The following is a 108,770-nucleotide window of genomic DNA, read 5'->3' as shown; positions in this document are numbered from 1 at the left end:
AGCAAAGCATTGTGTTGCTCCAGAATCTATGAAAGCATTTATAAACTTTTTTGTTATTTTTATAGTAATAAATGTGGCATTATTACTCAGTCTCTGAGTCTGTTTCTGAGACATATTCAAAAATATAGTCTAAGTTATCATCAGATTCTTCTAATGGTTCCATGAAACAAGACTTAGCAATTTCTATTTGTTTGGTAAGATCCTTTTTATCCTTCTTTTTTGGACATTCATTTGCATAGTGTCCTTCTTCTTGGCAATACCAACACTTACAATTTTCTTTTTTATTTGGGCAATAGTCATTTTTTTGTCTTTTGTTTTTATTGTTATTTCTCTTTCTAAACTACCTATTTTTTCTCCAGTTTGAATAGTATTTTCTTTTTTTAAATTGATATTTTCTTTTTCTTTGAAGATTTTTATTAAGACCATATTTTTGAGGTATCTCTTCATTATTCTGACAGCAAATTCTAATTATATTTGCAAATCTTTTTTGAGTTGCTTCTTGCATACAACGTTCTTTTATTTCCTCTCTTATTGTAGATGTTGCTCCACCAAAATTATTTTCAATTGTCCCTCTATTTATTTCTCTTATAAATCTTCCCATTATAAATTCATTAGCAGGATATAGAAGTTTTGTTATATACATACTAAGATAATGATTTTTATCTTCTTCTTTTAATTTGTAATAATGTATTCTATATTCACATATATAAGACTCCACATTACATAAATCATATATCTGAATATTAGCTAAATGGTTTTTTGCTTCTTGATATTCTTTATTATAGACTTCTTGTCTATGATCTATAATATTTTTTTCAAAAAATTCTTTATATAGAATCATCATTATATATAATATCTTATCATAAGCTGTTGTTTTTGTTGCTAATTCTTCTATTATTTGGTTTTCTATTGATGTCATATAATCTCTTATAGTTCTTTTAGTATGAAACCCTATGTAATTCCAAATATCTCTTCCAGACAATTCACTAAGTTTTGGATTAGTAAAGGCTTCTAATAAGAAGGAATTCAACCAGTTTTCGAAAATTTATTTTTCATTCTTTTTACAGTCTAAATTGAGCATTCTTTCTTCTTCGATTTCCTGGATTTTAGGAACGTATTTTGATGGTATTTTTGTATATTTTGAATCTTTATTTATAAACCCTTTTTTAAAAGCATAATTATCAAAACCTGTTTCCCATTTAAATTGAGATTGATTATCCTTAGATGTTCCAGCTTCATTTTTTACTTATATTGAAATTGCTGGTTCTTCGTCATTTGAATAATCTAGGATGTGTTCTTCATTTTCTATATTTTCAGAATTTATTAATTCTTCTTCTATTTGAAATCCCTGTTCCATAATATTATTTTCTTGAGCCATTTTTAATTGTTTAAAAAGTATTGTAACTTTTTCTAATTTTTCTTCAATGTTCATAACTTTAGTGGTGGTTTTACTTTTAAATCTGTTATGTTGATTATATTTTGAAATTTTTCTTCCTTGGGATTCTCTTTTTCCTTATTTCTTTGAAATTTTATGGATACTAATATTTCTTCAAACATATCTACTATAGAATTTAATTGTGGGTTAAAAGTATGATAAAGATGTGGGGAATCATTTCCATGATAACATTTTTTAGAAATTTCGTGTGAAAAATAAGTTTTTTCAGATTTTTGAAGTCCTTCAATAAAACTTATAGTAAAATAAAGATTTTGAGAAAAATCATTTTGTATTGATTTTAAGAATTCGGTGTCATTACAGTTAACATTAGTTAAAGTCATTAATTTTTGATCTATTAATTTTGATAACTTAATTATTTCTTCTCTTAAATCTTCTAATTTACTTTTTTCCATTAGGTGACGCTTTTCTTTATAAAGAGTTACGGTTTTAAGTTAAAAGTGTGGCTTTAGAATGTGTAGTTTAAGTAAGCATATCTTTAAATTTGTATGACTTTTGCTCTGTACCCTATAATCCACTTAAATTTATATGCTATATACAAAATTTTTTATATTGTGTGTAAAAATTTATGTATTTTATATTTATAACAAAATTTTTTTGCTCAAAAGTGCAAACAAAAATTCCATGATAAATACGTATATTTTTTTTTATTAAACTTGTACCAACTTAATTAAACTTAATTACAAAAAATATTTGTATATTTATGATCATCCGTATCACAAATCATTACTAATAGTAACTTAAAAATTTGAGAAGTACAATAGTCTATTACAATATTTATATTTAACTTTCTTTTAAATTCATGGCGTTTGGATATTTTTGCTCATGCAAATTGTATATCCAACACTCTCTTTTTTTCCATGCAAATTATATTGCATAATCTTCACATACATTATCTCTATCTAGATATCAATCTCCACTCTATAAATTGTAGTGTGTTCTCAACCATATCATTGTAATTATTTTTTCATTTACATTTTTTTTAAATTTCTAATGGAAAATATCTAAAAAATATATAAAAAGCAAAGATACTATAAGAAAGACTATAATTGAAAATTATGAAAAGATTTAATATAATGGTAAAATGCTAGAAATAGAACATATAATTGTCAAAGCTAAGTATATGTCCATTGACTTATAAGTGAATGGTGTTTCAATGCTAGCAAGCAATAATTGAAAAAAAAAAATTGATATATGATATGGTGAAAACTTATTTGCAGTCAATTTCACATGAAATTGATGGTTAAGAGCCGTTAGATGAAAATTTAGTCAAATCAGTCAAATCATTTAACCGCTCTCAGCTATCAACTTGACGTAAAGTCGAGCTCTCAGTTATCAACTTGACGTAAAGTCGAGTGCACCTGAATTTTTACAGTATGATATTCACATGTGAAATAAGAAATATTAGTACAGGTGCATAAACTCGCTAATCACACCTCAAAAAAATAAATAATAAAAAATTCAACAGACCTCCTAGGATTTAACAATAATATTAATGTTTGAACTTTGAAGGGAGACACACACACAGTTCATGATTTTTCTATGTATGCTCCAGAAGATCTCAACCTTAACCTTAACACTTTAAATCTTTGAGTTTTCTTTCCTCCTTTAAATTTGTGAGTAAGTGTCTCTTGCTTTAAATTAACTCATCAATGGTGAAAGAGGAAGTGGAGCTTTGTTCTTCAGCTCAAGGGAAGATGGGTTCCCATCCCCAACTCATAAGGGGTAAAGGTGGAATTGCCACCATGCCCTTCATCATAGGTTTGGTTAATTCACACTTAGTTTTGATATAATGGGTTATATATATAATTATCAAAGTTATTTAATTCTGTATATATAACCTTGTTGGCAGCAAATGAAGCACTTGCAAGGGTAGCAACTTTGGGGTTATTGCCAAACATGGTGTTGTATTTGATGGGAAGCTACAATCTCCATTTAGCAAAAGCCAACATGATTCTGTTATTATCAGTTGCTACCACCAATTTCACCCCTCTCATTGGTGCTTTCATTGCTGATTCTTATCTGGGTCGCTTCCTTGCTGTTGGTTTCGGTTCTATCATCACTTTTCTGGTAAGACTTCATTTTCAGTTGTAATAGAATTGAATTCAATTCTGTCAAGAGTTTAACTCTGTTATTTGGATTGAATTAGTAGATGATGTTATAGGATTGTATTCAATTTCATTAGTGTCAGTTTAGTTTAGAAATTAAAACTGTGTGGGTTGTTCTATTAGTCTATTGCATATCAATGATGTAGTTGTTTGACTCTAGTTATTGATTTTACTTTCTGCTTATAGTATCAAGGTGCAGTGCATATCTTCAAAAGGAATTTACATCACAATTTTGTTTTCTTTTGATATGATGAATTTACATTGCAATTATGCATTAGCTGAATTATGAAGTTACAAATATCAATTATGAATTTCACAACTATGTGATCTTCAAATTGTAATACATATAGGGGTGAATAAGCTACCTTGAAGCATTCTTTCATGAAACAATTCATTACAACGATAACAACAAAACTTTATCCCACTAGGTGGAGTCGGTTACATGAATTAAACGATACTATTGTGTCCTATTATATATAATGTTTACAATGAAACAATTCATTATGATGACAAAATAAACAATTTAAATAAAATTTTCACTTTCTAAGCCTGGTTTTTGAAGAGATCATTTACATTGTTACATTCAAATTAGGCAAAGGAATAACTAGTCCAATTGGGATTCAACTTTTTCTTTTTCTTGTCCCCTTTGGTTTCAGGGAATGGCACTTTTGTGGCTAACAGCCATGATCCCCGCGGCACGGCCTCCTCCTTGTGATCCTGCAACTGAAACATGCAAATCAGCAACAACTATGCAAATGGCAATACTAATCTCTTCCCTTGCTCTCATGGCATTTGGAAATGGTGGCCTTCAATGCTCCCTAGCATTTGGAGCAGACCAAGTGAATAGCAAAGATAACCCCAATAACCAAAGGGCCTTAGAAATATACTTCAGCTGGTATTATGCTTCATCAGCTATTTCAGTCATAATTGCCTTCACCGGAATAGTATATATCCAAGATCATCTTGGATGGAAACTGGGTTTTGGTGTTCCTGCAGCACTCATGTTCTTGTCCACTTTCTTCTTCTTCCTTGCTTCTCCTCTTTACATTAAGCACAAAACACATGGCAGCTTGCTCACTGGCTTTGCACGAGTAACCGTAGCTGCCTATAAGAACAGGAAGCTTAGATTACCAGCCAGGAACTCGACCGGAATGTACCTTCAAAAGAAGGACTCTGATCTTCTTGTTCCAACTGATAAACTAAGGTTGAATCAAATCAAATCAAATCAAATTCTCACATTATCATTGTTGTTTTCTTTAGCTCATTCCATGTATGAAATAATAGTAAAACTCTTCTGGCATGTCTTTGTTTTGAAGGTTTCTGAATAAAGCTTGCTTCATCAAAGACCCTGAAAAAGATTTAGCCTCAGATGGATCAGCCTCGACAATAGATGAAGTAGAAGAACTAAAAGCCATCATCAAAGTTATTCCCCTGTGGTCGACCGGGATCATGATGTCGCTTAACATTGGAGGCTCATTTGGATTGCTGCAAGCTAAATCACTGAACAGATATATCACTCAAAACTTCCAAGTTCCAGCAGGTTCTTTGAGTGTGATAATGATATTTACAATATTCTTGTGGATAGCTCTATATGATCGCATTGTTATTCCTCTAGCAACAAAGCTTAGAGGCAAACAAGTTAGGATCAGTGCCAAGAATAGAATGGGACTAGGATTGTTTTTCTCTTTTCTTCACTTGGTAACCAGTGCAATTGTTGAGACTTTACGGCGAAATAGAGCTATCAGGGAAGGATATATGAATAATCCTAATGCAGTGTTGAATATGTCTGCAATGTGGCTTTTTCCTCAACTCTGCTTGGGTGGCATAGCTGAAGCATTCAATGTAATAGGCCAAAATGAGTTCTATTACACTGAATTCCCCAAGAGTATGTCAAGCATCGCTTCGTCCCTTTTCGGACTTGGCATGGCTGCAGGATACGTGTTATCTTCTTTGGTATTCAGAATTGTGGAGAAGGTTACTTCTAGGGGTGGAAGGGAAGGTTGGATTTCGGATAATATCAACAAGGGTCGCTATGACAAGTACTATTGGGTTCTTGTGATGCTGAGTGCCATTAACATAGTGTATTACCTTGTTTGTAGCTGGCTTTACGGACCTACAGCTGATCAAGAATCTAAAGAAACTAGAGGAAATGGTTCAAATGATGAAGATCTTCCATTAATTGAATTTAGAAATCCTGGTATGTATAACAAGGTATCCAATTTCCATTATGGTTACAACTTGCAACAAAAATGATCACTTGTGTTGATTATCAAGGTTTAATTGTTCTGGTAATTTCTGTAGTTTTACTAGATTTTTTTTAACTAGGTTCTTAATAGTAGTCATCTTCTTTGATCCCTTATGCTCTGTGCTCCATATGTGCTTGGATCTTCCTCAATTCCTTTTAATCCTTTGGTGGCAGAAATTCCAGAACCTTCTTCTCAGTCTTGGAACCTTCTTCAACACAACACAAGAGTTGGTCCTAATAATAATATGATTGTTGACGGAATAATACAGCAAGAGGTTTCCTAGGCTCCTCTTTCATAACAAGATTTACTTTTAACAACATTCTGATAGCAAGAAGCCATTATCCAAGCTCTCTATTTTCTCACCAACTAGAAATGCATGCACTTGATCTCCAATTTGAACCCAACTGCAACCAGGATTTTTTTTAGCTCCCCTTGACTTCATCAATTCCCTAACTTTGTTTGCCTCGTCCCATCTTTCAGCTTCTGCATACATATTTGAAAGCAGAATATAGTAGCCACAGTGCTGAGGCTTCAACTCAAAAAGATGCTCAGCAGCCCAGCACCCCAATTCTACATTTCCATGTATCCGGCATGCGCCGAGCATTGCACCCCAAATATTAGCATCTGCTTCGATGGAAAGGCCTCTAATAAGGTCTGCAGCTTCTTCCATTAGCCCAGCTCTTCCAAGGAGATCAACCATACATGCATAGTGCATTTGTGTTGGTTCAATATTAAGATCCTGCATCATTATAAAGTACTTCCTCCCCTTCTCAATTAAACCCCCATGACTGCAAGCTGACAAAACTGCGATAAAGGACACTGAATCATAATCCACACCATCTTCCTTCATTGCCTCAAAGAGGTTGATTGCAGTGTCAAGCTCACCCAGCATACCATACCCTAAAATCATAGTATTCCAAGAGACTGTATCCTTGTATTCGATAGAGTCAAATACCTTGCTAGCAAGATCTATTCGTCCACATTTGGTATACAAATCCAAGAGTGAATTTGCCACAAAAAGATGTGTGTGAAAATGCTGTCTCACCAGCAGACCATGGATCTCTTTCCCTTGCTTTATGGAAGCCAGATTCGCACAAGCAGATATGGCACCCATGAATGAAACAATATCAGGCACCATGCCAGAGAGTATCATTTCTGAGAACAAATTCAGGGACTCTAAGCAGTCACTTGTTTGGGAATAGCCCATAATCAGCATATTGTATGAAACTTCATCCTTGATAGAAATATTAAAGACATTTCGAGCAAGGTGTAAGTGTCCGCATTTTGAGTACATGTCTGTAAGAGCATTAGAGACAAACAAATCAGAAAACCATCCCATCCGAATAATTTTGGCATGAATCTCTTTTCCAACATGCAGGAAACGTAATCTTCCACAGGCTGGAAGAACATTTGTGAAGGTGACAGTGTTTGGGGTTTCTCCATTTGCTTGCATTCGCCTCACTAACTCTATGGCTGCAAATTCAAGCCTGTTTTGAGCAAAATTTGCAACCATGGCATTCCAAGATACAGTGTTTCTATCTATCATTTTGTTGAATACGGCCGATGCTACACCAGAATATCCTGATTTTGCATACATATCTATCAATGAGTTAGCAATAAAAATATCAGACTCAATACCAAATCTTAAACACAACCCATGGACTTCCCTTCCCAACCTGAGAAGTCCTAATTCTGTTAACACAGGCAGCATGCTAGAAACCGTCACAGAGTTTGGTAACATTCCTGCTTCAATCATCAACCTAAATACATGAAAAGCATCTTTGTAGAGACCTCTAAAAGAAAAACTTGTCATGACAGCATTCCAAGAAACCACATTTCTGTCGTCCATTTCATCAAAAACCCGCTTGGAAGCTTTCTCGTTCCCACATTTCCCATAAGCATCAACCAAAGCATTCCCAATCTTCACATGACAACCCACCAAACCAACCTTCAAAGCATAACAATGCACTAGTCTTGCCATCACCTCGTCCTCAGTCTCCGCACAAATAGGCAACACACTAACAACGGTAACTAAATCCGGTTTAAACCCCGACGCCTCCGCAACCATCTCTCTGAGAAACCAGAGCGCCTTATAATAGAACCCATTCAGAGAACACAACCCAATAACAGTGTTCCAAGACACCTTATCCCTCTCAGGCATTTCATCAAACACCTTCATGGCATCAGCGAAAAACCCACAATTACCATAAAACATCAAAAGGGTATTCCCAACAAAGACATCCCTATCAAAACCAAGCTTAAAGACAACCCCATGAACCTCTTTACCTTTCTCAACCCGCTCGAAATCAGAACAACACTTTAGGACAAATGGAAAGGTGTGATCATCAGGCTTAACTCCAGCACGAACCATTCGGTTGTAAGTGTGAAACCCGTCAAACACTCGAGCAATGGAGTTTGCGCGAATGAGAGTGTTCCAGAGGAAGGCGCTGCGGGAGTGCAGAGAGGTTCGCTGGAAGAGAAGGAGGGAAGCAGTGAGGTTACCAAAGGTGGCGTATTGGAGTATGAGGGAGGCGCAGAGGGAGATGCTGTGAGGGAGGAAGCCATGGATGAGGGCAAAGGCGTGAACTTGCTTAGTTTGGAAAAGAGTATTGGAAAGATTGCAGAGTTTCAGAAGGTTTGAGTGGGTGTGAGTGTGAATGGTTGAAGAAAAGGGTTTGTTGAGAAGAAGGGAATGGAATATCATGGATCCTTCTCTCACCAAACCACCAAATAGATTCTGTTATAGGTTTCTAGTGAATCTCTATAATAAGTTAATAACTGTCTTGGGATTCCATCTTGATTCTTGATTTTTGATAATTGAAACTTACACAATACACTGGTGCCGAAGAAAATAGAAAAGAGTCAAGTTGAAATTTTAACTTTATAACTTTGTTATGTTAAAAAGGAAATCATTCTTGACCGAAATAAAATAATATGTCCAGTCACCAAAAAAAAAATATGTCCAAAAAAATTATATTTTGTAAGTATTAATGATTTTTATATTTTGTTTTATATATTTTACAAAGGATTAACCACAAAAAATACTCCTAAATTATTTAAATGCTGACAAAAATACACTCGAATTTTACTATCGACAAAAATGCAGAATGCCTTCAAATAATTTAAAAACATAACAACAATACCCAACAATAAATATATATTTTCAAAAAATATCTTAGAAATTGAATTTTGATGCAATTTTTTGTAAGCATGATTATAAAAGTAAGATATTATTATACATAAAAATGGGTGATTTTTCGTTAAGTATATATTTTTTTATAATTTTTTTTGTTAATAACTAATAATACTTTTAAAAATCACAAAATAATATATACTTAACAAAAAATTATCAAATTTAAAGAATAGTAATATTTTATTTCTCTAATCATGGTTGCAAGAAATTGCATCAAAATTCAATGTCTAATGTATTTTTTGAGAAATACATATTTAATGTTAGTTTTTTTTTTGCAAGATTATCTAACATTAAATATATATTTATCAAAAAATACATTAGACATTGAATTTCGATGCAATTTTTTATAAACATGATTAAAAAATGAGATATTATTATCCTTAAAATTTGGTGATTTTTCGTTGAGTATATATTTTTTTGTAATTTTTTTATTAATTTTTTTATTAACAACTAATAATACTTTTAAAAAATCACAAAAAATATATACTTAGACAAAAATCATCCAATTATAAGAATAATAATATCTCTTTTTTTAATTATGATTGTAAAAAATCACATCAAAATTTAACCTCTAAGGCATTTTTTAAAAATATATATTTACTGTTGGGTATTATTTTTAAATTATTTAAATGCGTTTTTGTCGGTAGTAAAATTCGGGTGTATTTTTGTCAGTGTTTAAATAATTTGAAGACGTTTTTGGTGGTTAACCTTTTACAAAAGAATTTAATTTTAATATATAAAATATTTATATAATGGTTTAACTATATTTATTTTTTAAAAAACTTTTATTTATATAATATTATTTAATTAAATATATATATAAAATTATTTTAACATATTATACATCAAGAAAAGGACAAATAGATGCCTGACTTTTTGGTTTGCAAACATTTAAGTCCCTGAGGGTTTAAAAATATATTTAAGTCCCTCACCTCTTCAAAATCTGGGTATATCGATCCTTGAGTCTCATTTGTTCAATTTTAAAAATACTCTCATGTATAATCAATATGTCTAGATTTTAAAAAGGTCAACAACTTAAATATATTTTTAAATCCTCAAAAATTTAAATATGTGCATATAAAAAAGTCAGGACCTATTTGTCCTTTTCTCTAATACATCAAATTAAATTCTTTAGGTAATAGCAATAACTAATTTTTATAAAAGAACTCATTCGAAATTTTAGAACTTTCTTATATATATCAAAACGAAGATGAATCTCTTTAGTTCAACCACACACTGAATTTCGGTACTAAGATAGCTGTGGTTAACTGGTTATCATGCTTAAGCTCTCTTCGAATATATATATATAATCTCCACACAGTGCACATGTGCATGCATGTATAATAGTATACATAGAAAATTATGTTTTCTATTTAAAAAGTCCACCTAATAAATATCAAAAATACTATTTGTATATCAAAATCAGCTATTAAAATTAACATATTAATATATTTGTGTATTTGTATATAAATATATAATTTAATTTATTTTGTTAAATTTAAAAAAATATATTATTTATTGTGATGATAATTATTTAATTATTTGATTAAAAATTGATTCTAATTTATGGATTGATTGTTTGTGCCATAAAATTTTAGGATTAACCTTAGTATGAATGCTGAATTGGTTAGATTTAGAAAGAATTAATCATCAAGAGTAAAAAGATTATTGCTGCTAAGAATAGAAAAAAAAAACAATAATCATAACAATTATGAGCTAATAATGAATTATCAATGCAATAATTTGATTATATTTGGATATATATAAGGAAACATGAAAAAAATAAGAAAAGGAAAGTTGCTGCTTATAGGAAGAAAATAATCATGTCTTAAATGTGGAATTGATCAGCTGCAACGGTTAGCAAAAGAATCGTTTTTGCTATAAGAAGAAGAACAAAGTTTGATGAGCATTAAGGAGAACATTCAGAAATTAAATACTACACTATTGAATGTCTTTTTTTTTTCATTTTGGTTTGTATTTGATATTTAATTTTGAGTTTTCTTAGTACTAAAAAAAAGCCGGATAATTTATTGAGAAATTATTAGAAAAAGTTTATCAATGAAAAGTCATTAACTAAGAAGAAAAGATAACTTATTAGTTTTAGATTCAATTTGTCTTTGATTTTGTTTGGTCTTAGTAATTTGATTTGGTCTTGGTGTTAGTTTGTGAATCACGAAATTATTACTTCATTTGTCTTAGAGTAGAACTGATTTAGTTGAATTTATCTTTGTATTAATTTTGACATTGATAATTATAATTTTAAATTTGATATAGTAAAATTTCGTTATTATTGTGATGAAAATTAGACGTAAATCTCATTACACATTGAGATTGAACAAAGATATTTACTAGTATGAATCTCTCTACTCTTCCCTCATTTAAATTATTAGTTGTATAAAATAAATTATATGTTTTGTAAATCAACAAAATAATTAAATAGGCAGTGTGAAGTGTGAACATAATGTGAAAGCGGTGTAAGGGATTTGCATAGCAAACAAATAAACCTTTGAAATTGGCCTATGATGAAGGATCATAGACAATAAACAATCTTGTGTCGTGAACCATGAGGCATTTTTTTATTATTATTTTCTCTCTGATTGATGCCTTTTCCGAAGTTGGCTAACCATATAGTTGATCTTTTATTCATATTCTATTTTGTAATTAAAGATTGGTGACACTATTAAATGTGAACATTGTAAAGGGTAGGTCAATTGTACATACAAAGTGGACTTCTAATTATAGACGCACCTATCAATATTACAGCTGCCCAATTTAATTCATGACCCCCACAAAAAGATAATTTATTTTTCCCAGGTCAGTAGAGTGTTTTCACATAATAATAATAATAATATAATTGAATTAGAATATTAGTTAAATAAATAAAAATAAAATATTTTAATTTTCTCAATATATTTGAGTACGTTACAGACTTCAAAAGTTTTTTTTTTTTTTCCCACGAAAAATTTCTTCTTAACAGCTTAACACACAAAACATTTACAAATGAAGATGGCAAGAAAATATCCGCTAAGCTTAGAAGCTGCAAATCTATATCTTTTGAATGATTGATGAAGAATATATACCACAAAAATAAATCAAAATGATTGAATTCATTAGTGGTCACAATTCACAACTCACATGAAAGGAATGAACGTGCTCCAATACTAGGATAACTTATTTTAATTTTAGCACTTCATCAATGTATAATAATTGTGATGAATTTAATTGATGCACTATCACATTAAAATATTGTTAGATAAAGTTGTTAGCAGTTAGAAATTAAATTAGTAATAACTAATAGCTAATAGATAAAATATTTATGAGATTAATTTAAAATATTTCTATAAATAGTGTGATTCTTGTATTATGTATAACTAGCGGCTCAACAGGCACTAACGTGCCTGTTCAGCCGCTTTTTTTTATTATTTTTAAGAAATTAATTTTATTTTTTGTTAATATATTATTTATTTTTTAAATTTATTAGATAAATATTTTTATTTTAATATTAACGTGACCTTATTTATATTATATTTTATTAAAATTAAAATTACTACAAATTTTTTTTTAAAATATTAAATTATGAAAGCACATAATAAAGAGGTATATATATTATCAAAAAAAATATAGTTCAAAAAATAATGATAATAATATTTAGAAACATTATTTACAAAATTCACTATTTCATTATTTAAAATTTAAATTACCAAAATAATATTATTTAATATAAAATAGATTAAAAATAAAAAAGAAATTAACAAAATTAATTAATAAATTTTTTATATTAGATCGCCATATTATTTGAAAAATTAATTAACAAAGTTCTTATATTACTACATTTATTGTATTATATGTCAAACTAATAATCAATAAAAAAATATTATCCAATATAAAATAGATTACAAATAAAAAAAAGAAATTAATAAAATATTTGCGTGAGAATTTTTTATTCTACTATTGGTAGGTGTAGATTTTTTTTGTATCTTTTATATGTTAACCATGTGACAAATAAATAATATTAAATTAATTATTTTTTTACAATATAATTTAGAAATTAATAAATGTTAAATCAAGTACTCTATATAATTAAATATCAAATTCAATACTCGCGTCTTATATATATGCCACTCAAATAAATTGGCCAATATTCAAAATAAATAATATTATAGTAGATAAAATTAATAATTTAATTTAGTTTTAAAGTAAATATTTATGTACTCAAATATCAAATATAAATAATACTTTACATAATCAATATTTTAGAAAATAAAAAATATTACAAAGCAATTAAAAAAAATAAATTAACCAAATATTTATGGGACTTTTCTTCATTCATTCGTTAATAGGTAAAGATATATCAAAAAATAAAAATACATATCAAATTGATAAGATAAAAAAAATTGTTTCTTTTTACATTAAATTGATTAAAAAAAGGAGACATAGTACTATTTTTATATGTAAAAAATTTAGAATAAATTAAAAAGACAGAGGAATTATTGAAAATATAGATTAGATAAGTAAATTAAAGAGAACAAAAAAAATATAAGTGGATGTTATGCTCGTGAAAGCAATAACCGCTGTAAAATCGTCCAAAATTTGCAACTGAAGGCAATGGAAGATGATGGAGGCGAGGGTATTGAAGAAAAATACAGAAAAGTAGAAACTAAATTAACATAGAATTAAACCATAAAATATGAAGACAGTGAAGAATGTGAAAATATTTATATTCATTCTCGTCCATTTTTTTTATTTATTAGCAATTCCGTCAGCATTTTTTTAAAGTGAAAGAGTAATTTAATTTAATTAAGGGTTAAGTATGACTGATGGTGGAAGGGAGTTAGTTTTTAAATTGAGTAGCGTCAGTTTTTTTCAGTTTTAAAATATGTCGTGGGTTGAATCAGTTTGATACTTTATTGTGGGTAAATTCTTTATTTGATAAAAAAAGAATAAAAAATATGGAGGACGTAGTAACAATTTATTATATTAAATTCATTGTTTAACAAACAAATAAACAGAGATAAAATAGGAAGAAAAAATTGGATACCAAATTTTTCTTATTCCCATTATACATTTGTATAGTTTATTATACATTAGTACGGTCCAATATGTAAGATAAATGATACTGTGATAGACAAAATTAATAATTTTATTTTATTTTAGAAAAAATATTTATGTACTGTAATCAATAATCTAAAAAATTAAATATATATTATTGCAAAGCAATCTAAAAAGTTAACAAAATATTTATAAAATTTCCTCATTCTATAGATAAAGACATATAAACAAAAATAAGAACACATATTAGATAAAAAAATATTTTTTTTACATCAAATTAATAAGATAAAAAAAAACAATTCTTTTACATCAAATTGATCAAAAAAAGATAGAACTATTTTTTACCTAAAATATTGGAAATGAATTAAAAGAATAGAAGAATGACTAAAAATATAGTTTAACAATAAGTAAATTGAAGAAAAAAAAAATGTCAGTGGAAGTTATGCGTGAAGCCAAATTAAATTTGTAACTGCAACGGATGGATGACGATGGAGGCAATACAATTGAGGATGTTGAAAAGAGGAGAAGGTGGATATTATTGAAGATGTTGTCTTTGAATTTTATTTTGAGGATGTTGTCTTTGAATTTTATTTTAAAAATTAAAAATTAGTACTCAAAAATAAAATAAACCATGAATATAAAATACCTACTATTTATACCTGTTATTTGGACCATTATCGTCTCGATTTCTATATTTTCAAAAGGTAGAATATAGATACCTGTGTTTAACAATGGAGTTGGCGTATGAATTGTATCAACTCCCTTATCAAATCATATGGCGATCATTTGCACGTAATTATTAATTTGCTGAATTCTCCCTTTCTTAATAAATGCATGTCAGAACCAAAATATAGCAAAACACAGAAAAAAGAATCGACAACAGCCAGACGACATATTTGTAAGTGGAGCAGTTATTTAATTTCCTCACGATTGCAGCAGTTATTTAACTCTTTTGTGGGTTGATGACTTTTTTTAATTAAGAAACAAAAATGTATTATTACTATTTTGTCCATAAATTTGATTTGTAGAATAAATTATTTGAGAGTAAATGATGTCTATAAAAATTGGACACCAAACTCTGGTATTGGCTTTATATATTGGTATAGATATAATTTTAATATATATTTTTTATTTTTTATTCTTTATTTAGGATATAATATATTTTTTTCGTAAAACTACTTTGTTTTCTTTCGCAAAGTTATTTTTTCTTTGTGTTGTTGTTATTTTTCTTTGCATCTGTTTTTTATGTTTCCTCACTTTAACTATAAGTCCATCTTCTCCGTTTCATCTTTTCAAGTTCAACGGACCAAAAACCACTAGCATTCGACAGCAGCCCCAGCTTTGCCGCCACTATCCTCTTTCCCTTTTTTTTCTATGCGTCACCGCGCTGCACACATAGTTTCTTCTGCGTTACCACAAGCCGCTCACATCTTCTCCTAACCAGAACAAAAACTTTGTTCCTCTTTTTTGTCATGATCAGAATTACGGCTCACGCCGCACCTCTCTCTTTCTTTGTCTTTTTCTTCTTCTCGCGTTACAGGTGCCGCCTCTTCTTCAACCATCTCATCAAAACTTATTCAAGATAGAATTATTGATATTTTCCATTCACCAGCTTGTGGAAAATATTAAAATATTATTAGAGTTGTTAGTAGTTAAGAATTAAGTTAGTAATTACCAGTCATTAGTAGATAGAATATTTATAAAATTAGTTGGTAATATTCCTATAAATATGACGACTCTTGTATCATGGAAAAATAACTTAAACACAGCAACTTTAATACATATTTATCATTTCTTTTGATTCTATTTCTATTATCTTATTATATCAGTAAAGTAGTTTTACACGTATATTTAATTACGTAATGTCACATCAATAAAAATAACTATCTTTTACATTGACTGCGTGAATAATCATTTAAAATAACTATATAAAATACTTTACACTAACAATGCATCAAAATTAAACTTTAATTTGGATATGATAATAATATAGACGGTCTAAAAAACATTCTAATATCTTTTCTTAAATATCAAGTGAAATAAAAATGAATATAATTGATGTTTTAATCTTAAGAAGTAGTATTTTCTTCCAAAACATAATTTTTAGAAGGATTTATTTGTTAGCAGGATATATACTTATTTTTTTTTTTACAGTAATTCATTCATATTCAAATTAGTATATGATTTAATTGTAATATACGTGAACTAAATTTTGTTAAGTTCATTAAAAAAATTATATATTTAAAGTTTAAACACATTTTTAGATATACTAATTAATCTTTTAATAAATCCAAAAAACAAATTGGAGACTGTTAAATTAAAATGAGATTTTTTTATTAATTTATTCTCTTTTATATATTAATTTAGTAATGATATTATTACATTTATTTATTTATTTATTTATTTTTAAAGTAGCTAGCCACTGATTTGAGATTAAACAATGGGAATATATCCGAAGAGTAAATACCACTTGGCCAAAAAAAAAAACGCACACTCACACACACATAAATTTCTGTATTTCAATTTAGGTTGTTAAATAAATAACTTTTTAAAATAAAAAATCGTAAATTCAACTATATACATATGAAGATTAATATCTTAAACATTAGAGTCCTTTTGATGATTATTTTTTTGGTATACACATACAAACTACTTTAACTTGATTATGATAAAATGAAAAGAGAAACGTGCAATGGCTATAGAAGCAGAAATAAATAAATAATTAATCTAAAAACTCCACTTGCATATTTGGATTTGTATGTTCCCATCCACAATCTGAAACCAATCAAGAAGATTTTGAATAATATAATGTTTGACTCCCAATAATTGTAGGCTTGTTGCTAGGGCACAAGCTGAGTGACAATAAACCAGTGGATCCACTAAATCGGGTTCAAACTTTTCAATCAAGTGCAGCGCAATATATATATATATATATATATATATATAGTTTTATATTAATAAGATTTTCTGTTGACATTCGTGCTACAAAAAAAAAGTGATTTGTATTTTTTTTTAATCGAAGATATAGAAACTCAAACCCACGACCTCTTAATTGAGTATGGAGAGACTATGCCATTTGAACTATTGCTTCTTGACAAAGTGATTTCACATTAAATAAGTGATGAGGATGTGTTGGGAATTGGCAAAAATATTGCCCTCATCGGCAAGCAACCAGCTTTGAGGGGTATTATCCCTTATATACTATGTACTCCTTATGTACTCCTACTATATAAATAATATTTGTTGAGATATTACGCTGTACTCATTATGTACTCTCACTATATAACAAAAATTACAAATAAAAAAATGATTTAAATAATAAAGGGCTCTTCTGAAGAAGAAGGGTTATATCCAGAATTCCCTTCCAACGAACAGGATAACGAGCAAGACGAGAAGCCATATGAGGATCCAGAAAGACGGAGAGAGTTATTAAAGACAGGGAAGAGCTTGATCCCCAACTTCCAGACCTGCTAATGTCTGATTCATTCTTTATGGTTTTAGCCAAGTGGAGTAACCCCATTATTGCTGATCGTGAGATTTTGATTCAGGAAGCTAAGAAATTGACAGATGTTCTGGTTCCATTTATTGGAATCAATGTCCATGACTTTCCAGATTTTGAGACACTCTTGCAGGATCATCTGATTGCACTTCCGTATACAGTCCTCTTACGAGGATCGCGCTGTGTTGAACATTATGACTATATTGGTACCTCTGCTGCTGACATTGCTAGTTACCAACATAAGGATTGAGGCTGCAAATAATGATTAATTGAATATCACAAGAAAAAATTGTCAACAATTTTAATGCTGATTTGTAAAGTCTCTATAATGAAGCAGACAGCAGTAGTGCAGGAAAGCAGTAGATGGCATTCAATCTACAGGATAGTATGTAAAGAAGCAAAATTTCTTTTTGACATTTTTTGGGGAACAACATTATGTATTTGGCATCCTTATAAATGAAGAGAGTATTTTTTATTTAGAAGAGAGTACTTAATTGTTTTATCCTAAAAAGTACTCTCTTCATTCTTATATGGTGTCATGTCTCATGTCTCATATTCATGCTTTATAGTTTTACATTTTTTTTCATCGGTTTATTGTTCATATTAATATATAAAATAAATAAAATTTTATTTTTTGAAAGAGTTTTCATCTTTTAAATAGGAAATTAAACATCACATAATTGACACAAAATAATCTAAAAATGTGTTAAAATTTTGTAAAAAGATGTATGTTACGACTTGGTGGTTATTGTTCTAAAGCAAAATTCAATATAGAATTAATGATATTGATTTTATCAAACTCGATGTTTATTTAATATTAAAATTTAATTTTGATGCATTGTCAATATTAAATAGTTTTACGTGTGAATCTAATCACATAATGATACATTAGTAAAAATAATTATTTTGTACATTGACTTTGTAAATGTTTATTAAAAAAAAAAACAGATGTAATCGAATGATTGTATAAATTATAAAATGTTTTAAACTGTTAACGAATCAAAATTAAACTCTTAGTATTAACTTAAAATATATGTTCCATTATAAACTAAATTATTATTTTTCATTTAATTTGAATATAAACTATAAAATATTTTATACTGTTGACGTATCAAAATTAAACTCTTAGTATTAACTTAAAATATATGTTCCATTATAAACTAAATTATTATTTTTTATTTAATTTCAATAAACTCTTTGTCCAAAATTTGTTTTACACAAATATTTAATCGTGTAATACTATCCTCCTAAATATCTTCTATCCAAGTAATTTCTAAATAAAAAGTGGAACATGTTTATTATTTTAAGATATTAGTTGCATTTGAATACTTCTCTTATTTATGTATTTAAATTATGGATTATGTTATATATACACTAAAATTAATCATCAAAATTAGCCATCAGTATAAAATATATGTTAGAATATAAATATACATTAAAAATAAATTAAACCACATATATATTTATATATAAATACATTGGTAACAGATTGTAATAGCTGATTTTTGTGTACGAATAATATTTTTGTTAAATTATTTTTTTAGATGGGTCTTTGCTAAAGTGGTTGTTAAGATTTCTATAATTCTATTTTGGTTTAATTACTCTGTTAGTCCCTATAGTTTCGCAAAATTTTCAATTAGGTCCCTATACTTTTTTTTCTTTTTAATTGAGTCCTTACACTAAATTTTTTTTTTAATTGGGTCCCTACACTTTTTTTTTTCCTTTTATTTAGGTCCCTATATCAATTCTTTTTTTTTAGTTGGGTCCCTATAAAATTAAGCCAATTACTACTAAGAGGGACTTAATTGAAAAAAAAAATTAGTACAGGGACCCAATTAAAAAGAAAAAAAGTATAGGGACCTAATTAAAAATTTCACGAAATTATAGGACCAACAGAGTAATTAAACTTTCTATTTTGAAAAATTTTATCCCAAAAATTAAAAGATATAGTTTAACTTTCAATGTATTTATTGAAAAGAAATGTCAAACTTTCTATTATTAGTAATTTAGTATCATAGATTTTATCGTTAGCTAAATCTCTCTTTTAAAAAAAAAAAAAAATCTGAAATAGATGACCCCATGATAGATTATTCCAAAATGTATGTATCCTAGTTTAATTAATGAATTTATTAATTAGTAATAATTGATGAATAATGTTGGGACAAGACGCAAACATGGTCCAAAGGTGGTTCACTACTTGAGCTGTGTTATCTATGCACACACGCTTATCATTATCATTCTTCACTTTCCCATTTCCCACTCATTACACAAGCTATGACATCACACTTCATTAAGCAAATTATTTTTTCTTCCTTTTAATTATCTCTGCTGCATGTCAAGTTCTATTTAAGATTTTCTCCACAAGAAAGTAGAAACAACTTTTCAATGGAGAAGGAAGAAGTTGAGCATTCCACAAGTGAAGTGGAAATGGCTTCTCATCAAAACATGTCACAACCACAAAAGAAGAAGGGTGGTCTTGTTACCATGCCTTTCATCATAGGTACTTACAAGTTACAACTTAACATAATTATTATGTTATGTGATTTGTTTTTTTAATTTGTTTGGTTTATGTTAATAATGGCAGCAAATGAAGCACTTGCAAGTGTTGCAACAATTGGTCTTTTGCCAAACATGGTGTTATATTTGATGGGGAGTTACAAGCTCCATTTGGACAAAGCAACTCAGATACTCCTTCTATCACAGGCAACAAGCCATTTCACACCTGTGGTTGGTGCTTTCATTGCTGATTCTTATTTGGGTCGCTTCCTTGCTGTTGGATTAGGATCCATAATCACTTTTCTGGTAAATAATCCTTTTTTCAACCTTATGAGTTCAATCAATAATCCTTGAGTTCAATAATTGTCCTTTTTGCCCTTCAATTATTATCATGTAAGAAAAGAAATTTAGTGAGGAGGGAAGGATAGTGTTGGAAATTCAAGTGTAAGTAGTTTGGTCTTACATTAGTAAGTTCGGATTAAGTGAGACATTATAAGATTTTGAATCAACTTATTTTGTGATTTTGCACTTAATTAGTTTAATTTAGATCTCCCAAAATAGAAAGAAAATAAATTAAAGAGGGAAGGTAGTTGAAATTACCCTTGGCATAGTTGAAAAACAGATGTAGTTTTCTTTAATGTTAAACAATATGTCAAATGAATCATGCTTAGAGGGCATGGAGGGTACTCAAAATTTGTTCATGATAGCAATATAAATATTTTTGTTTTCTGTTATTTGTTATCAAAGATCAGAGTTTCATGAAATGAAGGTATGAATAAAAATTATATAAGATTGCATGATATAAAAATATTTATTATGAAGACAAGATCACTATTTCAATGTACTAATTCTCCAACAAAGACTAAATACTAACTTTTCAGTTTTCACTTATCTAATCACCTCAGAAATGTTGAAAACATTCATAATCTTTTTTCTTCCTTTTGTTGCAGGGATTGGCACTCATGTGGCTAACTGCCATGATCCCTCAGGCAAGGCCTCCTCCTTGCAATCCAGCAGCCGGAAAATGTAAGTCGGCGACGAGTCCACAAATGGCAATGTTACTCTCAGCCTTTGCTCTCATGTCCATTGGAAATGGAGGCCTTTCATGCTCCCTAGCATTTGGTGCAGACCAAGTGAATAAAAAGGACAACCCCAATAACCAACGAGCCTTGGAAATTTTCTTCAGTTGGTATTATGCTTCAGCATCAATTTCTGTCATAATTGCATTCACTGGCATTGTATATATCCAAGATCATCTTGGATGGAAACTTGGTTTTGGTGTTCCTGCAGCACTTATGCTCATGTCTACTATCTTCTTCTTCCTTGCTTCTCCACTTTATATCAAGAATAAGATACAAGGAAGCTTGATCACCGGCTTTGCTCGAGTGATCGTGGCATCCTATAAGAACAGGAAGCTTCCATTGCCATCTCAGAGCTCAGCCGGAATGTATCATCATAAGAAGGACTCTGAATTTGTTGTTCCATCTGATAAACTAAGGTAGAAAATCACATATTCACTTTAATATAACTCCTCTAAAGTGAGCTTTTTCTTAAGTTTGAGAGTAAGGGTGCATTTCTTCTTCTTAGCAATGCCTTTTTCCCTCTAAGTGGAATCGGCTACATAGATCAAACACTGTCATTGTGTCGTGTCTATGCATTGGGATGCGAAGTTAACTCACTAAATCAGTGATCTAAGACTAAATTACTGAACATGTGACACTGCCTTGTGTGCTTTTCAGGTTTCTGAACAAAGCATGCCTCATTAGAGATCCAGAAAATGACATAGCTTCTGATGGCTTGGCCTTAAATCCATGGAGTCTTTGCACAGTAAATCAAGTAGAAGAGCTGAAAGCTATCATCAGAGTCATTCCTCTATGGTCTACAGGGATCATGATGTCTCTTAGCATTGGAGGCTCATTTGGATTGCTGCAAGCAAAATCACTCAACAGACACATCACTTCAAACTTTGAAGTTCCAGCAGGTTCTTTTAGTGTGATCATGATAGTTACAATATTCTTATGGATTGCTCTCTATGATCGTGCCATTATTCCTCTAGCATCAAAGCTCAGAGGGAAACAAGTTAGGATAAGTGCTAAAAGAAGAATAGGACTAGGCCTGTTCTTCTCTTTTCTCCACTTTGTAGCCGGTGCTACCGTCGAGACCACAAGGCGAAGAAGAGCAATCGAGGAAGGACACATTAATGATCCTCATGCAGTGTTAAAGATGTCAGCAATGTGGCTTTTCCCTCAACTTATCTTGGGTGGCATAGCTGAAGCATTCAATGCAATAGGCCAGAATGAGTTCTATTACACAGAGTTTCCTAAGACTATGTCAAGTGTTGCTTCGTCTCTTGTCGGATTGGGAATGGCTGCAGGGAATGTGGTATCTTCCTTAGTATTCAGCATGGTGCAAAACCTCACTTCTAGAGGTGGAAAAGAAGATTGGATTTCAGATAACATTAACAAGGGTCATTATGATAAGTACTATTGGGTTCTTGCTTCAATTAGTGCTGTTAATATATTGTATTATCTGTTGTGTAGTTGGGCTTATGGACCTACATCTGATCAAGTAGTATCAAAGGTAAGTGATGAAAAGGGTTCAATTGAAGGAAGTGAATTGGGGAATGGGGGTGAGGAAATTGAACCAAATGAGAAAGAGTTAACTGAATTTGGTCATGGTGGTCAAGTTCATAAAGGTACTTAAGGTTGAGCCAATAATATGTCACTTTATTTTGTCAGCTAAATTCATGTGAAATATAGAAGAAGTGAAGTTTGGGTTCATGATGATAATTAAGGAAAAGCAAGGATTAGTTGGCTAGTTGAATTGTTTTATAGTTGATCAAAGGGTGTATTATATGGGGAGCAACAACCAATTTGGATAGCCTTATTTTTGTTTTCAAGTTTTTGGCTAGTAATAGATTTAAGCAGGTTATGGATGCAGATATGTAAGGTATGCCTGAAGGTAATAAAGATTCAAATTTACTCCATAGAGAAATTGTATTGTTTTAGGATGATCTCTCAATGATATGAAAAAGAATAGATTTATAGATTATTTAGAACTCATTGCTGTATGAAACTATGAGAGTTCATTTGATCTTCTTGTAATTGTATCAAGTTCTGAACTTATGATAATCTTAGATGACAAGTTATTGTTTTAGGGTAAAGTTTGGTGAAGAAAGAAAATAGAAACTATAATATCCCATATTTTAATGATTATCCATTCATGATTCATGTTATGTTCTTCCATGTTGATTTTCAACATTTTGGTTCCAGGTTGTTATGCAGAACTGGCTAACATCTAAAGGGTCCATACTCCATAGTAGTTAGAAGATTTTAGAATTAACAAATAAATAAACTTTTTGATTTACCAAATATAAAACGAACATAAACATCTTTTCGAAAAACTTTACCAAACGAAGCCTCAGTTAGCGCAACAAAATGATACATTGATTGGTTTCTTCCAACGAAATAAGTTCAGTGGGATAAGGCTTGGATTCCTGAGCAAAATGCATAATCTTAACAACTTAACTGCATAAAAGACTGATCATAGATAATAAATTTGGATTTAAATTTATAAATGTGACCTGAACGCTAGACATTAGACAGCTTTGTTTAAAGCGTATCTCCCAAATTATCATACACAAATAAAAAGATATGTCAATTAGTTTCTAATAGTTTTTAAAAAGGTAACTAGTCAGTTGTTTCCGAAAATAGTGTCATAGAAGAATTAACTATCTAAGTTTTAAAAATAAGTTACTACTTTTTAAAACAACCATGCCAAAGCTTTACCAAAAATTTACCACCAAATCACTCATATAAAAAAATATATATATTTAAAAAATATATAATATATATTAAAAATAAATTAAATAATACATATATTTATACATAAATATAATTATTTAATAATTAATTTTCAATGTGTATATAATTTTTTTTATATCATGATGTTTTTTCAGGTAATTTCATCAAAAATTGAATTTATTTAGTCAAAATTTGAATTTTTTCAATATTTCTCTTTATTCTACTAAAAATTAATTTTCTAATATTTTGAAACATTAAAATATTTTATCAAATATAAAATAAGAATAATATTAAATAATCATTTTTTCAGTTAACATCAAGTTATTAATTAATTTTTTAAAATTATTTTATTTATTTTAAATTTTAGATTATAAATTATAAATTTTAAATTTTAAATTTTAAATTACAAATATAAATATTATAATTGACTAATGTTAATTAATTAAAAGTTGGTTCTTTATAGTTTTTTTTATTAAATATATATTAGTATTTTTGTACACACTTGTGAATTTTAAGCATAAACATTTAGTTATTTTATCACGAATTTAATTTTGATGATAATATAAAATATATATAACTATATTCATTTTTTTATGATTATTTATGGAGACGTGGTCAACATAAAAAGTAATTACTTTTGTGTTACGTAATTGAATGCGTGTAAAACTTTTGTACGTATCAAAACTAAATTTATTTATCGGTGGAAACTCGAGTGCAGTCAACTTCATATGAAATTGATAGCTTAGACTGAGAATCGTTAGATGAAAATTTAATCAAATCAGTCAAATCATCTAATTGCTCTCAACTATCAACTTCACGTGAATCGACCACACTTGAGTTTCCACCTTATTTATCACATGTTAAAACTTTAAAAGTTCTTTAAAACGTTTTTATCATTTTAATTTCTAATCTTGAGTAACATTAAAAATTTACAAAAAGGCACCCCTACACGCTCCAAAGAGATTGGAATTTTCAGTGCAGATTACAGAGGATGGGAGGAAGAGCAATGTCGCAGCCACGCGATGAGGACGACGTTATCAAGAGGAAGGGGAAGGCTTTAAGAACCACCGCGGAACATCTCCTTCCTTCGGCGGCACCGCCGCCATCTCTTCCTGATGAGATCATCACCGAAATCCTGCTGAGGCTTCCAGCGAGGTTGCTTGTTCAGTTAAGGAGTGTCTGCAGTTCATGGAAAACCCTAATTTCCAGCTCCCGATTCGCCAGCGATCATCTTCGCCGTTCAATCACCGCCGCAGAACCAAGCTTGAGCGAGCCACGAATCGCTTATCCTAGATGGTGGCATAAACACAACCAATTCGGAGATTTCTCCGTACGATCCGTGTTCGAGAAGCCTTTTACAGAAGGGGTCTGCTTCGAGGGAAAACGTGACTACAACATTATTGGTTCATGCAATGGATTACTCTGCTTGGTTGATGCTGATCATAATAAGATCCACAACCGTGTGAATGTCATCTTGTGGAACCCCTGCACTGGATTGACATCTCAAGAACTGGAATTTGAGGGTTTATTGAATGTTTGTGGCTTCGGCTATGACCATGTTAGTGACAGTTACAAGCTTGTTGGAATTGTAAATGAGGAAGAGAAAACACTAAAACCTCATAAATCTGCAACCACTATATATACACTTGGATTGAATTCTTCATGGAGAAAGATTCAGGATATGGCATTTAAGACCAGATATATAGAGAATAAGGTAGGGGTATTCGTCCCCGGCAGCGGAACTCTTAATTGGATTGTTCCAGGTGATGGTGCTTTTAATCCCATGGTTCTTTCCCTTGATTTGGAGAAGGAGACTCATAGTTTGTTTTCCCCGCCTAATCATAGGGATATGTATTGTCATTTCAAAATCCTGCAGTTATGTGTGCTGAGGAACTACCTTGCAATTTGTTGTGAACATAGAACTCATTGCCCTGTGTGGTTGATGAAGGAGTATGGAGTGTCTGAATCTTGGACTAAATTGGCCATGATCCCACAGTACCTTAGCATACACGTTATTCCTCTGTATCTTTGGGAAAATGATGTTCTTCTGGGGACTGCTTCTCCTTATTCAAGAATAATTAGGTATAACTTAAACCATGGCAACTTTAAGTTCCCTGTCATTGATGGCCACAGGGATGGCATGATGAAAGTTGCTCCTTTGTCTAAGCACTCGATGGCGGCGAAGCGATTCCATGTTTATCATGAAAGCTTGGTTTCTCCATCACACTGTGGTCTTCTAAGTAGCACATCTGAAATGCGTTGGATCAAACTCATCAAAGTCATCAAAAACCCATGTCTACAATCTCTTCCAAGTGAATTCCTCTATTGGTAAAGGCTTTCTCGCCCTATTTAGTTTCTAGCTATTCTAGTTGAATGATTTATTTATATAGTTTTTACAGACTTGGTGTAGGGCTGCAAAACTATACTTTCTGTTGACATGATTGTTCCCCATTGCTAAATCACAATGTCACAGCAATTTTTCTGCTTTATTTAGGATATTAAGGAATGACTATCATTTATTGGTGTTCATTTACAATTAGAGTTAATTTTTTCTAGTATCAAGTTCTATTTTTGTATGACAAGTTATCATTTTTAGGGTTAAGTTAAGGGAAGAAAGAAAACAGAAACTGTAATATCCCATAACTTAATGACTACAGTTTCGTATTATGTTCTTCCATGTTGGTTTTCAACATTTTGGTTTTTGCATTGTTATTTAGAAGTTAGAACTGGTTTTGTCCATTGATACTTAGAACTGATTTTTATTCTTTTTTCTTACGTACATAATCACAGAAGTCAACCCATCCTTTTTTCCTACAACCTTCGCATCCAATTCAATCTCTTTCTGTCATCAAATTTTATATTAGAAATTTTAAAGAAAAATGAAACAAGATTTATGCAGAGTGCATGAATCAATTTGACTCAAATCCATTAATAAAAAAATCAAAGATATTTAAACATGTAAAATAAAGAGAAAAAACTTATTTGAAGCTTTGCTATTGAATAATACTATATACTGAAATCAAGAGAGACATAATCAAATGAATTGAGTAATACTATATACTGAAATCAAGAGAGACATAATCAAATGAATTATACGAGAGTGATAGAGTTTAGATCATTGTGAGAGTTATGACTATGATGAATAATTTTGAATCAGAATAACAATATTATCCGAGTGTACGGATATCCACCATGCTCTTACTTGTTCGAGATGGTTAATTCACTTTGAATTTATTTGGTTGAAATTAAATTTATAGAAAAAGATTTTTTTTAATAAAAAAATTATTTTTATTATTTTAATATGTTTGATAAAATTTTAGTAATAAAACTGAAAATAGTAGATAAATTAAAATATTTGTATATAAAATATTCAAATAAAAAATTTCTCTATTTAAAAAAAAATCATAAAAAGTCACTCAAGTAGTCAAATCTTTTGTTACAAAATAATAGCGGGATTGGAAAGAGTAGTGCTAGGGAGCCAATGACCTAAGCGTACAAATCTTTGGTTTAGAAATAAAATGAACATCACCTATACTATCCAGAATAATCATCCGAATATAAAAAGTTAATTTTAGGTTCAGTAAGGTTCAAACTCTTGACCTTCCAAATCTGGAACTCTAGTACCAGGTCCTGAAACCACTCATCCCAAAAATATAACCTGACAGGACAATGTAACACTAATAATCATATCTCTAATACTTTCTAAACCTTCATTATACACATTGTACGCTTAAGTCATTGGTTCCTATACTTTCTCAATTGGAAATAGTCAAGTAGATACTCTACTATAGTGCAGTCGGTAAGTTCAAAGTTTGTGAAGCTAAACCTTTTCGCCGTCGTGGCCGCCGCTAACCTCTCTTTAAGTTGTTATGGAGCAGCCACATGATTATTACGAGAGGGAGAGGGAGAGGAAGCCTTCAAGAGTCACCATAAGCGCCCCAAAATGGCTGCTGTCTTCAACGGTAACGCAATCGCAGCCGCTGCTGTTCTTTCCGGATGAACTCATTAGGGAAATCTTGTTGAGGCTTCCGGCAAGGTCAGTGTTTCGGTTACGGAGAGTGTGCAGTTCATGGAAAACCCTAATTTTCAGCTCTCAATTCGCCAAAGACCATCTTCAACGTTCAACCACCGGGGATCCAAGTTTGAGTGGGCCACGAGTTGCTTATTATCATAGTTGCCACTACGGATTCGGAGATTTCTCCTTACGCTCCTTGGTCGAGAACCCTTCCAAACCTACGGAAGTCGTTCTCTTCGAGGAGAGACGTAACTACAAGGTTATTGGCTCTTGCAATGGATTGCTGTGCTTGCTGTTTGATGTTGATGGCATCAACACCTTTGTCAGGTTGTGTAATCCCTGTACTGGATTATTGACACCCCCATCGGTGGAATGTGGGGATTTCTTATCGGTTTGCGGCTTCGGCTATGATCATGTGAATGACAGGTACAAGTTTGTTGGGATTGTAAATCACATGGGGGAATATATAACTAGAATTTATACATTTTGCAGCAACCCTTCCAATAGAGCCATTCAAGAGATCCCATTTAATAGCATAATGGGTGATGATAAAGGGGTATTTGTGCCTGGCACCGCCACTCTTAACTGGATTCGTAGACATGCCATCCTGGGTTGCTTGGTTTTTTCCCTTGACTTGGTGAAGGAGACTTTTAGTGAGTTTTCCCTGCCCCTCAGTGATCCGGATGATAAAATCTTCTTCGTCCCACGGTTATGTGAGCTGAGGAACTGCCTTGCATATTGTTATAATCATGAGAAAACTCATTGGTTCATGTGGATCATGAAGGAGTATGGAGTGCCTAAATCTTGGACTAAATTGGCCATCATCCCCTCCCTTCCGCGTCTAACTGATTATCATTTACGTCCATTGTATACCTGGGGAAACAATATTCTTGTAGCGGTTGCATCAACTTCAAGGAAAGTTATCCGGGGAAACAATATTCATGTAGGGGTTGCATCAACTTCAAGGATAGTTCTGTATAATTTGGATAATGGTAGCTTTGAATTTCCTGTATTGAAACCTACTCCTTCAATAGGATTGTCCGTCTTTATTTATCACGAAAGCTTAGTTTCACCACCGTATCCTGGCCTTCCAAATAGCTCATCCCAAATTCAGTTAATCAAACGCTAACGGACAAGCTGTCTTCTGAATAATGGTTTGATTCTAGTCAACTCCTATGCCTTCTTTATGAGTTTTGACTTTTGAGAATTTATCTCTTCTTATTGCTTTTCTAATTTAGTGATTATTTTATCTAGTTTTTTACAAAAGTATACTACCTGTTATGATTATTGCCAATTTCATATTCACATGCACAGGCTGGATTTGTAGGATTAACCCATGTCTGCAACCTCTTCCATGTGAATTCCTCTATTGGTAAAGGCTTCCCCCCGCTATTTAGTTTCTAGCTATTCTTCTAGTTGAATGATTTATTTATATAGTTTTTTCAGACTTGGTGTAGGGCTGCAAAACTATACTTTCTGCTGACATTATTGTTCCCCATTGCTAAATCACAATGTCACAGCAATTTTTCTGCTTTATTTAGGATATTAATGAATGACTATCATTTACTGGTGTTCATTTACAATTAGAGTTAATTTTTTCTAGTATCAAGTTCTATTTTTATATGACAAGTTATCATTTTTAGGGTTAAATTAAGGGAAGAAAGAAAATAGAAACTGTAATATCCCATAATTTATTGACTACAGTTTCATATTATGTTCTTCCTTGTTGGTTTTCAACATTTTGGTTTTTGGGTTGTTACTTAGAACTGGTTTTGTCCATTGGATAAGAAATAAGCAATACATGTATGATCTATAGTATGAAAATATTTGAATTTTGGACGCAAAATCATCCTCAATCAATCTTATACTGGTAAAACCGAAGCAAACCCGTTGATGCAGTTATACACTTTTTCCTCTTTATTGATTTGTTATGATGAATAATTAACTAGAATCCTTCGTACGTTGCTAATGAACTTGAAAGTTCAGTGGATAGGCTTGGAATCGGAATCTTAATTTTTTTAGTTGTTTTGTACTTCGTCAAAATTCTCTTGAACGTTTAGTTTTCCCCGTTATAGAAGAACTTACATGATATGAAATTACCATGAATGAACATTCACATTATGAACAATGTTAAACAACTTAACCACAAAAGATACATCATAGATAAGCAATTTAGCTTAACACAATAGTCATTACATCTAATTACTAAAAGGCTAATGTTGTGGCAATGGCGAAACAGATTTATGTAGAGAAAATAGTAAAATACATATTAATTAGGAGAAAGGAAAATGTATACTGATACACTTTATTTGTCGGTGCTTAACTCGATCAAGGTTAGTTCTTCCACTGGTATGGATCTTTTCAAAAAAAAAATTTTCAATTGAGGGAGTAAAGTGTGATCTATATTCTTTCAATGTTTTTTCTCCCGTGCCTTCTCTTAATCTTACTTATAAAATTAATAGTAAGAGATTACATTTTACATTCTCAAGTTAGAAAAAAAATTGAGAGGATCCATTCCCGTTCCTTCGCTAGTCACTCTGTACTCTGACATTTTACTTGATCACAATCAACTCTTTTTTCGATCAAAACCTTTTATCGATCAAAATCCTTCACATGTAATCGTCTAGCCAACTATCAATAAAGTATAAAATCTCAGAAGAACAAGAACCACAATTCAAAAATTAGCTATTGAAACAAAAGAGTGTAAAACTTTTATCTTAAGTCATCTCCCTAATGTGGCGTTTGATATGAAAAAGTTATATGAGAAATTTATGTAATTATTGAAAGGTACACATTTACTCTTAAGTTTAGATTGATTGATAGTAGGTGAGATTGGAATTTATGTTCAAGAAAAAGTACCGTTTGTTATTTTTTTTTGTTTATTCTTAGTTTCTTACTGAAATGATAACAGTGGTCATGTTGACAAAAGGTATTCAACATTAAACAATGCCACATAACCATATAAATACTGGGAGAATATATACATTTATTAAATATTATTCGTTATTCATGAAGATTAAAACAACAGTTTTTCATAGGCACATCACATAACTGAGGTCTTTTTTTTTTTGTGGGTGTCCTCATAACTGAAGAGCTTAAAAGAACGAAAAAGGTAAGAGTTTAAACAAGATTATTAACAATAAGTCACTGTGTAGATTAGGACTCAAATAACAAAATTCTTATATGCCTTAATTATCCGGATAATAGTTAAAATTTTCTTATATAAGTTAAGTTCCTTGTATAAATTTTATAGTTTTCTTATTAAAAGAAGTGGGTGGATAATTTGGACCTCAAAATTCAAATAGGAAACAGACTACCGATTTCAAAACCTAATTCTCAAATGGATAGAGTTTTGTTTCTTTTAAATACAGACATTAATTCATTCTCTTTAATATCGTTAAATTTATTTCAATGCCTATTTTTACCCTTCTATTCTTGTAATAATTAACAATCCAAATAAAATAATACCCTAAAACTTACTATTATCTATTTTACAGCAATTACGGTCATTTTATTTCTGAATTATTTCTAGTTTTATTTATCATTCATTTTTAATCAATTATATTAATGTACAAATAAATTAAATTAAATATGGTAATACTTTTACTAATCAACATAACTTTTTAATTTGGAATTAACTTATATTTAATTTAGTATAATTTTCTATAAAAAATTATTATTAGACCAAAAAACAAATATATAGATTAATTTTTTTTTAAATACCAAGATACAAAAAATTAATATTAAAAAATCTCAAACAAAAATTACTAAAATATAAAATGATAGAAACAAACAACAAAAATTTAGTCACAAAAAAAAAAAACACAACAAAAATTTATCAAATATTCAAACAATCTCCTAAATCAGAAATGAAATTATGCATATAAAGAATATAATTTAAACATTGAAAAGACCCAACATTTGAAGAGTTATGATAAACTAACTTGTATGACATAAAAATAATAAAATTTATAATAAAAACTTAAATAAATAGAACAAAATAAAAGAAATAGAAGAGATAGAGTATAATAATAAATAATAATATTTTATAGCTTATAAAAAAATTTCAATAATAAAAATATTACATCATAGGAGAAAAAATATTATAGAATAAAAGAGCAATTGGTGAAAAAAAATTTGATTCTAAAATATATGACTTTTTACCGTTAATATGTTACGAAATACATAAATAGTTAAAATAAAAAGAAGAATAAGATTGTATTTTTAATAAATTAAAGTAATATTCACAACCATATAATTGATGGTGTGCATATAACTATTAAATAATAAATTGCAAGAAAATATTAATAAAAGTATTAAATTTTATATTAAAATAAAAAATATAAATAATAAATAAAAATTTGAGATTTAAAATAAAAATATTTAAAATCAAGGAAAGAAATAAAGAGAAACTTTTGATAAACGACTCAAATGTTAACGTGATAATAAATTGAATCAAATAACATATATTTAAATTAATTGAATTAAATAATTGATATAATAAATTAATTATAATTATTGTTTCAATCAAATAAGTTAAATAAATAAAAAATATCTTATAAATATGTCATATAAAAATTATAACACTTTTAAAAAGCATTAATCAAAATACATAAGACAAAAAAAATTTAATATAAATTAAAATAAATCAATTTATTTAATCAAATAATTAACATAATTGATTAGTTATAATTAATGTGATTAAAAAAGTTAAATCATTTAATATTTATATAAATAAAATCAAATAAATAATTAATTATAACATTTTTAAAAATTATTAGTTAAAATATATAAGACAAAAAAATTAGTATAAATTAAAACAAAATCAATTTATTTATTTCAGTCAAATCAAATAATTAATATAATTAATTAATTATAATTAATGTGGTTAAATAAAATAGTAAACAATTTGATATTTATGTCAATCAAATCAAATAAATCATTAATTATAGTACTTTTAAAAATTATTAATCAAATTAAATAACGAAAAAATTAATTTATTTATTCTATTCAAATCAAACAATTAATATAATTAATTAGTTATAGTTTATGTATTCGAATAAAATATTAAATTATTTAATATTTATCTCAATAGAATCAAATAAATAATATAATTAATTAGTTATAGTTAATGTGGTAAAAAAATATCAAATTATTTAATATTTATCTTGATTAAATCAAATAAATAATTAATTATAATACTTTTAAAATTATTAATCAAAATACATAAGATAAAAAATTAATGCAAATTAAAATTAAATCAAATCATTTATTTCAATCAAATTAAATAATAAACATAATTGATTTTTTTTTTGGTGACTAATAAACATAATTGATTAGTTGTAGTTGATATAGTCAAATAAAATATAAAATAATTTAATATTTATCTCCATCAAATTAAATAAATAATTAATTATAATACTTTTAAAAATTATTACTCAAAATACATAAAATAAAAAAATAATAAAAATCAAAACCAAATTAATTCATTTATTGTAGTCAAATCAAATAATTAATATAATTAATTAATTATAGTTAATGTGATTAAATAATATATTAAATTATTTAATATTTATTTCAATCAAATAAAATAAACTAAAATTTACATTGAAGCATATGTTATGTCAGCTATGTTATTAATTAAAAAATTTGATTTTAATATTATATATATATATATATGTGTTAAATTAATAATAACTGAATTTTAGTATGTACATAATATTTTTTTTAAAATTAAGTGAATAATTTGGACTTCAAAACCTATATAGAGAACAAAATATAATTTTAAAACATAATTCTCAAATTGATATTTTAGGTTATTTTATAAAATTATATTATCTAATTTTAGTGTAGAAATAATTTTTTTTTTAAATAGATAGATTTTTGTTTCATTTGATTAATTCACTTTATGTTAAGTTACCAAAAAATTCATTGTATGTTAAAAAAAAATAGTAGGATTAAAAAAAAAAATCTAGGAGCCAGCAATTTTTTAAAATTCTGACAAGTATATAATCAGCAAAAAAAAAAATAAGTTATTGGATGAAATTTTATACCAATTTCACCCTATTAAAATTATTATTAATAACTATTTAATGACTATAAATACCAAAAATTGCTGTCCCTAGCAGTCCTCTTACAAAAATAGATAGGGCAGAGTCTTTGCAGTTGGCAAGTTTCAAGTTTGAGACGCTAAACCATTTGGCCGCCGCCGAAACCGAGCAGTACCACTCTCCCTTCAACTTGTTATGGAGCAGCCTCATGATTATGACGAGAGGAAGATGAATCCTTTAAGAATCACCAGAAACGCCCCGAAACGGCTGCTGCCTTCGACGGTAACGCCAGTCCTTCCGGATGAACTCCTCACAGAAATCTTTCTGAGACTTCCGGCAAGGCTTCTTCTTAGTGTACGGAGTGTGTGCCGTTCATGGAGAACCCTAATTTCCAGTTCCCAATTCGCCACCTACCATGTTCAACGTTCAATCACCGCGGATCCAAGTTTGGGTGGGCTCCGATTTGTTGTTTATCATCATACTTGCAGCTACAGATTTGGAAATTTCTCCGTACGATGCTTGTTCGAGAACCCTTCCAAACCTACTGAAGATGCTCTCTTCCAGATAAGCGGTTGCCACCAAATTATTGGCTCTTGCAATGGATTGATGTGCTTGCGTGAGAAAGTTGGCACCGACTACCGTGTCATGCTGTGGAATCCCTGTACTGGATTGACATCCGATTTGCTGGAAATTCGGGGTTGTAACATATGGGCTTCCGACTTCGGCTATGATCATGTGAATGACAAATACAAACTTGTTACGACTTTATATCAGGAACAGAAATCTCATATAATTGAGACCAGAATTTATACATTTTGCAGGAACCCTTCCATGAGAACGATTCAAGATGTTTCATTTCGTAAAATATATGGTGCTTGTACAGGGTCAAGAGGGATATTTGTGCCTGGCACTGCCACTCTTAACTGGATTCTTAGGCATGACACACGGACTCTGGATTACTTGCTGGTTCTTTCCCTTGACTTGGTGACCGAGACTTGTACTCAGTTTTCCCTGCCCCTCAACAATAATCAGTATAATAAAACCATCTTCCCAAAGTTATGTTTGCTGAGGAACTGCCTTGCATGTTGTTTTAATCATGAGAAAATTCAGTGGTCTGTGTGGGTGATGAAGGAGTATGGAGTGCCTCAATCTTGGACTAAATTGGCCATCATCCCCTATCACTCCTATCACTCGAGTCTATCTTCAGGTATATCTGCTGATCATTTATTGCCATTGTATATCTGGGAAAATGTTATTATGGCAGCTGCATCGTATTCAAGAATAGTTCTTTATAACATAGATAATGGCAGCTTTAAATTTCCTGTATTGAAACCTACTTCTCCGTCTTACTATTTTGGATTGCAAGTCCATATTTATCACGAAAGCTTAGTTTCACCACCATATCTTGGCCTTCGAAGTAGCTCATCCCAAATCAGGTTGATCAAGCCCTAGTGTACAAGCTGTCTTCTAAATGGTTTGATTCTGGTCAACTCCTGCTTTTTTTTTGTTGTGTTTTGAGAGTTCATCTGTTCTTGCTTTTCTAATTTAGTGATTTATTTATCTAATTTTTTACAAAACTATACTTTCTGTTATGATTATTGCCCATTTCATATTCACATGCCCAAGCTGAATTTGTAGGAATCACCATCATTATGCTTGAGATGAATCTCTCATCTTAGATGCAACCTATTATTTTAGGATAAAATTTTGGGGAGAGAATGGAATATATAATTTATTGGTGCATGATTGATCCATACCATAGTATTCGAATCTTTAAATTATGGATTCATGATCATAAACGATTCTTTTATGACTAAACAAAATTAAAATTAAATCCATTTCTCTGGTCACCCTCCCCCAACCTTCCTATTTTTTATTTTATTTTTTATTTGTTGTGATAAATAAATGATTACTAGGTTTCAGTGATCAACATAGTAGGTACTAGGTAGTGGGGAAAATGATGTATTGATATATCTTTTTTCTCTCTTGATCAAAGAAATGATATGAACTTCTGAGGTACTAACTTGGTGACATAAAAGATCTGTTATTGATGAGTATTAAAGAATTGGAGCTTAAAACAAATGGAAAAGTTTAAACGAGATTTTAACAAACAAAACGATAAGCCATGTCACAGAAAAAAAAAATTGTATTCTTAATTAACTAGATCCCCCTTGTGGATTGTAGACCCTATTTCATGACCAACACTCGCATTGTCATGTTTTTTAGCCAACTGTCACTTTTTTTTTTCTTTTACTCCTCTAGCATTTCTAATAAAAAAAATTTTACAGCACCTACAAGTAACTACGGAATATGTGTTACGACCCAATCTGGCCGTTACTAGCGCTTAGGAAAATCTTCCCAAACAAGTCTCAAAATTTGATATTACAGAAAATAAAAATAAATAGAATTTCTAATTATATTAAAAGGCAACACATTCTCGGCATCATATTTAAAACATACTCAGCATATTTATAGAAAATTCGACTTCAATATTTACAGCAAGGCATGATCTATTAGTTTCATCTAATCGAATATTTACAAAGTAACATACTCAAGTCACTAAAGTCTGATCCTGCCTGTGTTATATGGAGCATTTTAACAAGTCTAAAGAGCTATAAAACTATTTACATAAAACATCAAGTCCTTCCTTGAACACTAAAGGGCTCACCAACACAAAAAAGCTAGAGTGGAACTGATGAAGTTGGATTAATATCAAGGCCCATATCTGAAAAAAATTGAAAGAACAATAGAGTGAGTTTTAAACTCAGTGACAGAGCATCCATAACCCTAAGACAATGGTATAACTAATTAACTTTTAGGCAAAATAAATCCACTTTAATAATAGTGACAAAAATATCTCAAACACAAGGATAATTACTTACAGACATCAAACATTCAAACTTTTTTATTTTATATAAATATAAACGGAAAGTTATCTAATTCAAAAAAGTTAAAATAATAGACAGAAATCACACTTAAGTTGTTTTCTTTTGTGTGAATTCTGAAACAGATATGCTCCACTGATTTTGTGGACATAAAACAGACAGGTACTATTTTTCATTCATATGGACCTGAAAGTACAATTATATACTGGCATGGTGCACCAAGTCTACCGTTTACTATCGCTAGCTGCAGTTTCTATCATAGAACCTTCTAAAATATTTTAACATACAACTATAATCATGTTAATAGTTGTCAAACAAATCAATAAGTGCATAGTAATTTAATTTCTCAAATGATAAACTTAATTAATTTTAGCAAAAATGTTATGTCTCAGGTGGAATTTTCTTCGTAAAATATTTAACATAAATATTATATTAACAATTAAGTTAGTAAATAACTAAATAATTGATTTTAAAATTATTCTCTATAATTATAAAAATGATACAATACTAAAATTTAACTATAGATACAAAGTTTACTCACGGACTAAAAATTCGAGAGGAATTTCTACTCCACAGGTTTCAACAAGCAAAGAGAGTAGTTCCTTTGAGAATCTAATATCACAAACATAACAAAAATAATTCTAATAAGTTAATCTTAACATCCATTGACATATAATAGAACCTATATACCCAAAAATTTCAAATTCTATCTTACCCTAACTCTAAATTTTCGAATTTATTAATACCCATCACTACAAACATGATAAAAATAAAAAATATAGATAATTATCAAGTTAAAGAGTCACCTTGATGTCTTAATAATTGATAATACTTGAATTAAAGGTGGTTTTCCTCTTCTTCAAAACTTAGACTATTTTAATGGAGTTTTGGAATAAAAGCCAACATAAGAGAGCACAATAGATAGGACATAATAGAGTTGGAATAGAAGAAGAGTAGTGAAATTAATTGAAATAAAAGTTTATAGAATTATTGTTGAAAAAGTGATATGAGGGAGGAGAGATCAGCAGAGTAGTATTAGCGGTGAGGGATTCTGAAGTGATGTAATAATATGTGTGTGTATTACTGAATTGAAGTGTTCTCTGTGCCGTTGGAGTAGAAGGAAAAGAAGGAAAAGTTATGGGCTTGACCTATGGGTGTGTTTTTTTTTTAAGGCTCTATAATACCAATTGGTTTTGCCTGATGATGCTAAAGCTGATGAGATTAAGGCTGAGTTGAAGGATGGTGTCTTAACTATTACCATTCCTAGGACTCAGCAGCAAAAAAAGGATGTTAAGCAAATTAGTGTCCATTGAAGGAGACATGTTTCGTGTTGATATACTCTGATTTATTGGTTGGAGTATGTTAACATGATGTTAGACAAATATTATAAATAATTGTCCTTTTTCTATGTAATTTGATCATGGATTTGTGAAGGAGTGAGGCTTATGGCACTAATAACGTGTGTAGGGTGTGGACATAGATTGAAATAGATTACATTATGTGAAACTTGAATGTCTATGATAAAATGTATTGTTCTAATTGTTTGCACCCACTCCTTAAATAGTTTATTCATCATCAAGATGTTAGTTTATTTATCATGAAAGCTTAGTTTCACCATCATATCGTTGCCTTCGAAGTAGCTCATTCCAAATCTGGTTTATCAAACCCTAGTGTACAATCTGTCTTCTAAATGCTTTGATTCTTGTCAACTAATTCTTGTGACTATGCTTTCTGTTATTTCAAATTCATATGCGCAGGCTAGATTTGTAGGAATATAATGTACAAGTATCCCTTTGCACTTATTGTATAATTTATGCTTGGGATGAAATTCTGATCTTAGATGCAAGTCATGCAACCAATTATCCGATAATTTAATACAAGTCATGCTTTTATTCTTTTGGCATTTCATCTGCTGCATATGTTCAGTTTAGATTGCCAATTAAAATCGAAGTATATCCAAACTTAGAATTGAGAAATTTGATGTCAGCTGCTGACATTTTTCTTTTTTAATGTTAATTGGAATCTCTTTTTCTTCTTGTCTTCCCCTCTCCTTTTCTTTTTTGGTGTTTCGATTTGGTTGTACAGAGCATATAGGATAATAGGAACCAAGACTGCTAGACAAATCAGGAGCCATGCAGAGAAATTCTTCACAAAGGGTAATGGCTACCTTCTCATCTTGATCATATGTTAGGAATATGTATCTGTCCTTTTAACTTGCTGATGATTTATTTAGTGGTTTGGTACATCACTTTGTATACTTTAATCAATATAATCCACCTCCAGCGGCATCAAATAATTTTGTATCTAAACTAATGCTTTGGAACTTAGAAGGATCTCACATGAAAGTTAAGTAAATCTGATAAATTGACCATTTGTAGAAACATTAAGAGCAAAAGTGGTTTTTTTATGTTCATGTTTTGTTGAGAAAGTTGTGAGCACTTTTTAAAGTCTTTGATTCGATAAATCATTTTCAAAAAGTGGATGTGAGGTTGGGGACTTGAGGTAGATTATGTTAAGTTTTATAGACGTGCTTCAAGGATTATGCGTTGAAACCTAGAGCTGTGTCTCAAAATAAATTTTAAAAAAATTCCATGGAAAATTAGTTTTTGTAAGTATATAATTAGATGTGTGCTAATTTAAATACTTCACAAACCAATATTTTTATGTTGAAACCTGGAAAACGTTATGCTGATTTTCTTAATTTTAAGTTTGATGGGAAAGGCTAATACACAACCAGCATATGATACTATGATCTCATTTTTCAAATGCATCCAGTCATAATTTGTTATGTGGTTTCTGGATATAGTATTGTTATTGAAATAAAAACTACTCGAGTCACCAAATCCTTTCTTGGAAAAACAAACCAAGTTCACAATTTCGAAAACTGACATTTCAGTTTCTAAGATCCCCACTTGTACGATTATCTTATTCTTAGAAACAAGTAGAGTCATTATAAATGGTCACAAAGCTACACAGTAACCAGACATATTTGATGAAGATAATAAGCTTACTTGGGGGGAAAAGAGGTACGTGCATGGTGATGAGAGCCGTAATTTTTATTATTACAAGACAAGGAATTGATGAACTCATCCATAAGAAACTGAAAATAGATTAAAGCTTTGCTACTGCATTTCTTTTACTTTATTTTTTCTAATTTTTCTATAAACAAATAATCTTGATGAGACAATACTTGGTACTGCTGCTGCTTTCATTTTAAGTGAAATATTATTTATGGATTACAATATAGGTATGCAGAGCTGAGTTGAAAAATAGAACTCTGAGTTTGCTCATTCCACAATTATACACACCAAAGCCTAATGATAACTGAATGAGACAAGTTATACAAGTTCTACAGTTTTATATTTGTATTGAAAAAATTAGATGAAGGAATTGTTTCGTTACTATCATTATTGAAATTAAAAATTAACTAATATATCAATTCAAAGTCTGATATGTTAGAAAAGGTTGGATAATAAAAAGTTCTCTCTTACCATTTTTTTTACTGACTAAAGTTTAAATAATAATATTTACTAGGATACTCAATAGTAGGCAGCAATTTTACTTGGTATAGTTATTTTTGTTAAAAATCATTATAGTTATTTCTACCATCCTGATTATGTTTAAATGTTGTTAGTTAGAGAATATTTTAAATTTTTTTTAATAGTTTTAAAAATTCTAATTAATTAATTAACTTTTATAATTAATTTTAGAAATTATAATTTTAGGAATTATGATAATTTTTTGTAACAATAAATAAATTAAATTGGTGTATAATTTTTTGTAATAATATTGAAAATTTTGATTAATAATTAGGTTTTGTAAAATATAATATATTTGTTTTTTAGTATTAATTATATGTTTGTTGTTAGCTTTTTAATTGACATAAATATATATATTATTGTAGTTGAGGTCTTAATAATAAAGTTTAACAATATTAGTTAAATAAGAACTGAATTTAACTATTAGTTATTATTATTAATGGTAAGTTAGAAATTGTAGTTAGTGGTATAGGAATTATTATTACTGACCGACAAATTATGTACGACTAAAATAATTCAATGCTTACCTTAGGAAGAAGCATGGCTAAAATAATTAATATGTATAATAATATCGTCATTTTTACTAATTATGAAGTATTCGAAGTAATTTGTAGGAGTATCGATTAAATTTGTAAGTTAAATTATTATTATTCGGGAGTTTGGTAAATTAGATTTAGTTATACGCCTCTTCGGATGGTATAATCTTTCATTATTATAATAATATTTTTTTTTGGAATTGAATTCCATTCCGACTGCAAATTCACCTTCTGCGTCTATAGGAATTTCTACCACGACGACAGCCATATAAAAAATATTTAATACAAAAATATTTAATAACTGAAATTAAAAGTAAATCAATGTTCACTACATCCACATTAATATAAATAAACTTTTCATCATGTTATTATCTCACTTTTAACATAATAAAAACATAAACACATAAATAAATATGGATTAATGCATACTAATTAATATTTAACTAAATCAATAATTCACTAAAAATATTATTATCTTAATTTTAACTACATAAAGACATAAACAATTATTAATTGAGCATAGTTTCACATGTCGAGGTAAATACCAAATCGGTATTCGAAAGATTCTGACGCTGACAAAATGGTACCTGACTTTTGTTATTGACAAAATAGTCCCTAAAAAATTTTAAAATTTGACAAGCGTGCCCTGGAGCTCGCCGGAGCAAATCTCTGGCAAGCACAATGCTGATGTGGCCACCGTGTTTTGGTGACTTGGCAAACCACCCCCCAAAGCTCCCTCCCAACGCACGCTCCCTCCCAACGCACACTCCCTCCCCTTCCCTCTCCCTCCCTGTCGCAGCCCCTATCCCAACGCACACTTCTCCCCCTTCGCAGCCCCCTCCCTATCACAACCCCTCCCTAACGTACACTCTCCCCTTCCTCCCTCAACACCACCATTTGCAGCAACAACCTTAACATCAACAGCAATAACAACCTCCACTACTCTTCCTCTCCAACGCATACTACCCCTCCCTCCCTCAACCCCATCACTCGCAGCACCAACAGCCTCAATATCAACAGCAACAACAATCTCCACCACTCTCCCTTCTCCAACGCACACTCTTCTCTCCCTCTCTCAATAGTACACCACCACTCACAGGAACAACAATCTCAACATCAATAGAGTTGTCCCAAATCATAAATTGTCCCAAATTTTTAGGTTAAATTATCATTCAAAAAGATTAATAACAATAAAATTCAGAGAAAACAAACAAATTCATATACAATAATCAAAATAAAATAAAATAAAATAAAATAAAGCTTAATACAGACACCACCAAAGCAAGAACAGAAGAAGAATACCAAACACAGAAGAGGCACGACATGATGGAGTCAAGATGGAACCCAGACAGAAGAGGCATGGCAACGACTGGGGCTAGCAGCAAGAAGATACAAGCAGTTAAGGCGACAGCGGTGAAGACACAATAATGCCACAAAGGAGACAGACGACACTGGCAGACGCAGAAGACCCGACGACGAGATGGCAACAGTGCGGTGTCGATGACACTGGCTCTGTAAGACTGAGAAGGTTGAGCTCCACTGCCATTTTGGAGGAGAGTAAGTTGAGAGTGTGAGACAGTATGTTGGGAAGGAGATTAGGATTCAAAAGGGCAAGGGAAGGGGACTAGAGTTCAGAAAGGAGAATTTTGGATTGAAGAGGAAGAAAATGAGTTGGGGAAGGGGGATTAGGGTTAGGGAGGGAGAGGAAAGGATTAAGGTTGGGGAGGGGGAGAGTGCATTCAAGAAGGGGAATGGGGGAGTGCGTTGGGAGGGGGAAGGAGAAGGAGAAGTGCGTTGGAGAGGAAGAATTAGGGTGTGGGAGGATTTTTGCCATGTCATCAAAACGTAGTGGCCATGTCAGCATTGTGTTTGCCGGAGATGTGCTCCGGCGAACTCGTGGGTACGCTTGTCAAATTTTAAAATCTTTTAAGGACTATTTTGTCAATAACAAAAGTCAGGTACCATTTTGTCAGCGCCAGAATTTTTTGGGTATCAATTTGGTATTTACCTCTTCACATGTCACTAAGCTATTTGGTACATTGATCAATATAGATTATTACCAAAAGTCTAATCCTTCGTATAAATATATGCATTTACGTACCTGCACTCATATATTTCGGAAACTCCGGCGCATGCATGGCTTCCAAGTATAGAACCCGCATGAAAGATGGCTCCTCAAACAGATGTTCGTTTATGAGTGCATTTGCGACGTCTGCCACATTCGGAGCCATCGCCCCGTCACCTTTACCTTCGTTTCCGTCTGGAGCAACAACTTCGTAATTACTTTCAAATTCTTCCTCACTGTCACTATTGTAATCTTCCCTTCAATATTTCGGTCGGCTTTGGATTGTTCGAATTCAATATACAACTCGATGACCGATATCTAAGCGCGAGTTTCAATATACATTGAAAACATCTCTTGCATACTCGCTTTGTTGGTTACATATTTGGTTTAAAATTGAACCAATCCACCAAATACCGGTATAGAATATCTGTATAAAATACATGATATTTTTCTTGACATTCAGAATCTATCTTCTCACAAATCACACCCTTTAGCTCTTCAAATGAGATTGTGAATGAAATAACAATATCTAACAGATTCTCGCAACTAAATTTCACTCCTTCACATGTTTGTAATAAAATCTGACCTCTATCATCCATTTCTCACACTCTCATAAATATGAACTTCACTATCAGATCTTTTAAGTTCATACGCAATAAGAAAAATGTAGGAGTTGGGGAAAGAAGACGAAATCGAACAAGAATAGGAGATCTGAAAAGTTGCATCCGAATTCTACACACTCTCATAAATATGAACTTCACTATCAGATCTTTTAAATTCATACGCAATAAGAAAAATGTAGGAGTTGGGGAAAGAAGACAAAATCGAACAAGAAGAGGAGATCTGAAAAGTTGCATCCGAATTCTACACACACACGCGCGCGCGCGTTTAAATCGAACCCACTGATTAGTATTGTACGAATTAAATAAAACATTCAGCAAACAACTCGAACCGTTCGAGTTCACTTTCACAAAAAAATATATACAAATCGGACGGTCTGATTAGCTCCGGCCAAATTCAAATTCTCTTCCCAACCAACTCGGATTGTCTGTTTGGTGGTCAACTATTTTCAGAACAAAGAAATCGCATGGTCCAATTTTTTTCTGTCAATTATTCAGAAAAGCCTGTCCTACACCGGTGTCTAACACCTGTATTCCCCATAACCAAACATAACTCACACACTGGTGGCGTAGAGTTAAGCCCCACTTTGGTCCCTGAGATTGGCGAGTTGCACTGAATTAGTCCTCGAGATCCCAATTGCACTAAATTAGTCCCCTAGATTCGAAAAAATGCACCACATTAGTCCTTCTTCCAATTTCCGTCACCGGAGCACTGACGCCGTCAGTGACATGGCCAGTTCTTGCCACGCTGGACCCAGCAACGATTAGATGACATGACAATAAATTTGATTAGCTCCAATTTAGTCCTTGTCCCCTTTTATAACCAAGATTTTTGCCCTAACTTCTTCCTCTTCTTCTTCTACCCACTTTTCTTGGTTCTTCGTCTTCTTCCTCACTGTGCAGCTTTATGGGTTTAGGATCATGAGTGCAAGTGGGAGCCAAAGTTCCCTGCAATCAAACAGAAGGATCTCCAAAGGAACCAGTAGAGCATCGAGTGTTCCAGAGTGGTGTGGGTGTGGCTGCCGCCCTGTTCTCCGGTGGTCCACAACAGAGGCTAACCTTAACAAAATCTCAACTAATAAGAATTAACATAAATAGATATGTAATAAAAGCATTAAATTTTTATGAATAACTACAAAGTGATTTCTATCTAATCCTTGAAGAAATTGCCAAAAAAAATTACCAATAACCCATGAACTTGATAGATTTCATTATCACAGGAAACGGTAGATGATGGAAATTGAAAATACCTGGTATCCATGAGAAAGATGTCCACCATGAGAAAGATCAAGTGCCATGATTCTGTCATGAGGTTTTAGCAAGCTTAGAACAATTAGAACAACAGGCCAATGACCAACAAGATGAAATAATGTGCAATCAACAAAGCCAAATAAAAGGGTATACCAATATAGTTATTGTGCAGTTACTTCCCCATTTAGATGGATCCAACCTAAATGCCTTGAGAGCACGCTTCTGACATAGTCTTTCTGCCATATCAATGTACCTTGAGGAAGAAAGGCAACAATTTTTTAATTGGACTAGAAGAAGGAGTCCAATAATAAAATCCAAAATGCTAGCCACTGTATATTATTGTGTTTGTTGAATTATCGAGAGGTGAACGAACACAAAGAAGAAAAGTGAGTGACATACTCATTTCCACCATAATATCTTGCACCAGGATATTCTTCGTTGTACTTGTTAGTCATGATTGAGCCAACAGTTTGCATTATAGAGACTGAAGTGAAATTCTCTGACAGTATCAGTTCAAGCCCCTTCACCCCCAAAAAAGTGATATTTAGATAAGTCATTCTAATAAGTACAAGCTACTGAAAAAAGAAAAAAAAATGAGTTCCAATCCTTATGTAATGTTCTCCCTAGGTGCGGTAATTTTGAACAGAACCACGATTAAAACAGAAATAATTTTATTGTTCCATGATTTCTGCAATCACATTGTACGCAACAATTGTAGCTGCATAAATGAAGAGTCTCATGACCAATAACATGTATGTAAATAAATTACCTTCCATTGCCTAGCTTTTTCGAGCTCAATTATATCAGCAATTTAAGGATCAACAACCTCAAGTGGGGCATTCAATTGCTTTGGCCACTGAAAATCTCAACAATTTGAAATCAAAACCATCACACTACAACCACAATTAACCTTCTTTTTTTCCTATAGTAGAGATGAATTGAAGTGATATCTTACTGTAACTCTTAGTCTCTCTTTGTCGTAGATAGCTTCAGCAGGATTTGTTGGTTTTGTGATGTTGGGTGGTGAAGTGTTATCAGCTAGGGTAGTGGGCTTATTGCCTTCGATGGGTGCTGATTCTTCCACCATTGAAACAGAGCATAAAAAGAAACTCCTAAACACAGTTCCACAAAATATCAAAACAAAATCCTAACACAAAATCAGCTTTAAAACTTGTGAACTGACAATATACAAAACACTTAACCGTGATCAACACACATCACAGCATTCCATTAAATTTGAAAAAAAAAAATTTTCATCCTCACTAACTTCAGTGACGACACAGAAGATCCTGTATTAGCAAACATACTCTTCCGACAACTGCACAACGAACGTCGTGTTCCAATAGTCTCGAGAAATCCTATTGCAACCACCTGTTGCTATTTTGGGTCACTCATGGAAGAGAAATTTTTTTTCTGCACTGATAGAGAAGTAGAAGACGAAGAGTAAAAACAAAAAAGGGTGCCTAATGTTTTATTTCTCATCACATACAAACGAAGTCGTTCAAGGGGTGTTTAGCGCCAAATTAAAAACAACGTCTTCTCATTCTATCTAGCGTAGCAAGAACTGGCCACGTCACTGACAGCGTCAGTGCTCCGGTGACGGAAATTGGGAGAAAAACTAACGTGGTGTATTTTTTTGAATTTAGTAGACTAATTTAGTGCAAAATAAATAGGAATTGGAAATAGTCAAGTCAAGTTGAAACTATACTTTAGTGCAGTCGGGAAGTTCAAAGTTTGGGAAGCTAAACCTTTTCGCCGTCGTAGCTGCCGTTAACCTCTCTTTAAGTTGTTATGGAGCAGCCACATGATTATTACGAGATGAAGAAGAAGCCTTTAAGAGTCACCATCAACGCCCCGAAACGGCTGCTGTCTTCGACGGTAACGCAATCGCAGCCGCTGCCGTTCCTTCCGGATGAACTCATCAGAGAAATCTTACTGAGGCTTCCGGCAAGGTCACTGCTTCGGTTACGGAGAGTGTGCGGTTTATGGAAAACCCTAATTTCCAGCTCCCAATTCGCCAAAGACCATCTTCAACATTCAACTGCCGCGGATCCAAGTTTGAGTGGGCCACGAGTTGCTTATCATCATAGTTGCCACTACGGATTCGGAGATTTCTCCTTACGCTCCTTGGTCGAGAACCCTTCCAAACCTACGGAAGTCGTTCTCTTCGAGGAGAGACGTAACCACACAGTTATTGGCTCTTGCAATGGATTGCTGTGCTTTTATGATGTTGTTGGCATCAACATCTTTTTCAGGTTGTGGAATCCCTGTACTGGATTATTGACAACCCCATCGGTGGAACGTGGGGATTTCTTATCCGTTTTCGGCTTCGGCTATGATCATGTGAATGACAAGTACAAGCTTGTTGTGGTTGTAAATCACATGGGGTATCATACAACCAAAATTCATACATTTTGCAGCAACCCTTCCAAGAGAGCCATTCAAGGTATCCCATTTAGCAGCATAAAGGGTGATCGTAAAGGGGTATTTGTGCCTGGCACCGCTACCCTTAACTGGATCCTGGATTGCTTGGTTTTTTCCCTTGACTTGGTGAAGGAGACTTTTAGTGAGTTTTCCCTGCCCCTCAGTGATCCGAATGATAAAACCTTCAACTTCCCACGGTTATGTGAGCTGAGGAACTGCCTTGCATATTGTTATAATCATGAGAAAACTCATTGGTTCGTGTGGATCATGAAGGAGTATGGAGTGCCTAAATCTTGGACTAAATTGGCCATCATCCCCTGCCTTCCGCGTCTAACTGATCATCATTTACGTCCATTGTATATCTGGGGAAACAATATTCTTGTGGCGGTTGCATCAACTTCAAGGATAGTTCTGTATAATTTGGATAATGGTAGCCTTGAATTTCCTGTATTGAAACCTACTCCTTCAATAGGATTGTACGTCTTTATTTATCACGAAAGCTTAGTTTCACCACCATATCCTCGCCTTCCAATTAGGTCATCCCAAATTCAGTTCATCAAACCCTAGCGGACAAGCTGTCTTCTGAATGGTTTGATTTTAGTCAACTCCTATGCCTTCTTTATGAGTTTTGACTTCTGAGAATTTATCTGTTCTTACTGCTTTGCTAATTTTGTGATTATTTATCTAGTTTTTTACAAAATTATACTACCTGTTATGATTATTGCCAATTTCATATTCACATGCCCAGGCTGGATTTGTAGGATTAACCATCATTTACTAGTGTTCCTTTGCGCTTACAGTAAATTTATGCTTGTGATGAAGATCTGACCTTAGATTCAAATCTATTATTTTAGGGTAAAATTAAGGGGGAGAGAATGTAATATGTAATTTAATGCGTACCATTTCCTTTTAATTTTGTTGTTTTTGGATCCAAAACTGGATGCTTTACCCGTTGAACCAGATGAAATATGCTGATAATTGGTGTATGAATGATTCATACCATAGTATTGGCATCTTCAAATTATGGATTCATGGTCATAAATGATTCTTTTATGACTAAACAAAATCAAAATTGATACATTTTTATTGTTTATTTCTTGTGATAAATAAATGATTACCAGCTTTCAGTGATCAACATACTAGGCAGTGGGAAAAGTGATATATTGATACATTTGTTCTCTCTTGGTGGTCAAAGAAATGATATGAACTTATGAGGTACCAACCTGGTGATATAAGTTATCTGTTATTGATGAGTATTAAAAAATTGGAGCTTAAAACAATTGGAAGAGTTGATACGAGATTTTACAAACAAAACAATAAGCCATGTCACAAAGAAAAAGAGCTTTCATATCTATCTATCTATCTATCTATCTTCCTATATACAATCGGAGAACAGTAGATGGTTAGTTGTGCGACAAGTGTACAACCATATATCTATCTTCCTACATATTGAGTAAACACAAATGGAATGGCACTTCAAAATACAGAGATTATCAGCGGTAAGGAAGAAGGAGCTCACGGTGATGGAAGGAGTAGAATGGCGGTGGTCGGTGCTGCAGTTGGGAAAGCGTTTGGTGAAGAAAATAGTAGACGACGGCAGAGGCTCCGAGTTTTTTTTGGCGAGCAGCAGAGATGAAGAACAATTAGTCAAGGTGACGGTGGCTGTTGATGCAGCGTCAAGTAGAAAGAACAGCGGCAGTGGTGAGTGGTGTTGCAGCTGTTAGTGAAGAAGGAGTAGCTGACAGCAAGTTGACGACACCGATGAAGAGAACGGAGAGCTTGAGATCCTACCTTTGGTGGTGTTACAGAGGTAATTCAAAAAAAAAAAAAAACAGAAATTTATTATATATATATTTAAAAAAATGACAGAAAACTATTTATTTATGTTTAATCTGCTTCTGTTTTGGCTGGAGGTTGAAGTTGGACTGGGTTGGGTTGGCAGAGGAGTTAATGGTGGTATGGCTGATTTGGAGTGATTACGACGGCACCCTTTCCAGCAACTTCGAATCATCTTCAACCGGTGCATATAAGGTATCTATTTTTATTTGCTAGGGTTTTATTGCTGCTTTCTAATTGTAGCATAAGCTTAGCTTGGTCCAACTCACAGAAAGTCCTAGCCTTAACCTTGCATAGTTTGCACTTCTTCATATTTACCTTCTCAAATCTTGATTTTGTTTTGATTCTCAAATTAGAAAAATATCTTACTATTTTTATTCTCTGTTTGTTCTCTTCTTCGAAGGGTGAAGGAAGAAGACGGAGAAAAAAAGAAAGCTGTAGGTTACGTTGCCTTATATTATAAGTGAGAAGCTTGGGTGGTGTTGGAAAGCATTATCCAACTGCCAAATGGGTTGTCATGTCTCAGAAAAAGAAGAACAAGCACAATCAGTAAGGCATAAACAGTAAGTTTAGGCGCTGATGGCAAAGAGAACTCAGAAATATGTAATGGTGGTTATTTGGGCAGGAACCACATGTGATTGATTGTGCTTTGTTTTGTTTGTACATCTCACAATTAGTGATCCATTCTTGGTGGTGTTGCCGAAGGGGATGGATTAATAGTTGTTGGATAGACTTCTTTGATCCTTTTGATGAGTCAAGTATGTACCGAATGATCTTAAAAAAATGGTGAGCATAGCAGCGCATAAAGAAGGTAATATTTTACAACCGATCCACACCTAATTTTTTATTTTTTATTCTTTTGGCATTTCATCTGCTGCATATGTTCAGTTTAGATTGCCAATTAAAATCGAAGTATATCCAAACTCAGAATTGAGAAATTTAATGTCAGCTGCTGACATTTTTCTTTTTTAATGTTAATTGGAATCTCTTTTTCTTCTTGTCTTCCCCTCTCCTTTTCTTTTTTGGTGTTTCGATTTGGTTGTACAGAGCATATAGGATAATAGGAACCAAGACTGCTGGACAAATCAGGAGCCATGCAGAGAAATTCTTCACAAAGGGTAATGGCTACCTTCTCATCTTGATCATATGTTAGGAATATGTATCTGTCCTTTTAACTTGCTGATGATTTATTTAGTGGTTTGGTACATCACTTTGTATACTTTAATCAATATAATCCACCTCCAGCGGCATCAAATAATTTTGTATCTAAACTAATGCTTTGGAACTTAGAAGGATCTCACATGAAAGTTAAGTAAATCTGATAAATTGACCATTTGTAGAAACATTCAGAGCAAAAGTGGTTTTTTTATGTTCATGTTTTGTTGAGAAAGTTGTGAGCACTTTTTAAAGTCTTTGATTCGATAAATCATTTTCAAAAAGTGGATGTGAGGTTGGGGACTTGAGGTAGATTATGTTAAGTTTTATAGACGTGCTTCAAGGATTATGCATTGAAACCTAGAGCTGTGTCTCAAAATAAATTTTAAAAAAATTCCATGGAAAATTAGTTTTTGTAAGTATATAATTAGATGTGTGCTAATTTAAATACTTCACAAAACCAATATTTTTATGTTGAAACCTGGAAAATGTTATGTTGATTTTCTTAATTTTAAGTTTGATGGGAAAGGCTAATACACAACCAGCATATGATACTATGATCTCATTTTTCAAATGCATCCAGTCATAATTTGTTATGTGGTTTCTGGATATAGTATTGTTATTGAAATAAAAACTACTCGAGTCACCAAATCCTTTCTTGAAAAAACAAACCAAGTTCACAATTTCGAAAACTGACATTTCAGTTTCTAAGATCCCCACTTGTACGATTATCTTATTCTTAGAAACAAGTAGAGTCATTATAAATGGTCACAAAGCTACACAGTAACCAGACATATTTGATGAAGATAATAAGCCTACTTGGGGGGAAAAGAGGTACGTGCATGGTGATGAGAGCCGTAATTTTTATTATTACAAGACAAGAAATTGATGAACTCATCCATAAGAAACTGAAAATAGATTAAAGCTTTGCTACTGCATTTCTTTTACTTTATTTTTTCTAATTTTTCTATAAACAAATAATCTTGATGAGACAATACTTGGTACTGCTGCTGCTTTCATTTTAAGTGAAATATTATTTATGGATTACAATATAGGTATGCAGAGCTGAGTTGAAAAATAGAACTCTGAGTTTGCTCATTCCACAATTATACACACCAAAGCCTAATGATAACTGAATGAGACAAGTTATACAAGTTCTACAGTTTTATATTTGTATTGAAAAAATTAGATGAAGGAATTGTTTCGTTACTATCATTATTGAAATTAAAAATTAACTAATATATCAATTCAAAGTCTGATATGTTAGAAAAGGTTGGATAATAAAAAGTTCTCTTTTACCATTTTTTTTACTGACTAAAGTTTAAATAATAATATTTACTAGGATACTCAATAGTAGGCAGCAATTTTACTTCTGTTCCTGCTCAAGCTTAATGTTCTAAGTGAGAATTACTTCTTGAGAGTTGCATGTTATTACTCTTTTGTACTGTGAAAAAGTTGGCAATGAAAGTAGTTTTTTTCTTGATATTCCTTTTTTTAAAGGCCTGATAATCATGCTATGATAATGCAGCTTCTTTGCCATAAGAACACTATGGAGAAAAATCCTTTGCAAGCTGCTACGTTTCCTAAAGGATTTGAGGTCTACAACCATCCGTCCTTTAATTTTCTTGACACTTCATTTTTCTGATTCTTGAAAATTATATACTTGATGGTAATCAGCAATAATATGGAGTATAGACACAAATAAAAAAAAAAAAAAAAGCTTTTTTTAAGCTTTTACCAAGACATGGGATAAGATACTTTTCCTTTTGATCAATGAATTTTGTCCAATATGCAGAATTGCATTTATGAAATAGCCATGTCCCAGGATGATCCTAAACCACTAAATATCCCCTAGAAGTATTCTGAGAGCTGAACCACAAACATGGCTGGGCATCAATATTGAACATTTTTTCATTATCCTATGATACAAATTTATATGTTGCATGAGATGTCTTTTGGACATACTAAAGACCTTAGGTTTGACAGCAATTGTATTCACAATCTGTCATTATCTTTTGAACTCTTCTTTCCCTGATTTGGCATGTCTCATTTGGTTATCATCAGGCTTTGGTCACAGATATATGTGATAAAACTCTTTACTATACATGTATAACTGCTGAAGTAATTGAGTTCTACCAATTGTTATACAGACTTATGTAGCAATAGATAGAATTGTTACTAATCCTCTGTGCTAGCCCTTTAGTATTTGCAGGTTTATTTTATAATTCTGTTTATCAAATTTGAAATATATGCCTATTTATATTTAATTTTAATAAATGTAGTTGACTTAATAATCTCTATTTTTATTTGTATATACCCTAAAAAGCACATGCTTCATGACCTGTCATAGTTAGAGATGAAAAAATGGCACAAATAACTGAAGTTGGAAGGAGAGGGTCATGCTATTAAGGTATATCTTTTCGTTTAGAGTTATTATCGATTTTTACTATATTTATTCCAAATTCCGGTTGTAGCTTATCAATCTTAGTCCATGTTCTCTAGGAATTTGTAAGCATAGAAATTTAAATAAAATTCTTAAAAAGAAATATTAAAAGTAATTGCAAAGAATTTCTTTACTTAATTGTTCTTATTGATGACATGATTGGGGTCATGAATTATTTATTAAAATAACTGTTCTCATGGTTTATTAACATATGATTGTTTACAAAATGCAACTATGGAATATAGGTTATTTACATGACTAAATTTACTGGTAGAAAGGTATAGTTGAACTAAACCTTTTAAAATTAGGACCTTAAGTGATGGTCACAAATTCTTTGATTAGTTATGTACATGAACGAAGTCTTTGATATGCTTTAATTAATAAAATCATTATTTTATTACTTTTCTACCTTTGAAGTTTGGAATATTATTTCTTTAATTGACATCCACATTATGAAAGGCCATACCACTGAATCTGGTTCAGTTCAATCTAACCATTTTTGCTTTATCTCTAATTTTATTTATTATATATAGGAGAGGTTGGCGAAGGAGAATGTTTTGCTTTCAAACACTGTCAGGAAGCTTAGCAAAGATGTCTATAAGATGTGAATTATTACTATATAATTCTGTCTTTGAATGAATAATTCTTAGTTCCTTGGCTTTATTTAGCAATTTGCTAAAGGGTTTAGGGGACATATCCAATTCTAATTATCTCTCTCTGAATTTTTAGGTCTTTAGATTTTTTGTTTTAGCAGTTTTTGCTGTAAATGTATTCTTGTTAAACTGTGGGCTTGTGTTCTTATAAACTTCATGCCTTGCTGTTTATGACAACTATCGAAGCATATAGCATACTTGGAAGATTACAACAGGCTAAGGCCTTTGAGTTACAGAGGAGCTGATGTGTTTCTTTTGTGTTTTTCTCTCATCAGCAAAGCCAATTATGAGAATGTTTCCAAAAAGGTTTTCTTTATGATTTTGAGATTATTAATAATTAGCATCCGTCACATTTCAACAAGTCTTTAAGAAGAATAAAGATTCTTGAATTATTAATTAACAGTGGATGCCTGAGTTGAGACATTATGCTCCAAATTTGTCATTTCCATTTTAACATGATCATAACTGCTACCCTAATTAGAGTTCTCGTCAAACTAAAAATTCAGATCAAAATTTACTAGTTGGCTTTTTGCACTGTCATTTATGGAGCCATCCACGGCTCTCCCAATGAATCAACTCTTTAGTAATATTGTTGTTTTTATTCTTTTTTCTTATCTACACAATCGCAGAAGTCAACCCATCCTTTCTTCTTGCAACCTTTGCATCCAATTCAACCTCTTCCTGTCATCAAATTTTATATTAGAAATTTTAAAGAAAAATGAAGCTAGATTTATGCAGAGTGCATGAATCAATTTGACTCAAATCCATTAATAAAAAAACCAAAGATATTTAATCGTATAAAATGAAGAGAAAAAACTTATTTAAAGCTTTGTTGTTGAGTAATACTAAAGATATTTAATCGTATAAAATGAAGAGAAAAAACTTATTTAAAGCTTTGTTGTTGAGTAATACGATATACCGAAATTAAGAGAGACATAATCAAATTAATTATATGAGAGTGATAGAGTTTAGATTTTCGTGAGAGTAATGATAAATAAATTTGAATAAGAATGGCAACATTACCCAAGTGTATGAATATCCACTCTATATTTGTTCGAGATGTATCACTCATAGAGTTTATTTAGTTGAAATTAAGTTTATAAATGTTTTAGTATGTTTGACCAAATTTTAATAATAAAACTAAAAATAATAGATAAATTAAAAAATATATTTTTTTTAGAAATTAAAATTTACATCTTTTCTTAAAATATTTAAAATAAAGAATAAAAATTTTTATATTATCTTATTTAAATATAATTATTAAATAAAAATATTTTTATATAAAATATTCAAACATAAAATTACTGTATTTTAAAAAAGAAATTCATAAAAACTCACTCAAGTAGTCAAGTCTTTTATGTTACAAAAAAATAGCAGGATTAATTTTTGAATTTCGTTTGGTTCAAGGTTTTGAAAATCGGACCGGCCGGTTGGACCGATTTAATTGCAAACCGGCAATGCAAACGATCCGGTTCTTTTCCAATAACTGCCGGTGAAAAAACTGCTAAGAAATCGGTGAACCGGCCGAAAACCGGCCGGTTGGGCCGGATTGATGACCGGTCGGTTCCTCTAAAACGAGGCCGTTTTTAATCTATTCTATTATATAAAAATCAGATTTTTGCACTTAATAATGGAGCTGATGTGACATGCTTCTGAGAGTGTTTCTCGATTTATTTCTTAACTTATTAAATACAAGTTATTACGATAAACTAACTATATCAACTAATTGATTTGATTAGATATTTAAATATCATATATTTTATTATAATTTATATCAATTTGATTTGGTAATATTTTCTAATTCATTTATTTTAATATTCTGTTAATATTTTTTAATTTAATTCTTTTAATTTATTAAACCAAATTTATTGTGTGTATTAATTAATTAATTTGATTAATTTATTAGTCATTAAATAATAAATTTATGAATAAAATAGATAATTGAGATATTTTTAACTAATAATTAAATCAAATCAAATCAAATAATATATATTAAGCTAAATTCAAATCATGTGAATTAAAGACTAAATTAAAATAAGATAATTTCTTACTTATTCAAGTTGAGTGCAATAAATACAAATTAATTTTGTTAGATAATCATAGTTGTCTGGTCTACTATATATAGATGGCCACACAAAATTATAAGAATCATAATTTTTATTACTCTTGCTATTTCAACTCTTTTTTTCTTCTTCTTTTTTTTTTCTTTATGTATAATTTCTTTTATGTATAAATGTACCCAAAATGAGAAAGTATGGATGAGTGTTTTATTGATTGTTTGTTTGATGAATATATCTCAATTTAGGCATTCTACTAATATGGATGGAAGTTAACCTGTAGCAATTCAAAGTGGCCAATGTATTTTTTTATAGTATTAGATATAATAATATTTGTTAAAATGAATATATCCATTGTAATAAATTTTTTTTTCAATTATTATATTTTTATGTTAGTCGTGTAACAAGATAATAAAATAGGTTGACTTTAATATCATTAGAAGCTAAATTTAATGGTTCAAACAAGCACCACTAATTATGTTAAAAAAGTAATTTGTAATAATAATGTGATTTACATATTAATTTTTTTTGAGTAAATTCATTTCAAAATGTAGAAATTAGACTCAATTACGCTAAAATTTTAAAGGTAATCAGAATTTGGCAACAAATTTAACACTCATTAAGGAAATAAATTTATTTATGATTATTTTCTAATTATAAATAATAACAATGTTTTTCTTGAATTTTTTAACAAAAATATATCTTAATTTTTGTCTTTTTATCTTTTATATTCATTGATTATACTAATTTTTTTATAGTGTATTTTTATCAACTACATGCATTATTTTTCTGCTTTTTTTTTAACTTTTTTTTAATTATTTTATTACCTTATTTTTAATTATTTATTTTAATTTCACTCCTCATATGTTTATTGTATTTCACTTCATCTTAGCTTCAATTTTATAGTTAACTTTCAATTATATAAAATTCAATAGTTTATTTCAAAACATGCTTAAATATATTATCTATTATATATAATCATTAGGATAAACAAATAAATATAAATTGAATATATAATTTAATTTTAATTTAAACTAAAAACTAATTGAATTGTCAGAAAAATAGCAACCAATTTTATTTTTAATTTTTTTATAATTTATTTAAAGGTAAAAATCTCTCTATAACCACTAACATCGCCGATAACAAAATTATAAGTCTATATAAAATAAAAATAAAAAGTATATATAATTTTAAAGTTATTAATTATAAACTATGGACAAATTTTTTTTAAAAAAAATTTATGGATCAACATGTAATTTTTTTATATTTTTATTTTTTTTTATTTTTTAGACTTATCAACATTTAAGTTGTCTATACATCTCTTCTCAAAATATTATGATTTCACAAGTTATAATATGTGGAGTAAATCACCTTTATAAACCATTTGCAAACCAGTTTTACGTATATCTACCAAAGTAAAAAAAATTACGCGCATGTCTCAATTTACATATCTATATAAATTAAATTTATGGAGTTCGAATTATGTGTTTTCGTAGTAAATCGAATCTATAAGATTCAAATTACTTGGATGCTATCTATGTGCTACTAAATTGAATGAAGGAGATTCGATTTACAATGAGTTTGATTACTATTAAGTGAGTATAAATCGAACGTTATTACTTTGATTTAGCATAGACCATATAAATCGATATTTATAGATTCGATTTAGTAGGGGATGACATAATTCAAATTTATTGAATTCAATTTACTTTCGAATCACAATGTCAAGATATTCGAATCCTATAGATTCGATTTATTACTTATTACCCTAATTCGAATTCATTAAATTCGATTTATATAGAAACGTAAATGGAGATAACTAGGTAACGTTTTTGGGTTTGGGGGATTTAGGTAATTTTGGGGTGGCTTTGGTTTATCAACATAAATTAACCTAATATGTGATATTAGTTATTGTTATATATATATATATATATGAAAAATGTGACTTATTTATGCATTGTTTGGATCAAAAAAATTTGTAAAAAAATAAAATGCTGGAGAAGAAAATAGATAAAAAAAATTAATTTTTTATTGTTTGGATCAACAAAAAAATTGAATGAAAAACGTAAAAATGTATGTGGAGCTCATGCAAATTTTTTCTCTTCAAAGTTGCGAAGAAAACTTATGCAGAAGTGCAAACATGGATTAAAATACAGAGTTACCATTTGAATTATAATTTATATATAATATATAAAAATATTAATATAATTTTACTCTATTATAATTTTTTCTCTTCTTACTTTTCCTTTCATCCAAGTAAAAGAAATTTTTTCCTCTATTTTCTTTCCATTCATTTTTTCTTCATCTAAACACACACACAAAAATATACTTTTCTTTTCATTTTGTTTCCTCTCATTTTCTTTCTTTCTATTTTCTTTCCTCTTATTTTTTATCTTATATTCAAAAAATAACTTAGTGTTTATCTATTTATCTTCTATTAATATTGTTATAACAAGGATACATGTGACTATATAAAAAAGATATAACATAAACTTTGATTATCTGAAAATTTATTGAGTGGTTAGAATAACTCCACGTCACAAATCAATGATTGATAGCAATAGGGATGATCACAAAAACAGCCAAAAAAAGTATTTGCAGGGATTACTCACATTTTGGGCTAGATAGGAACTCGTGAAATCCTCACGACCTGCCACCCGAAAATGGATGGGAACTTCGGGTGGCAAACGAGCCAAAATCTGGCGGGCTGACCCGCATAACCCGACAAAAAAGGAGGGTTGGGCTGGAAATTTAAGACTGCCAAATTTAAAAAGCCCACCTACCCTGCACCACCTAATCCATGAGCTTTGGCGGGCTTCGGTGGGATGGTGCAGGTTTTTCCGCTGGGCAAAGCTTTTATTTTGTCAAGACCATTTTTTTACAAATTTCTATGATGTTATTAATCTACAAGAGGATGAAGATGATAATTGATGTTCTAAGTTATATTTTGGATTATGTTTTTATGTTTGATTGATTATAAACTTGAAGATGTTTAATTATATATTTTGGACAATATTTGTTTTACTTTGGACAATATTGATTTTATTATTTTGTTTCAAAAAATTTGGTTTATAATTATGTTTATTACATATTTATAATTATAATTTTTTTATACTTTTAGAAATTATAAATTTATTGAAATTATATATATTGTTTAATATTTAATAATTTATAAAAAAAAGGAGAGCCCGCCAACCCGCCAACCTACCATTAGGCGGGACGGGAGAGAAATTTAAGACCGCCTTACTAGGCGGGGCGGGGCAGGTTAGCCCACCAGATCGCGGGCTTTTGGCGAGACAGGACGGGTTTTCCTATTTGCCACCGCTAATGGAGACACAGACGTAAGTAGCCGCCCCATAGAATAAAATTATTAATTTATCCTAATTTATATATACATAAATTCATCATTTCTTGAATTTAGTAACCTTAATTTCTGCCTCCAATTCGAATTCTTTCTTTTTCTTTCAGATTCATTCTCAACTTCGATCCTCTCTCTCTAACTCACTTTCTCTGCCTCTCAAGTCCGTCACTACGTCGCTCAGTATCGTTCCAAAAATTATGTTATGTTATTATGTTGGAATATGTTTTTATGTTTTCTCCTTTTGAAATGTTATTTTTCATAACGAATATGTTATAAATTGTGTTGAATTATATTGAACTGATTATTTTATGATTATTATATTATGTCTTTTTGTGTTAATTTTTTTCAAAAGTTTACCGAGGAGATCTGCATTCCCTAAAGGGTAATTAAACAAGAACTTGCAATGACGGAAAAGGAACGAGGGCATTTTTTTTAAATAGGAGTGAGGGATGGGAAAGGGCTTCTCACGCTCCTCTGAGTACTCATTACCATATCTAACTAGCAACGGAAATCCAATCTGAGTCGATTTAAGAGGGGACGCGTGGATTTCATCTGCATTGGGCCTTTAAGGTAATGAACCTAAGTCGGATTTGAGACCCTAACAATAGATTTTAGTTGATCTTGCTTGCATTGAGGTCTTACTAGGCCCAATTATATCTTGAAAATATTTTGAGTCATTGTTATAGTAAATACTATACTATTTAATATTATAACACTTAGTATATATAAAAATTAAATATATTTACAAGACATTTTTTTAATTCAAATTAAAAAAATTAATTATCTCTTTCTTAGTTTTAAATATTATTTTTTAATGTAACGAAAAAGTAAAAATAACAATAATAACTCACATAATTAAAATAGATAATTTTAATATATACATGACATTATATATCAAGGATTATTATATATGATATATAATTTTTTTCTGTAATGACTATTTATATAATTTATTGAACAATTTTTTTATCTTAATATTTAATAAATTAACATACAAAATATTATTTAACATACAAAATAAATAACTCAAGTCATCATCTATGATAATAAATTTAATAGTACACATATTTATTTATTTATTAGTAGTGAAAAATATGTAAATAGTATAAATTAATTTTTTTAGTATAAAAGCAATAATAAAAGTTATTAATTAAGTTAATTACCTAATTAAAATATTATGAAAAATTGTTTAAATAATAATAACAAATAAGATCACTATTTTTACATATTACGAAGTTTATGAAAAAAATTTTGGATAATAAATCAATCCTCAATAGATTGTACATTAATTCTGTTAAAAAAATAAATAATAAATACATTGGATATTATTATTTACGTACTAATATAATATATATTATCGATTATTAAGTTTATAATTAATTTTTAATTTAATTTTTGGTAATTAAAATTTAAATGATTGAAATTATTAAATACTAAATATTTTACATCTAACCAATTTATTTTTTTATTGAAATTAAAAAAAAGCCATTAATCAATTCTAAATTTAAATTTAAATTTGAGTAAGAAAATAAAAAATATTTTAAATTTTATCTCACTAACCAGAATTAATTTCAAGACAAGAAATTATTCTGCACATCATATATATATATATATATTGTGGGATAGTATGGTTATTTGCTATTTTTTAATGGTAAATATTATCAAATAAAATGGTATAAGAAATTAGAAGAAAATATATTTATAAATTTAGGAAATATTAATTTATTTTTCAATAGAATAAATTATATATTGAATAATAAAAGTTATTATTGGTTTCTCTTCACACTAACTAATATTCAACGATGGTGTTTCGGTACACCATGTTATCAAGAAATATTAATCGATCTAATAACTTTTGTAATGACATAAGTTTATGAATTTGAACATTTAAAAATCATTTCATAAAATGTGAAGTTTTAACAAGTAACAATGCTGACCATATTGTTTTGACTTTAAGAATGAATACGATACCAATAAATAAAATTGTCCTAAGTAAATTTCAACAAAGACAAAAGCCCATAAGTATTGCTATTAATGAAAAATTAATCTATTTTAAAGACAAATACAATTTTTTCTACGAATTTTCTAACTCGGCAAGTCGAAGATTAATCCACCACATATTGATGCTCTATTTATTAAGCAAGGGTGAGATTCGAACTTTAAATACTTGCTTAAGCAGACAAATGAGATAATCATTCAACCAATCCAAATTGATTAAAATAAATATTAATTATTTTTAATATTTTTAAATTATAAAATATTTATAATAATAATTACTATATATATTTTTCATTTAAATCTTAATAAAAAATTTTTATATAATTTTATGTAGGTGGCCACTCTGATAAAGTTGTCAATTTTAACTTTTTCTAAAGATGTTTTTCATTTTGTGGTTGTTATTGATTTAAAAGCGTGTCACTAAAAGTGTTGCTTAAAGAGAAAGTGTTACCCTTAATCGTTAACTTGGCTCTGATACCAATTTTTTATAGTCGACTTTTCTTTTAATTTCTTTTTCGAAATTTCTATTAACTCTTCATATTTTACTTCGAATAAATTTATAATTTGTATAGTTGCAAATTCATAATCTAAAGTATTGACCATTTCTACTATTTCTCTTATATTTGTTATATGATCATTTACTACTAGTCATTGATGTATTCTGATTTTATTTTTATAATTTTTCAATCTTGTTTTAGTTTATAATATTCTTTTTTGCATGGATTATTGTATATAAAATTTTTTATCTGTTTGTCTTTTTCTTTAATATAATTTCTCAAATCCTCAAAAACTTCTTTTATTTCTACAATTTCTGTTGTTTCTAAATATTTTTTTTAATTTTTCGACTTCATTCTCCATTTTTTCTTTCAACAGCTTTAATTCTTTTAAGTCATAATATGGTTTTCCAGGCATTTATAAATTTTTTAAGTTTAATTTTAAATTATTTATATTTATTCTTATTTCTATCCTTTTTATTAAAAGGTCATCAATTTCGATCTGAAGATTATTTAATTCCCTTTTATACTCCTTTATTTTACTTTTTAATTTTTCCGCCCTTTTTATTTTTATTTTATTTTCTGGTTTTTCAATCTTTTTATGCTTCGTTATTTATTTTAGAATTTCCGCGAACTCTATCATCGATTCATCACTATTTTCTAGAGATTCTATTAATTTTTCTAACTCTTCAACTTCTCTTTTCAACTTGTCATAGATTATCTTTAGAGCTTCAAATGCTCTTTGATTTATTTCAGAGAACTGTAAATAATTCAAACGATTTTCTCTTTCAAAGAGTTCTTGTTTCTTGTCTTGATAAGTTACATATATTTCTTCTTTATTTATTGTCATAATTTAGTGTTTAGGGTTTCATTTAATTTTTCGACCTTTTTTGTTAGTTCTTTTATTTCAGAATTTTCTTCTTTAATCTTTAACTTAGATAAACTTAAAGGGCTATTAATTTTAGATTCTCTTATTTGAAAATTTGATGAAACTAATTTTCCTGATGGTTCTTTTAATAATAGAACCGAGTTTTCAATAGCTTTATATTTTGGTATTTCTGTTTTTACAATTTTCTGAAATAATTCATCGACATAAATTCTTTCTCTGTTTTTAAATATTATACTATGATGGCTATTTGTTAAAGCATAATTTATTGCATATGTAATTGAAAATGGTTCATCATCTTGTTCCATTAGATTCTTTCTGTGAAATTTATAAGCCAAACTTATAGATCTTCCAAGATTTTCAGTTGATAAAGGTATAGCATATCCAAGATGGGCATTGAATTTAACATTTACGTTTGCCAAGTTTCCATGAACAATTCCGATTATTTGATCTATTGGGTCATCAGTAATTCTTTTGTCACAAATTGCTAAGCTTATTGGTGAATTAATTCCTTTCATATATGTAGATTTGATTAAGACTTGTATAGTACTAATATGAATCCATCCAATTTTAGATCTTTTTTGTTGATCCTTAATTTTCTCAATCTGTTTACTCAATTTTTCATCATTTATCAAAGCTATTTCAAGTTCTCCATTGGCGGATTTTATCTTTATAGGGGCTTCAAGTTGAATTTTTTCATAGTATATTATATTTTTTCTATTAAAAACTTCTTTTAAAAGATTTTGTTTATTAAAGTTTTCATTTGATTTGAGATTTAATTCTGTTTTTAGAACCGCCTGTTTTTCATTATCTAATAAAGCAGTTAATCTATAATAATCAGATTCTTCTGTTAATTCTAAACTTTCTAAATAATTCATAATTTAAAGACTAGGATGAAGAGGTACCTTTCTGGAGAAAAACTTCCTTTATTTAGTATATTTTACATAAGGTGTTTTTATCTCCAGAGGGGAGATTGTAGATACTAACTCCAGAGGGGAGTTTAGAATTATTTTTCCCTAAGGGAATTCTTCCTCAGACTATAGAATCACCTCGACAGCTTCCTCCTTGCTCTCCTGGCATATGAGTACTCTTAGCCTTCTGCTTTCTATTGTCTGATGCCTTCTACGATTGCCTAAGCACCCTATTTATAATAGTTGGGTTTGATGGACAATTTCCATCCTTACCCTTCTTATGACGTCATTGCTTACGTCATTGTTTGTTATCTTGCACCAGCTACATAGTTGGTGCTTTATGACCTAAGTGCTTACGTCACTATGCAATAATGTTGAGAGATGCTTCAGATGCACTGTCCTCCTCTTTTATCATGTGACCTTCAGATGCATTGTCTTCTTCCTTTATCATGTGGGTTGATTCCGTTTCATTATTGCTTTCTTCAAATATCTCTGAGGCACATAGCTGGCACTTGTGGTCTTCTCTATTTTTTATCAAATAGCAGAGATTCCTCTTTATCCTTTTAGGGAGCTTTTCTAAAAGTCTAGATAAGTTGTAGAATGCTGATTCAAATTCCACCAAGAGTCTCATCTCTCTTTCTTCAATTTCATTTCTTTTACTGGACATAAGCAGAGTATTTCTACTTTTATAATTAATCATTGTGTGAGATTCTTTCGTTATTTTTTGAGTTCTTTCAAAGACCCTTGCTAATGTGCTGGCTAGCCTTCCTTCATGACTGTAAATTGTTAAATCTTGAATCTGATCAATTGGTTGAAAATTTTCTGGGAAGACGGACATGAATATTACTTGGTGTGCTGGAATCAAGCATTCTTCTTCTTCATTAAAAATAGGTTGACTGTTTGTAAATTTTAGGGATATATCCCTTGGATTTACATTGTCAATCATATTTTTAAATCTCTTTACTGCATCAACGAATCCTGCAGGGAACTCATTAATAATTTTTAGATCATTAAAAATTAAAATTGTATCAATTAATCCATACTGGAAAAACTGATAGGTGTCAGATGGGGAAGCATCTGGAAATATAACCAGCTTTGTTAGCTGTTCTTTGGCAATAGGATAATATCCCAAAATTGTCCTTTTTTCTTCAGTCCAATTCAGGACTATGTTAAGGGTTTCTCTGAGATTTGATCTACAGACCCTTTTCTTTTCCTTGATTTCAGCCATTGTAGGAATGTTTCTAATTATCCCTGTTCTCTGGGTTTGAATTGGAGCTTTATCTGCTCTTTTTAGGGTTTGCTCTGGATGGAGAGCTTCATATTCCCTGAAGGATTCCTTGGCTTCTTCCAGTGTTAAAAACCCTCATTTATGAATTATCCTTGATTGATGTGTGAATGGTGCCGCTTTTTTCCAGACATCATATACTTCTTTCATAGGGCCATTATAAATTACATAATATTTTTTATCTTGGGTAGATTTTTTAATAATTTCAGCAATTATTTTATTTTCTAAAATTTTTTCTTCACCTGATTTGTCCACCATGCTTAGCTGGCTGAACTCTGATGGTTTTGCTTGTTGTGTTGATTTCATTGCTTCAATGGCCTTTTTGAAGGATTGGATCTGTGTCCTTATTTGCTGACAATGCTTGCATTTTTCGAGTTCTTGCTCATATTTTTGAATTTCTTGATCTAATGCGTTGTAGACGAGCTCCATTCTCTTGTTAATGTATCTGCAATAACATTTTTGTCACCCTTAATATATTCAATTTTTATTGGATATTGTAACAAAAATAATTGCCATCTTACCAATCGTCCATGATTATAATCAACTTTTAAATTATATCGTATGAAACCTGTTAGGTAACTTGAATCTGTCCTTAATGTAAATTCTCTGGGTAGTAAATCAATTTTCCATTTTTTAAGAGATTTAATTGCTGCTAGAGTTTCCTTTTCATGAGTGGTATATCTCTGTTCTGTTGGAGTAAAAGTCCCTGAAATATACCTGCAAAGTAATTCCTTTTGGAAATATTTAGAATCTAGTGATTCTTTTTCTTGTTCCAAACTTTTTATAGCTTTCTTAGCGTTTAGACATCCTGACCAGGTTATGTCTGAAGCATCTGTTTCTACTATTAAGTAGTCGTTTTCTTCTGGAATATAAAGTTCTGGAAGTTTTTCACATAATTCTTTAACTCTTTGAATTTGCATACTATCTTTTTCATCCCATTTTCATTCTTTTTTAGTACTTATTTTTTGAAATAAGCTTTTAGTGTATTCTGTTATATTCTTTAAAAATCCTTTATCAGAAATATAATTTATACACCCTAAAAATCTTTGTAATTGTTTTCTATCTTCTATTTTATTAGGAAATAAATTTACCTTTTCTAAACATTTGGTTGAAGTTTTAGCTTTCCTTGAGTGGATAGAATTAATCCAAGAAACTCTATTTCTTGTTTTGCTATTCTTGCTTTCTTTTTGCTAAGAACTAATCCTTTTTCTTTACATCTTTCTAAAACTATTAATAATTTTTGAAGATGATCTTCTTTATCCTGTTTTATAAAAATTAGTATATCATCAATGTACACTAAAACAAATTCATTTAACTCTTTTAGATTTTCTTCCATAAATCTTTGATAAATACCTGGGGCTTGTTTTAATCCGAATGGTAATACATTCCATTCATAGAGCAACATACTTGTTGATTCTTTTGTTGGGCAAGTAAAAGCAGTTAATTTCTTTGTTTCTTCGTCTAAACGAAGTTGCCAATATCCTGATTTTGCATAAAGAGATGAAAACCAAGTTGCTCCTTTGATTTTTTCTAAAATAGAATCTTTTCTTGGAAGTTTATGAGCATCACCAATAGTTGCTTCATTCATCTTCTTATAGTTAATAACCATTCTTCGTTTTCCCCTTTTAATTTCATTATTGTTTTCGACATAAAAGGCTGGAGCCGCATGAAGACTTTTACTTAATCTTATAATTCCTTTTTCCAAAAGATCTCTACATTCTAATGAGAACTCTTCTCTATCTCTTGCGGAATAAGGAATTTTATTTGGAACATTTATCTCTTTTGTAGGATCTTTTAATTTAATGCTTACTAATTCGTTATTTGTATTTTTAATATCTAAAGGATTTTCAGCACAAATTTTATCCAAAAGTTCTTCTATCTTTATTTCAAGATTATTTTTTGGAATATTTATCTGAAAGTATAAATTTAAATAACATGTCTCTAATATGGAAAATATTTTAAATTTTAAGATCTTATCTATAGTAGTAGTTGGTATTTTTATACGTTTTGATTTTTGATTTATTGAAGAATCGTGTGGAGCTTTTAAAACTATATATGTTAATTCTTGAATGAATGGATGATATAGCTTTAAAAAGTTATTTCCTATGATAAAATCCATTCCAAAATCTAACATCTATATAGATGGAACAATGAACCTATAATTTTGAATAAAAATTTCAGCCATCTCTGCTTTTTGGTCAATTTTATGTATTGATTTGTCAGCTATTCTAACTCTTAATGGTTTCTTTAATTTTTTCCAATCAAGATTTATATTTGTACTAGCAAAACATTGTGTTGCTCCAGTGTCTATGAAAGCATTTATAAATTTTTCTGTTATTTTTATAGTAATAAATGTGACATTATTACTCAGTCTCTGAGTCTGTTTCTGAGACATATTCAAAAATATAGTCTAGGTTATCATCAGATTCTTCTAATGGTTCCATGAAACAAGACTTAGCAATTTCTATTTTCTGGTAAGATCCTTTTTATCCTTCTTTTTTTGACATTCATTTGCATAGTGTCCTTCTTCTTGGCAATACCAACACTTACAATTTTCTTTTTTATTTGGGCAATAGTCACTTTTTTGTCTTTTGTTTTTATTGTTATTTCTTTTTCTAAAATACCTCTTTTTTCTCCAGTTTGGATAGTATTTTCTTTTTCTAAATTGATATTTTCTTTTTCTTTGAAAATTTTTATTAAGACCATATTTTTGGGGTATCTCTTCATTATTCTGACAGCAAATTCTAATTATATTTGCAAATCTTTTTTTAGTCGCTTCTTGCATACAACGTTCTTTTATTTCCTCTCTTATTGCAGAGGTTGCTCCACCAAAATTATTTTCAATTGTCCCCCTATTTATTTCTCTTATAAATCTTCCCATTATAAATTCATTAGCAGGATATGGAAGTTTTGTTATATACATACTAACATAATGATTTTTATCTTCTTCTTTTAATTTGTAATAATGTATTCTATATTCACATATATAAGACTCCACATTACATAAATCATATATCTGAATATTAGCTAAATGATTTTTTGCTTCTTTATATTCTTTATTATAAACTTCTTGTCTATGACCTATAATATTTTTTCCAAAAAATTCTTTATATAGAATCATCATTATATATAATATCTTATCATAAGCTGTTATTTTTGTTGCTAATTCTTCTATTATTTGGTTTTCTATTGATGTCATATAATCTCTTATAGTTCCTTTAGTATGAAACCCTATGTAATTCCAAATATCTCTTCGAGATAATTCACTAAGTTTTGGATTAGTAAAGGCTTCTAATAAGAAGGAATTCAACCAATTTTCGAAAATTTCTTTTTCATTCTTTTTACAGTCTAAATCGAGCATTCTTTCTCCTTCCATTACCTGAATTTTAGGAACGTATTTTGATGGTATTTTTGTATATTTTGAATCTTTATTTATAAACCCTTTTTTAAAAGCATAATTATCAAAACCTGTTTCCATTTAAATTGAGATTGACTATCCTTAGATGTTCCAGCTTCGTTTTTTACTTGTATTGGAATTGCTGGTTCTTCGTCACTTGAATAATCTAGGATGTGTTCTTTATTTTCTATATTTTCAGAATTTACTAATTCTTCTTCTATTTGAAATCCCTATTCCATAATATTATTTTCCTGAGTCATTTTTAATTGTTTAAAAAGCATTGTAACTTCTTCTAATTTTTCTTCAATATTCATAATTTCAATGGTGGTTTTACTTTTAATTCTGCTATGTTGATTATATTTTGAAAATTTTCTTCTTTGGGATTCTCTTTCTGAAAATATTTATTTAATATCTGTTTGATTTCGTTTATATTAGGTTCCTCTTTTTCCTTATTTCTTTGAAATTTTATGGATACTAAAATTTCTTCAAGCATATCTACTATAGAATTTAATTGTGGGTTAAAAGTATGATAAAGATGTGGGGAATCATTTCCATGGTAGCATTTTTTAGAAATTCCGTGTGAAATATAAGTTTTTTCAGGTTTTTGAAGTCCTTCAATAAAACTTATAGTAAAATAAAGATTTTGAAAAAAATCATTTTGTATTGATTTTAGGAATTCGGTGTCATTACAATTAACATTAGTTAAAATCATTAGTTTTTGACTTTTTGATCTATTAATTTTGATAGTTTAATAATTTCTTCTCGTAGATCTTCTAATTTACTTTTTTTTCATTAGGTAACGCTTTTCTTATAAAAAACTACCATTTTAAGTGTTTTGTAGTAAAAAGTGTGATTTTAAAATATATGATTTAGATTTTGGCACGTAGATGTCTTTAGAAAAAGTTATTTTTGTGATGTTTATGTGAGTGGTAACTTTATGTATTACTCAGTGCAGGCCATGGAAACATACACTAGTAGTTTTTTAAAAAATAAAACCCGACCCGGACCCACTCGTGACCCTAAACCCCCTCCTTCTTCCCCCATTCATTCATCTCAGTCTCACACTCTCACTAACCGTGAATCCTAGCCCTCTGAAGCATTCCCAGCCCAGTAGCCGTCCATCGTCGCCGGGGTTCTCAGGTCATCAGCGCCACCGCCGTCGCCTGGTCTCTTCCCCCATTCATTTATGTCAGTCTCACTCCACTCGTGAACGGTGAACCCTAGCCCTCTGAAGCATTCCCAGCCCAGTAGCCCTCCATCGTCGTCGCGGTCCTCATGTCGTCAGCGCCACCGCCGTCGCCTGCTCCTCAGCACCGCCGCTTCTTCCTCTTCGTCTTCGCTGGCCTCTCGAACCCAGGTGAGTGAATCCTCGTCTTCATCTTCTCTGAACTTCCTCTTCAATTTTTGTTCCATAATTCTTCAATTCATCTTGGGTATTGCGTGTGTGTTCTTCGTTCTTCGGTCTTCTTAGAATGTATGGTTCTGATTCCAGAACGCCTAATATTGCTGTTTTAGTGTTTTGCACTTTTGCTGCTTTGTAATTGTTAATTTGTTACTCTGTTTTGGTGTGTTGTTAATGCCGAAAAGTGGAAACTTACTCTGTTTTGCAATATTGTTGAATGGCTGAATGCTGTAGGCAGAATTGCTGATAGGGTCTTGTTTTGGTTATTTAACTCTTTTTGAAAGGCACGCGTAGTCACGTGGCCCACGGAAAAAGAAATAGGAAATGGAAATAGTCAAGTAGATACTCTACTATTAGTGCAGTCGGGAAGTTCCAAGTTTGTGAAGCTAATCCTTATCGCCGTCGTGGCCGCCGCTAACCTCTCTTTAAGTTGTTATGGAGCAGCCACATGATTATTACGAGAGGAAGAGGAAGCCTTTAAGAGTCAGCATAAACGCCCCGAAACGGCTGCTGTCTTCGATGGTAACGCAATCGCAGCCGCTGCCGTTCCTTCCGGATGAATTTATCAGAGAAATCTTGCTGAGGCTTCCGCCAAGATCACTGCTTCGCTTACGGAGAGTGTGCAGTTCATGGAAATCCCTAATTTCCAGCTCCCAATTCGCCAAAGACCATCTTCAACATTCAACCGCCGCGGATCCAAGTTTGAGTGAGCCACGAGTTGCTTATCATCATTATTGCCACCACAGATTCGGAGATTTCTCCTTACGCTCCTTGGTCGAGAACCCTTCCAAACCTACGGAAGTCGTTCTCTTCGTGGAGAGACGTTACTACACAGCTATTGGCTCTTGCAATGGATTGCTGTGCTTGCTGTATGATGTTGTTGGCATCAACCCCTGTGTCAGGTTGTGGAATCCCTGTACTGGATTATTGACAACCCAATCAGTGGAACGTGGAGAATTCTTATCAGTTCGCGGCTTCGGCTACGATCATGTGAATGACAAGTACAAGTTTGTTGTGATTGTAAATCACATGGGGGATCATACAACCAGAATTTATACATTTTGCCGCAACCCATCCAATAGAGCCATTCAAGGGATCCCATTTAGCAGCATAAAGGGTGATCATAAGGGGGTATTTGTGCCTGGCACCGCTACTCTTAATTGGGTTTGTCAGCATGACACTCTGGAGTACTTGGTTCTTTCCCTTGACCTGGTGAAGGAGACTTTTAGTGAGTTTTCCCTGCCTCTCAGTGATCCGGATGAGAAAACCTTCATCTCCCCACAGTTATGTGTGCTGAGGAACTGCCTTGCATATTGTTTTAATCATGAGAAAACTCATTGGTTTGTGTGGGTCATGAAGGAGTATGGAGTGCCTAAATCTTGGACTAAATTGGCCATCATCCCCTGCCTTCCGTGTCTACCCGATTATCCTTTACTTCCACTTCTATCCGATTATCATTTACGTCCATTGTATATCTGGGGAAACAATATTCTTGTGGCGGTTGCATCAACTTCAAAGATAGTTCTGTATAATTTGGATAGTGGTAGCTTTGAATTTCCTGAACCTACTCCTTCAATAGGATTGTACGTCTTTATTTATCACGAAAGCTTAGTTTCACCTGACCTTCCAAGTAGCTCATCCCAAATTCAGTTAATCAAACGCTAACGGACAAGCTGTCTTCTGAATAATGGTTTGATTCTAGTCAACTCCTATGCCTTCTTTATGCGTTTTGACTTTTGAGAATTTATCTGTTCTTATTGCTTTTCTAATTTAGTGATTATTTTATCTAGTTTTTTACAAAATTATACTACCTGCTATGATTATTGCCAATTTCATATTCACATGCCCAGGCTGGATTTGTAGGATTAACCATCATTTACTAGTGTTCCTTTGCTTTTATAGTAAATTTATGATTGTGATGAAGATCTGATCTTAGATTCAAACCTATTATTTCAGGGTAAAATCAAGGGGAGAGAATGTAATATGTAATTTAATGCGTACCATTTCCTTTTAATTTTGCTGTTTTTGGATCTAAAACTGGATGCTTTACCCGTTGAACCAGATGAAATATGCCGATAATTGGTGCATGAATGATTCATACCATAGTATTGGCATCTTCAAATTATGGATTCATGTTCATAAATGATTCTTTTCTGACCAAACAAAATAAAAATTAATACATTTTTATTTTTTATTTCTTCTGATAAATAAATGATTACCAGCTTTCAGTGATCAACATACTAGGCAGTGGGAAAAATGATATATTGATACATTTGTTTTCTCTCTTGTAGTCAAAGAAATAATATGAACTTCTGAGGTACCAACTTGGTGATATAAGTTATCTGTTATTGATGAGTATTAAAGAATTGGAACTTAAAACAAATGGAAGAATTGATACGAGATTTTAACAAACAAAACGATAAGCCATGTCATAAAGAAAAAGAGCTTTTATATTCTTAATTATCTAGATATCCCTTGTAGTTCTAGACCCTATTTTATGACCAACAGTCGCATTTGTCATGTTTTTTGCCAACTCTCATATTTTTTTTATATTAGCCCTCTAACACTGCTCGGGAATAATTATTTACAAACTTTCATCGGCTAACAAACTTAACCAACTCGTCTTGTCAAAGAATAATATGAACTTCTAAGAAATTAACCCGATGACATAAGTTATTTCTTAAAGTGATATATTTTTATGAATATATCACATAGTTTGTTTTCCCCGCCTAATCATAAGAGATATGTATTGTCAATACAAAATCCTGCAGTTGTGTGTGCTGAGGAAATACCTTGCAATTTACAGTGAACATAGAACTCATTGCTCTGTGTGGTTTATGAAGGAGTATGGAGTGTCTGAATCTTGGACTAAATTGGCCATGATCCCACAGTACCTTAGCATACACGTTATTCCACTGTATCTTTGGGAAAATGATGTTCTTCTGGGGACTGCAGCTCCTTATTCAAGAATAATTAGGTATAACTTAAACCATGGCAACTTTAAGTTCCCTGTCATTGATGGCCACAGAGATGACATGATGAAAGTTGCTCCTTTGTCTAAGCACTCGATGGCGGCGAAACGATTCCATATTTATCATGAAAGCTTGGTTTCACCATCACACTGTGGTCTTCTAAGTAGCACATCTGAAATGTGATGGATCAAAGTCATCAAAAACCCAAGTCTACAATCTCTTCCAAGTGAATTCCTCTATTGGTAAAGGCGAAAATTTCTCGTGCTATTTAGTTTCTAGCTATTCTAGTTGAATGATTTATTTATATAGTTTTTTCAGACTTGGTGTAGGGCTGCAAAACTATCCTTTCTGTTGACATGATTGTTCCCATTGCTAAATCACTATGTCACATCAATTTTTCTGCTTTATGTAGGATATTAAGGAATGACTATCATTTACTGGTGTTCATTTACAGTTAGAGTTAATTTTTTCTAGTATCAAGTTCTATTTTTATATGACAATTGACAAGTTAGAAACTGTAATACCCCCTAATTTAATGAATACAGTTTCATATTTATCACGAAAGCTTAGTTTCACCATCATATCGTAGCCTTCGAAATAGCTCATCTCAATTCAGGTTGATCAAACTCTAGTGTACAAGCTCTTTTCTAAATGGTTTGTTTTTGGTTCAATAGTTTAATAGCATATTTTTAGTCTACACTTTTAAATATTAATAATTAATTGATAACTAAAAACAATAAATTTTAATGATCTCCTGGCATTCTTTTTTTTAAATTAGTGATTTATTTATCTAGTTTTTAAATATTAATTTACTGTGATGATTATTTCCTATTTCATATTTCATATTCACATGCTCTTGTTGGACTTGTAGGAATGACCATCATTTACTAGTATTCCTTCGCACTTATATTATAATTTAAGTGAATTTTATAGTGTCTATAATTTAATGTCTAACTTTTATCTAATTTAATTTTTATGATAAATTTTGAATATTTAATAATAATTTTTTATATTTTTTAAATTAAATATTAATTTTTAATCATTTTTGATAAGTTAGAGAAACATTTTTAAATACCATAGCAATCACTTATTATTTAACCCTAACCAAATGAAGACGAAGATGATGTAAATTGTAGTAAAATTGAAGTAATAATTCCATAAAAAAATAATTGATTAAATTAAAAGTTGACCAAATATATGAATTGTCTTTTTAAACAAAACTATTGTTCAAGAATATTTTATTGTTACTTTTTTGGAGATATATTTTGTCAAAATATGTACTTTTTGAGTCCTAAAATAACTATTTATTATCATTTTTTTTGTACAGTTAATTACACATAAAATATTATATTGCATATGCACACAAAATATTGTCTATTAAAAAGGCTTTTCTAAAGCATGGGCTGCATATTTTTCTCTTCTCTACTAACATGATAAAAAGAAAACTAATTTACAAAGTGAGAGTCTCATAGATGTCTCAAATATATGAATATATAAAAAATTGAAAAAAAGTTAAGTCAGCTGTGAATTTTTAAAACACTCATAAACTTTATAAGTTCTAATAATATATGAGCATAAAATAAAGTCAATAAATTTCACTTTTTTCTTGTATGCATCTAAATATGAGGACTATCACTTCAAATATGATCAGAAGTGCTACTCTAATTAGAGTTCTCTTCAGAAATCAAACTAAAATCTCATACCAAAGTTTACTAGCTTGGCTTTTTGCACTGCCATTTATGGAGCTATTCTCGGCTCTCCCAATGAATCAACACTTTAGTAATATTACTGTTATTATTCTTTTTTCTTACCTACACAATCATAGAAGTCAACTCATCTTTTATTCCTCCAACCTTTGCATCCAATTCAACCCCTTCCTATCATCAAATTTTATATTAGAAATTTTAAAGAAAAATAAAACTAGATTTAAGCATAGTGCATGAATCAATTTGACTCAAATCCATTAATAAAAAAACCAAAGATATTGAAACATGTAAAATAAGAGAAAAAACTTATTTGAAACTTTGCTGTTGAATAATACAATATATTAAAATTAAGAGAGACATAATCAAACGAATTATATTAGAGTGATAGAGTTTAGATCATCATGAGAACTATGATGAATAATTTTGAATGAGAATGATAATATTACTCAGGTGTATGGATATCCATCCTGCCCTTACTTGTTCGAGATGGATAATTCACTTTGAGTTTATTTGGTTGAAATTAAGTTTATAGAAAAAAAATTTTAATAATTTTTTTATTATTTTAATATGTTTAACAAAATTTTAGTAATAAAACTGAAAATAGTAGATAAATTAAAAAAATATATTTTTTAAAAAAACTAAAATTTACATCTTTTTTTAAATATTTTTATATTATCTTAACTAAATATAATTATTAAATAAAAATATTTTTATATAAAATATTCAAATATAAAATTACACTATTTAAAAAAAAATCATAAAAACCACTCAAGTAGTCAAGTCTTCAAAAAAAAATAGCGGGATTAATTTTTTAATTTTGTTTGGTTATTTAACTCTTTTTGATAGGCACACTTAGTCACGTGTAGGGGTGGCAAGCGAGAAAGTCCGTCCCGGCGGGCTGCCCCGTCTCGTCTAGTAAGGCAGTCCCAGAATCGTACCCCAACTCGCCTAACGGTAGGCTGGCGGGCTAAACCCGCCAAATATCCTATTTTTTTTTATTTTTAACTATTAAATAATATATATAAAGGCATAAAAATTTTTTTTCTGTTTTTTACTTTTAACTATTATAATTTCTAAAGGTATAAACAAATTATAATTTTTATATTCACAAATATTAAAATTTTTATAATTAAAAATATTGTTCCCAAAACAAAATAAACATAATCCAAAACATAATTATAAATATGGCTCTAAAACAAAATAAACATAGGAATAGGCATTGGAAAAGTCAAGTAGATACTATACTATCTGAATATATACGACATATATGAAAGTAGAGGCTCGTAGATGTCTCAAATATATGAATAGAATAAATGACCATTTGTACCCATAAAAGATGAAAACGCTGACATATGTATCTATATTAAATCGAAATTAAACTTGTACCCACACAAGATGCCCTCTATGTGACAAAAGTATCCTACGTGGCACTCCAATCCTCTAAAGACAGGGTACTTTTGTTACACGGAAAACATCTTGCATAGGTACAAGTTTAATTTCGATTTAATATGAATACATATGTCAGCATTTTCATCTTTTATGGATAAAAATGGTCATTTATTCTATATGAATATATACAAAATTGAAAACAGGTTAAGTCAGTTGTGAATTCTTCAAACACTCAGGAACTTTATAAGTTCTAATGATATATGAGCATAAAATAAAGTCAATATATTTCATTTTTTTCTTGTATGCATCTAAATATAAGCACTATCACTTCAAATATGATCAGAACTGCTACCCTAATTAGAGTTCTTTTCAAAAATCAAACTAAAAACTCATATCAAAGTTTACTAGTTTGGCTTTTTGAACTACCTTAGCTTTTATGGAGTCATCCACGTGTCACGGAAATTTTTAGAAGGTTAGATTTAACAGTGTTTGAATAGTTTTCTGGAGTGTTTGAGAATACTCTAGATGGTTCCGGAACGTTCTAGAATGTCCTAGAAGGTCCCGGAATACCCTAGAAGGTTCTAAAAGACTCTGGAAGGTCATAGAGTATTCTAGAAGAGTGTAGATGTATATAGAAGTATAAAGAGTGATATGGAATAATCTAGAAACATTTAGAGAGTTGTGGTAGGATAGATATTTGTAAAGAAGGTTTTGGATGATTAATCTGGACCGTTGATTAGATTTAATCCTAACCATCCATTGAGGAGGTGGATGGCTATAAATAGGGATGAGAGTTAGAGTTTGGGTGTGTGAATCATTTGTAACCACACTTAAGCAATAAAGTGTTCTTCCACCAAAGCTTCCTTTCTCTTGTGTTCTCTTGTATTCTTAGCCTTCTTGCTAAGTATTGAGGGTAGGCTGACTTGGTCTTAGCTCAAGAGGTTGAGTAAGTCCGAGTGCCGGCACGGTAGCGTTGGAGTGTGTCCAAGGCCGTGACACACGGCTCTTCCAATGAATCAACTCTTTAATAATATTGTTGTTATTATTCTTTTTTCTTACCTACACAATCAGAGAAGTTAACCCATCCTTTCTTCTTGCAACCTTTGCCTCCAATTCAAATTCTTCCTGTCATCAAATTTTATATTAGAAATTTAAAAAAAATGAAACTAGATTTATGTAGAGTGCATGAATCAATTTGACTTAAATCCATTAATAAAAAAACCAAAGATATTTAAACATGTAAAATAAAGAGAAAAAACTTATTTGAAGCTTTGCTGTTGAATAATACGATATACTGAAATCAAGAGAGACATAATCAAATGAATTATATGAGAGTGATAGAGTTTTGATCATCGTGAGAGCTATGATAAATAATTTTGAGTAAGAATAACAACATTATTCGGGTATACGGATATCCACCCTGCCTTTATTTATTCGAGATAGATAATTTATTTTGAGTTTATTTGATTGAAATTAAATTTATAAGAAAATATTTTTTAATAAAAAAATATTTATATTATTTTAATATATTTGACAAAATTTTAGTAATAAAACTTAAAATAGTAGATGAATTAAAAAATATTTTTTTTAAAAAAACTAAAATTTATATCTTTTTTTAAAATATTTTTTACTTTAAAAAAATATTTTAATATTATAAATAAATAAAAAATATTTTTATATTATTTAATCTAAATATAATTATTAAATAAAAATATTTTTATATAAATTATTGAAAACATAAAATTACTCTATTTTATAAAAAAAGCTTTCATAAAAACTCGCTCAAGTGTCAAGTAGTCAAGTCTTTTATGTTACCAAAAAAAACAGCGGAATTAATTTTTGAATTTTATTTGGTTATTTAACTCTTTTAAAAGGCCAAGGATTCCTTGCTCCCACTTTTGTGTGGGAGTATGACTAACCTACAGTAAAATAATTACAAAATGTACCTCGTTTTTTTTTTTTTGAAAAATTTATTAATTAAATTTTGATCCTTTAACTTTTGTTATTTACATTTTTTTCCTTTATCTCTTAGTTTCAGATTCAACGAAGAAGAGAGGTCTGCTAGGGTAACGCCATTTTCTCATCTTCTTCTCTCTGGTTCGCCTACCCTCGCCGCCACAACACGCATCGTCCGCCGCCCCTCCCTGCGTCCGCCGCCAAGAGAGGTCTGCTAGGGTAACGCCATTTTCTCATCTTCTTCTCTCTTCTCTCTGGTTCGCCTACCCTCGCCGCCACAACACGCATCGTCCGCCGCCCCTCCCTGCGTCCGCCGCCAAGAGAGATCTGCTAGGGTAACGCCATTTTCTGATCTTCTTCTCTCTGGTTCGCCTACCCTCGCCGCCACAACATGCATCGTCCTCCGCCGCTCCCTGCGTCCGCCGCCACTCCCTGCGTCCGCCGCCAAGAGAGGTCTGCTAGGGTAACGCCATTTTATCATCTTCTTCTCTCTGGTTCGCCTACCCTCGCCGCCACAACACGCATCGTCCGCCGCCGCTCCCTGATGACACTGAAATAGGACAACTTTCCTCAACCCCACTTCTTGTTGAGGACGACAAACCCAGCAAGGTATACTTTTTCCTCTGCCTTCTTCTCAGTTCGGTTTGATTCTTTTAGAATAGTCAAGATGATGAATTTTGAATCCTTAGGTTAGATTCATCAAAGCCTCCATAAATGCCTAGAATGTTACCATTTTGGTTCTCAAAATAATGGCTTCTGCCATTGGTGCCATGTTCATAAGAAATACTGCCCCCTTCTGGTTTACTAATATTGTCACTGTCTATGGAAGAAATTAGTTTCTTTCTTTCTGAAATCTGCAATTGATGAGTTGAGATTGGCCATGTAAACATTTGCTATGAAGCACAACATAAACATAGTTACAGTAGCCTTCTAGATGAACAAACAAGCATATATAGTACTCTTGGTACATCCATACTAAATATATCTAGATACATTGAATTGTGAGTGTACTGAGTTTTCAAGGTGACAGATATTTTGAAACGGATCGAGTAAATACAACACTACTTTAGGATAAAGCAGAATATACCTGTTGATGTAGGTCCCTTTGCAAAGCAAGAACCTTGTTCCTCTTTTTCAAATAGATCAAGCATCATGCATTGCTATTGTTGTTATTATTTTGCAGGAAAAAGCTATCACGGTGATTTCTCTTCACTTATTTTTATGAATGTTAAATAAGGAAAAACTTCAGATGTTGAGTAATAGAATTACCAAGAAATAGTGTGACAAAAAAGGAAGTAAACAGAATATACTTTCATAAATTTTATTTTGTAGCAGTGGAAACTCAAGTTTCTCTCTTTTTTGTTTCTTTTGCAGGAAAAATTTTATTTTGCTGCTGCTCCATCCGATGTTGCCTCATCAGTGCCAGGAATGCCTTACAAAGGTCAGTTTCCATATCATTTTTCATTTTATTTACCTCTAAAAATGTTGTGTATCTGCATTTCCTTGCTTTAGTGTTCAAGCATAAAGAACCTCCTCTGAACTTTGCAGTGTGTTTTTTTGCAGCAATTGTAGGTCTAATAGGTACACTCATGGAGCAAAATGCACAGGCCTTCAACCAAATCTCAAAAAATATTGCTTCTCATATGGTGAGTCAAGAGTGTTTGTAACTTGTTGAACAATCTAAGGTGTCTGAATCCTATGGATAAAAAGGATTAATGTTTATATCAATGTTTATGTATACTCTAATGTAGTTTTATTTATGAGACTTAGTTTTCTAGTTGATTAGGATGTCATTTCCATTCTTGTTGGTTGCAAAATTAACATATAATCTTTTTCTTTTTCTATTCTTTTCAAATTTGTTTACAGCTTGGGAAAAATATTGAAAATTTCCACCAAGTGAGAGAGAACTTCAATAGAATTATGAAAGAGTAAGTTATAAACAACATTTTGACTATGCTTAAGAGCAATGTTACTCATAAACTTTTCTGTTCTGCTTTTATTTTTCATTGCAGTTTGAATGAAACACCAGATCCAATGAGCCTAATGCCACCCCTTCCTAAGTTGCTTGCCTTAGATGAGATGGAAAAGTTATCCAACCCTCAACCGCCATATACCTCGATGTTTCAAGAAACGGATTTCATTTTGTTATAGTGTTAATGTAATTTCGAGAATAAGGTGTATGGGGATAGTTATCTTATGAGGATTTGCCATGCACTTTAGCAGAGTTAAATCATTAAAAGATTAAAATATATATAACTGTCTCCATGGAGTATTGAACTTTGCTCATTTATCAAACTAGTTCTGCTAATTTAGGGATGACAGAGGTTAGGTCTAATTCTTGGTTAGACATTGTTAATAGAACTCAGAGTGATCAAACTGACTCATGAGTCCGTTCGAACTCTTAATAAATTGAGCTCATCAGGTTGTGAACCTAACTTGAGTTGAAATTTGAGCTGATATTTTAAATGAGTCGAGTTTAAACTTAGTTAAGTTTAGTTTATTGACTCGTGAGCTAACTCATTTATATATTGGTTATTATAATTATTTATATTAATATTATAATATAAATGTATACTTTTAAGCCAAGTAGAAGTCACTATTTACTAATTTTGATGCACTATTGAATATATGAGGAAGTCATTATCCTTTTGGCATTTCATGCAGAGTAGCATTTGAAATACCTAATGGTTTATGTCTCCTTTTTTTATTTAATTTTGTATTTGAAGAAACATTGGTGAATGTACTAAACACCAGGCTTGCTGGATTATTCATAACTGATTTTGGAGATTGAGTTTTCTGATCTTGAAACTATTATTAATTTGAGTTTTTACCAATTTGTTTTGAATTTTATAGATGGCCAATGCTGCAGCAATTGCAGCTGCCTTTGGGGGAGGCTTGCCTCCTGGGATAACCGGAACAAACGACAGGTGTACAATTCTTGTTGCAAATCTCAATCTTGATGTAAGCATGTTGTCCTGGAATTTCTGCGTTCTGCTATAAAGTTCTCTCTCTCCTCTTTCCACCTTATATTTTTAAAGTTGGCTCAAACTCTGTTTATTTCAGAGAATAGATGAAGATAAATTGTTCAACGTGTTCGCCATTTATGGGAACATTGTTAGAATCAAACTTCTTAGGAACAAACCAGATCATGCGCTTATCCAAATGGGGGATGGTTTCCAAGCCGAATTGGCAGTACCTTTTCTTAAGGTTTGTTACTTAGGTGCTTATATCTTTACTAGAGGTTCTTGTGATTTTTATGGTTAATACTATCTCTCCAATGTAGGGAGTTATGTTGTTCGGGAAGCGATTGGAGGTCAACTTCTCGAAGCATCCGAATATAACCCAAGGTGCCGAAACACACGAGTATGTGAATTCAAATCTCAACCGGTTCAATCGCAATGCTGCTAAAAACTACCGGTATTGCTGCTCGCCAACCAAGATGATCCATTTGTCAACCCTCCCACAAGACATCACCGAAGAGGACATTGTAAGCCTTGTGGAGGAGCACGGAACCATTGTCAATAACAAGGTCTTTGAGGTGAATGGAAAAAAGCAGGCTCTTGTTCAGTTTGAAACTGAGGGGCAGGCTATTGTTCAGTTTGAAACTGAGGGGCAGGCTGCCGAGGCCCTTGTCTGCAAGCATGCAAGACCACTTTCTGGCTCGGCGATTCGAATCTCCTTTTCTCAGCTGCAGAACATTTGATCGAGACTTTTGCTACCGACTCGAGCGCTACTGTCTTACGGTTCTTAAGCTTATTTGGGACAAGGATTCTGAACTTGGGTAGGATAATATTTATGCAGATGATGCCACTTTCATTGTCTTGTAATGGTCGAATTGCTTATTAATATACAGATCAAACCTGTTCTCACTTTGCATTTCACTTTTATATATATTGCACTCACCTTCTCTGTTTTTTAATAAGAAAATAGAAACACATTTTTTTCTCTGTATATATCATCGTTATTTACAGAAATAAAATATATAGGTTATGAATAATTTATAATAAAATATATAGGTTATGAATAATTTATATTAACCGATAAAGTAAAAGAAATTAGTAATATAGAATTGTAATATATAGAAAGATAAATTAGTGTAAAAACTAATGAAACATAGCTTAGTAATTTGTCTTTCAAAAAAAATATTAAAAATATCTAAAAAGATAATTCCTCATTTCTAAATGTCTTCATGCTCTGCTTCCACCTTGGTCCTATATTGCCAAGCATTTTCTTGTATTACGAGACACAAATCGTTGTACTCCTCTAAAACCAGATCCACGGCAAGTCTCATTCGTGTGGAGTCGTTAATCTGCTTAGAGCACCAACAATATAATTCTAATTAAAAGTGTGTTGAAAAAATTATGTTATTAATATACAAGACAGCAGCAGTGTTTAAATAAAAAATTCATATAAATTATAATTTAGATTTGATCAATCTGAAATTTTATAGGATAAATTATAAATTCATATAAACTAATTATGGAATAATGATCTTCATTCTAATTGTGGACAACAGGTCAACATGAGGCAACCAAGCTTATGGAAATAGATATTCTTTCAAACATTTATTTCGACAGCTACAGCTGAAACTATACTACTGAAATTTTACACTAAAAACATTGGTTTCATCTAAACTTCTAGGGTGCATTCAACATTTCAGGCATCATTATCTAATATCTAAACATAACCTTGGACATTATTCATAAGTTGCTCTAGTTATGCAATACTTATCTTTAGCATGGAAGTTACAATCCACATCCATTTAAAAATTACTATGATATGAACTAACAGATTCAATTAGCCCTCTGTTTCTATTATCATTAACATGAAAAAATAAGTTATAGTCAGCATAAATTCAGCATCCTTCACTATAAATGTGCATTGCTTCAATCTAATAGTCCAGATAAAACAAAAGCAAAACATGGTATAAACTAGCAAGGACAATATTCGATCTCAAGGCCTAAAGATGTGACACAGAGGAAGAAGGAATATGTTATCTCATTCATACCCTGTTTCTATAATGTCATTGTCCAACATCCATATATTTCATTAATGGAATCCGTTTGTCCACAAAACAAAAGCAAAAAACAAAACTGGTAGATCATTGAATTCTCACAAGACATGAAATGATTTAGTGTTTTACAGATGATGGCATTTGGCATTATTTCAATTCATTGGAAAAACTGAAATAGAAATGCTTAATATTCTTAGTAACTAAAATGCATTGATAGAAAAAATGCAGCTGATAAACTTTAATGCTTAAAGGCATAGTCACAATCAATTTCTTAGCCAAAGTTCATCTCAATTCATCTTAATTTGGTTCATCAATAATTTGAACCGCCAATCTGAATCCTATATATAAAACATTCGCCACAACATAATCAAGCACAAATCAAACTAATATATCAAACTCAACCAATACAGCTTCATAATTTCAGTTTATATATCATATGATTGAGCTTCTAACTATCCTAATCCTTATTCTTAGTAGCTGATTTCTCTTAGTATAATTCTCTTGGTCTTAAATCACAAAGAACCTGAAAATTAATCAACTAATTAACCAAAATTAATCAAACTAATAACCAGAGTACAAATGAACTAGATATGTCACATATATGGTATACAATAAATCAAGTGCTACGTCATCCTAACCTTTTGATGTTATCAAATAGTGATATGCTAGAGTGAAGACTCAAAGAATCCAGATGAAGTATGATTGACCCTAATTCGTCACCTTTATCCGGGATACAAATAATGATCAAGCTCCAATTAAGACTGAATACATGAAACATTACAAGAAAAAGAATCCAGAAATGAGAGAATAGACAAGAGAGATTAAAATATAACAATAAAAATGACCATACTGCCCATATAAAATTGAGCCCGAAGTGCATTCATAGGAGCACATAAAACATAACTATAAAAATTTACAGTTAAATAACCCATTCTTCATTTGTTTTTTCTTACCATTTTTTCTTCTCCCACTATTTCTTCTAGTATGAAAAACTCATAAGGCAGAAGAGACTTAAAATATATCAAAGAAAAAACTTATTAAATAAGCTAAAAGTTCTGACTATTTATGATGTGTTTTTATGTTCAACTTGGCACAAATGGTACTGGGAACCTGAGAGGTGAATTAGCCATCCTAATCAACTAGAAAACTAAGTCTCATAAATAAAACTACATTAGAGTATACATAAACATTGATATAAACATTAATCCTTTTTATCCATAGGATTCAGACACCTTAGATTGTTCAACAAGTTACAAACACTCTTGACTCACCATATGAGAAGCAATATTTTTTGAGATTTGGTTGAAGGCCTGTGCATTTTGCTCCATGAGTGTACCTATTAGACTTACAATTGCTGCAAAAAAACACACTGCAAAGTTCAGAGGAGGTTCTTTATGCTTGAACACTAAAGCAAGGAAATGCAGATACACAACATTTTTAGAGGTAAATAAAATGAAAAATGATATGGAAACTGACCTTTGTAAGGCATTCCTGGCACTGATGAGGCAACATCGGATGGAGCAGCAGCAAAATAAAATTTTTCCTGCAAAAGAAACAAAAAAGAGAGAAACTTGAGTTTCCACTGCTACAAAATAAAATTTATGAAAGTATATTCTGTTTACTTCCTTTTTTGTCACACTATTTCTTGGTAATTCTATTACTCAACATCTGAAGTTTTTCCTTATTTAACATTCATAAAAATAAGTGAAGAGAAATCACCGTGATAGCTTTTTCCTGCAAAATAATAACAACAATAGCAATGCATGATGCTTGATCTATTTGAAAAAGAGGAACAAGGTTCTTGCTTTGCAAAGGGACCTACATCAACAGGTATATTCTGCTTTATCCTAAAGTAGTGTTGTATTTACTCTATCCGTTTCAAAATATCTGTCACCTTGAAAACTCAGTACACTCACAATTCAATGTATCTAGATATATTTAGTATGGATGTACCAAGAGTACTATATATGCTTGTTTGTTCATCTAGAAGGCTACTGTAACTATGTTTATGTTGTGCTTCATAGCAAATGTTTACATGGCCAATCTCAACTCATCAATTGCAGATTTCAGAAAGAAAGAAACTAATTTCTTCCATAGACAGTGACAATATTAGTAAACCAGAAGGGGGCAGTATTTCTTATGAACATGGCACCAATGGCAGAAGCCATTATTTTGAGAACCAAAATGGTAACATTCTAGGCATTTATGGAGGCTTTGATGAATCTAACCTAAGGATTCAAAATTCATCATCTTGACTATTCTAAAAGAATCAAACCGAACTGAGAAGAAGGCAGAGGAAAAAGTATACCTTGCTGGGTTTGTCGTCCTCAACAAGAAGTGGGGTTGAGGAAAGTTGTCCTATTTCAGTGTCATCAGGGAGCGGCGGCGGACGATGCGTGTTGTGGCGGCGAGGGTAGGCGAACCAGAGAGAAGAAGATGATAAAATGGCGTTACCCTAGCAGACCTCTCTTGGCGGCGGACGCAGGGAGTGGCGGCGGACGCAGGGAGCGGCGGAGGACGATGCATGTTGTGGCGGCGAGGGTAGGCGAACCAGAGAGAAGAAGATCAGAAAATGGCGTTACCCTAGCAGATCTCTCTTGGCGGCGGACGCAGGGAGGGGCGGCGGACGATGCGTGTTGTGGCGGCGAGGGTAGGCGAACCAGAGAGAAGAGAGAAGAAGATGAGAAAATGGCGTTACCCTAGCAGACCTCTCTTGGCGGCGGACGCAGGGAGGGGCGGCGGACGATGCGTGTTGTGGCGGCGAGGGTAGGCGAACCAGAGAGAAGAAGATGAGAAAATGGCGTTACCCTAGCAGACCTCTCTTCTTCGTTGAATCTGAAACTAAGAGATAAAGGGAAAAAATGTAAATAACAAAAGTTAAAGGATCAAAATTTAATTAATAAATTTTTCAAAAAAAAAAAAATGGGGTACATTTTGTAATTATTTTACTGTAGGTTAATCATACTCCCACACAAAAGTGGGAGCAAGGAATCCTTGGCCCTTTTAAAAAGGCACATGCAGTCACGTGGTCCACGAAAAAAAAAAGGGTTGTATTACATTAAAATTAGTTATCAAAATTTCTGGCTAATTTTAATGGCTGATTTTGGTGTATAAATAACCTTTCTCGAAAACGAAATAGGAAATTGAGATAGTCAAGTAGATACTCTACAACAGTGCAGTCGGGAAGTTCCAAGTTTGTGAAGCTAATCCTTTTCGCCGTCGTGGCCGCCGCTAACCTCTCTTTAAGTTGTTATGGAGCAGCCACATGATTATTACGAGAGGAAGAGGATGCCTTTAAGAGTCACCATAAACGCCCCGAAACGGCTGCTGTCTTTGACGGTAACGCAATCGCAGTCGCTGCCGTTTCTTCCGGATGAACTCATCAGAGAAATTTTGCTGAGGCTTCCAGCAAGGTCACTGCTTCGGTTACGAAGAGTGTGCAGTTCATGGAAATCCCTAATTTCCAGCTCCCAATTCGCCAAAGACCATCTTCAACACTCAACCGCCGCGGATCCAAGTTTGAGTGGGCCACGAGTTGCTTATCATCATTTTTGCCACTACGGATTTGGAGATTTCTCCTTACGCTCCTTGATCGAGAACTCTTCCAAACCCACGGAAGTCGTTCTCTTCGAGGAGAGACGTAACTACAAGGTTATTGGCTCTTGCAATGGATTGCTGTGCTTGCTGTTTAATGATGCTGGCATCAACACCTGTGTCAGGTTGTGGAATCCCTGTACTGGATTATTGACAACCCCATCGGTGGAATGTGGGGATTTCTTATCGGATCGCGGCTTCGGCTATGATCATGTGAATGACAAGTACAAGCTTGTTGTGATTGTAAAGCAGAGGCGGAAATATACAACTAGAATTTATACATTTTGCAGCAACCCTTCCAAGAGAGCCATTCAAGGTATCCCATTTCGCAGCATAAATGGTGATGGTAAAGGGGTATTTGTGCCAGGCACAGCCACTCTTAATTGGATTCGTAGGGATGCCATCCTGGGTTGCTTGGTTTTTTCCCTTGACTTGGTGAAAGAGACTTTTAGTGAGTTTTCTCTGCCCCTCAATGATCCGGATGATAAAACCTATATCTTCCTACGGTTATGTGTGCTGAGGAACTGCCTTGCATATTGTTTTAATCATGAGACTCATTGGTTCGTGTGGGTCATGAAGGAGTATGGAGTGCCTAAATCTTGGACTAAATTGGCCATCATCCCCTGCCATCCGCGTCTATCCAATTATTGTTTTCGTCCATTGTATATCTGGGGAAACAATATTCTTGTGGCGGTTGCATTAACTTCAAAGATAGTTCTGTTTAATTTGGATAATGGTAGCTTTGAATTTCCTGTATTGAAACCTACTCCTTCAATAAGATGGTCCGTCTTTATTTATCACGAAAGCTTAGTTTCACCACCATATCCTGTCCTTCCAATTAGCTCATCCCAAATTCAGTTAATCAAACGCTAACGGACAAGCTGTCTTCTGAATAATGGTTTGATTCTAGTCAACTCCTATGCCTTCTTTATGAGTTTTGACTTTGAGAATTTATCTGTTCTTATTGCTTTTCTAGTTTAGTGATTATTTATCTAGTTTTTTACAAAAGTATACTACCTGTTATGATTATTGCCAATTTCATATTCACATGCCCAGGCTGGATTTGTAGGATTAACCCATGTCTACAACCTCTTCCAAGTGAATTCCTCTATTGGTAATGGCTTCCCCCCGCTATTTAGTTTCTAGCTATTCTTCTAGTTGAATGATTTATTTATATAGTTTTTTCAGACTTGGTGTAGGGCTGTAAAACTATACTTTCTGCTGACATGATTGTTCCCCATTGCTAAATCACAATGTCACAGCAATTTTTCTGCTTTATTTAGGATATTAATGAATGACTATCATTTACTGGTGTTCTTTTACAATTAGAGTTAATTTTTTCTAGTATCAAATTCTATTTTTATATGACAAGTTATCATTTTTAGGGTTAAATTAAGGGAAGAAAGAAAATCGAAACTGTAATATCCCATAATTTAATGACTACAGTTTCATATTATGTTCTTCCATGTTGGTTTTCAACATTTTGGTTTTTGGATTGATACCTAGAACTGGTTTTGTCCATTGGATAAGAAATAAACAATACATGTATGATCTATAGTATTAAGATATTTGAATTTTGGGCACAAAATCATCATCAATCAATCTTATACTGGTAAAACCGAAGCAAACCCATTAATGCAGTTATATTCTTTTTCCCTTGTTATGATGAATAATAACTTGAATCCTTCGTAGAATCAACATACTTAGCTAGTAGAAGAAAATGATACATTGCTAATGAGCTTGAAAGTTCAATGGATAGACTTGGAATCGGAATCTTAATGTTTTTAGTTGTTTTGTACTTCTTCAAAATTCTCTTGAACATTTAGTTTTGGGTTTTTTATTTAAATAAATTAATAGAAGAACCAAATTACTCGATTTTCCTAAATAGATTTCGAAAACGTGATTTTTCTTACCGTGGGACGATTTATGCATGAAATGCATTGTTCAAAAACACATAAATCGTCCCAGGCCTTTGTGTTTTACAAAATGCATATAAATCGTCCTAAGCTATCATGAGTTGTGTTTTTTTATCCTAAAGCTCATTGTCCTAGCACGATTTATGTGTAATTAGTCACCCCTCAAGACCCTAGCACGAATTTATGTGTTACTATGGTAAGACACATTAGGCTGGGACGATTTACATTCAAAAACACAAAACTCATAACCATGGAATAATTTATGTGCTAAAAGAGATTATAAATAAAGGAAAACCATGAATATACATCCATAGTTAAGTTGAGAGTTTTAAGAAGATGGCTGAAAATGTGTTTTTGTAGTTCATTACCAGAAAAAAATTAATGAAAAGGTGAGGGTGTAACGTTCAGTAGTAAAAAGCAAGTAAATTCTTCAACGAGTTTAGAGGATTTACGAAATAGTATATTATAGAAGTAAATAAAATTACAATAAAAAGTAAATAAAATTCGTATGAATAAAATCAAATAAAAAATAAAATTTTATACACAACATAAATATAATACAATAAAAGATAAAAAAAATTTATATAAACAAAAGAAATAAGAATATCATAAAAATTACTAAAAATAAGAATTTATATAACAATATTTGTCATATGAATAAAAAAATACAATAAAAATAAATAAAAAATAATAGGAACAAAATCAAATAAAATAAAAAAAGATTTCTTAAAAAATATACATATAAAAAATAGTATAATAATTGATTAAAAAAATAGCATATACTCTAAAAATATAAGATTAGAACACTAAAAAAATAATATAAAAAATATAAGATCATATTGTATTTCTTATGTACATGATAAATATTTTTAATATTATTTTTTAGTATGCTGATCTTATATTTTTAGAGTACATATTACTTCTTAGTTTATATGAGTTTTTTTTATTATTTATTATATTATTTTTTATATATATATTTTTTTATGAATTTTTTTATTTGATTTTCATATGATTTTTATTTATGTTTATTGTAATTTTTATTCATATAACAAATATTGTTGTATAAATTCTTGTTTTTATTAATTTTTATGATTTTTTTTGTTTATATAAATTCTTTTTTTCTATCTTTCATTGTACTATATTTATGTTATATATAAAATTTTTATTTGGTTTTATTCATATGAATTTTATTTATTTTTTATTGTAATTTTATTTACTTCTATAATATACTATTTCGTAAATCTTCTAAACTCGTTGAAGTATTCCAACCTGCTTTTTACTACTGAACATTAGACCTCATCACTTGTGTTTTCATTAATTTTTTTCTTGGTAATAAACTAGCAAAAACATACTCCCAGTCATTTTCCCAAAATTCTCAACTTAACTATGGCTCGATATACATTGTTTTCGTTTATTTATAGCCTCTTTTAGTACATAAATTGTTCCATGGTCATGAGTTGTGTTTTTTAATGTAAATCGTCCCAGTCTAATGTGCTTTATCTTAGTAACACATAAATTGTGCTAGGATCTTGAGGGTGACTAGTTACACATAAATCGTACTAGAATAATGAGCTTTAGGGTAAAAATCGTAACTTATGGTGACCTAGAACGATTTATATACATTTTGTAATACATAAAGGTCTGGAATGATTTATGTGTTTTTGAGCAATGTATTTCATGCATAAATCGTCCCAAAATAACATGATTCGTATATTATTTAAAACACAAAAGTCTAAAACGATTTATATATTATATAATTTAGGAAAATCATATTTTTAAAATTCATTTAGAGAATCGAGTAATTTGATTCTCCTATTAATTTATTTAAATAAAAAAAGCTTTTAATTTTTCCCGTTATAAAAGAATTTACATGATATGAAATTACCATGAATGAACATTCACATTATGAACAATGTTAAATAACTTAACCACATAAAAGATACATCATAGATTAGCAATTGAGCTTAACACTATAGTCATTACATTTAATTACTAAAAAGCTAATGTGCCAATGGCAAAACAGATTTATGTAGAGAAAATAGTAAAATACATATTAATTAGGAGAAAGGAAAATGTATACTGATACACTATATTTGGCGGTGCTTAACTCGATCATGGTTAGTTTCTCTACGGGAATGGATTTTTTCAATTTTTTTTTCAATTAAGAAAGTAAAGTGTAATTTCTAATTCTTCAATACTTTCTCTTTTATGCCTTCTCTTAGTCCTTGTTCATGTCCTGCCCCAACGCTAAGACCTTGGTTCAAATGAGAGGCTCAATCCAAAGAATTGACCCTCATTCTACACCAACATTCCTCAAGAAGTCGGTTCTTACCACGACTCACTCCAAAGAAGTCAGGAATGAAGATTAGTTGGCAGATAACCCTTATTCAAATAGGTAACTGCTCCTAGAATCTCTCAACCCACTTCCAGGAGTCATATCCCAACTTCTCTAAGATAAAGGGACGGTTATCCTCCTTAAAAGATGGAACTACTTCAACGGTAGTTATTGGTTCACCACTATAAATACACTGACACCCCTCATGTATCTTTAAGTCCCAATACTCTCTAAACTTGCTTAGACCCTTGTTGACTTGGGCATCAGAGTGTCTTTGCAGGTACCACCCTCCATTTTTCTTACACACACAAGTCGGGCGGAGGCCCAAGAACACAAACCTGCTCGGGGGCTCCCATCCTCAGACGATTGGGCCAATCCAACGAGTCCAGCTCCTTAATCTCCGGTTACCCAACGTAACATTGGCGCCGTTGCCGGAGACCCGAGAGATCACCCTTTGATGGCGGACAATTCACCTGAAGATGGCCACGCCACGACTGATTCAGAACAAGAAAATCTGAACACCAAAAATAATGACGCAGATATGACCCTCCATCACGAAGTGGACGAACAACACAGAGAAGGTACATCTGGGTTTCAAAACCCAAAGGTAAACTCTTCGGAGAAACGCGAATCAGGAAAAGAAGGACCACCCCACGCAGCTGAGCTAATGGGACTGGTCCACGGCCACCAAGGGCGGTTGGAGCAGCTGGAACAGGAATTAGAATGACAACGAGAGGAAAAGAAGAATTTGAGAGAGGAGATAGAGTGACGAAAGGAGTTAGAGGAAAAACTCCTGAAATTAGAATCTTCCCTTAAAAGTCTGAATTCTCGTAACGACCAAGAAGATTCGCCCTTGGGAGGAGAGGACCCGTTCAGTGAAGACATAATGAGAGCAAAAGTTTCAAGGAACTTCAAAATTCCTGACATGGACCTTTATGATGGGACCATAGACCCAAAACATCATTTGAGCAATTTTAAAATTCGGATGTATTTGGCCGACGCTTCTGACGCCACTCGCTGCAAAGCTTTCCCGACCACTTTGACGAAAGCGGCGATGAAGTGGTTCGACGGTCTTCCCCCAAGGTCGGTGAGTAGCTTCGACGACCTCTTGCGCAAATTTCTGATGTGGTTCTCCATCCAGAAGGACAAAGTAAAGCACGCACCGAGCCTCCTAGGCGTAAAACAGGAGGCAGGAGAACCTTTAAGAGACTACATGGAAAGGTTCAATAAAGTGTGCCTGGAGATCCAGGACCTGCCCACAGAAGCAGTAATAATGGGCCTAGTAAATGGACTCACGGAAGGCTCTTTCTCCCAGTCCATATCAAAAAAGCACCCGACCTCCTTGAGTGATGTATAGGAAAGAGCTGAGAAGTACATCAACATGGAGGAAAATGCTAGATTGCGAGAGCCAAACTGGCGACCGGGGCACCCTCACTCATCAAAAGAGAAAGAAAGAGAGCCCAAGAAAAAAGAGGAGGTCAGTCTCGAAAGGCCAAGAAGATATCACTCTTATACTCTTCTAAAAGTTTCCCTAGTTGATGTATACAGGAAAATCTGTCATACTGAAAGACTACCACCCCTAGGCCCGTTAAAAATAAAAAGGGGGGGGGGAGCCGCGGCGATTACTGTGAGTACCATAAGATGTATGGTCACTCGACGAACGATTGCTACAACCTTAAAAATGTGATAGAAAAGTTGGCCAGGGAAGGTCGACTTGACAAATATCTCATAGAAAGGTCGGACAATCATGGCAAGAGAAAGCGAGACGACGGGGACCGAAGAGTCCCACCACCACAAACCCCAGAAAGACATATACATATGATCTCAGGGGGATTTACAGGAGGGGGACTCACTAAATCATCCCGCAAAAGACATCTAAAGCGAGTCTACCAGGTCGGGAACGAAACGCCCGACCTCCCAACCATCTCATTCACCAAAGAAGATAGGCAGGGGGTAATCCCTGGACGCGACGATCCAGTGGTGATAACCATGATCCTGGCTAATGCCCATCTTCACAGAACTCTAGTAGACTAGGGGAGTTTAGCTGACATCCTCTTCAAACCAGCATTCGACAAGCTAGGGTTGGATGAAAAGGAGTTAAAAGCTTACCCTGATACTCTGTATGGGTTAGGTGACACGCCAATAAAACCACTAGGATTCATACCCCTTCACACGACTTTTGGAAAGGGAGAAAAATCCAAAACTCTGAGCATAGACTTTATAGCCGTCGACGTTGGGTCCGCATATAATGCCTTGATCGGCAGGACTACCCTAAATCGGCTTGGAGCAGTGGTGTCCACCCCTCACCTTTGCATGAAATTCCCAACACTTGAGGGGATAGCAACGGTACGAAGAGACCAGAAATTGGCGAGAAAATACTACAATGAAAGCCTGAACCTGAGAGGAAAGGGCAAGGAAGTCCACACCATAGAGCTAAGCAGAGCAAGATCCAAAAAAGAGTTGCAGCCGCAACCGGGAAAAACCGAAGAAATTCAGGTCGGCGAGGAGGTAGAAAAAATACCAACATAGGAGCCAGCCTAGAGGAAAACCTAAAGCAAAGGCTGACAAAGCTCTTACAAGATAATTCCGACCTCTTTGCCTAGAAAGCCTCCGACATGCCAGGGATAGATCCCGAGCTCATGTCCCACAGGCTCTCAGTATATCCCAGGTCGCGACCTGTATAGCAACGAAGGCGTAAGCTCAGTCCATAACGGGCTCAAGTGGTGGAAGAGCAAGTACAAGCGCTCTTAGAGGCCGGCTTCATCAGGGAGGTCAAGTATCCGACATGGATAGCAAACGTAGTACTAGTCAAAAAGCAAAACGGCAAGTGGAGGATGTGCGTTGACTATACCGACATGAATAAGGCGTGTCCCAAAGACCCATATCCACTTCCAAGCATTGATACTCTAGTAGACTCCAGCTCAGGGATACAATCAAATCCTGATGTATAAGTCAGATCAGGAAAAAACATCATTCATCACGCCTAGAGCAAACTACTGCTACGTGGTCATGCCTTTTGGATTAAAAAATGCCGGGGCCACATACCAAAGGATGATGAATAAGGTATTTGCTCCCCACCTCGGGAACCTAATGGAAGTTTACATAGACGACATGCTGGTGAAAACCAGGGAGGAGACTGACCTCTTCACAAACCTCTCGCAAGTCTTCAACACCATAAGGTTACATGGGATGAGGCTAAATCCTGCAAAATGCACATTCACGGTGGAGGCTGAAAAATTTTTGGGATTTATGCTAACGCAAAGGGGGATCGAAGCAAATCCCGACAAGTGCAAAGCCATCCTAGAAATGAAAAGCCCGACTTGACTAAGAGAGGTTCAACAATTGAATGGCCAACTTGCTGCCCTCTCCAGGTTCTTGGCAGGATCAGCATTAAGATCCCTTCCACTGTTCTCTTTACTAGGAAAAGGATGCCAATTCGAATGGACTCCAGAGTGCGAAGAAGCATTCCAGGAGTTCAAAAGGTTTTTAAGCCAACCTCCAATTTTGACCCGACCTATAATGGGAGAAGAGCTCGTCTTGTATTTGTCCGTAGCAGACAAAGCTGTAGCATCAGCTCTAATATGGGAAGATGAGGTCGGGCAGTATCCTGTATACTTCACCAGCAAAGTTCTACAAGGCCCTGAACTAAGGTATCACATCCTCGAGAAGTTTGCGTACGCTTTGATTGTAGCCTGTCGAAGGTTACGACCTTATTTTCAAGCTCACAAAATAAGAGCCCGAACGAACCAACCCATGAAGCAAATCCTCCAGAAGACGGATATTGCGGGAAGAATGGTTCAATGGGCTATAGAACTATCCGAGTTTGACGTAAAATATGAAACTTGGACAGCAATAAAAGCCCAGTGCCTCACCGACTTCGTAGCAGAATATGCAGGAAACCAAGAGGAAGAATCCACTACATGGGAGTTATACGTAGATGGATCCTCAAATAAAGTAGGAAGCGGTGCGGGCATAATACTGGCCAACGAAGGGGGAACTCAAATAGAAGTCTCCCTAAAGTTTGACTTTCCAGCTTCTAATAACCAGGCAGAATATGAAGCCTTGATTGCAGGACTAAAGCTGGCAGAAGAAGTCGGTGCGACAAAAGTCGTAGTATACAGCGACTCTCAGGTGGTGACCTCTCAGATAAATGGAGAGTATCAGGCTAAAGACCCCAACATGAAGAGGTACTTGGACAAAACCTTGGAGCACTTTAGGCGCTTTGCAGAAACCGAGATCAAGCATATAACTCGAGATCTCAACAGCAGAGTAGACGCCCTCTCCAAGCTAGCAAGTACCAAACCAGGGGGGAATAATAGAAGCCTGATCCAAGAAACTCTCCAAGAACCCTCTGTAGCAAAAACAGAGGTTAAACAAGACGTTCTCGAAGTTTCCGGATTAGACCTCGGGTGGATGAATCCCTTGATTGAATATCTAAAATTTGACATCCTACCCAAAGAGGAAAAAAAAGCTAAGAAAATCCGGAAGGAAGCTACACTTTGGTGAAAAATATTCTTTACAAAAGAGGAGTATCGACACCTTTGTTGAAGTGCGTCCCAACCTCAAGGACGACAGAAGTCTTGGAAGAGGTCCACAATGGTATCTACGGAAATCATCTCGGAGCAAGGTCCCTGGATAGAAAAGTCATCCGAGCCGGCTTCTACTGGCCGACATTGCAAAAAGAGGCCACCGAGTTCGTGAAGAGATGTCAACCATGTCAAATGCATGCAAACTTCCACATTGCTCCCCCCGAGGAGCTCATAAGTATAACTTCTCCATGGCCTTTTGCTAAATGGGGATTGGACCTGTTAGGACCTTTTCCCCAAGCTCCAGGACAAGTAAAGTACTTAATAGTGGGAGTAGACTACTTCACGAAGTGGATAAAAGCAGAACCTTTAGCCACCATCACCGCTTAGAGAAGTCGAAAATTTTTCTACAAAAACATTATCACAAGGTATGGAGTACCTCACTCCATCACCACGGGTAATGACACCCAGTTCACCGACTCAATCTTCAGAAACCTAGTAGCCAGTATGAAGATCAAACACCAATTCACCTCGATAGAACATCCACAAGCAAACGGACAAGCCGAGGCAGCCAACAAAGTTATACTGGCCGAGTTAAAGAAAATGCTGCAAGATGCAAAGGGAGCTTGGACTGAAGAACTCCCCCAAGTATTATGGGCTTATCGGACGACGCCTCAGTCTGCCACAGGGGAAACACCCTTCCGACTTGCCTATGGCGTAGAAGCCATGATACCAGTAGAAATCGACGAGCAAAGCCCAAGGGTGATCTTCTACAACGAGGTCGGGAACATACAGGGGCACAAAGAGGAACTTGAACTGCTCCCTGAAATCCAAGAGCAAGCCCAGATAAGAGAAGCAGCATTGAAACAAAGAATGACTACCAGATACAATAAAAAAGTCATTCGAAGAAGCTTTACCCCAGACGACTTGGTTTTAATCAGAAATGATATTGGAGTCAACAAAACTGGGGAGGAAAAGCTCGCCGCTAATTGGAAGGGACCATACAAAATTAGGGAGGTCTTAGGAAAAGGCTATTATAAGGTGACCGATTTAAACGGCACCGAGCTACCCAGGTCGTGGCATGCTTGTAACATGAAAAAGGTACTATAGTTAAAAGCAAACTCCACTCCCTGATGTACCCTTTTCCCAACTTCATGGTTTTCTCCCCAAAGTAAGGGTTTTTCCTGGAGGGGGGTTTTTAACGAGGCATCAAAGTGGAGGCTAAGGGATGGCAAACTATCAAAAACCCTTAGTAGCAGTAAAGTACCTTTGCAAATAAATAAAGATTTTTTTACAATACCTCTTATAGATTCCTTCTCACTTTTTTACTCTTCCTACGAAACGCGCCGACTTAAGCTCGACAAAGCGTGAAAATCCTATGAACCGACCTAGATGGTCGTCAGGATAAAACGACGAGGTACAAGTCGGTGTAAAGAGGTTATAAAAGTAGATCGTAAAAGAACTCGGAAAGTAGCCGACTAACAAGTCGAAAAACCGAGGAAGAACGAAATGTATCACAAAAATAGCCTAAGTTACGAAAACTCAATAAAAGCAAAATTGAGTACGAGGAATATCAAAAAGAGATAAGTAAACCCATCGAAAAACCAAAGGCGAAAACTGTCCCAAAATTTTGAGAAAAGTTCAAGATAACTTAGAGAAAGGACAGGACAGTCAGCCCAGGTAAAAGCTTTTTCAAAGAAAAAGATTAAAAAAAAAAGGTTTTCAAAACCTAAACAGAAAGCATGCAGGCCAACACAAAGATAACCTAAAACCTTATCCAAAAAATGGTATTTTTAGATATTTTGTTTGTGGCCATAAAAGGCCGAAAGAAATGTAAGCAAAGTACCACCACAGCAATATAAAAGAAAAATTGTTTAAAAAACGGGGAGACCCACAGGCCGGGCCCCCATATAGCCATAATAATTTTAGTTAGACGAAGGAAAGTTATCATCACTAGAGCTAGGGAGAGTAGTCGGATCGCCACCAGAGCCAGGGAGGAAAGTCGGAGCACCGTCAGGATCAGGAAGAGAAGTCGGAGCAGCACCAATGGAAGACGGAGCAAGCTGATCGGGACCCTTCTCAGGAGCCTTTGAAGAACTCGAGGCATCTTCTGGTTGGGGAGGGGATTCCATTATCCTCTGCTCCCGAGTCTTCAGCTCGGATTCGGAAACAGGTCGGGGAGGAGAAACGATAGCCCCATCAACCACAATCTTATCAGGATCTAGAGGAGAAAGATCCAGGTCTGGAGCAATAACCCCGACATGTTCCTTGAAGATCCTCCAGGCCTCCTTGGATGCCTCAGCAATGGAGTCCTCCAGATCCAAATAGGCCTGCCGACACCTCGCTATCTCCTTCTTCAGGTCCACATGATCCTCAAACAAACTCATATAGCTCTGCTCCGCCTTCTCCTTCAGGCCCTCCGCCATGGCACACTGGCCCATTAACTTCTTCTCCCTCTTCCGAAGACAATCCCTCTCCTCCTTCAACTCGGCAACCTCTATCTTCAACCGCTTTTTCTCTTCTTGATATAAGAAAATTCTCCCCTCTAACTCCTCAACTTTCAGGGATGAACCCAAAGAGTTGAGGGGAGTCTTCTAAAAAATATCCCAATTAGCAGCATAAAGGGTGATGGTAGAGGGGTATTTTTTCCTGACACCACCGCCACTCTTAACTGGATTCGTCCCCAGAGCACCCTGAATTTCTTGGTTTTTTACCTTGACTTGGTGAACGAGACTTTTACTTGGTTTTCTCTGCCTCTTAATAATCAGTATAATAAAACCATCTTCCAACAGTTATGTTTGCTGAGAAACTGCCTTGCATGTTGTTTTAATCATGAGAAAATTCATTGGTCTGTATGGGTGATGAAGGAGTATGGAGTGCTTCAATCTTGAATTAAATTGGCCATCATCCCTTGTCACCAGTGTCTATCTTCGCGTCTATCTGGTGATCATTTATGCCCATTGTATATCTGGGGAAATGTTATTATGGCAGTTGCATCGTATTCAAAAATAGTTCTTTATAACTTAGATAATGACAGCTTTGAATTTCATGTATTGGAACCTACTTATTCGTCTTCCTCAATTGGATTGTATGTCCTTATTTATCACGAAAGCTTAGTTTCACCATCATATCGTAACCTTCGAAGTAGCTCATCTCAATTTAGGTTGATCAAATCCTAGTGTAGGAGTTCTCTTCTAAATGGTTTGTTTCTGGTCAACTCCTTATAATTTATTTTTTTGTCATTATTTTTAGTTATTAATTTATTTTTTTTGGTTTAATAGTTTAATAACATATTTTTAGTTTATACTTTTAAATATTAATGGTTAACTGATAACATGATATTTTTTTTAAATTAGTGATTTATTTATCTAATTTTTAAATATTAATTTACTGTAATGATTATTTCCTATTTCATACTTCATATTCACATACGGATGCTGGACTTGTAAGAATGACCATCAATCCATCATTTACTAGTATTCCTTTGCACTTACATTGTAATTTAAGTGAATTCTATGGTACCTATAATTTAGTGTTTAATTTATTTTTTATAATAAATTTTGAATATCTAATAATTATTTTTTATATTTTTAAATTAAATATTAATTTTTAACTATTTTTAATAAGTTAGACAAATACTTTTAGATATGATAGCAATCACCTCTAATTTAACCCTGAAGATGAAGATGATATAAATTGTAGTAAAATTAAAGTAATAATTCCATTAAAAAATAGTTGATTAAGTTTTTATTTTGGTGACTAGTTGATTAAGTTAAAAGTTGACCAAATATATAAATTGTCTTGTCAAACAAAACTATTATTCAAGAATATTTTGTTGTTACTGGAATACTGGAGATCTATTTTGTCAAAATATGTACTTTTTGAGTCCCAAAATAATTATTTATTATCATCTTTATTTGCACAGTTAATTACACGTAAAATATTATATTGCAGATGCATACAAAATATTGTCTATTAAAAAAGCTTTTCTAAAGCATGGGCTGCATATTTTTTTCTTTTTTACTAATATAACAAAAAGAAAAGTAATTCACAAAGTGAGAGTCTCGTTGATGTCTCAAATATATGAATATATACAAAATTGAAAACAAGTTAAGTTAGCTGTGAATTCTTCAAACACTCAAAAATTTTATAAGTTCTAATGATATATGAGCATAAAATAAAGTTAATAGATTTCATTTTTTTTTATGCATTTAAATATGAGAACTATCACTTTAAATATGATCTGAACTGCTACCATAATTAGAGTTCTTTTCAAAAAATCAAACTAAAAACTCAGATCAAAGTTTACTAGTTTGGTTTTTTGAACTGCCTTAGCTTTTATGGAGCTATCCACGGCTCTCCTAATGAATCAACTCTTTAATAATATTGTTGTTATTATTCTTTTTTCTTACCTACACAATCACAAATTAACCCATCATTTCTTCTTGTAACTTTTGTATCCAATTCAAATTCTTTCTGTCATCAAATTTTATATTAGAAATTTCAAAGAAAAACGAAACTAGATTTATGTAGAGTGCATGAATCAATTTGACTCAAATCCATTAATAAAAAAATCAAAGATATTTAAACATGTAAAATGTAGAGAAAAAACTTATTTAAAACTTTGCTGTTGAATAATACGATATACTGAAATCAAGAGAGACATAATCAAATGAATTATATGAAAGTGATAGAGTTTTGATCATCGTGAGAGTTATAATGAATAATTTTGAGTAAGAATGATCCACCCAGCCCTTACTTACTCGAGATGGATAATTCATTTTGAGTTTATTTGGTTGAAATTAAGTTTATCAAAAAGATATTTTTTACCAAAAAAATATTTTTATTATTTTAATATATTTGACAAAATTTTAGTAATAAAACATAAAACAGTAGATGAATTAAAAAATATATTTTTTAAAAAAACTAAAATTTACATCTTTTCTTAAAATATTTTTTACTTTAAAAAAATATTTTAATATTATAAATAAATAAAATAAAATTTATATTATCTAATCTAAATATAATTATTAAATAAAAATTTTTTATATAAATTATTCAAACATAAAATTCCTCTATTTTATAAAAAAAATTCATAAAAACTCGCTCAAGTAATCAACTCTTTTATGTTAAAAAAAAATAGCGGGATTAATTTTTAAATTTTGTTTGGTTATTTAACTCTTTTAGAAAGGCACACTTAGTCACGTGGCCCACGGGAAAAAAAAAAAAATAGGAAATGGAAATAGTCAAGTAGATACTCTACTATAGTGCAATCGGGAAGTTCCAAGTTTGTGAAGCTAAACCTTTTCGCCGTGGTGGCCGCCGCTAACCTCTCTTTAAGTTGTTATGGAGCAGCCACATGATTATTATGAGAGGGAGAGGAAGAGGAAGCCTTTAAGAGTCACCATAAACACCCCGAAACGGCTGCTGTCTTCGACGGTAACGCAATCGCAGCCGCTGCCGTTTCTTCCGGATGAACTCATCAGAGAAATTTTGCTGAGGCTTCCAGCAAGGTCACTGGTTCGGTTACGAAGAGTGTGCAGTTCATGGAAATCCCTAATTTCCAGCTCCCAATTCGCCAAAGACCATCTTCAACATTCCACCGCCGCGGATCCAGGTTTGAGTGGGACACGAGTTGCTTATCATCATAGTTGCCACTACGGATTTGGAGATTTCTCCTTACGCTCCTTGATCGAGAACTCTTCCAAACCTACGGAAGTCGTTCTCTTCAAGGAGAGACGTAACTACAAGGTTATTGGCTCTTGCAATGGATTGCTGTGCTTGCTGTTTAATGATGTTGGCATCAACACCTGTGTCAGGTTGTGGAATCCCTGTACTGGATTATTGACAGCCCCATCGGTGGAATGTGGGAATTTCTTATCGGTTCGCGGCTTCGGCTATGATCATGTGAATGACAAGTACAAGCTTGTTGTGATTGTAAAGCACACGGGGAAATATACAACTAGAATTTATACATTTTGCCGCAACCCTTCCAAGAGAGCCATTCAAGGTATCCCATTTGGCAGCATAAAGGGTGATGGTAAAGGGGTATTTGTTCCTGGCACCGCCACTCTTAATTGGATTCGTAGCCATGCCATCCTGGGTTGCTTGGTTTTTTCCCTTGACTTGGTGAAGGAAACTTTTAGTGAGTTTTCTCTGCCCCTCAATGATCCGAATGATAAAACCTTCATCTTCCCACAGTTATGTGTGCTGTGGAACTGCCTTGCATATTGTTTTAATCATGAGAAAACTCATTGGTTCGTGTGGGTTATGAAGGAGTATGGAGTGCCTAAATCTTGGACTAAATTGGCCGTCATCCCCTGCCATCCGTGTCTATCCAATTATCATTTTCGTCCATTGTATATCTGGGGAAACAATATTCTTGTGGCGGTTGCATTAACTTCAAAGATAGTTCTGTTTAATTTGGATAATGGTAGCTTTGAATTTCCTGTATTGAAACCTACTCCTTCAATAGGATTGTACGTCTTTATTTATCACGAAAGCTTAGTTTCACCACCAGATCCTGACCTTCCAAGTAGCTCATCCCGAATTCAGTTAATCAAACCCTAACGGACAAGCCGTCTTCTGAATAATGGTTTGATTCTAGTCAACTCCTAAGCCTTCTTTATGAGTTTTGACTTTTGAGAATTTATCTGTTCTTATTGCTTTTCTAATTTAGTGATTATTTATCTAGTTTTTTACAAAATTATACTACCTGTTATGATTATTGCCAATTTCATATTCACATGGTCAGGCTGGATTTGTATGATTAACCATCATTTACTAGTGTTCCTTTGCGCTTACAGTAAATTTATGCTTGCTATGAAGATCTGACCTTAGATTCAAACCTATTATTTTAGGGTAAAATTAAGGGCAGAGAATGTAATATGTAATTTAATGCGTACCATTTCCTTTTAATTTTGTTGTTTTTGGATCCAAAACTGGATGCTTTACCCATTGAACCAGATGAAATATGCTGATAATTGGTGCATGAATGATCCATACCATAGTATGGGCATCTTCAAATTATGGATTCATGGTCATAAATGATTCTTTTATGACTAAACAAAATCAAAATTAATACTTTTTTATTTTTTATTTCTTGTGATAAATAAATGATTACGAGCTTTCAATGATCAACATACTAGGAAGTGGGAAAATGATGTATTGATACATTTGTTTTCTCTCTGGGTGGGCTAAGAAATAATATGAACTTCTGAGGTACCAACCTGGTGATATAAGTTATCTGTTCTTGCTGAGTATTGAAGAACTGGAGCTTAAAACAAATGGAAGAGTTGAAAAGATGATTTTAACAAACAAGTCGAAAAGCCATGTCACAAGGAAAAAGAGCTTTTCTGTTCTTAATTATGTAGATATCCCTTTTAGTTCTAGACCCTATCTTATGACCAACAGTCACATTTGTCATGTTTTTGGCCAACACTCATTTTTTTATATTAGCCCTCAAACACTGCTCGGGAATAACTATTTAGAAACTTTCATCGACTAACAAACTTAACCAACTCGTCTTGTCAAAGAATAATATGAACTTCTAAGAAATTAACCTGATGACTTAAGTTATTTATTATTCTTGAATATTAAAATGATATATTTTTATGAATATATCACATAGTTTGTTTTCCCCGCCTAATCATAGAGATATGTATTGTCATTTCAAAATACTGCAGTTATGTGTGCTGAGGAAGAGTTGATACGAGATTTTAACAATGGAAGAGTTGATACGAGATTTTAACAAACACAACGATAAGCCATGTCATAAAGAAAAAGAGCTTTCATTTCTCTGTGTGGTTGATGAAGGAGTATGGAGTGTCTGAATCTTGGACTAAATTGGCCATTATCCCACAGTACCTTAGCATACACGTTATTCCACTGTATCTTTGGGAAAATGATGTTCTTCTGGGGACTGCAGCTCCTTATTCAAGAATAATTAGGTATAACTTAAACCATGGCAACTTTAAGTTCCCTGTCATTGATGGCCACAGGGATGACATGATGAAAGTTGCTCCTTTGTCTAAGCACTCGATGGCGGCGAAGCGATTCCATATTTATCATGAAAGCTTGGTTTCACCATCACACTGTGGTCTTCTAAGTAGCACATCTGAAATGCGTTGGATCAAAGTCATAAAAAACCCATGTCTACAATTTCTTCCAAGTGAAATCCTCTATTGGTAAAGGCTTTTCCGCTCTATTTAGTTTCTAGCTATTCTAGTTGAATGATTTGTTTATATAGTTTTTTCAAACTTGGTGTAGTGCTGCAAAACTATACTTTCTGTTGACATGATTGTTCCCCATTGCTAAATCACAATGTCACAGCAATTTTTCTGCTTTATTTAGGATATTAAAGAATGAATAGTGTTCATTTACAATTAGAGTTAATTTTTTCTAGTATCAAGTTCTATTTTTATATGACAAGTTATCATTTTTACGGTTAAATTAAGGGAAGAAAGTAAATAGAAACTGTAATATCCCATAATTTAATGACTACAGTTTCATATTATGTTCTTCCATGTTGGTTTTCAACATTTTGGTTTTTGGATTATTACTTAGAACTGGTTTTGTCTATTGGATAAGAAATAAGCAATACCATGTATGATCTATAGTATTAAGATATTTGAGTTTTGGACACAAAATCATCAGGGTTTTTTACTTAAATAAAATAAACCAATACCAAAATTACTGGATTCCCCTAAATCAAATTTTGAAACGTAAATATCCTCTTTCTACTATTATATAAATCGTTCCAAGAGCATGAGGATTATATAATATGTTAACCATGCTACCCAGAAACGATTTATGCATGAATGACCTAGGAGAATAAGGAGTAAATCGTTACAGGGTTATAGATTTACGTGATTTTGAGCTAAAAGACAAAGGCTTGGCACTATGAACGTGTTAAAGCAAATCCTCTCAAGCCTGTCACGATTTATATATAACAGGGTATTTTTATTTATAATATTTTAATTTAAATTATATCTATTTAAATTTTAACTTTAAAAAAAAAATATACTTTTTTATAATTTCAATTATTAATTTTATTAATAAGATTAAATTAAATTAAAAAAAATACTAACAAATTATAATAAAAAAAGTACTAAATTTTAATATATAAATTTAATTTGTTTTAAAAAAAATATCAAAAGGTGTTAAAAAATATAATTTGGAATAATATAAATTCATGTTGTTTTGAGTAACATAAATTTAAGTTTTTATAAAATTTTTAGTATTTATTGTTCATATGATTTTTTTTAATCATTTTTATTGATGCATAATTTTTATAGAACTCTTTTTGTCGTTTTTTTATTTGACTTTGTACAAATTTTAATTATTATTTTATAATTTTAATTATTAATTTCATTAAAAACTAAATTAAATAAAAAAAATACTGACAAATTATAATGAAAAGAGTACTAAATTTTAATATATAAATTTAATTTTTTTTTAAAAAGTCTAAAGGTGTTAAAATATATAATTTTGCATAATATAAATTTATGTGTTTTTGAGTAACATAAATTTAAGTTTTTATAAAATTTTTAGCACATAAATTATTCCATAGTCATGAGCTTTGTGTTTTTGAATGTAAATCGTCCCAGCCTAATGTGTCTTACCATAATAATACATAAATCGTGCTAGGGTCTTGAGGGGTGACTAGTTACACATAAATCGTGCTAGGACAATGAGTTTTAGGATAAAAAAATGTAACTCATGGTGGCCTAGGACGATTTATATACATTTTGTAAAACACAAAGGCCTGGGATGATTTATGTGTTTTTGAGCATTGTATTTCATGCATAAATCGTCATGATTCATATATTATTTAAAACACACAAGCTTAGGACAATTTATATATTATATGATTTAGGGGAATCACGTCTTTAAAATTCATTTAGGGGAATCGAGTAATTTAGTTCTTCTCTTAATTTATTTAAATAAAAAGCCTATTTTTTATATAATAAATAAATAAAAAATATTTTTATATTGTTATACTCAAACATAATTAATAAATAAAAAAATATTTTTACATTAAAATACTCAAATATAAAATTACTTTTATATTTTAATAAAATCTTTTAAATAATAAAAAGATAACTCGAACAATTTTTTTTTTCTAAAAGTTCATCAAAATAAGTCCTAAATGCTACTCAGATTTTAATAAAACTGATGGCCTAGACTTTTCTAGAGTGAAATAGATACTATACTATAGTGCAGTTGGGAAGTTCTAAATTTGTGAAGCTAAACCGTTTCGCCGTGGTGGCCGCCGCTAACCTCCCTTTAAGTTGTTATGGAGCAGCCACATGATTATTACGAGAGGAAGAGGAAGCCTTTAAGAGTCACCATAAACGCCCCTAAACGGCCGCTGTCTTCGAGGGTAACGCAATCGGAGCCGCTGCCGTTCCTTCCAGATGAACTTATCAGAGAAATCTTGCTGAGGCTTCCGCCAAGATCACTGCTTCGCTTACGGAGAGTGTGCAGTTCATGGAAAACCCTAATTTCCAGCTCTCAATTCGCCAAAGACCATCTTCAACATTCAACCGCCGCGGATCCAAGTTTGAGTGGGCCACGAGTTGCTTATCATCATTATTTCCACAACGGATTCGGAGATTGCTCCTTACGCTCCTTGGTCGAGAACCCTTCCACACCTACGGAAGTCGTTCTCTTCGTGGAGAGCCGTTACTACACGGTTATTGGCTCTTGCAATGGATTGCTGTGCTTGCTGTATGATGTTGTTGGCATCAACACCTGTGTCAGGTTGTGGAATCCCTGTACTGGATTATTGACAACCCCATCAGTGGGACGTGGAGAATTCTTTTCAGTTGGCGGCTTCGGCTATGATCATGTGAATGACAAGTACAAGGTTGTTGTGATTGTAAATCACATGGGGGATCATACAACCAGAATTTGTACATTTTGCCGCAACCCTTCCAATAGAGCCATTCAAGGGATCCCATATAGCAGCATAAAGGGTGATCGTCAAGGGGTATTTGTGCCTGGCACCGCTACTCTTAATTGGGTTTGTCAGCATGACACTCTGGAGTACGTGGTTCTTTCCCTTGACTTGGTGAAGGAGACTTTTAGTGAGTTTTCCCTGCCTCTCACTGATCCGGATGATAAAACCTTCATCTTCCCACAGTTATGTGTGCTGAGGAACTGCCTTGCATATTGTTTTAATCATGCGAAAACTCATTGGTTCGTGTGGGTCATGAAGGAGTATGGAGTGCCTAAATTGGCCATCATCCCCTGCCTTCCGTGTCTACCCGATTATCCTTTACTTGCGCTTCTAGATGATTATCATTTACGTCCATTGTATATCTGGGGAAACAATATTCTTGTGGCGGTTGCATCAACTTCAAATATAGTTCTGTATAATTTGGATAATGGTAGCTTTGAATTTCCTGAACCTACTCCTTCAATAGGATTGTCCGTCTTTATTTATCACGAAAGCTTAGTTTCACCTGACCTTCCAAGTAGCTCATCCCAAATTCAGTTAATCAACGCTAACCGACAAGCTGTCTTCTGAATAATAGTTTGATTCTAGTCAACTCCTATGCCTTCTTTATGAGTTTTGACTTTTGAGAATTTATCTGTTCTTATTGCTTTTCTAATTTAGTGATTATTTATCTAGTTTTTTACAAAATTATACTACCTGTTATGATTATTGCCAATTTCATATTCACATGCCCAGGCTGGATTTGTAGGATTAACCATCATTTACTAGTGTTCCTTTGCATTTATAGTAAATTTATGCTTGCGATGAAGATCTGACCTTAGATTTAAACCTATTATTTTAGGGTAAAATTAAAGGGAGAGAATATAATATGTAATTTAATGCGTACCATTTCCTTTTAATTTTGTTGTCTTTGGATCCAAAACTGGATGCTTTACCCGTTGAACCAGATGAAATATGTTGATAATTGTTGCATGAATGATCCGTATGGCATCTTCAAATTATGGATTCATGGTCATAAATGATTCTTTTATGACTAAACAAAATCAAAATTAATACATTTTTCTCTTTTATTTCTTGTGATAAATAAATGATTACCAGCTTTCAGTGATCAACATATAGGCAGTGGGAAAAATGATATATTGATACATTTGTTTTCACTCTTGGTGGTCAAAGAAATAATATGAACTTCTGAGGTACCAACCTCTGGTGATATAAGTTATCCGTTATTAATGAGTATTAAAGAATTGGAGCTTAAAACAAATGGAAGAGTTGTTACGAGATTTTAACAAACAAACGATAAGCCATGTCATAAAGACAAAGAGCCTTTATATTCTTAATTATCTAGATATTCCTTGTAGTTCTAGACCCTATTTTATGACCAACAGTCGCATTTGTCATCTTTTTTGCCAACTCTCATATTTTTTTATATTAGCCCTCTAACACTGCTCGGGAATAATTATTTACAAACTTTCATCGGCTAACAAACTTAACCAACTCGTCTTGTCAAAGAATAATATGAACTTCTAAGAAATTAACCTGATGACATAAGTTATTTCTTAAAGTGATATATTTTTATGAATATATCACATAGTTTGTTTCCCCGCCTAATCATAAGAGATATGTATTGTCATTTCAAAATCCTGCAGTTGTGTGTGCTGAGGAAATACCTTGCAATTTGCAGTGAACATAGAACTCATTGCTCTGTGTGGTTGATGAAGGAGTATGGAGTGTCTGAATCTTGGACTAAATTGGCCATGATCCCACAGTACCTTAGCATACACATTATTCCTCTGTATCTTTGGGAAAATGATGTTCTTCTGGGGACTGCTGCTCCTTATTCAAGAATAATTAGGTATAACTTAAACCATGGCAACTTTAAGTTCCCTGTCATTGATGGCCACAGGGATGGCATGATGAAAGTTGCTCCTTTGTCTAAGCACTCTGGCGGCGAAGCGATTCCATGTTTATCATGAAAGCTTGGTTTCTCCATCACACTGTGGTCTTCTAAGTAGCACATCTGAAATGCGTTGGATCAAAGTCATCAAAAACCCATGTCTACAATTTCTTCCAAGTGAATTCCTCTATTGGTAAAGGCTTTCCCCCGCTATTTAGTTTCTAGCTATTCTAGTTGAATGATTTATTTATATAGTTTTTTCCAACTTGGTGTAGGGCGGCAAAACTATACTTTCTGTTGACATGATTGTTCCCATTGCTAAATCACAATGTCACAGCAATTTTCTGCTTTATTTAGGATATTAAGGAATGACTATCATTTCCTGGTGTTCATTTACAATTAGAGTTAATTTTTTCTAGTATCAAGTTCTATTTTTATATGACAAGTTATCATTTTTAGGGTTAAATTAAGGGAAGAAAGAAAAACTGTAATATCCCATAATTTAATGACTACAGTTTCATATTATGTTCTTCCATGTTGGTTTTCAACATTTTGGTTTTTGGATTGATACCTAGAACTGGTTTTGTCCATTGGATAAGAAATAAACAATACATGTATGATCTATAGTATTAAGATATTTGAATTTTGGACACAAAATCATCAACAATCAATCTTATATTGGGAAAACCGAAGCAAACCCATTAATGCAGTTATATTCTTTTTCCTCTTTATTGATTTGTTATGATGAATAATTAACTAGAATCCTTCGTAGAATCAACATACTTAGCTAGTAGAAGAAAATGATATATTGCTAATGAACTTGAAAGTTCAATGGATAGGTTTGGAATCGGAATCTTAATGTTTTTAGTTGTTTTGTACTTCGCCAAAATTCTCTTGAACATTTAGTTTTCCCCATTATAGAAGAACTTACATGATATGAAATTACCATGAACAAACATTCACATTATGAACAATGTTAAACAACTTAACCACATAAAAGATACATCATAGATAAGCAATTGAGCTTAACACAATAGTCATTACATCTAATTACTAAAAAGCTAATGTTGTGGCAATGGCAAAACAGATTAATGTAGAGAAAATAGTAAAATACGTATTAATTAGGAGAAAGGAAAATGTATACTGATACACTATATTTGGTGGTGTTTAACTCGATCACGGTTAGTCCCTCCACAGGGATGGATCTTTTCAATTTTTTTTTTCAATTGAGGAAGTAAAGTGTGATCTCTAATCCTTCAACGCTTTCTCTCCGATGCCTTCTCTTAGTCCTACTTATAAAATTAATGGTGAGAGATTATACTTTACCCTCTCAACAAATTAAAAAAAAATTGAGAGGATCCATTCCCGTCTCTTCACTAGTCATTCTGCACTTTG

General features: G+C 32.1%; 10 protein-coding genes, 2 long non-coding RNA genes and 3 pseudogenes across 18 annotated transcripts; 13 read left to right on the top strand and 2 right to left on the bottom strand.

Annotated features, from left to right (window-relative positions):
* Positions 1-2,885: 2,885 nt before the first annotated feature.
* On the top strand, positions 2,886-8,764 carry LOC107618417 (protein NRT1/ PTR FAMILY 1.2-like). The gene is made up of 5 exons (XM_016320474.3): positions 2,886-3,214; positions 3,306-3,523; positions 4,218-4,765; positions 4,878-5,758; positions 5,981-8,764. The coding sequence occupies exons 1-5, from the start codon at positions 3,106-3,108 to the stop codon at positions 6,088-6,090; spliced, it is 1,866 nt and encodes a 621-aa protein (XP_016175960.1). The 5' UTR covers positions 2,886-3,105; the 3' UTR covers positions 6,091-8,764.
* On the bottom strand, positions 3,911-8,511 carry LOC148543560 (pentatricopeptide repeat-containing protein DOT4, chloroplastic pseudogene; annotated as a pseudogene). 2 transcript variants are annotated; one of them, XR_015899954.1, is made up of 2 exons: positions 8,094-8,227; positions 5,713-7,980 (listed from the first exon to the last, which is right to left on the bottom strand). The product of XR_015899954.1 is annotated as a pentatricopeptide repeat-containing protein DOT4, chloroplastic pseudogene, transcript variant X2 (transcript). The 2 variants fall into 2 exon arrangements; XR_015899953.1 differs by having other exon boundaries at positions 3,911-8,511.
* A 10,929-nt stretch (positions 8,765-19,693) lies between the features above and the next one.
* On the top strand, positions 19,694-23,030 carry LOC107618519 (protein NRT1/ PTR FAMILY 1.2). 2 transcript variants are annotated; one of them, XM_016320613.3, is made up of 4 exons: positions 19,694-20,048; positions 20,133-20,350; positions 20,995-21,542; positions 21,784-23,030. In XM_016320613.3, the coding sequence occupies exons 1-4, from the start codon at positions 19,934-19,936 to the stop codon at positions 22,745-22,747; spliced, it is 1,845 nt and encodes a 614-aa protein (XP_016176099.1). In that variant the 5' UTR covers positions 19,694-19,933; the 3' UTR covers positions 22,748-23,030. The 2 variants fall into 2 exon arrangements, with proteins under 2 accessions (XP_016176099.1, XP_088355870.1); XM_088499744.1 differs by lacking the exons at positions 19,694-20,048; positions 20,133-20,350 and adding an exon at positions 20,567-20,813 and having other exon boundaries at positions 20,867-21,542.
* A 1,779-nt stretch (positions 23,031-24,809) lies between these two features.
* LOC107614834 (F-box/kelch-repeat protein At3g23880-like) lies at positions 24,810-26,376 on the top strand. Its single transcript, XM_016316966.2, has one exon. It carries the CDS (start codon positions 24,839-24,841, stop codon positions 26,177-26,179), a length of 1,341 nt encoding a protein of 446 aa, XP_016172452.2. The 5' UTR covers positions 24,810-24,838; the 3' UTR covers positions 26,180-26,376.
* Positions 26,377-27,533: 1,157 nt separating this feature from the next.
* LOC110262347 (F-box/kelch-repeat protein At3g23880-like) lies at positions 27,534-29,339 on the top strand (annotated as a pseudogene).
* Positions 29,340-34,016: 4,677 nt separating this feature from the next.
* On the top strand, positions 34,017-40,276 carry LOC107616518 (F-box/kelch-repeat protein At3g23880-like). 2 transcript variants are annotated; one of them, XR_002353881.2, is made up of 3 exons: positions 34,017-35,119; positions 38,883-38,953; positions 40,045-40,276. XR_002353881.2 is itself a non-coding variant. In XM_021111266.2 (1 exon), the coding sequence occupies exon 1, from the start codon at positions 34,108-34,110 to the stop codon at positions 35,362-35,364; it is 1,257 nt and encodes a 418-aa protein (XP_020966925.1). In that variant the 5' UTR covers positions 34,017-34,107; the 3' UTR covers positions 35,365-35,735. The 2 variants fall into 2 exon arrangements, 1 of the variants encoding a protein (XP_020966925.1); XM_021111266.2 differs by lacking the exons at positions 38,883-38,953; positions 40,045-40,276 and having other exon boundaries at positions 34,017-35,735.
* Positions 40,277-45,534: 5,258 nt separating this feature from the next.
* On the top strand, positions 45,535-47,953 carry LOC148543559 (F-box/kelch-repeat protein At3g23880-like). The gene has a single exon (XM_088500612.1). It carries the CDS (start codon positions 46,600-46,602, stop codon positions 47,797-47,799), a length of 1,200 nt encoding a protein of 399 aa, XP_088356738.1. The 5' UTR covers positions 45,535-46,599; the 3' UTR covers positions 47,800-47,953.
* A 1,110-nt stretch (positions 47,954-49,063) lies between these two features.
* LOC107616523 (uncharacterized) lies at positions 49,064-53,496 on the top strand. Its single transcript, XR_015900181.1, has 3 exons — positions 49,064-49,263; positions 49,472-52,633; positions 53,200-53,496. It is a non-coding gene; the product is annotated as an uncharacterized LOC107616523 (long non-coding RNA).
* Positions 53,497-68,749: 15,253 nt separating this feature from the next.
* LOC107616521 (F-box/kelch-repeat protein At3g23880-like) lies at positions 68,750-70,895 on the top strand (annotated as a pseudogene). Its single transcript, XR_015900182.1, has 2 exons — positions 68,750-69,065; positions 69,349-70,895. The product of XR_015900182.1 is annotated as an F-box/kelch-repeat protein At3g23880-like (transcript).
* A 6,158-nt stretch (positions 70,896-77,053) lies between these two features.
* Positions 77,054-81,084, top strand: LOC107616526 (polypyrimidine tract-binding protein homolog 3-like). 2 transcript variants are annotated; one of them, XM_088497924.1, is made up of 9 exons: positions 77,054-77,119; positions 77,210-77,742; positions 78,508-78,574; positions 78,697-78,779; positions 79,000-79,061; positions 79,146-79,291; positions 79,987-80,094; positions 80,197-80,340; positions 80,417-81,084. In XM_088497924.1, the coding sequence occupies exons 6-9, from the start codon at positions 79,208-79,210 to the stop codon at positions 80,834-80,836; spliced, it is 756 nt and encodes a 251-aa protein (XP_088354050.1). In that variant the 5' UTR covers positions 77,054-77,119; positions 77,210-77,742; positions 78,508-78,574; positions 78,697-78,779; positions 79,000-79,061; positions 79,146-79,207; the 3' UTR covers positions 80,837-81,084. The 2 variants fall into 2 exon arrangements, with proteins under 2 accessions (XP_088354050.1, XP_088354051.1); XM_088497925.1 differs by lacking the exons at positions 77,054-77,119; positions 79,146-79,291 and having other exon boundaries at positions 77,145-77,742.
* A 104-nt stretch (positions 81,085-81,188) lies between these two features.
* LOC107616530 (uncharacterized) lies at positions 81,189-85,102 on the bottom strand. The gene is made up of 6 exons (XR_001614542.3): positions 85,079-85,102; positions 84,456-84,988; positions 83,624-83,690; positions 83,419-83,501; positions 82,786-82,908; positions 81,189-81,442 (listed from the first exon to the last, which is right to left on the bottom strand). It is a non-coding gene; the product is annotated as an uncharacterized LOC107616530 (long non-coding RNA).
* Positions 85,103-85,279: 177 nt separating this feature from the next.
* Positions 85,280-87,066, top strand: LOC107616520 (F-box/kelch-repeat protein At3g23880-like). The gene is made up of 2 exons (XM_021112281.2): positions 85,280-86,639; positions 86,798-87,066. The coding sequence occupies exon 1, from the start codon at positions 85,400-85,402 to the stop codon at positions 86,612-86,614; it is 1,215 nt and encodes a 404-aa protein (XP_020967940.1). The 5' UTR covers positions 85,280-85,399; the 3' UTR covers positions 86,615-86,639; positions 86,798-87,066.
* A 3,812-nt stretch (positions 87,067-90,878) lies between these two features.
* Positions 90,879-91,349, top strand: LOC148543558 (uncharacterized). The gene has a single exon (XM_088498568.1). It carries the CDS (start codon positions 90,879-90,881, stop codon positions 91,347-91,349), a length of 471 nt encoding a protein of 156 aa, XP_088354694.1.
* An 8,405-nt stretch (positions 91,350-99,754) lies between these two features.
* LOC107616522 (F-box/kelch-repeat protein At3g23880-like) lies at positions 99,755-102,879 on the top strand. Its single transcript, XM_016318472.3, has 2 exons — positions 99,755-101,113; positions 102,204-102,879. Exon 1 carries the CDS (start codon positions 99,865-99,867, stop codon positions 101,086-101,088), a length of 1,224 nt encoding a protein of 407 aa, XP_016173958.1. The 5' UTR covers positions 99,755-99,864; the 3' UTR covers positions 101,089-101,113; positions 102,204-102,879.
* Positions 102,880-104,718: 1,839 nt separating this feature from the next.
* Positions 104,719-106,272, top strand: LOC110266723 (F-box/kelch-repeat protein At3g23880-like). The gene has a single exon (XM_021111686.2). The coding sequence runs from the start codon at positions 104,816-104,818 to the stop codon at positions 106,049-106,051; it is 1,236 nt and encodes a 411-aa protein (XP_020967345.1). The 5' UTR covers positions 104,719-104,815; the 3' UTR covers positions 106,052-106,272.
* Positions 106,273-108,770: the final 2,498 nt, after the last annotated feature.

This window comes from Arachis ipaensis, chromosome B9, assembly GCF_059453495.1.
Source record: "Arachis ipaensis isolate K30076 ecotype BB chromosome B9, ASM5945349v1, whole genome shotgun sequence".
Taxonomy (NCBI): domain Eukaryota; kingdom Viridiplantae; phylum Streptophyta; class Magnoliopsida; order Fabales; family Fabaceae; genus Arachis; species Arachis ipaensis.
The sequence above is the reverse complement of the archived record's forward strand: the minus strand, read 5'-3'. Positions and strand labels throughout refer to the sequence as shown.

Bases quoted from the DNA above. Each gene is read 5' to 3' on its own strand.
- LOC107614834 (XM_016316966.2), top strand. From the start codon at position 24,839: ATGGGAGGAAGAGCAATGTCGCAGCCACGCGATGAGGACGACGTTATC.
- LOC107616522 (XM_016318472.3), top strand. From the start codon at position 99,865: ATGGAGCAGCCACATGATTATTATGAGAGGGAGAGGAAGAGGAAGCCT.
- LOC107618519 (XM_016320613.3), top strand. From the start codon at position 19,934: ATGGAGAAGGAAGAAGTTGAGCATTCCACAAGTGAAGTGGAAATGGCT. The intron at 20,351-20,994 runs GTAAATAATCCT...CTTTTGTTGCAG, and splicing joins GATCCATAATCACTTTTCTG to GGATTGGCACTCATGTGGCT. The intron at 21,543-21,783 runs GTAGAAAATCAC...TGTGCTTTTCAG, and splicing joins GTTCCATCTGATAAACTAAG to GTTTCTGAACAAAGCATGCC.
- LOC107616518 (XM_021111266.2), top strand. From the start codon at position 34,108: ATGGAGCAGCCTCATGATTATGACGAGAGGAAGATGAATCCTTTAAGA.
- LOC107616520 (XM_021112281.2), top strand. From the start codon at position 85,400: ATGGAGCAGCCACATGATTATTACGAGAGGAAGAGGATGCCTTTAAGA.
- LOC107616526 (XM_088497924.1), top strand. From the start codon at position 79,208: ATGAGATGGAAAAGTTATCCAACCCTCAACCGCCATATACCTCGATGT. The intron at 80,095-80,196 runs GTAAGCATGTTG...TGTTTATTTCAG, and splicing joins TTGCAAATCTCAATCTTGAT to AGAATAGATGAAGATAAATT. The intron at 80,341-80,416 runs GTTTGTTACTTA...TCTCCAATGTAG, and splicing joins TGGCAGTACCTTTTCTTAAG to GGAGTTATGTTGTTCGGGAA.
- LOC110266723 (XM_021111686.2), top strand. From the start codon at position 104,816: ATGGAGCAGCCACATGATTATTACGAGAGGAAGAGGAAGCCTTTAAGA.
- LOC107618417 (XM_016320474.3), top strand. From the start codon at position 3,106: ATGGTGAAAGAGGAAGTGGAGCTTTGTTCTTCAGCTCAAGGGAAGATG. The intron at 4,766-4,877 runs GTTGAATCAAAT...TTTGTTTTGAAG, and splicing joins GTTCCAACTGATAAACTAAG to GTTTCTGAATAAAGCTTGCT. The intron at 5,759-5,980 runs GTATGTATAACA...CTTTGGTGGCAG, and splicing joins AATTGAATTTAGAAATCCTG to AAATTCCAGAACCTTCTTCT.
- LOC148543558 (XM_088498568.1), top strand. From the start codon at position 90,879: ATGAGAGCAAAAGTTTCAAGGAACTTCAAAATTCCTGACATGGACCTT.
- LOC148543559 (XM_088500612.1), top strand. From the start codon at position 46,600: ATGGAGCAGCCACATGATTATTACGAGATGAAGAAGAAGCCTTTAAGA.